General features: G+C 41.4%; 1 protein-coding gene across 1 annotated transcript; it reads left to right on the forward strand.

The window, feature by feature from the left end:
• Positions 1 to 5211: 5211 nt before the first annotated feature.
• On the forward strand, positions 5212 to 84986 carry PLCXD3 (phosphatidylinositol specific phospholipase C X domain containing 3). The gene is made up of 3 exons (XM_054652627.2): positions 5212 to 5415; positions 52162 to 52870; positions 77628 to 84986. Exons 1-3 carry the CDS (start codon positions 5313 to 5315, stop codon positions 77782 to 77784), a joined length of 969 nt encoding a protein of 322 aa, XP_054508602.1. The 5' UTR covers positions 5212 to 5312; the 3' UTR covers positions 77785 to 84986.
• The last annotated feature ends 23435 nt before the right edge of the window (positions 84987 to 108421 follow it).

Raw genomic sequence — 108421 nt, forward strand, 5'->3', positions numbered from 1 at the left:
TCCTAAATAGTTTACACATACAAGCAGATTGCATCTTCTGTTTCTGGTGGTCCACTGTAAAATCCTGCAAGCATTATCTACTTCTGACTATCACATCCATTTAATTCCTGCAATTTTCACTGATTTTTCTCTGTATGGACTTGTTTTTATTTACCACTATGTGATAACACAATATATAGTCCATGAAAATAAATTTTTTATTTCACTTGGTTTGGTCTTACATTTTTAACAGTCTTTACCCTGCCTTGAACATTTCTAATTTGCCTGTGTTGGTTACAATGCCAAAGCAGACATAACATCATCCAAACAATCTCCTGGAATGTTTTGTTTATTATAACCTTTTAGTGAAGATTTTAGTTAGACTGTTCAAAATTTTGTATTCCTGCAAAGGGCTGTGTTTTCTGACAAAACTAAGTAGAGTCACGGAGTATCTAACTGCCTCAAAAACTTCTCATTCTTTTTGACAGGGTTGGGAAACATAGCAGAGGGGAGGTTGTTTTGGGTCTTTCAAGCTTTTTTTTAAACTAAAGTTAGATATTTTCATGTTGATAAGGTCTTTTGTGACCATGCCAACACTGCATTTGGGAGGCCACAAGGATTATGATCAGCACTGATGCTTCCTTCTGCATTGCCTGTGGTAAGCCCACCACTAAACTATCTCATTTTGCTTTTGTTTTCAATAAAACAACAGTTTTCTACCTAGAGAATGAGCTCACATTCAAATTCTTGAATCAAGCTTTCTCTGCAAATTCCTAACCATGCCAAACATGGGGCCTTCAAATCTCAGAAACACTTATTCATGACAAAATGTTCATGAGCTTCTACAGAAGCTTTTAAACATGGTCAAGTTGGTCTAGAAATAAAAAGCAATCTCTATCTCACCCTTCCCTGCACCAAATTTGCATACTTTGCTGTGATCTGATACACTAGTTCTGAGAAAATAGGGTTTTTCATGTTCTGCCACTGCTGTTCTTGATAATGCCATTAGAGTCTTTTCAGTAATGCCAACAAAACCAAACCTCCTTGTGTTTAACCAGGTAAAAAAGTAGCCAGTGGTGTGCTTTGATGCTAGGTGAGACATAGCAGGATTCTGCTTGAAAAAGTTAAAAAAGACAAAACAAACCTTCTTCCAGAAACCTGATAAACACTATTCAGAAAGACGTATCTAAGGTGGAACTGATTTCCACCTGAGGATTGGATACAAAGACTCTAATTTGCCTTTTATCCTCTTTATTTCAAGCTTCCAGAATTTGGTTAACTATAACAAACTGTCTTGTTAGACACCTTATTTGATTTTCTGTATATTTTTTTAATGTCTTTGCTTTGGTTATAAAGTATGCAAGTAAAAACATGTGTTGTACATTTATATTAACCCACCATTGTCCCAGTCAGTGTAATTTACCACAAGAGAGTAGAGATAACATTAGCATCATCCTGACATTTGTCAGCTGCTTGGAACAAATATTGTTTCTTCTCAGATTCCTTACTGGCACAAGCAAGGATGCTTCAGTTTTCTCAGTAGAGAATAACGAATCAGAGTACAAAATAAACCACATTTTCTTCTGATTGAAAATCAGAAACAGATTTATTCTTTCAGATAAAATGAAAAAAATACTATTTTCCTGTTTCTACAAGGTTTCTGACTACTGAGGAATTTTGTAATCTGTTTTGACAGGACAAATACTGCTAAACAGAGATTGCATAATGAATGCAGGATGAGATTCTCAAAGTAGCCACACAAAGTAAAAAATGACCACAAAATGCCTGTAACAACTTCTATTCACCCATATGGCTATTGAATAAACTATCTCATTCAATCTATTTTGACTCTGAGATTTTAAGTACTTGTCCCACTTGTTATATCTGTTAGCCATGAGAAGTAGCAAAATTGAGAAAATCGTGGATCCACTGCCTTTCCAAGTAACAAAAATATAATTAGCAACTCAGCTGCAAACAACTGGAAAGGCTTTACTGCCCAAATGTTACTGATAGAGTCACTGAAAGCCATGAGAGATGCAAACATGGGATGGCAGCCAGGATTTGTTCTGAAAAACTTCTAATAATAGAAATGGGTAGTAAGAAGGAGGAAGAAACCAACCTCGGAAGCAGAATCCACTGAAAAAGTTCAACTATTTAAACAATACTAATTCTTCAGTTCCAAGACTCATTTTGAATTCATTAACAATATATTTAAAGTAAATAAATAATTTTTCTATATAATAAGATAGTCACAGAAATACAATGTCCCATTAAGTAATTTTTTCTTTTACCTTTCAGAGTGGAATGTACTTTATGTAACTTACAGAAAAAGATCCTGTTAGTCCTTTGTTATTCACATGATTAAAACAGACGCCAAGGACATATGAAAAAGCAAACTGTGTGATTGCTAAAATGAAAAAGTGTAACAGTGAATGTATACTGTTAAAATGCTATTTTTTTGGGAGAATAAAAACAACAGGAAGTCTTTTTAAATAGTGTAGTTAGTTTTGAATGCTGAAGCAACATTCCTATTGGCTAAATTACTCTATTTTGCCATTCCATGGAAGCAGAGGTGTCTCTATTCATACACACTGCAGACTGGAGAGAACACAGTACATGATGAACAGATAGCACAATTTCAATTTTCTGTCTCTTCATGGCATCTTCAGTGAGCTGAGCATAGCTGTGAATAAAAGAGCAAAGATGGTATTTTCTTGTTTCTTGCTTTTAATTTTCATTTTACCTGGTATTTTCAAGGTTTTAAATTATTTCATTCCTGGAATCTACTTTCTTTAACAGTTCAGACTTGCTATATGTAAGGATTTCAATAATATAGCCAAAAATGTGAATTTTTTTTTGTTTGTTTCTTACTGTTTTTAAATAGGAACAAAAGCTTGTATGGATGTTCTGCCTTTGATTTACAGGCTATCATTGTTTATAAATCAGTGAAAATGAGTCAAATGCTCTTTAATCAAGATAAATGGTTTGCCTTTTTTTAATTAAACACCTCCCAAGCAGATAAAAAAATGTTTTTCATACCACTGAAAAGCTAAAAAAAATACCTTTTTATTTGATGGCAAAGCTTCCAAGTCAGTGTTTCTTAGTTTGCTCTATAAATGTTTCTCACATTCTGTCCCATAAAAGTCTCCTTTCCTATCCCACCTCCCTTAAAATTCAGCCTGTGATTTAAGCCTGTGACTCCCAAGTCCATAGAGACTCAATGACAGATTTTAAGCCTGCTTTTGTAGCAGTTACATTGCACTAGAAACAGAGGCAGACCTCTTCAAGCATGATTTGTGTGAGACACGTTAGAGTGGGCCAGTTTTCATGAAGCAGAGTATCCATGGTTTTAAAATCCAGACTATGAAGAATAATACCTTGGGTGTTAAAAAAAAAAAGAAGATATAAAAGCCCAAATTAGTTGCAGAAGCAAATGCCAACAGGTTTCTAGTCAGTACAGAAAGGGATATTTACAGGTCTTCATTGGAGTAGAAAGCACTAGTGAAAGGTAGTTTTAGACATTATTCTACATATTAATACATTTTAAAGTGATGAGTTTGCTGGTATTTGTTTCATTTTGCTCTGAGCTATCCTCAAAGCTTCAGAGACCATAAGAGATTAACAACATGTTTAATCTTTCAAAAAGATGTATATTTCAGTTTTGTCTCAGAAAAGGTAGGCCACATAGTGAAATGGATGAAAGTTCATCAACAATTTTCCAGGTGACCAGTGCAATTCATAAACAATTTTGCCCCTTAAATAAAAAAATATTACTTGATTTAATCATGTTGTTAGAAACATTAATTGCCCCTTACTGGAATGCTCTTTAAAAATCTTGAAATTTTTACTAAAATTTCTTCCATTCTCTGAAGATGATGCAATGTAAAACCTTCCACCTTTATAAGTAATATCTTCCATGTTTTTAGTGAGGTTCATGTCTTCATATCCAGAATGTGGATCTGTCTTTTTTTTCACGCTTGCTAATACCAGTCATTTTGGAAGGGGCAGATTAGCAGCTTCATACACAGGAAGCAGGACTGCAAAAACTTGTCAGGCCTTGGTGGCTGTTTGCTTTCTCCTCTCCCTTTTTCATGTATTGTTCAAATCAGACTCAACATCTCCCCCAAGGTCAACCATATAATCACATTTCTCCAGTCAAATCCCTCCTCAAGAGCTATTTCTATTGCAAAAAGTGAGTCAGCAAAATTTCCTTTATTTAAATACCTCAGAAACAGTCACTCATTTTTCATGAAATTGTGGCCAAAGGATGAGTTTCTCATCATACTTGCTCTGGAAACTTTAGACAGAAAGTGAAAGGAGGGCTATTATTAGTTGTTCCCTGAAATTTTATTTTCAAACTCAGCTGTTATAGAAGGGTTTGAGTAAGAACACAAGCTACAGAACCAGAGCCGACCCTCGTAAGAATTCAAGGTGAACTGATAAAGTGAACCTGCCTCAGTCATGGCTCTCTCTAGGCACTGTTTTTGATAGTTCTACCATATGAACTTCTACACCTGTATAAACAACTTTCACAAAAATGGGTAACACCGAAGGTGAAAAGGCCACGTTGGTTATAACAGTTCAAAATGCCTCACAGAGCTTTATAAGGTTCATTCATTCATCCATCCTGAGGCAACCACGCAAATGCTTCCTTACTGCCAACGCTAAGATGTTTCTCCAAAGACAGGCTGGAGATGATAATAGAAGATACTACTTTGGATCATTAAAAAATTATTGCCAAAAAATTAGGTCTGCAGGGCATGTTCAACTAAGGTGCACCGATTTTTTTTCGTGTGAACAACCCATTGCAAAAAGAGACACTCGTATCAGGGGGAGATCAAACTGCCCGGGAGCCGCCTGCAAGCGCGGGGCATTCAGGCCAAGGTCAGGGAGGTTCTGCTGAGGCCCAGGGCCACCAGCCGCAAGCCGGGGCTCCGACCGCCATCCCAGGCACAGACTACGCTCCCGGGGCGGGCTCTGCTGCCGGCTCCCGGCCCGGGCCGAGGCGCTGGGGCCCGGGGCGGTGCGGACCCGCCACGACCGGGCCGTGACGCCGCTCGCTCCCCGGACTCCCGCGGTACTTGGGGCGGGATCGCCCACCGAGTGTCCGGGCCGAGCCCGGCGGTGCCGTCCGGTCGCGCCACGCTCGGTGCCGGCCCCGAGGGCTCTCACGCCGCGCCGCGGGGAGGTGGCGGGGGCTCGGCGGGGCGGGGGGAGGCGGTGCCAGGCGGGCGGGGCCCGGGCTCGGCGGGGCTGTTGGCAGTAGCGGTGGCCGTGGCCGGGACTGGGCGAGTTGGAGCCAGCAGCGGCGGCGGTACAGCTGCGGCGGCAGCATGGCTTCGTCGCTGGGGAAGAACGAGCTGCTCTTCGCCGACTGGATGGCAGCGCTGCCGGGCAGCCTCCACAGCACCCCGCTCACCAACCTGGCCATCCCCGGTGGGTGCTCCCGGCTGCCCGCCCCGCGGCTGCCCTGCGCCGGGAACGTGAAGCTCTCGGCGCGGTTCAGCGCTCCACGCTCTGGGGAGGCGGCGCGCCCCGGCCGTGCTGCCGCGGGGCTCCGCGGAGATCCCTTACCGCGCTGCCGCGGGGCTCCGTGCCCGTCCCTCGCCGCGCTGCCTTGCACTGCCTGTGGGAGTGGGTGGGAGCCAGCGGGGCAGGTGCGGGCAGAGGCGCCGGCGGGACGCGGCTCCGGCGGCCCCGCGCTGTGAGCGGCTGTGGGGCGGCGGGTGCGGAGTGCGCGGCTGTACCTGGTGTCGGGGAGGGAAGGGAGCCTGTTCCTGTACCGCCGGACTGGCGTAGCAGCCCAAGGACCTAAATGCCACATACTGCCCCTTTCCCTGTAAACTTGTGCGGCGAGGTCGGTCGGAGCGGGGACGGACGCAGGGCTGCGGCTGCGGGAGGGGAGGCAGGCTGCGGCACTGTGCGGCTTCGTGTCATGTCGCTGTCAGAAAACGCTCGATCTCAACACAATTCTAAATAAGATGAGGGATGGCAGGTGATGGTATTTAGACTACGAACTCTTTCCTGTCCTTCCTCAGTTTTGTGTTTTGTTTTTTTTTTTTTTTTGGTAAGATTTTAAGTATGGTTGTAGACTTAGGCAAAATACATATTAGAATGCAAACCAGTAATTGTTTCAGATGATCTCTGTTTGAAGGAGCACCTCAAGGTTTTGCAAGACCTCTTTACCAGCATCCTTCCTCTCTAAGGTGTCTAACCAGAATGAGGTTTCAGAGATGTTGAAGCTCTAATGTCTTTTAAGCTTCTTGTGAGAAATATTCACTTCTTGCAAGTTTCGTGTAGTAGGTGCTCGTGTTACACCAGTTGTTATAGTACTAAAGATACTTTAGTACAATGTAATAGGAGCTGATATTTGTGATGATGTGTTTTCTGTAGTGTCATTTAGACGCAGGTGTGCCCTTCTAGAATTAAATGTCTCTTAGTTTCTTATGGTTTACACAAGCTATATCTAGTATTTTACTTACTACACTGAGTGTTGCTGTTGGTTGAATATATCCTGTATAAAATTGTGTCCCTCCAAGGCATAGGAACCCAGCATCTGCAATTGTTCCACCAAATTCTGTTGGAGCTGTAAAAATCTTCCAGTGTAATAACTTTTCATTAACCCACAAACTGTGGAATGCTCTTATGGAATATTGGCATGATGAGAAATTATTCTCTTTGGGATGCATGGTGGTTTTTCCAGTTAGATGTATTGTTTTAGAGACTTTTTCCTGGTTTGAGGAGAAATTATGAAACTTAACTTGCTTCCAGATGCAAAAAATTGTCTTTGTTATGCATCACCATTAAGTGACTTCCTTTACCGAAGGAAGCATCATGAGGCTGTTACTGGTACATCTATCTCACCAACATCTCTCTGTTACTTTCTTACTGTCCACAATTTTTTGAAGTGGACGTTTCTCAGAGCTTTCTCAGTAATAATACAAGCTTTCACACCTTGTTTAAATTAAAAACAAACAAACCAACCAATTTACGGTGGGCTGTGCTGGTTAATCCCAATATAGCATTTAACAGTGAGCAAGTTCTGCAGGCTGTAAGTGCAGAGACCGAGCCCTTACATTGGCAGAACTATTTTGTTCATGCAACAGCAATGCACACAGACTTGCTTTTTGTGAAATTAGCAGAAAAACTTACATGATTTGAGTGGCGTAGCATTAAGACCTTTGAAATTTGTCCTTCTGTTAGTGTAAATTGACATAGACTTTTTATCTGCCTGTCTCACTTTTAAAATGCCAGGTTTGGCAAATAGAGTCTTATGCGGAGGGTAACAATATAGTTCATGTGAATTTGTCAACTAGGGCGTATGGCACGCAGACTATAGGTATCAGTGTAGTTTAAGCATTATCTTTTAACAGGAGATTTATTATTATATTCAACATACAGTGTGGACATGCACAATAGTGAGGAAAAGGGATAACACGGGATTGGTTTCATCCTTTAAGAAGAGATAACCTTTTGAACATTCTTAATATTTATATGAAAGTTTTCTCCCATATGTCTACAACTGAGCATTAATAACATGTGCATAGTAGCTGTTAGCATGTAACTAGTATTCAAGTAGTTAATGCAAGGAATGTGTGTAATCCAAAACTTCATGTGTCAAGGTAGCGTTAACTTGTGAATTTTTCACTGTTTTTGAAGTTAGTGTCGTATTCATAGCATTTTATTTACATTGTCTTTTTTTTCCCCATACCAAAAGAAGTTAACAGTACATTTTTTTTTCTGTTTTTTCCAGCAGGATTTAAACTTCCCTTGTGCAGTAGGAATACTGATTTTGACCTTATTTCAGCTGGATGAAATTCAGTTCTGGAGCCAGAGTCCAACAATGCTAATGTTGAAGAAAACAAACTATTAGCTTGAAAATGTTAGAATGAATTTTCCATTACAAAGGGTGTTCCTCTGTATTACGGGGGAAGTGTTGTTTTACAAATCATCAGTACATTTCTCATTGTCTAGAAGGAGTGCTTGGAACTGAGGTGATACACTCAGTTGTCTTTGCACAGACATGCTTGTATTATTTTAGCTGTTGCAAAGAGAAGCACAAGTCCCATGATACTCTGTCATGGTTGTATTTAAACTATATTGTTGAAGGAATTTTCTGTTCATAATATGTTTAAAAATTGTGCTCATACTCTTTTGTTGTTCAGTTCCTAAGCTTATGCAGGTACAAATTTATACTATTTACCACCCCTTATACATTTGTAAATAACAAATCTGTGCTGGATTTTTCTCATATTTCAGTAAGTTCTTCTACTCATTCCATTCTCCACAGTTCAAGCTGGGTCCTTTTGTTTTTCCAACTGCAGGAACCCTCTAGATGAGACAGAAATCTCTAATATAGCTTGTGCCAGCTTTGTCCATCAAAACCTTTTCTATTTTAATTTCTTCCACATATGAGGATGATGCATTTTCTATGAGGTTTTTGTCTTTGTTTGAGTTGACTATGTCTGTGTTCTCTTATGCTGCAAGTGGCAGATTTTCCTCAAGTGAAAATGGTAGCAAATAACAGTATACAATCTTTGGAAATAAAATGATCTGTTAGTTTCCAGAAAATGCCACACAAATTTAATCTTCTATTGCTATGACAATTAGAATAATGAAAGGATATATTCTTAGGACTTTGGGTCAAGGTGTACATCTTCTACTGCTTGCAGCCTGCCTCTTGTGTTAAAGGATCTGCCTGGCTGAACTCTCAACAGTTTGTCTAAGAAAAAGGTGGAGGACTGTGGATTCTGGTCTTTGGGGGAAGGGTGTCTTTCAGTAGCTGATAAAATGTGGTTTTGTCAGTGCCTGTTCTTCTTTGACCAGGATAAGAAATAGGTTTTTGGAGGCATTGCATGTTTATAGGACTGAAATCTTCATGCTCCCAAGGTGAGGCTGAAAAGTGAGGTATGGAGAGTCTGTGTATTCTGCTGTGTCAATGCACCTTCCTTAATCTGAGCTGATCATATCAGTTACATGCAGTGCAGTAAATAGACATCAGTAGGCAGCATTTCCTTATGAATTGTTCCACTTACTGATCAATAAACTTTCTCACTGACAGTCTTTAAATATGTGTCTAGTTTAATATCAGAGTCTTTGTATGAATAATTTGTGCAATCATTGTTGCGTTTTCCCCTGATGCTAATATTCCAAGACTCTGACAAGTCCACAACAATAATTTATGACTGAAAAGAGTATTTTCTTCCATAAGTAACTCATCCCTCCACCAAAACTTTTACTAACCCAAGATTCTGCCATATGAGCAGTCATGATGCATGCTAGGGCCATGTCTGTAAAGTGTAAAATCTTCTGAATGAATTTAAGACCCAGAATTTCCCTTGAGTGCATAACTTTTTGGAGTTGTGATTATTCATGCTTTTGTTTCTGATTTCCTTATGCAGATGAAACCTCTGACCTCAGCATATATTCTTGTTGCTCGAAAATGCAACGTGAACAATACAATTCTCGTGAAAAGTATTTTCCCAGGACCTCTTTGGCTTCTGTTGTTTTTCAGATGGGATTTTAAATTTTTTTTATTTTGACATATAACTTTCTTTGTCCATCAATTGGAAAGCAATCGCTAGACACAGCAGAGCTAGCTTGGCTCACCTCAAATAAGAAGCAAGTTGTCAGGTGGAATTTTTTAGTACTACCCATCTTTAGAAAAAGGCTCAGAGACTTGAAATTTCTATTTCCCACTATCATCATACTTTGTAAAAAAAGAGCAAGACCTCACAGGGAGTTATTTCACAAAGAAGAGGATGTGTGGTAGTGTCAAATGGCAAAGATGTATTAGGATATTGAAGATGGTTGGGGGAGACTTGGGAGAAGAAAGTGCAACTGGAATATTTTGGCCTTTTTTGTGAACAATAGCACTGCTGTGTTAACAGGTTCTGTTTCAAATATTTTAACTTCCATTGCAATAGCTTGTAAATGTTCAAGTGATATTTTGTTTCTTGGATAGACATTCCCCATTCTCATCCCCTTGGGGAAATTCTTTCACCTTAAAAAAGTCTAGAACTTCTTCCTTTTAGTTATGTAGACACGCAGCATTTTCACTGTTTAAATGTTATTAGGAAACTCTTTAATTGTGATCTTGAATAGCCAATGATTTGGATTTGACTTAAGAGTGAAGGGTGATTGTCTTTGACATGTGGGATCTGTTTCAGCCTTTTCTGTCTGCTCCCGGTCAGCAGAATACCTCTGCTTCACTTGCCTGGGTCCAATTCTTTACAAAATTAGCTTTGCCTAGAGCTCTAAACTGATGATGCAGGTCAACTTATAAATAAAACTATAATGCAAGTTGCCCATTAGCTTTTGACATGTATATGTACCTCGAAGATTTCTTTCTTTTCTGCTGTGCCTTGCAGTCAATTTTCAGTGATTTTCTAGCAGAAGTAAGTACCTTATGCTTTCTTTTTTTCTGATCAGAAAATGAGCAAATATCCCTACAACTATTCTTTAGGATAGCTCTTTTTTAATTTGTTGATGATCTTTTTAAATCAATCACTTTTATCCACAAAACAGTTTCTCACTGGCCTTGCACATGCTAATGTGTCATTTCCAATTGTTTCAGAAATATTTCTGTGTGATACAGTTTCCTGTGGCATTCGCCATTAATTTCTCCTGCTGTGACATGTTTCTAGCACACACAAAATAAAGCTGTTTGTTTACTCACACTGCCGTAAAAATCAAACAGTTCGAACCCTTCGGTTACTTGCCCATCTGCTACCAGAGGTAATTCGAAACTGCCTTTGCTTGGTTTCCCAACAGGGGCTGTTTATTAATCCAGCCATCTCTGTCCACCGTGTCTCCTGCAGCTCAGTTCCAGCAGAACTGCCTTCTCCAACCTGCCTTGCATCCTGCCTTCGTGGCAGGTGTGGCAGAGGGAACAGCTTTGTTGCCATCTGGAATTATTTCTGTCTTTCCAACTCAATGAACTGCTGGGGTTTTTAATCTCTTGTCTGAAAATTTCTTGACTGTTCTGTGTATCCAAACTGCCCTTACCTTCTGACAGTCTTTAACTTTGTGTTTGGTGTGTGTTTTATGTTTGGTAATTTCCTATGGTTCTTACTATACTGCAATTTGAACTCTTGTCTTTCATGCAAAATGGATTTTCCTTTGAAGATGCTCAACTGTGACACGTTCTCAACTGTGTAAGTATTTTAAAATGCAGATCCTAGGTAGACAGAGTTTTGCAGACTGTAACTTTAAACTCCCTAAGAGTGCTGTGCAATCTCTTCTACTGTTCTGTATAGAAATAATAATTAAAATGCACACTACTTTTTAGAAATTAATTGTATACAATTTATATAGCATTCAAATATAATTATATAATTTATTTATATAGCATTCAAATATAATGTATATAATTTAAATAGCATTCAGATTTAGTAGACAGATTTCTGTTTAACTGTTCTGCTCTTCAAAGAGCAGCCAGTTCCAGGGAGAATAACTTTCATTCCCATCTTATCCTTTCTTCAAAGTAGTTTGAAATTATAGGTGCTTAATTTGTGAACAGATCTCCTTGTGCAATCCCTACAGTATAGCCCTTGGGACACTGCAAAAAATATAATTGGGAAGAAATGTGGTTCAAAATCTGAAGGTTTGGATTTTAATCTAAATTTTTGCAGAGTTGAATGGTTTTTCATTTGACCTACTGTAGCAAACCTTGGTTTAATCTTTTCCATTACTTTGAACAGCTATATAGTGTCAGCTAATAATGATACATAAAGGCTGAAATATATAATTTCATTTTAGAAAGTCCAGGTTTCTATTTTTCTGTCTATTTTAACACCATCCTGGTTTTCACCATAATCTAATTTAAAACAAATTGCTAAAACAGTTTTCAGATGCTTTGCAATTTTTTGAAATGGTGTCTCAGTATTAAAAAAAGTTAGTCTTTGGCTCATCCAATCTCTTACCTGGTCAGCTCACATACCTATGCTTAAATATTTAGTGTTTCAACTATGAAAATAAAATGTAGAATACTTTTAAAAGATAGAGGATGTAAAGAAGAAACAGATTTCCTTTGTTTTGGTTCCAGGCTTTGCTCCCTTCTGTGTTTTTTCCTTAGGGTGTTTCAGATGATTGGAGATACATGGCATGTGCTGCTGCCATTAAGGCAAACACCTATCTATGAAGTCTACTGCATTATGAATTTTGCTTGTAATTTAAAAAAGCCAGGATAAAGGCCAGTGAACTAATCTAGTCTTTAATAAATAACCATTTTTTTAACAGAACAAACTCCAGTGAGATGAATAGTATACTTCATGCTTTACATTGTTGTCATGCTGTCGTCCATAGTAGTTTTGTGTTTGAATAGAATTTTTTTTTAAATCCGATTAAACACTTGGCTTTTCTTTATACATTGGCAGCTTGGTTTTATAATTATGAAAGGTTTCTAAACTCGGATTTAAGTGAGAGTAAGAAAAATGTAGAAAAGGTGAGTTACATGTAGTGCTGTGCAATCAAATTGATGCTTTAGAGCCTCAAAGGTTATTAGTTTCTTAGCTTTGCTAAATCCTGCTCTAATCTCAAGGATACTGACGCTGGCCTTGCTCTTAGGAGGAGAGCTGGGTTTGGAAGTCTGCTCAGTGGGTTATGGAAAATTTCACTGACCCCTAGGCTGCACTTTGGAAGTAAAGGTGTTTTGTTTTATACTGCAAAGCTCACAAAAGCTTTTGGTGGAGTGCTGCTTTCCATCCATTGTGCGTGCTACCCAAAAGTTGCTTTGTCAATGGGGAAGTTTGAGCAGGTGCTCATTCTAGGTGCTAGCGCAGGAATCCCAAGAGATTTGCTGTTTTAGGTTTAGTCTTCTTTCTTTCTGTTGAAACTCTCAGATTTTGCGAGACTGTTCTAATTGTGTAGATCGTGTTCACGAGTACTGTGTCAGGAGCCATGCAAGCTGGGGTAGTGGTGTCTTGTATTTCATGTGTGAGGATGATTTTCATGTAGTCCTATCATGTGATCAAAAAATGGGAGACACTTGGATGGGTTCCCTGAGACTTGAAGTGCCTGCATCTCCAAAGGGGCTCATCTGTGTGTGGTGGGCAGATCAGGAGATCACTTTGAAGCTGCTGCAGGAGGCAGTTGCCAGTTACTTTTTCCATTGCTGGAAAGCAGTGAAGATTGTGTTGGCACTCTGCATGGCACAACGGTAGGAGTAATTCATTCACTGGGGCAAACAGGCTGGATGAAGCTCGTTTTGGACAGAAATTCCCAGTTAACATAAGCCACGAAAAGGGAAGGATATTAATTGGAAGAGGTAAAGATCTAGCTTGGGCACTGAGTAGCAGATGCTGTCTTTGTCTGTATTCATCTGCATCCTCATTGCACAAAAAAAAAAATCACTTTTAAGGGGTTGCATCAGTATTTTTTTTTTTTTTTTCATATAGATTGATATATATCTGGTATATATTTTTGTATGTTTAAATTCAGGACACTTAGACCATGTGAATCCAAACCTGGAATTGTCTATTTTGGACCATGTATGTGTGTTAGTTTGTTTGGTTTGTTTTGTTTTTAATGCTTTAACTTTTCCTCTACCTTGTACAGTTATCTCACCATTTCCATGATTGAAGTGAATCTTTGCCAGTGGTATGGAAATACTCAGTTTTGATGAACTGTAATCTGCAAAGCGTTGCTCAGTTTGAGTTCTGCCTTCCTCTGCTTCTGGTGCAAAATTGGCAGCTGTTCTTCTTTCAAATAGGAGAGATCACCTCAAAACAGGTGCTGTCCATGACGGGAATGGGGAACACATGTCTAGACATGCTCAAGGCTTATCTAGGAGTGCAGGCTCTTGCTGTGAGCAGGAGCTGGACTCCTGCCGTTAGCCAAGTGTTATTTAGTGTGTGTGCCGAGTGAGTGTTTTGAGAAACACTTTATAAGTTGACAATACATAAGGAGAAAACAAGCCAGCTTCAGTAATTTTTGGATCTATAATAGGGGAAACAAGCCAAGGGACACTGTGAATGACATGAACTGCACATGAATGCTGTTGCTTCTGGTGTGCATGAGGCAGGATTTCCTTTAGAAATCACAGTGTGGAATATGGAGAAAACTGGGATTTCTAAGACGAATTTTAATGAACTGGCCAGCAATGCTTCAGACTCTCGTTGAAAACAGTGTACAAACCAATAAAACTAACACTGACTTCTTTGAGAGCTTAAGATGATGCTGTTTTTCTGGTGCCACAGAGAGATGGTTGGCTTTTGTGCCATTATGTATTTGGCCCTGTCACCTCATCCTGCTCTATGGGGGTCAGAACAAGCCACTGTAAGGCTGAGTGATCTGGTCCATGTTGGGATTTCAGTTCCTAGCTGCTTATTAATATTCTTTGTACACCACAGAATTCTTACTGTTTCCTTTGAGGCCACATCCTTCATGAAACCAAGAGTAATCTCTCCTATTGGAAAGTGACTTCAGTTTTGCAGGAGAGCCTTGTTTATATCTGGATTGAAAAAGTTAAAGTGGGTGAAGGTGGAGGTCTAGGACCAGGGAGAAGTGCTGTGTTGAAGGTAGATCAAAGGTGCAGTAAGTTCAGTGCTTTGGCTCTGGTATCATCTCTGATCTATATCACAGAAGAGACTCAAGGAACAGGTGAGAAAAAAGAGATATTCCCCTCTATACATATCCTTTTACTCTTCTGGCCTGTGTACTTTTCAGAACTGGATTTTACCTTTTTTCAGCATGGCTCTCCCATATATGCTAAGAGAGATAAGGTTTCTTAATCTTCAAGCCACCTATCTTAGGCTGTGAATTACCTTGAATTTTCCCATGGAGAAAGAAGCTGATGGTGTTTTGTTGTAATTTTTAGGGTTTATTAATTGGTTTTGTATTTCAAAAGGTATTCAGAAGTGCTGATAAATAAATTAAATTCCTTGAAAGCAGCTTCTCCAAGTCAAGTGAGAGATAATGCCTTTTCATTTTGGAATTGCTATTGTCTACAAGAGCATACTGTTCTTGCAGTGCAGAAGCCAAGAAGCAAAATGCAATTCCTTTTACATCTCACTTTCCATCAGGTGTTACTTCTGCTCTGTCTTAAGAGTGGGATGCAGGGCAGAAATACTTAGACAATATGTAAAACCAATAGAGATATGGAGAAGTATTCTAATTGGAAATGACACTTGAAAGGAAGTGAGGATAGGATAACATGCCTGTTTTTCTGCCTGCTAGATTAAAACAGTGCTTAAAAGACACTGTAAGACAAAAGAATGTGTTTTTAAAATTTGCACCAACTTACAGACAAACCAGGAAAGATCCAGGATAAAAGTGTGTTTAAAGTGAGCTTTTTTTTCATAAGTTTTACTCAGTTCATGGTTCAGGTGACTTTATTTCCTTTAGATTAATTTTCAGCAGTTTATTGGATAACAGGATTCACTCACAAGAGGAGAAATTTTAACATGAATCTAACTGAGTCTGGTTTTCCACTGCCTTATACCATGTGTAAATGCAGATCTGTATGAAATGTCACTAAATTAGAGCAGTAACTGCATTTTTACTTTGTGCACTATGTAGGGTGGAACTGGGTCTGCCTCAGTTAGCTCTTGATGAATAAATTGCTCTGAACAGCTGAAGAAAGCAATGCTGACTAGATGATGAACTTAAATATGGCCCTCTAAAATACCCACTGTAATGCATGTGTCAGAAAGAAAAGTACTAGCTTGTGTTGCTTATAGTCTTTAAGTGAACCATTATTAAATAGCTACATTAAAGAAAAAATAATCTATCTTCAGAGTGAAAAAATCACAAGATTTACAGTTCAGCTTTATCCAAAAATTCCATTGTCTTTGCTTATGACCTAAATATAAATCAGGGAACAAGAAGAGATAGGCAAGTTTGGGGATTTTACCTATCGCATGGCAAAATCAGCTGACACATACACTGTGATGACTAATGATGCTAGATCAAACCCTAATGTACAGAAAAGGAGGAAATAGCATATGGTCTAATTGATTATTTTGAAGCTGAAATACCACTAAGTAATATTTTGTGTTTTATCTGTATTGTAACGGTGTTTGAGTAGCAGGCCTTTCACAGACTTGCTCCTTTTTACTGTAGAAAATATGGTGTATTAGCATTTATTTGTAATGATATGCTTTAATATTTAGACCAAAGTATTTCAAAGACAAGCTAGCTTATTTTCAAAGTCTCAACATATCTTTTAAGATGCTGATGTAATTGAAGTCTGGAGAACTCTTGGAAGAAGAGTAAGTAAAGGTTGAAATGTCTGGGTTTTGTCTCCCAAAGATGTAGTGATTTTTTTTACTGGAATTACTATGGAATTGAGATAGGCATTGAAACAGAAAATACTCGTCAAGAAAGGGCTTTAAAATTTGGGTTATTTGAGGCTGCATATGGTTCTTTCATACCAGCAGTCTTGCTCTGTTTTCTGAAGCCCTGGAACACCAAGGCTATTCATACCTCTTTTGAACAGCTTCTTCCAAAAGACCAATCCTCTTCCTTTGGTCTCTGATCTAGGCTGGATTTTCATGTTGCATTGCCGTGTGATGGCTTGAAAATACATAGTTTAAATTATGGTAGGGAGAATAGAAGAGTAGCTGTCAAAAACACTACGTGGATTTCTGTATTGCATTGAAGGTAAGGATTTATGGAGTTTTTGATACCTGAACTGGGCACTGAGAAGAGTAGTAGAGCTGGAGATCCTTGAGACATCACAGTGCAAGTGATCAGACATGGTAACTTTGACATTAGTCATGCCAAGTAGATACAGCTCTATACCAGCATGTGAAAACACCGGTGACTGGTGGTGGGGCTGGTCTGGGACAGGGCTTCTGACTTCTGCCTTTTGCTGATGCTTGAGCCAAAGACATAGGCTTAAAGCTTGTCAGAAAAAAATGGTCAGAACATGGAAAGTATGTGCATGTTTTATCCATCTTCATAGCCTTCGTATTAAACACAAATTATAAAGGATTCATTTTCTCTATCATGACAGGATGTTTTCCATGTTTTGTTGACAGGAAAACTAAATTACTTGATTAAAATCAGGGATGCTGAGGCAGGAATAGAAAATGAACCTGTGTTTTATAGATCTTAATTTAGTGACTTGACCTTTAAGCCATGCATTTTCCCAAGCACAGAGGAGAAAAGCTTCTTTTGACAGCAGATGCATCAGGTTTTTTATGTTTTGTACCTGAGATTTCTGTGCTTTGCACTATGTCATACCAGCAAGGAAGGGAAGCAGCATGTGCATCAAGTCTGATGGCATGCAGAGCACTGCATTGCATCACCCACCTCTCAAGTGGTCTCTGAAAAGAAGGACCACTCAGAGGTGAAACCAGGCTGTAAGTGGTTTGGCAGATCTCCACAGATTGGAGAGTGAGCTGCAGGAGATAAGGTTTCTGGCCTCACCTGAGAATCAAATGAAGGGTTACAGCAGCTCCAGCTAAACTGGAGGTTTGCAAGCTCTGCAGAGCAAGGGAGGCCAGTTAGCAGCACATTCTGAGTTACATTAGAGGTTGCATGTGCTGTCTTGGAGTTATATGCAAGCACTGCCTCAGCCCTGCACTGGATGTTCCCTAGTGGCATCTGGCAGCACTTCTTCCCCTTTCAGTCTGGGAACCACAGACAGGTGGTTTTATCTGCATCATGTGGAATTGTTTCCTGATGTGAAGGTGGATAAGCAAGTTGCATATTGCTGTAATCTTTAGTGTATTCTAGTGGGGAGAGAGGCAAGGTGTGAGCACTTGGAAGACTCATAAGCATTGCCTGAAAGCATGAAGGCACCAGGATTTTCATCCATGCTCCAAAATGATGCAAGAGAGAGAATAAAGTGAAAAAAAAAGAAATAAATATTCTGAAGGCTGGAGGGATGTAGATGAGCCGTTTAGGTTACTACCCTAAATCTTTGCCTGGAGATTAGGGGGTGAGCACTGCCAGATTTAGCTCCATCTCTTTGCAAAGCATTGCTTCAGAAAGCATCTAGAGCATAGCCCAGTAGTCTTTTGTTGGTTGATTTTGCTTTGAAGACTTCAGCAAAAGTTAAGGAAAATGTGTGGTCAGAAAGAGGGACACAGGTACTGTTGGGGAACATAAGTGAAATTTACAATAACAAGGCCCACATTTTACTGCTAAATAACAGGATATACCCAGGCATTTCACCAGCTGCTAAGTTTTTTGTGGGCTCTGAAAAGACTCTTTTACTTCTGCTGTTCTTATGTGTGTTCCGAAAATACACATTGCTGCGATAGCCCTGTCTAATAAATTTTGTACTCAGGACCCCTGTTTGGAGAAAACCATCTATATACCATTGCAGCCCAGGCCTTACTTTAAAAAAATGTGAGTGTGAGAGAATTTGCTGTGAAGCTTGCGTAAAGTGAGTGATAAACCATGCAGGTAAATATTTCTGCAAGCTCACAGCAGAACGGGGCTGTGTTCTGATACTTTGGTGCAGCGATCAAGCAATGTTGCAGTATTGAAATACTTTATGAATGCCAAGCTTTGATGTTTAAAGTGAAAACTGTTGACAAATTCTTTTTATAGCTTTTAATTTTTTATAACTTTAATTTCAATCAGAATATCAAATTGCTGAAGCCCTAAAAGGATGTTTGCCAGTAGGCCTTTGCCTACTGTTAGATGCTTCCTGCTGCTCTTCTTGGCAATGAATTCATGATTTCAGAAAAATAAGCTTCAAGGAATTTCTTTGGGGATGAAGAGCGAGGCTGATTAATGACTTTGTCAAAGCAACAGGTTAAAATTTCTTTACAGTTGTCCTGTTGTGCATGATACTTCCTAAAATATCCAAAATAAATCTTCATAGCAGTGTTTGCAGTCAATCTGACTGGCTTGCTGGTGAAGGCAGCACTGAACTGCTAAAACTGAGTACTGAACATGGCACTTCTTCATTGCTGCAATGTTTGGGTCCTGTTTTAATTTAATTTTTTTTCACTAACAACCTAGCTGATAACAAGCTCATTATTGAAGCATACAAGGAATACCAATGTAAAGAAGCACATGAAAAAAGCCTGTATTGCATCACAGGGAAATGGACTTGAGTTGGATAAAAATAAACAGAAAGTCAGGGTTCCTTTTTTAAGGGAGATTTTAAACATGTTAAATTCAGGAAGAGACTTGGAGGGTGGCAGAAGCTGGTATTATGGCAGATGAGGCAGCTGGGAAGAAATCACCACTGCTGTTGTTATCCTCTGTTGGGGTTTGAAAAGACAGGTGTTTGCTAAGGAAGGCAGGAGCCTCTCTTGAAATGGAAAATGTAAACCCCCTCAATCTGAATTATTACAGTTTTGAAATGAAGGTGCTCTCAGGCAAAGATATGGGAGTAGGAATAACAGTTCTTTATTAGGAAAAATAAAAATGCAGTAATATGAAACAGCATTGACAGAGTCAGAATACAACCTGACACCCTGTGGTAGTAGCCCAATTAAATGGTGGCTGCAGCCCTTCTGCAGTGACAGGTGTGGTTCTGTTGAAGCAGTGATCCTGTAGAAGGGTGCAGTTTTCCTCTGAAGGTCCAGTGGTGGTGTAGATGGGCCTGGTCTTCCTCTGGGAATCCAGTGTGAAAAGGCTGCCTGTGGTGTTCCAAGGCTCAGATTATATCCAGGTGGGAATGCTTGGCTCCTCCCCTGGGTGGAGCATCTCCCAGTGGGATGATGTAATTTCATCAGTCATGCAGTGAGACTCAATGGCCCATGAACAGAAGATATCTCCTGGAGGGAGGATTGGTTGTGGAAGAGATAAAGAAAACTGCCCCACCTGGTTTTATCAGGTGGCCCAATTAACAGAAGATGACTGCCCCACCTCTAACAGATGGCAATAGAATGCACACCCCTAGGTATATCTTGCACTTGCAACCTAAGACAGCCACGTGCTCAGAACTGTGATGGTTAATGAAGAGGAGGTGGGTCTGGTGTGGCTGCAAATGAGACGCAGCATTCACAGAATAAGCTGAGTTGGGAGGGACTGCCAAGGCCCTGCACAGGACCATCCCTAAGAATCACAGGTTATGCTGCATGTGGATAATGTCAGATGGATCCCAGGAGTGCTGGCTGTTGTCTGTTGCAGCTGATGCACATGTCTGCTGCAGGTTGGCAGCCTGTTGGTGAAGTTTACTCATGAGGGAACTCTCCACAAAACACTTCCAGAAACTTTTTAAGAGATGAAAAATGGTCATCCATGCTTTGTTGATTTCTCTTGAATTGGGATTACTTTCTAGCAGAAAGCATTTAGAGGTAGTTTAGAGAGCAGCAATTAAGATACATTTATATTTCTTCATCAGGGATAAGTTTGGAAGTATATTATAAATTTAGAGACTTTGCTGCTAATCCAGACTATGGGTGACTTGCCACAACTGTTGCTGTATAAAACTTGATGCTGTGAATGCCTTGGTAAATGGTTTTCCCATACCATATGAGAAGTCTGGGCAGGCATTGGAAGACTGAATTTTTGTACATGACTTGATTTGTTCCCTGAGCTCTTCTTTGCAGGGGGCATCTTAAGCTCTGTCAAAATGCAGTACTCTTTTATAGTGAAGTTTTGTGATGAGTATCTCTGTCTGGTAAAGAGCCAGCATCTGTGACCTTGGAGCCTGTGTCTGGGTTGTTGTTGTGTGTGTGGCAGAATCTGAACCAATTGAATTACAGCCTGACGATTATGCAGAAGTCACTACTTAACAAGCAGCAAATTTTGGATTCTTTTTCTCTTACCAGTGAGGTGTCTTACATGAACCAGCCTCCTGATAGGACTGTTAATACTATAACTGGAGGATGACAACCTCCAGTTGGGCCTTAATTAGTCATTGCTGTAACTCAGTGAAAAGTAAATTTATATTTTAGTTATTTGCTGGAGTCAAAGCACATTCTATCCTAGAAGAAAATGTAAAGTAAGGAAGGTGCAAGAAAATATATTAACAATTAAAAGTAATGCTACTTTTCAATATGCAGATGTACTTTGAGGTTAGCTGTCCCTGACCCATGGGGCACACCTGACTACATACTGTATCAGGCAGTTCCCTAGCTATTGTCTGTAGCTCACTTCCCATCAGATCTCAGCTAGGCTGGCTCAACCATTATTTTTGGGTACTACCTACACTGTTGTTGTTCTCTGGCAGCATCCTTAACCCCTGCAAGATCCAGACAGAAAATTTGATCTCTCCATGAATTGTTCGGGAGTGCTAGTCATGTCTTGTGTTGTAGAAATACTTCCATAAGATGAAGATAAACAAAAGGTCTGGTGATGTGGAAAAAATGGCTAGTATCTCCATCTCTGAAGCTTTTCTTGTAATATGCACTGAAAAAGGAATTCCCTTTACTTTAAATTTGCACAGTTTCTGAATATGTGTGTTAAAATGCTGGGGTACATACTGGGGAGTCCACTTGATACCAAATTATCATCTTCTTTTTTAGGCAGTGATGCTGACTTTCTCAGCTGTCCCTGTATCTGCAAATGAAAGAAAGAACCAAGCCAAAACCCCACAATCACTGTAGTATTTGTTACTCTGTACATTCTGCCTGAACAGCCCTTTCACCTTCAATGCAATCCTCTTTTTACTCTCATAAAGGCATTATGGCTTTCAAAGTGTGTTTGAGGTCCAGGTATGTGACAGTGTAATTCTGTATAAATGTATGTTTTCTGCCTATGCTGTGCTCCCTAATCATAGTTCTCTGGTTGCCTGGAAAGAGGGTATTGCTGTTTAGTATGTCAAACCTGAATTTGAAAGCCTCAGGAAGAGCAAATGATGAGGAATTGCTTATCCCAGCTAAAGGGAAGAGGAGGAGGCTGGGGATACCAGGAGAAGATTTGAGATCTTTGCCCTGCCTGTGCATTTCAGTCTGTATCCTTGGGTGTCAGTTGAAGATGATGTCCCATAAGTTGTTCCATGAGCTGTCCTTTTAAAGCTTGTAATGACACATTTTATTCCGATACTAGAAATTATGAAATCCTGAAGAGACCATTTGCTACATCAAGACCATGAAGAAAGTTGCTGTTAGAGATCCTGTGAGAGTCATATTTTTGAAGGAGCTGTCTCTTCCTACAGGGTATGAAAATGTTTCTGAGTCTGATTAAAGAATATGAGCAATGATTTTTCAGAATGGCTTTCTGGTAGGATTATAACTATCACAGCATACTCTGGGGGTAGTCAAGAAGTGAAATATAAATGTCATTTTCCTCCATATATATTCAGCTTGAAATTAAACTGAATGTTTTTACCGATGAGACTGCTGGAACAACTGATAGATTGAGAAGAGAAATCTGTTAAAAGTGAGATCGGAGTTCTTTCCAGAAAAAGCACTCCATCTTAGTATGAGGTTTCAGAGTTGCTGTAGAGTCTATTGAGTTGAATTATTCCATGGCTTGAATTGATTTCTTCCATGCAAGGCAACAGTCCAGCATCAATAACCATTACCTATTGTGGCCTTAGAGGTAAGGCAACCTTGATCTGAAATGCCCTTACTGTTGTTGTCCATTTTCCAGTAAATGCTGTATGGTGAGGAAAAGAACTTAGAAAGTAACAAATGCGTTTCTTCATCCACAGTTGACGAAAAACTGCAAAAAAGGAATACTCCATTTGGGACAGATTGTAGGCGTCCTCTCATTCAAAAATGAAAAATTTCTTGTTGAAAGCTTCCCTTTCTGTGATGTCTGAAATACAGATTATTTTTTAAATTTTGTTTTTAACTGCTTATGTTTCATATTTCAGTTTTTTATTAGTATGGACTTAGATCAGAAACAGGAGTTGTGGGATGGAAATTCCTGGCAAAGAGCCAAGATGAGCTGGAAATACTCAATACTCAAGAATTAAAGTATATTTCAGCCTCCAGTGTTTTAAAGCTACTTCTCTTGTGGAGCTAGCTGTTGCAATCTATGTTTGTTGAACAGCCTATTCTAATATGATTTTGGTGTGAATCTATTGATTTTGTCTGTTATTCCCCTTGGGTTTTTCTGTTCTGTAAACCAACCATGTAAAATTACTTTCCTCTAAAATACTACCTTTCAGGCACTCTTGAACAATAGAATGTGTAAGTGTAGATTGATAGTTGAACACACCTAAAAAATTAATGTTACTTCTTAGTGACTTAAATAATACAGGAAATATTTTATGAAATGGACATGTCATGTTAATTTAGGTCTTACAAAAGTAACAAAAGTAAACCTTTTTCTGTTACCTACACATCCTGGAAAGTGTTGTAGTCTCACCACTTTGCAGAGATTTCTGTTGGAAACCAAACCATTATCACTACTTTTTATTAAATAAGTAAAATTTTTAAAAATTCTTCAAGAGACAGAGGCTACTTCTGGCAAGGTTATGAAACGATATTTCACTGCAATGCCAATTTTGCTGTCTGCTTCAGGAAGAGTATCACCTAGATGAGTAAATAATTGCTTCACCTGTACATGCCCTGAAGCATTGAATCATGTTTTGGCCTTTAGGAGCAGAAATTGGGATTTTAGGAGCCAGAAGCAGGCAGTGATACCTGAAAATATTCAATTAGACATTATATAGAGAGTATGTAGGCTGGGACAATATTGCTTTCCAGACTGAACAAGGAACAGAAGTTGTGGCACAGTTAATCAAGGACATTTAATCATGGCTTCAACAATTTCTTATAACTATTTTTTTTACTTTATTTCTTCCCTTCATAGTTATTAGACTTAGTTATTTGCTTTGCATAACAGATAGTGTAATCACATTGACTTGCAGAATTTTTGTTTTCTGTACTCTTGCTGTCTTTTCACCTTAGTTGTGATATTTTTTCCTCTTCAATATTTTAAAAATCAAGCTTTTATTTTTTATAGCATTGGAATGTGGTGCTTTATCTTCTAATCCTTTTTTGGAAGAAAAAACTAATGTTTGTTAAGGGTTTTTCTTTGGATTTTTACATTCCCTGCACCAGAGTAAGATGTCAAATATGGACTGTTTAGAATGAATTTGTAAACATAGACTGCAGTGGGGTAGATGGGGTTAGACAGAGCAAGGTATAGCAATAAGGAAACACATTGTTCTCAGCAATACTTTCTATTCAGTTTTTCTGTCTAAAGTATGATCCTTTCGTCATCAGAATTGCTTAGGTTGAGCTTTGTTCTCAAAATGTTTTATAGAAGCTTAATTCTAAGTGGTTACCCATGTGCTCAAAACAGGAAAAGTCAGAATGTGAATAGGGTGCAGTGTGACTGTGACCTTGGTTCAGTAGCTTACAAACATTTGGGAGGTACTAAATTAAAATTACAAAAAGGTCCTTCTTGAATGCACTGACCAAGTGAACTTCCCTGAGCCCTTGCCTAACATTTCTTACACAAAGCAATTGTGTGGGACAACAATTAATGCGAGTTTACTTACCACTGCTTATAGGAGAATAAATTGATGAATCTGACTGATTAATAGGCTGCAAAGTTCAGACAGTACTATTAGTCCCCAGCCAAATTCACTGTTTGAAAGCAAACTGTGGACTAAGATACATAATATGAATAGTGAATCCTATGCCTGGAGTGTGAACAGCTGAGCTTTAACATAATGAATAAAAACATACAAGCCATATAAAGACAGAGAACCTTTTAAGTAGGTGATCAGCAGAAGAGTAAAGTTAATGAAAACATTTTTAATTCCTTGTTTATGACTAGTACTGGCGTCAGAAGAAACAAATATCTCTAGGTATTTTCAGGCTTCCACGTGTTTTGTATCAAGTGAAGATTAACAAAATGCAAATATTTTTCTGTGATACTTGACGTATTTAACAAGTGCTCTTTGGGATTTCGGCTGACTTGCTCAGGTGACATGGATATCTGATTTCACTTTCATGGAACCGGTAAAAGTTCAAATTTGAATTTCTGAATGCATCTGGAATTCATGAAACCATGCTCTCAAGAAGTCAGTTAGGTCACTGCTGAGATCCATGTACATGTTGCCTGAAGCTGACCCACTTGAACCTTAAGCAAATACATGTGGGCTCCCCTGTGGACAGAATTTTTTATGTTTTCAAGACGTTTTAAAAGTGACCCCATTCTGTGACCATGTTCAGGGTGTTTCCCTCTTCCTAATGCAGGGTGAACTACAGGCTGTCTCAGTCTGTATGTCTTGCTACTTTCACCATGCATTTTCTAATTCCTGGAAAGGACAGTGAGTGGGATTAGGATGTAACAAATGATTGCAAGGATCCATCCCAGCCTTTTGAAGGTCTCTGTACATATTGCGTGCAGGTGTACTCTTTAGGCTCACATTCAAAGGAGTCTTGCAAACTTTTAAATTCATATATATATATATATATACACACACATATGTATGTAGGAAGAATTTTTTTAAAATGTGTGTATGTATGTATATATATATATATTTATGTGTGTATGTGTATATATCTATCTATATATATTTGTATGTAATTCATTCATTCATGGCTTTTTCCAGCAGCTGAGCTAGGCTTTCACCTATAGTGATCTGCACAATTAATTATCCTCTGCATATAGCTCTTTAGGGTACAGAGGTTAAAAGACAGTATGGCTTTTCTTCACAGAGTTAATCACTACTTAATTGATGCATTGGAGCTGGCAGTATTTGGTGTCTACACTTTTGTCAGGCACCAATCTGTGCCACTGATTTGAGAGGTGGTTATTAAAAGTACCTGAAAGATTAACCTCCTCTTCCTTAAGTATTGTAACCAGCTGTACAGAGGGCTTTGTAGCTAACTTATCTCCTTGAATCTGAGTGAAAGGACTAATATCAGTCAAGCCTGGGCTTCAAGACAACTCACTCACTTTTACTACAGAGGTGCTTCAGTCCCTGGGGTTTCTTTTTTTGATTATAGAAGTCAGCTCTTTAAAAGACATTGTTAAAAATGGACTCACAGGACCAACCTGCCCCTCTGCCCCCTGTGCAAACCTGGGTGTTCTCACTTGGGTGTTCTACTTGAGGGCTGGAAGATCAATGATCTGCACTGGACTTGGGCACAGGCCTTGTGTGCTGAAAGGAGCAGTTATGTGCTATTTTAAATCTTGTTGAATTTGTGCAGCTGCTTAGAATCGTAGAGTCACAGAATAGTTTCATGTGGAAGGGACCTTGGAAGTTGATCTCGTCCAAACCGCCTGCAATAAGCAGGGGCATCTTCATAAGCAAACACTTGCCAGAGATGAGCATGGTCTTACTTTGAGTCAGGTCCTCATTAAACCATCCTTCCGTGTAGGACAGCTGAGGAGGGTTCTTCTTCCTGTGTGGGATATAGGAGGCCAAGCCAACATTAACATGAACAGGGATTTGAAATTTCTCTTCATTTTGACTGCCACCAATAGTTTTCTTTCTCTTCCTCTGCACTTTTTTGTCTGTCCATTTCTTCTCCTTGTAGACTGTGAGATATCCAGAGCAGACACTGCATGTGGCTTAGCAAACTTAAGTTCTACACAAGGGTAATTTTAGTAAATTTTAAAATTATTTATAAAAACTCCTCTAAACAACAAAACAAATCAAAACCACGAAAACTTCACAACACAAACAAAGAAACAGAAAAACCCCACTCCAAAACCAAACAGGATAACAAGCCACACTTTGTGTTGGACTGGCTGCTGGGCTTTTTTGGATTGAGTGAGAGAGAGCAGAGATCTGAGGAACTGAAAAACTATTCCTGGGCCAAATCCTGGTTGTTTCAAAATCTGTGTTTTTGAAGACAAGAGAAAACTTTTCCTCCCCAAGAACGGAGATTTCCCCATCAACTTGTAAAGAGTACGGTTTCACATGATGTACAGTAGTCACTTGGTTAGTAGGTACAATAATTTGGGTGTGTTTTAATCATTGCATTGACTCCAATGTGTATGTGTGTATGGGTGTTTGCATATGTGCACATATATTTTTCTGTGTTTTTTTTCCTTCAGGTGACAACTCCCTGTTGAAAGTTTATAAGGGATGAAATTAAACTCTATTTTGCAAGCTGCACAAGAATATGGGACAAATCAAGTGATAGGTGAACAAGTTATAAAAGGAGGACCTGTTTAGAAAGTTTTATGTCTTTGTAGGAAACCCTGACAATCTCAACAGTCCTTTTCCAGAGTGAATATTGCCACTGTTTTCGCAGTTCTCTATTCCTCTGTTTTCTGTGTTTGTGGCAGTTGCACACGTGGGTGCCCTGCCCCAAGTGTAGTGCAGAAGCGGTTGAGCAGCAAGAACCCATGTAGAACCTCTCAGAGAACATGGATAAGTTGTGTCTGCTCAGGTACATTATAGTGATTCCTGTACTGTTTGCCAGAGAAAAACAGCATATTTGTTGAGGCAAATTATTTACTAGGTATTTAATATTTTGACCTCTTTACCACTTGTAAATGCCAGAGAAGTTAATTTAAATCACCAGATCACATAGTGTCTGGACAACTCTCATTTAAAAGATACATTATAGTTGTTTCCTTTCTCTCAACACCTGTACATGACCTGTCTGATTTGGCTGGAGAAATCTGATAGGAGGAAAAAAACTAGATATGGGAATTGTGTTTTGCTGTGGGTGAGCTTTAATTTCCCAGAAGTCCTTTGCGTGAGAGGTACAACCCACTTTTCTGCTGCAGGTGGGTACCAGGCACTTTCAGCATCCCCATACTTTGAATTTACATTTTTGAGAGATTGCATTCAGCTCAGTAACCCTGTCAGAGACATGTTCCCTGTGAGTGACTTGGAGTTGATGCTTTGTCTCTTGTGACAAAACTGTAGGATTTAGGGCCACAGATCAAATGCCATTTCTGTGCTTCCAAGCCTCCTTAGTAGCTAAAATGTCCCTGGGAAAGTACTGTCTCTGTGTGGTCTGCAGAGCAAGGTGAGCTCCTTCAGGACTTCTGACCAACATCAGAGGGAACCTTCTATGGAACACACAGATTTTATCTGCAGACTAACTTGTGTCATCTGAAGCCACGTAACTTTTAGCAATGAAATGGACCATAATTCTGTGCCCTAATTTCTTCAGTTAAATGCTTGTCATCCTCTCTAGCTTTGCTGTGATTGTTTTGTAAGGACATGTGCTAAGAACACTCACTACTGAATGGAACCTAATAGGGCATTGAAATATTGATGAGTAAAAGGTTAATTTTTAATTCCCCATCAGTCTGAACTGCTAGAAATTCAGTGTGCTTCTGTCCAAGAGACTTGCTGACATTATATGGTTTAATGCATCTGCAAGTTAAATGAGCATGGAGCTACAGGATTTTATTTTGCCAAAGACCAGGGTGCTTTGTGCAATAGAAGAAAATCATCAAATCATTTCAGTTGGAAAAGACCTCTATAATTGTCAACTATTAACTTAAAACTACCAGATTCACCACAAAGTCCCTTAATTCCACATCTGCCCATCTTTTAAATACCTCCAGTGATGGAGACTCTGCTGCTTCCCTGGGTAGCTGGTTCCAATGCTTGCAATCCTTTCAGTGAAGAAATTCTTCCCAGTACGCAATGTAAACCTTCCCTGGCACAATTTGAGGCCATTTCTCCTTTTCATTTAATTTTTTACTTGGAGGAAGAGGTGGACCCCCACCTGGCTACACCCTCCTTTCAGGGAGTAGTGCAATGAAGTCCCCCCTGAGCCTCCTCTTCTCCAAGATAAACCACTCCACTCCCTCAGCCACTTCTAACAAGACCTGTGTTCCACACCCTTCACTTTGTTGCCCCTCTCTGGACATGCTCCAGGCCATCAAACTCTTTCTTACCATATGCTACTATGCGTAGTTGTGCCCATGCCCCAAATTGTGCTCTTGCATACCCTTTGATGGTTGTCACGTAATGCTGCACTCATTGAGCTAAACCAGCCATAAGGTCTTCAAAAGCTCATGCCATATCATATATTAATACATTATTATTGAGCATATCTGAAGAATAATATAATGTAGGCACAGATGCAAAATGTACATAGTTGCACATTCCTTCTTTGTGCCGGATCAATGGCTTCCAGTCTTGAATACTTGCATTTCTGGTAGTGTCTTGGGAGACCTGAGCCAACTAGAGTGATAGTTGTCTCACTTCTGTCCTCATTTGTGTTTTGGTTGTTTGATGGTTTTACCTGATTAAAATGCATTAATTTTTATTATGTTTGTATTTTGAAGTATATGAAGATGGTCACAAATCCTGATTTTTATTTGTGAGATATAACTTAAGAAAATATGATGGAAAAAAAATGCTTCTACCTGCTTTTCATGGTCAAATGTTGTCTCATTGAAATACATGAAACACAGTTAACATATTGGAGCCTCTTCATGCTCCAAGATTAAGCAACAGTTCAAGAAAAAACGACAAAGAACTTCAGAAGGTAAGGAAATGTTTCCTACTGCCCCAGGAAAATATATTATTCAGAGACCTCCCCTGTGCCTGACTGAGCCAAAATCCATCAGAGTCAGTGCTCTGGTTGCATTTCTGTTTGAGAGAATTTCGATTGCATTTGCATGAATCATGGACTCTCAGTAGGTTTGGCCACAAGGAGAAGCTGCTAAGGGTAGGTCACCAAAATATCTGCTTCACTGATGGCTGTCCGGAAGATCGGCTCCATTTACCCATTTGCCATCAAAGCATTTATGTGAGGCCATCTCTGGCATTGTAAGCTTAGCTGATAAACCTTCACTGCCACAAGAGACAAACTTGGACTTTTTCGCTCTTGTCTCCTCAATGGTTTTTTTGTGGTTTTTTTTTTTCCCTGCAAAACTGGGGAGATGATTGCTGGTATATGCACAGTAATAAAGCTTGTCAGACACAGACAGTCAGAATTCTTCTGAATTCACATTTAATTTATTCACAGCACAGCACGCAGCAGAGCTGATGGCAAGTTAATGTGCTGCACTTTAATGAGATAACTGTTTCCCTCCCAGGTTTTGAGGTTTATGCGAGTTTTATTTGTCAACCTGGCTAAAGCCATATGGAATCACAGCTCTATACTAAAATATTTTATTTGCTTAGCTGATGCTTTTGCCAGAGGAGAAAATGGTGAAGTAACTAAATAGCACTGCTTTTATTTTAGAACATGAATGGGGGATCTTTTTGAGTTTACAATATGTCCTTGTCAGAATTCTGGCTCACAAATACTACCTAGATAAAAATATTCTATTAAAATTTTCCAGTTTTGGTGGAATTAAATTTCCATCTGTCTTTGAATTGATGCCCTCTTTTCCTTCAGAGGTATACATTTCTGGGGAGGAGGTGCAGGGTGGAAAGTGTATCTGTAGTATCAAATGCAAATGCAGAAACTTCAGTGTGACAGAGCTGCAAAGTCTTCCATTAAACAATAGATGATATGGCTCCACTCAGATTTTGAAATGTAGTTCATACCAATTGGGTTCTTGTGTTACAACTTAGTCTTTCAGCTATGGCAGATCCTTCTTGCTGACTAATTATTGCATCTGTAATGGAAAGAAGATAAACCTAGTCAGGAGAAATGAGGTTAGGATGTATCATTAATGAAACCATTTGTGGCACAGAGGGAACACGCAGGGGTTGGGAGGCCCCTGGGTGCATCCCTGCAGGTGCTGTGGGATGCAGGTCCCTTGCAGGGTGGGTGGAGGAGAGCACAGTGTGTGGCCACAGTGTCCTGCAGCAATCCCACAGTCTGAACTGCGTCTGTCAGTGTCGGTGTCCTCTGACAGGCTTGCCTTCATTTATCTAAAGCCACTTAAAATGGCATTGTGAGTCTTGCTTGTGCTTGTGCCTCTCTTTGATGGGCTTGGTGCCCAACAATGTATGTGGTTGGATTCGATGGTCTTCAAAGTATTTTCCAACACAAATGATTCTATTATTCTATATAGAAACGTTGTTTCTGTACACAAAAGAGTGCTTGGAAAAGGGGCTTTGAGACAGAGTTAGCATCTTCTGGGTGTATTAACCTTCAATGTCTAAAACCTGTCAAAGTGAAGGTCAGATTGACCTTTCAATTCACCATAGTACCTTTGCATTGTGTTTTCTGCAAAGCTACAGCCACCTTTTGCAGGAGGAATGCAGCCCGATTAAGAAACTGTATAGTTATCTGTCCATTTTGTGCACCCTTTGTGATATAAACCATTGTCTATTTGGATACAAATGCATAAATAAATAATTAATGGGAAATAACCAATAGATTTGTGGAAAAATGCTGTTACAGGCTTCACTTGAAATGAATCTGATGTTGGTTATAATTTCCTCTTGTTTCTTTGCTGGAAACAGAAGGTTGAGGGAATTGACAGGGATGGGGAGGGAGTGTATAGGAGTGGATATGCCACTGAGCATAATCAGTTTTGGGAAGAAGGAAAATCAAATTTTGTCCAGCCCTTTGCTGAGACTGTTCAGAAAAATACATGCAAGGTCTATATTTGGAAATACCAAACTGTTTGGCATTCAAGTCAGGTAATATAATCCATAGAAATCACAAGATCGAGCCGACCTTCTGTGTGTTTCTTCAAGCAAATTGAGAAAATGTTAATTTCCAGTGCTGTGCAGGTGGGAAGATGCACACAGACGAAATATCAGCACATTTGCCAATGTGTAATGCTTTTTATTTATAGATGTGTTTCTTTTCTGTTGGACCGTGAGCTGCCTGTTAGGCTGTGTCTCCCCTCAGATGTCAGTAACATATCAAAGCAAAAAGTCTGAATTGTTAGTAGGGAGGGCTGGTGGAGATGACTGGGGGAGAAGGGCTCTACCTCCCAAAAAGTGCAGCCTCTGTACCCTGACACTTCACACATCTTCTTTTATTTCTTTCTCATCTGAAAAATGGAGCCTTTGATACCAGATCAGTCTTAGTTCAGAGGTTATTTACTTGGCAGAGGGAAAATGTAAACTTCTAGCACTGACTGCTGGGTGTTGTTACCTGTATTGTTAAGATCTGGCAGTTGGGTTTATTGACCAGGCATTACAGGGATTAGTTTAATGAATAATTTAGAGTTAACAAAAAATATTAAAGGTTTAAGAGGTTTGGGGTTTTATTAGTCTCCTTCTATTGAAGAAATTTTTTAAGGACTTTAAGTTTGTGTCCAAGGGTGTTGATTATGACATTGTTGCTTCTTGATGCATTTGTAGGGCTTCCAGGTTAATTTGTTGCTGGCAGTGATGTGTTTTCCTCTTAATGAGATTTTTTTTCTCTGTTTTGTCTGTTACCAGATTATTTTGGCAGTGTAATAGGCTTTGCTGTGTAGTATTTAGTTTTGTTGCATGAATGTTTAAGTGTTTGGGAGCACTTTTCTTGTTTCTGTTATTTCCTGAGGAGTTGAGTTCACTGAGTGAAACAGATGATTTCACACTGTTTGAAGTTCTCTACTTGGTTGTATGTAGCAGTTAAAAATGAGTAATACTTAGAGGTTTAGGTATATAGGTCTTCTGGGCATGGTGTGCAAATTTGAGAATTAAGTGGTAATGTGACTTCATTTTTCTTCATTTTGGGCAATCTCCATTCAGACACCAAATTCAGTGTCTTCCCATATTGCAGTAGTTTCTTTATGATGGTGATGGTCCCAGGCACGTAGGAAAGGTAATAACTTTTGACGACCAGCAGCTATAATTGGAAAAAATTGGATAAACTTTTAGATATGGAAAGCTTTCTCAAGGCCTGAAATAGAGGCAGCAGCCTTCAAGCTATATACAAAAATACAACCTGACACTAATACTAGTGCTGTCTAAGAATATACGCAGTCTGAATAGCTCTGTCTCTGAAACCTGAAAGTGTTACTGTCTGGATATTGAGTGTATTCCAGCCTGGGTTGTGCTGACTGTGTTCCCAAAAATGCTTTCCCTCAGTACAGCAAGGACTGACCGTCTGGGCATTGTTCTTGTGTCATGTTGGGAGAAATACCAAATTTGCTTGTGTAATTTTAGTTTGTCAAACAGAAAGAGTTATGGTGTGCTCTTTCTCCCAGTAGGATTTCTGTCTCTCTTGTAGCTTACAGAGAACACTTGAGGGTTGTGGTGGATTTCTCTGGGCTGTGTGAAGCTGTGTACATTTGTCCCAACACCACTCATGTACAGCAAATATGCAGAAGGAGTGTGTGTTTCCCTACAGGTGTCTCTGCAGGACCTGTAGCAGCAACTCTGGTCTTGTAGGCTCTCCCTCCTTTTGTCCTTTGCACACCTTCCTGCCCACAACACCAAACACAGGGTGCTCACACCTGGTTTCAGAGCCCAGCTTGCCTCTGTCCATCTGGTGAGTCCAGGTAGCTGTGGAGAGTTGGTGCTTGCCTGCATCCCTTTAGTAATGGCCTCTGCTCTTGAACCTGAGTCAGCATTTCCCACAGAACATGGTCATCTTCTATCATTTATGCTTCTGTGTATTACTGTGGTGGAGAAACACTGTTTTGTACTGGAAGTCTTATTCCAGTCTGTCATGGTTTAACCCCAGGCAGCCACTAAGTATCACACAGCTGCTTGCTCATTGCCCCTCTAGCAGAATCAGGGAGAGAATTGGAAGACTAAAACTGGAAAACTCAGAGATAAAGACAGTTTGTCAGAGAAAGAAAAAACCCACATGTACAAACAAAGCAACACAAAGAACTCACCCACCGCTTCCCATGGACAGTCAGGTGGTCTGCCAACTCCAGGAAAGCAGGGCTCTATCACATGGAATCTTTACTTTGGAAGACAAATGCCATCACTCCAAATATCTCCCCCACTTTCTTCTTCTTTCCCCCTACCTTCTATCCTAAGCATGATGTCCTATGGTCTGGAATATCCCTTTGGTCAGCTGGGGTCATGTGTCCCGCCTGTGCCTCCCCCCCCAGCCTCCCATGCTGGGTCCTTGCTAGCATGGCGCTACGAAAAACAGGAAAGCAGAAAAGCCCTTGGCTCTGCATAAGCCCTGCCCAGCAATAACAAAAGCATCCCTGTGTTATGTCTCTGTGGAAGCTTCTCTAGCTCCTACCTACAGCAAAACAGACATGCTTCTTGTTGAACACTTCTTCAAGCTGCCCTACACAGGTAGGGCATATGCTATAATTAGACCTCAGTGAGACAAAAAAGAGGTAAGACTTTCTATTCATTACCTGCCACAGAGGGATTTTCAGGGTTGCACTTTTAGACTTTAAACTTCCACATTCCATGTAGATGGATTTTAAATTCTTTGAAAATACAAGTTAGAGCCTCTCAGGCCCTAATTTGCCCATTAGTAACAAAGGGATAATATTTCCCTCCCCTTGAAGACTCATTAATTAGTAGCAGAGATATATATGCTGGGATACATCTCACCTAATTTTAGCTGACTGAAGTGAGCTGTTTCCTCATTTGAAGAGGGAGAAAAAGAACCTTCACTAATGAAGTATCCTAACTTATATTAGTCACAGATATGTGAACAAGGTAAATAGACACCAGAGGTCTTTCTCTTTCACCTCAGAAGGAATTTAGATAGCCTGTATCAGTTTAGACAAGAGGCTTCATTTTTAAGTGTTTGCAACTTGATGAAATAGTTGATGTGATAAGCATGGGCCAGCTAAGTGAATGTGCTACTGTGTGATGAAATTAAATACCCAATAAATTGCTGCTTCTGCACACAGAACTTCAGCTGAGGGCAGTTTTAGTGCTATAATTTTGTAGTGATTTCTGAGTCTCTAATTCTTAATGGTGAGGATTCAAATCCATCCTAAAAGTCTCTAGGTCTAAATATCACTGTACAATTGCAGGGGCAAAGTCATAAAAGCATATCTTTCCTTTGGCTTAGTTTCAAACAGGGTGACATAGTTTTTATCAAACTGCCTCTATTAATGCTTTAATTCAGCAGAGATTGCTAAGTAAGGTTCCTTTTCTAGCCAAAATGTCAATCAGAACTGTATGCTCCACAGAGTACTGTACAAATTAACATTTAAACACTGCTAGTGTAGTAATTATTTTGAGCATCTTTTTTATGACACTCAGAAGAAAAGGGATGACTTTTTGGTGAGTTTCCAGACTCTAATTTTCTCCCTATATAAGTGTGCTCTGCTGACATGTCTTTCCCCTCTGGCTGTGCTGTATTTCTCTACTGCTGATACCCAGCTGGGAGCTCCCTGTCTTAGTTATTGAGCTGCCACAATAGAGGCAAGAAGGATCCAAACAGCCTTTGTGTATGTGGTTTGAATGTTCAGAGGATTTGATGAATAGACAAACATATGATCTGGATGCTAGGGAGATGATTTGATGGCAAACAAAAGGTCACATACCAGCAAAACTGTTAAATGGTGCCATGAGGGTGGGAACTGCTGTTCTGCTCACTGTTCCTTTTCCTCCTACACTGAGGACCAGATTCTGCTTCCATTGCAGCTGCTCTTGCTGCACAGGATGGGGGAGCCTTTTGGGTGATGTGCCTGTGTGCAGCCACTAAAAGGAGCATGCAGCAGGGGTGGATTTCAGCACAGATTGCCTCCTATCCCTCCTTATGGCTGTTGGTGTGTGGCATCATACACAAACCCATGTCTAGCATTTATATTCACACTTGGCTTGTCATCCTTGACTATGTCATTACCCATTACCTGTACAGAGCATAGTGCCCTTTTGTGCCTCTCTTCTTCTTGTCTGGTGAAAATCAGTCAGTGCCATGAAATCTGGCTCTTTGTATGCAAATAATTGAACTGTCTTGTTTCTGGAGTTCTTCAAAGGATGCTGACTTGTGAAAGGAAACAATTAGTTTAATGTAGATTTGTACCTTGTCAAAGATGGGTATGGAAGATGAAATAAGGCAAAAGGTGGAATGTATCTTCTGCTTTCCTGGGTAGCTAAGCTCATGGAGCAAGAAGTTCCTGTGCTTCAAGTGCACTTCAGCAAATATAGAAGGCATTGTATTGCCAGTCTCTTCTCAGACAATAGAGTTTGCAATCTGAAAGCCTTTCTTCTCAAGATTTTGTGCTGATTAATCCTTTAGCTTGCACTTACCTGCACCATGTTTGGTTTTTGTTATTAGTGCTTCAGGAAGATTACATTTCACCTAGCAGATCCAGCAAATGAATAAAATTCTGCACTTGAAAACTGAACTCAAATAAAACTGCCTGGAATAATGCTTGGAAATCAACTCTGAATGTTGAAGAACTGTATGAGACCTGAACTTCAGTAATACCAACAGCTATATCACTATTATAAAGGGTTGAAATCTTTAATTTCAATTTTAAAATTGTGTTTCCTCAATAGGAGTATTGCTGCATATTTAGTTATACACCAGCAGGCTTAAAACTGTCACATTTGGAAGAACCTAGATGTCATTGACTCACAACAATAGACAGAATTCCACAAGTCAGGGTCTCAAAGGTCCTTGGGAACAGAAAGAATGATACACCCAAGAGTTTTTTTGTAAAGAACTGATGATTAGTTTCTGTATCCTCCTGAAATGTATTTGAAAAAAGTACTAGTCCCTGTAGTAAAGGAGTGATTTTTTTTCCTTTTTGCTGATTGTTTCCAATGAACAAAGATTTTCATGCTTTTAGCTAGTAGTTCAGAAAACCAGAGTACTTAAGTAGAAGACAGGTATGTCATAATTCATGATGGGAAAAGAAACCTTTTTTTGCATTAGTGAATTCTGTAAGAATAAGGTGACTGCATGTTGATAAAGATGCAAAACTGCTTCATAAAAAATGTGTCACAGTTTTTCTAGACAGTGATTTAATTTGTGAATTAGAGCTAATTAAAGTATGGCAGTAACCTAATGTAAAAAATGGCTGGTTGCCAGTTGTAGGAAAGATTTTAGAGCTTCCCACAAATTTTGATTTTGATGAATATATTTAGATCTAAAAACATGCGCTCTGAGAAGAGGCATGTATTTTTTGTTTATATGTCAGTGATATTGTTAATAACAGAAAATTTACAGACTAGGTGCTTTTGTAGGTGATAAACAATTTGCCGTGCAATTATTTTTATATGTGCTTTGTAAAACATGAAACATTTTAACCATACACAAGGTTTACTGTCGTGAGCCCAGGACAAAACTGAACTTCAGCGAAAAGGCCTTCTCTGTTGTGTGTGGGATCTGTCTGATGGCTCGTGACACTTCCAGGGCAGGAGGGGTGGACAATGTCCTTGCAGCACCATCTGGAGCACCATATGCCTGCAAGGGCAGAGTACAGGCTCTGCAGCTGCCGTGGTGGCTGGTTTTGGCTGGATGAACTGGCAGCAGTGCTGAGGGCTCCTGGCTGCCTGTGGTGTGCAGGTTTGCAGGCTGAAGGGTGGCAGTGCAGCTGCACTCTTGTGGGCAACGCGGATGTTCTTGTGGTCCGTGATTGGCATCAGTGAGAGTGTTGTGAAGACATTGGCTGTCTGTCTGCACCAAACACTGCCCCAGCTGAAAATCCACCAATACCCCGTTCCTATGTGGCACTTGTTACTAGGACATTACTCTAATGGGGAAGAGTGTATTATTAGCTCAGTATTGCAGAAATTATTATTAAGCGATTAAGAGATTTCCACCAAAGCTATGTCCTGAGTTTGTCTTTCACACCTCCCTCTGGATCACAGCTGTGGGTTGGAGGAATGAAAGGTCCTGGGAACTTTGGTTTCACATGCCTAACAGCTTCAGTGATGTCCCAGCAGGAGGGCAGTTCTATATCCAAAAGAGGGGTTAAAGTTGTGGAAAAGCTTTTTACACAGTTACATGTAAGATCTGGGTCTCTTGCCAGTTGGTCTTCTTTAAGGTAACTGCAAGTTGCTTGCTGAATTATTTTTTTACCCAGTAGAGCTGATCCTAAAATAAGTAAACAGGACTTTATTTTTCAAAATATCTCAGTTACTTAAAATTTTTCAAATTTCTGAATTAATGTATATGTCTGGAGGAAAAATAGAGAGATATAACTGGAGAAAAGGTAGAGAGATTAAAAAAAAAGCCACTGATCGTGGTGGAACTTTGACAGTCTCCTTGAAAACCAGCAATTAGCAGCATTGTGAAACAGGTGCCATTGTGTTTGGCTATGAGGTACAACTGTTGAACAGAGATCTCTCTGCCAGTGTAATTTTATTGAAGAATTACTTAATGGTTTAAGGAAAAGGAAAGGGTCTCCTTCCATGCAGCCACTCACATTCTCATGCAACTGGGTCAGAAATTAGCAAGTCCTTGCAAGTACCTTGAAGATATTCAGGATGACATAGAGGTAAAAAGTGGAGAGAAAGAGGATGTTAAGGCAGTTTGATCATTGATATTCCTGACCAAGGAATAAAGGCAATCTCTATCCAGAAGAAAAGGATGACACATAGGTTGTTTGAGAATTTAAAGGAAGCATGGAAGAATATGTACTGGCATCATCACCACACTGTAAATGTCAGCTCTATTAATACCCTCAACTTTACCAGTATCACCAGCTGTGGAATTAATGCATTTAACAATATTTTGATTTCTAAGCTGTGTGTCACACTGAAGCCAAAACAATCTCAGTCTGGGTGGACTGTAGTCATTGCCATTAAGTTCAGAGAAGACATGGCTTCTTTTTGGACCATATGCAAGACTGAAAACATTCCATTTTCAGTCTTGAAGTGTCCTTACAATGTGTTTACTAATTTTAAATTTTATTGAATTAAAGTTAGCTTTTGAATCCTTGAAAACAGCTGAAATTAGTTAGAGGATGATAAAAGTATGCAATTACATGTTAGGAAAATACTATGAAATTATGGTATTTTACTTAGTGTTAGTATGAAACAGCTAACCTAATAATTGCTTTTGAAGACACAAGCATATCCAGTGTAAATTGTTGTATCCTGAGTCTGGAAAAAGGATAGATCATCTCTCTCTTTTTTCAGTTAATCAATAGTACCACCTGTCCTTTTTCATTGACTTCTTAATGCTAAAGTCTAACACTAACAGCCAGATCTGCAGCAGTCTAAATTGGCCTAATGGGTCATTAGAGCTATACTGATAAATGCCAACTGGGGATCTGGTGTTCACTGTAGGCTGGAAACTTAGGAAATGAAATAACATCAATACTGTTTTATAACTGGTTTCATTCATTTCTTGTAGCCCTCTGTGTTGTTTAGTGGCTTATTTGATTGCTGTGTTGAATCGAGCAGGGATAATGTTAGCAGCAAATAATGCAAGAAGAACTGATTGAAATTGGATTGCTAGGCGTTACAAGGTGTTTGACAGGAGTCTAGGTTCATTGATCATGCAGACCTTTAAATTGGCCCTTTAGTGATTTTAGAAGAGGTGTGTAGAAGACAGGTATTGACAGTTCAAGTTCTCTCTATTCTATGTGTCTTTACTTGCCTTCATTCTGTTTGCAAAATGAAATTAAAAGCATTTTTATGCTACTGAGCTGGCAAGGATATACACCAGGGATGAGACAGATACGTACATTTTGCAATCCTAGCTAAGACTCTTCCAAGAGTGGCACTTTTAATTCTTTAGTGTATCATAGTGTAGTGGTTTGTTTTGATTGCTTGTTTTTTATTTCATCTACAGGCTAATATAGCATGCAGGTGTGTCCCGTTTCCTGTCTGTTGATTGAGATTGATACCTCTGGTGTTTTCCTGTGTTTTCTGTTCTTTTTGATATATTTTCATGGCTAAAAAACAGCTCACCTTTGCTTATATTTCCATTTAGCAACAACCAAATAAATAGTTTTATTGAAAGGTGTTCTTGGGGTCCTTCTTTTCCAAATAGGTACATGTCTTTGCTGCTTCCCTTTATAAAGCCTCTTGGCTCATTGTCTTCCAGTTTTGGTGCCACCACACAGCAGGAGGCTGTTTTCTGGCATTGATCCTGTGTTTTACAGGTGTTGTAGTTGGTTTTCTTCATTCAGTGTGTAGCAAGTCACATTTTTATCTTCTGCATGTGCTCCTAGAAAGGATAGTCTACAGTGACTAAACATGACTGGAGAACTTCTGTGAGAATCTGAGCAGCAAAGCACGATGTGGGACGGGACTGAGAGGTGTCAGGGCAGCAGTGTGTGAGGAGGATGTGCTCTGACACCTGCCGTGGGCTCTGGGTGCCAGCAAGCTCAGAATGTGTCCCTGCCTGATGGCTCATGAAGCCTTGCAGCTGGCGAATTAGGAAAGCCATGACTTGAACGCTCACATACAAAAATTTTTGGATGAGACTGTTTTCCTTGTTATGCAGTTGGATGTAAAAGACAAATACTGATTATGTGGAGGAGACAGTGAGGCCTCCTAGAAAGGTTTTTTTCTCTGTAGTTACTTTCTGAGGCAGACAAGCAGTGGTGTATGTAACAAAGCAGAAGCTGTGCTGTTATTTGCAGACCTTTGGGCTTGAGAAGGCCGGTGACACCATGGTGTGGTGACTTGGCAGAGAGGTTCTATTTATGGCCAGCTGAAGGAGCCCATATGTGGTGATACTGTGGTGATACTTCCTTGTGGTGATACTGCTCCACTTGCCCATTCCTTTACCCAGTCTCTTGAATTACAGTTCCTGACTGCGTGGGGATCCCTGGGCTGGAGGGGTGCTCCATTTGAGCATGTGTAGCTGGTGAATTCCTAAAGTTCGGGCTTCAAGTGCTTAAGGATGTTTTCCTAGAGTTTGGCAGGAAAAAAATGTTTTGGCAGAAAGGACATAGTGTTTTCCATCTGTATCTCAGGGTCCTAGGGAAATTGCTTCAGTATTTTTCTCTAGGGTACATGAAGTTGAACAGTACAATGTCTTTGCTTATAGTTGAGGAGACCTTGGATGAGAGACTTCTTTTAGAGCACCTGGTCTCAGAGAACGAGTCTTGCATTCCACAGATTGGCTTAGGGAGTTACTTTGTTTATAGCTCTTCCTCAAATCTGCCAAGCAGTGCACAAAAGTAGAGCAGTGTCTAATGTGAACATTTGAGGCAACCAAATTATAAGGACGGGTGCGTAACAAGGGCAGTGGTCAAAATATAAAACACCTGACAAGCTTCCATCTTAACTCTTCTTACTTTGCAGTGTTTTACATCCTTTCGTTATCTCTCAGGCATGGTGTGGTCAGTCAGCTAAGTCTTTATGTACAGGTTTTTAAAATGATGCTTTAAGAGTGTTTCTTTGTGAAAGCCTTTGCAAACTGACTCAGAAAAGGGTATGATATTTCTCCTATCACAAGGTATAATATTTTGCAGCTTTTCTCCCTAAGCATCAGGTGAGCTGCTCAGATTTGCCTCAGTTTTTCAAACTCAGTGACTGAGAAAAAGCAAAGAAAGCTAGCCTGGATTTCTTGTGTGGTAAAAGAAAACTTTATCCCTATTGTTTTTAGGCTGTCCCGTTCTAGAGTTCTGGTAAACTGACTGCCAGTGCACTCATTACAGTGCAGGAAGAATCCTTTTTCTCTGCATTGCAGAGGTTCTTGCAGCACAGTTTGATATTTGTAAAATTGAAAAATCTTACCTTTTAAATTTCTTGTGGTGATCCATCTCAGATCACAGTGCTTGTCTTGTAGGGATCTTAAAATAAACAGGCAAGCTGATTGAAGTGATAATTTTTTCCACTGGCTTTGCAATGCGGTTTCATTTTGTCCAGACAGAGCTCTTGTCCTTTTCTTGGCTTAAAATTATGGGTAAAGATATGCAGAAACCATATATGCTGTGCAAGTAGTTTCTGTCACCTACAAGATCACTAGAACTGTTTAGAAGGGATGCTTAGATTGAGTAGAAAATGCTGCACCTTTTTAATTTTGTTGTGTTTTTAAAATTACTGTTACTGATTTTTAAATAGAAAGAAGAGATTAATGAAATAAGAACTATACTGAGGCTAGTTGATGTGTCACTGCAGTTGTGAGTTTGGAAAAGGCTGCACTGTGTATTTCAGAGACAAAAAAAATCAAAGAAGAGGGCATATGCAAGAGGTGAGGGAAAGGCAAAATCAAGTATCCAAAACCTTCTGTGTTGCCAAAAAGATACAATAGGTGGCAAGAGATATATCAGTGTAATCAGAGGCAATTATTTTAAGGGAAATTTCTCATGTTTCAAAGTACTAAAGAATGTTTTTCATGAAAGTAAATCAAATAAAAGCTCAAGAAGCCGAAGTTGTCTGATTTGATGCTATTTTAGAGTGTGAACATTGAATTACCTGTGCTCTTTGTGTGCATGAGAGGAAGAAATATGAGCACTCTCTCTTTTAGGAGCTTTCTCAGGTGCATGCTATCCTTCAAGCCTTTTCTGTCAATACATTTGGATCATGAACCAGAATTATGGTCAGAAGGTGCTCACTGTTGACAGATGCCATTTTGCAGGCTCAGCGAAGCTGCCTGGGATCATCACAGTCTCTCACTAGTCCCAAAGCTATTGGCTCACAATTCTAGTGCTTCTGATGGCCCCAGGAGGTATGACTAGGATGCTGATGACATACTCAGACAGACTGAGCTGGTGCTGGAACAAAATACGCCCCAAACTATTCCTGGCACATTAATTTTATGCTTAGAATCAGATATACCTCTTGCTATTTTTTCCTTCCTTTTTCTTTCCTTCCTTCACATTCTTGTCTGCTGGTCCCTAAATTAAGATGAAAAATAGCTATAATGGTACTTCTGAGACTAGTCTTTAACTAAAATGTGAGATCTGATAGAGATCTCTGATGCATCTGAACATGCAGCAGTGAGCTTGCAGAGTGAAAAGAAAAGGTGTAATACTAGATTTGTTTGTACAGTTCACAGAAAAGCAAAGACTTAAAAGAATTTTCATTTGTGGAGTTTGAGTAATAGATAGTAGCTACAGATGTGCCCCAATGAATTTTATTTCCCAGTGATTAGGTAGTTAATTTATCTTCAAATTATAGTTGGGCATAAAATACAAGGTTATATGTGATGCTAATTTATGTGATCTAGAATATTCTATACAATCTTCATGTATGCAAACACATAAATAAGAAGACCATGCCACTCTGCATACTACAGCACTTGACCTGCCCCATGCAAGCTGTGGTGATGTGTCTAGTCTGCTGCTGAAGTTATAAATTCTGATGATCTTAAACCATATGTTTTAGGTGCTTGGTCAATTCTAATGTAAAGATTATTTTTAAAAACTGTTATATTTTTTTTTTCACTCTTGCTCTGCCAAAAATGAGGACCTGATTTACTAATTTTTGTAAATTTGGGTTGAAGTTTTTCCACGAATTCTGCTGTGTTTTAGCCTGATAGGTGAAGGGAACCTTCTTCTATTACAGAATTTATGCTTTGTGTCTGCTCACAAAACACTGTGAAATCATGTTTACACTTTTGCTTGACTAAACAAACAAAAGTAACTTTTTTAGTGGCTTGTTGTGGGCAGGTTTTTAAAGTTTAAAGCCTTTTGCACCTTTTAAAATTTTCAGTGCAGTGCCCAAATGTTCAACAGGGTGTTTTTTTGAATGTGGTATATGCCACAAGTCTTCCTCCTTCACCTTTCCTTCTGTGTACAGATGAGAGGTTTAGACCACATTTGGAAAAAAACAGTGGAGAAGACACACCAGCTGAATCTCTCAGTCCTCAGCATGATCCTTTCCACTTTTACATCTATAATGCAAAAATGTTCCCCACACTTCTGTTTGCCTTTGAGTGCCTGCAGGAGTTCTGGTGGCCTGACTTGTTCTGGATGAGCAGTGGGGAGTGCTCTGAGCATGGAGAGCAGTGCTGCTGCCCTGAGCCTGCCCTGCTGCCCCACTCCTGTCCTGCTGCCCCACTCCTGTCCTGCTGCCCCATGCCTGCCCTGAGCCTGCCCTGCTGCCCCACTCCTGTCCTGCTGCCCCGAGCCTGTCCTGCTGCCCCACTCCTGTCCTGCTGCCCCGAGCCTGCCCTGCTTCCTCACTCCTGTCCTGCTGCCCCACTCCTGCCCTGCTGCCCCACTCCTGTCCTGCTGCCTCACTCCTGTCCTGCTGCCCCACTCCTGTCCTGCTGCCCCACTCCTGTCCTGCTGCCCCACTCCTGCCCTGCTGCCCCACTCCTGTCCTGCTGCCTCACTCCTGTCCTGCTGCCCCACTCCTGTCCTGCTGCCCCACTCCTGTCCTGCTGCCCCACTCCTGTCCTGCTGCCCCACTCCTGCTCTGCTGCTCCTGCAGCCCTGGGCAAGGGCTCTGCTGCGCTGGGCAAACAGGAGAAGGAGCCTTCTCCACCCTGTGCTGTGTCCTGGCCTCACTGCCCTTTTTCTGGTTCTCAGCTGTGTTAATCTTACATTTGCCTGTGTAATATCTGCCTTGTTTAGATCTGCATTTGATTAACTAGTTATTCAATTAAAGGTGAGCTTTTAGAATACATAATCTGGGACTCTTAGAAAGTCCCTGCTGTCCATGTGCTGCTACACCATGCTGCCTTCTGAGTGCTGGCTGCATGAAACCTCCAAGGAAATCTGTCCGGAGGTGGTTTGCCTAGGAAGAAGTGGGAGGCTATCTGCTCTTGGCAGTGTCCCAGAAAAAGTTACTTCATCTCATCCTACACAAACAATTACAGGACAGTAAAGGAGTTAGTAAGTAAGAGGGAAAACTCTCAGGAAGCCAGCATGTGCTAAACTTCTGCTAAAGAACAGTTTCTTTAGCAAAACTAAGCTTGTGGTGGCTGTTATTGTGAATGTGCTCACACAGTTTGGAGAGCTAGAAATATAATTACAGCTTGGGTTTTTTTTGTTTCTCTACTTTTCAACACAGTATTGAGAATTTGAAAAGTGGAATTGACTATCTGATACAATGTTCTAAAAGGAATGGGAGCTGGTCTTTGTGTTGGCAGGAGGGAAGTTTGAGAAATTGCATGTGGGTACTTTTCTATACACCAAACATATTAGTATGAATTGAATAATGAGTAATCTAATCAGATTTGTAGCCAAGCTTGTCTGTCGTACTGTGATAATTACTAGCTACCCAGGGCCTTAATACCAAGCAGATCCCTCCCCACCTCCCAACCTGTTTTATTTTTTAGAAGTGAGTTCTTTATAGGAAAGAAGCAGGGCTTAGGCAAGGCACTGATCTTGGCTCAGTCCAGTGACCAGTGCAGGCACTGCCATATTTCATAAGCTGTTTCTTAACAGCTTCAAATGGTAACAACCTTGGCCTGAGTGAGGATTAGTTCGTCATGGTCATGGAGTACTGGCAGTATCAACAGTAGTAGTCTCCCTGAGGAAGCAATTATAGCCAAAATTTGGTTTGTACTTTTGAACAAGAGTATTTCACAGGTGATAGGACATGTAAGAGGAACAAGAGCAAGTAATTGTTTAAAATCCTCTCTTGTTGCATGAAAATTTTCTTTTTTTATAAGGAGGACAAAACAAAGTCATTCCAGGTCTGAAAGTTGGTCATTAGATGTGGAATGACATTTCTTGAGTGATGGCCTACAAGTTCTGCTTTCTTGCTGGCTAAGGAGCTGCTTCGGCAAGGTGTTTTGGAGAAGTCTTCAATGATCTGTTGTCAAGTCCGCATATTTTTCTTTATTTCACTCAGGAGAAGGGAGGATTGGACCAGATGACCTCCAGAGTTATCTTCCAAACTGAGCTGTTCTGTGAATCCCTGAAAATAAATTCTCTGTTCTGTATTACACTGAACAAGAAGCAGATGCTTTGTGCTGGGTTTTGAATGTTTTGTACATGCAGTTCTAGGCTGTGTCCTTGATCGGTCCAGTAGCTGATGAGTCTGTTAAAGTTGTGCTTGGACATTTGATATGGACTGAGGGGCTCCAGCTGAGGTGCTTTAGCTGGGTAATGCTGAGCTCCACGCATGGCAGAAGTAGCATTAGAAACCCAGACAGAGGTTGCAAATACAATACAAAGTAGTTCAGCTCAGCCTTGCAAGCAAACCACGTTAAAATTTGCATGGTGGTGCCTGTGCTCCTGCCTGGTTTCTCAGATTGTCCCTTTTGTCTGCAGGACAGTCTCAATGAAGCAGCACAGTCCAGACTCCCAGGGATGTATTCCCATGCATAGGACCAGGGTCCAAGTTACCTTTATATGCAATTCCAGTGGCTAGTCCAGAACTCACCTGGTGGTGGAGAGAATATGCGGGGGGAGGCAGGGGCAGCTGTCACTTCTGGGAAGTTATGGAGCAAGAAGGAAGCAAACATTTCCTTTTCTCACTGTTTCACGAATTGTAACCAATGTTTTCAAGGCAGAATGAGATACAAGTACAAGAAGAGTGCAATTTCTTGGAGGACATGAGTATATGTATTTATATATGCTGTATACATATACATGTATGCCAGTTTTTAATGTCATGCAAGTATTCCTGTTCTCAGGACTCGTTCAGTATCTGGATTTTTGCTTTATCAGAGGTAATGTGTACCTTTTTTCCCATGCCTTTAGATTGTGGACTCCTGAGTGTGAATATGTGACTAAGGCTGTGACCTTCAATTGGGGTCAGGGACACAGCTGGTGATGAACACTGGAAGAACAACTGGAAAGTGAGGCAGTTACCTATGTGGACACTTGGACACTGGGCAATCTATAATGTCTCTGTTTCTCCCAGTTTTGGTTTTGTTTGCCTGTTTAGTGTTTTTATCAAACAAAGCTGATATTATCATCCAAGCAGTTTGCATGCTAAAGGGAGCTGGACTGCTCTTGGCAGCACCTTTTGACTTCCTGAGATGAGCTGTGGCTTTGATGAAGAGAACAGCACTCAGCCATCTCAAAAAGAAAGCAGAACAGTATTGAGGTGCATTAACTCTAGGGTTCATGACTAGGCTTTGCTGTTCCTTGAAGTGGCAGTGCAACTAGCTGACAATTCATAGGGCTTCTCCCTTGGCTGATTGATTTTTAAGGTCAAAAAAGACAGGGAGAACAGACCAAATGAGATTGCAAGAACATTTCGATGGAACTCCCGTGTACCAGAGGTCATGGGCTTTGTCCTAGCTATTCTCTACACCATCCAAGAAACATGTTACCTGCTGTCAGTCACTATAGAGCCTTCTTTGATGAAGATGTCTTTGAAGGAATTATGTGGCACTGCATGTGACATTTCAGCAGTAGTCACAAAGGGATGACGTCTCTTAAATACAGAAAGGTACAGCTTTTAATGACAGGTAGAGCTTTTAATGACACTCAAAGCACTAGTAAAAATCCCACTTCCAAAAGCTGTTGAATAACTCCTAGCATAGAGACTAGAGATCCATGGAAGAAGAGGAAGAGCAAAACATGCTAAAACCTGTGAACTGTTGCTTCTATTTGTTTGTGTTTTTTTTCTGGTATTTGTGGATCATCAGGGTGTGATAGCTGCTGTTGGAAGCATATTGGTCACTGCTGTTCAATTCTAGGTGCTGTTTACAAGGCTGTATTTGCCAAGGGATGGCCAGAGATGACAGGGAAGCAAGGAAAGGCATGGCAAAGTTCACATACCCTTGTTGGCTTTGTGAATGATATATTTAAGCTTAGCCACCAAAACCAGTGATTGTCCCTTTTGTCTGCGGGACATTTGCCATGCCTCTGTGTAAATCTCCAAGGGACTGAAGAAACAATTCTGAACTAAAATGTACTCTCCCTTAGGGACTTCTTTCAGCATGAAGCCCAATTACTTTTTAAATGAGGGGGTTAGCCCTCCAGGGAAACCATAAATATGTCCATAGTGAGTGGTAGTAGGTTAAATATTCCCAATTGCCCTATTACAGGAATCCAGGAAAGAAAACAGTAGACAGTTCTCCCTAGTAAAAATACTAGCAGGGAATTTCTAGCAATCTAAGTGATACTGCACAATTTATTCTTTAATATCCAGTTTATGAAAATTTAGTGTCTCAGTGGTTGAAACAGACCACTTCTGTTCTTTGAGTCATGGCTGGCATAGACACTTTAAGTGTCTCTTGATAATTTCTTATGGAATAATGGAATGGTTTGAGTTGGAAAGAATCTTAAAGATCATTTGTTCCAACCTCTTTGCTGAGGTCAGGTACATGTTTCACTAGACCAGATTACAAATGCTATCCAGCACTTGGCCTTGAACGCTTCCAGGGATGGGGTATCCACAACTTCCTTGGGCAACCTGATGCAGTGCCCCACTGCCCTCTGAGTAACACTGCTCTCTTCTTGACATCTAATCTAAATTTCTCCTCTTTAATTTAAAACTGTTCTTCCTAGTTCTATGGCTGTCCATTTGAAAACTTCCTCTCTTCTAAATAAGACCCCTTTAGGTACTGGAAAGCTGCTATTCAGCAGCTTCTTGTTTTCCAAGCTTAACAACCCCAGCTTTCTCAACCTGTCCTCAGAGGAGAAGCCCTTTCATCATCTTTATGATCAAAGGCGCTGCTCTGGACTCACTCCAGCAGGTCCCAGTCCCTCCTGTGCTGGGAGCCCAGGGCTGGATGCAGTGCTCCAGGTGGGTCTCAGCAGAGCAGAGCAGAGGGGCAGAATCCCCTCCCTGCCCTGCTGCCCACGGGGCTCTGGATGCAGCCCAGGACACGTTTGGCTCTCTGGGCTGTGAGTGCCATGGCTGGGCCATGTGCAGCCTCTCACCCACAGCACCCCCAAGCCCTTCTGGGCAGGGCTGCTCTGGGCTGTTCATGCCCAGCCTGTGCTGGTACCAGGGTTGTCCCAGCCCAGGTGCAGCACCAGCACTTGGCCTTGTTAAACCTCATTATATTCTCATGGGTTACTTCTCAAACTTGTCCAGGTCCCTCTGGATGGCATCCCATCCTTCAGGTCTCCTGCCCTGTTCTGTAGTGGACCAGTTTTCTCTGTGCGTTTTTTTGTTGTTGATAAATCAGCAGAAGCTGTCTGTTGCCTTTCCCATCCCTTGCAGGTTTCCCTTCCCAGCTGTGCTCTTCCTAACTCCCTCTGTGCCTTTGTCCTCTGTTCCTCCCTGGCAATCTGTCCTTGCTAAAACCTTCTGTAGTGGCTTCTTAAGTCTGATGCCACTCAGAAGTTACTCCTTCAGACAAACTTGCCTCCTGCCTTACCTCCTTGTTTCTTCACACTCTATTCATATGCTTTAGAGAAGTTGCTTTTCAAGTTCAGCCCTTTCTGCTGAGTCTCTTGGCATTTAAGATAATTGAGTTCTTCCAGGCTACCACTTACCAATTTCCTGAACAAGCCAAGACAGTTGTTCTGAAATCCAGGATCTTTACTCTGCTTTTTGCCTTCATTGCTTTCCTGAGTATTTCAAATTCTTATTTCTCCTCGTAGTCACTCAGTCTAAGGTTGTCATCAGCCTTTATGTCCCTATCAATTTCTTCCTTAATTCATACAACATCCAGCAGTGCAACTTCACTACTAAAAGGAGTATCTGCAGAAAAAATAAGTCTCTGATGCTCTCCGAATTTCCTTCACTCTGCTGTTCTGCTCTGCCAGCAAATGTCTCAAAATTCCTCCATGAAAACATGTAATTATGAAGTTTCTTCCAGTTGTTTAAAGGCTTCATCCACTTTCTTTTCTTGACTGGCCAGTCTATAGTATGTGCACACGTTAACCCCTCGTTTGCTGTCCCCATCATGCTGATCCATGAGCCTTCATCCTTGACTTCTTGGATATGTTGGGTTGTTGAAATAGTGGGAAAACAGTGTGCAATATTTTAAGAAAATTTTAGACACTAAGTAAACTGGTGAGAAAATATGTGTGCACACAAGAGGAAAATCATCTTTTGCTCCCTGAATAACTTGGGATGAGTAATTTGCCCTCTTTGCTTCTCCAGGTCTCAGACTGTGAAGTCTCTGTGGTACAGACCTGCCATAACAGAGATAGATGATGTGCAAGGTCTGCCACCTTCCAAAGATTGCAGGCATCATTGCATTTGTGTTCCTAAATGTAACTTGTGTCCTCTCTTCATGGAGGGTGAAGTTTGGTGATAGAGAGAACCTGCAAAAACACTTTCCAGTGAAAATGTAGGAGGGGAATGTCCCTGTGCACAAAAGAAAGAGTTGGAAGGAAACATGGTTGCCAAAAGCATGTTTTGACAGGATTCCCTCATTACCAGGAATATAATGATTTTGGGCATGACAGTGGAAAAGATCATACCCTAATTTGCTCTGCTAAGTGTAAGGATTTTGAATTTCTGTGAGTTTCACAAGTAAGCTATCTGAGACAACAAGGCATGATTAAGGCAAAAGGAAATGTAGATGAGTGCATGATGAAAATTAATATTTAATTGACCTGTTTCAAGTAGTTATACATATGGAAAGACAAAATATTTGTATTTTTTGTTCAGGAGGAATGTTTACATACTTTTGAACAGCTGACCTCTGCTTCATTTTGTGTCAACCAACTTAAGCCTTATTTCCTTTTTGTATTATGCTGTAGGGCTTCCTTGTTTGGGTTACAAAACGTGAAAATTCACCTAGCACTGTGCGGTTTTCTCATTACCATCCACATAGAAATATCTATTTTTAGGCTCAAATATGTGCACAAAGGCTTTAGCGAGGAAAAAATATTTTTCTGACTTGTCCTACTTGCAGTGTTCAGGTATCACACACACACACACACACACACACACACACACACTTCTCTGTGTTTTTCATCACCAGTACCTAAAAGATACCTGTAGACAGGTTGTTCACCTTAGTTTTCTCTGCTGTGAAAATTGTGCTGCCTTTCTTGACTAAAGTAGTTTTAAGAAGCATTTTAAACCAATATGTGCCTACTGGCAGTGCCGGGGTCAACTTTAGCTACTGCGTTTTCTGTAACTTCAGTTGCCCATGTCTGCAGATCAGAAGATAAAAGACAAATGGTTTAATTAGTCTTAATACCATTTTGAACCTACTGCTCTAAGCAGTTGATCAGGTTTACACAGGTACTTAATCTGGCATAAAACTCTACAAAAATAAAATGGGCTTCAATGGACAAAGGGGGGGTTTGCAAAATCCATCCCTTCCTAATATCAGTAGCTGTGCCTTGTTTTAAACAAGACTGGATTTACTTTGATTTCTAGATTATCGCAGGTTACACTGAGCAGAACATTTAATGCATCTCATTGATTTTTCCTGTAATACTGTTGGTACACAGGTCATTGCTCTAATAATTTGTTTTACCATTAGAATTCTGTATGCAGATCTAGTCCCCAAGGATATCAATGTGTAACCAGATACTGCGTGATCTAATCAGGTACTGCAAGAAATACATTATCACTTCAACACCTAGCAGTAGAAAGCTTCATCAAAATGGAAAAGTTATTTAATATTTAAAGCAAAATGCAGTTCAAAGAGACAACCAGGAGAAGCAGGTGTGTACAAAATTTAAAGACATTTCTCAGATTAAACAAAGCCAAATCCAAGCCAGAGTCTAGGATGATTTGTCATGACTCCATTTGTTGTTAAAGAAGATAATGTTATAGCTGCTGTTTTGGTTTATAGGGTTTATCCCAGTTCAGTTAAAGTAGCATCACTCTCAGAAATGACTGACTGGCAGAATTTCATTAATGTGATATTTACTTGCTACAGCATGCATGCTTTGGAAAGCAATTTTGAAAAGCACCTGCAAAAGCATTGGTGACAGACAAGACCAGTGCTATGAACTCATTTTGATGTAGGATTTGGATCTCTGAGCACCTAGTACCACAGTCCATTTCCAGAATACAAGTCCTGCTGACTTTGAAGGAGTTTTGCAAGCAGTGTGTCTCAGGCTGAGCAGCAGACCTGCTTGCTGCTGTGAGTCTGACCAGAATCTATGGCTGGAATGCCAGGAGTGTGGCTCTGCTCGCAGCTGGACAGTGTTTCTGTGTAAACTGCCAGGTGCAAACACCAGGTGTTCAGCAGGGTAATGGTTGACAAAGATGATAAGCATCTCCTAGGGTCAGCTTATAACTCCATATAACTGCTTTCATGTCGATGTCTGAATGCTGAGCATTGTTCATTTGGCTTTTGTCTGAGTTTCTGAATTTTATTAGTGGAATGCAATGCTATTCTTGGCTCTACGTCTTGTACTTATTTAGCAAAAGAAAGTAATGAATTTTAGAAGTAAATTTAAGAAGGAAAACCATTTAGTGACTTTGTGTATGACCAGATGAGACTTGATTTAAGATAGAACATAAAATATTTATGTTCCTTGACATTTTCCCCACTCCTATTTTATCTGGCTATAAAGGCATGTGTGGAAGGATATTGGTTTGTTTTGGTTTTTTCCTTTGGTTCTACAGACTAAACAGTGCACAATCCTTTGGTTCTACAGACTAAACAGTGCACAGTTCAGTGTGCAGGGCCAAACTCTCCTCCTTGGCTCAAGGGATTTGTTTTGCTTTGCTACCAGAATTGCTTTGAGATCTTCAGAGACCACTGGGCTCATTGAGCCTAAAGGCATGAGTAAGAGCTGGAAGAGAGTGACTGAGCATCCAGACAAGCAGTGAAACAGACTTTCTTTCAAGCTCCTACAAAGTGTTGTTGGGGCAAATGCTGCCAGACAAATGTACTGATGTTGAGGGAAAGGGTGTGGGGGTTAGTTGGTGCGTGTTGGTACAGGTCATAAAATTATTTTCATTGAGAAAAACCCACTAAAGGCTTTTAATATATTTTTTTATAATTTTTCTCTCTTGTATTTTAGGGTCTCATGACTCTTTTAGCTTCTACATTGATGAAGCCTCTCCAGTTGGGCCTGAACAGCCGGAGACAGTCCAGAATTTTGTGTCAGTTTTTGGGACTGTGGCTAAAAAGCTGATGAGGAAGTGGCTAGCTACACAGACCATGAACTTCACCAGCCAGCTGGGGGCAGGTATACGGTATTTTGATCTCAGAATTTCCACCAAGCCCAGAGACCCAGACAATGAACTCTACTTTGCCCATGGTTTATTCAGTGCCAAAGTCAAGGAAGGTCTGGAGGAGATCAACGCATTTCTCACTGAGCACCCAAAAGAAGTGGTCTTCTTGGACTTCAATCATTTCTACGGGATGCAGAAATGCCATCATGAAAAGCTTGTCCAGATGCTCAGGGACACATACGGAAACAAAATGTGTCCTGCTATATTTGCCCATGAAGTCAGCCTCCAGTACCTGTGGGAAAAGGAGCACCAAGTGCTAGTGTTCTACCACAGTCCAGTGGCTGTCGAAGTGGCCTTTCTGTGGCCAGGCCAGATGATGCCAGCTCCCTGGGCAAACACAACAGATACGGAAAAGTTGATTCAGTTCCTGCAGGCATCAATCACTGAAAGAAGAAAGAAAGGCTCCTTTTTCGTATCTCAAGTAGTGCTGACACCAAAGGCTAGTACGGTGGTGAAAGGGGTTGCAAGTGGTCTCAGAGAAACGATCACAGAAAGGTGAGTTTGTGGCTGGTAAGGTGTGCTGACTGTGCTGAATGTGTGTTGGTAGTGCTCTTCTTCCAATTCCTTTTAAAGGCACTCTAGCAGATGCATTTCTTCCATGCTACTGTGGGCTAGTCAGAACTTGGCATAATGCTAAAATATTTAAAGAGAAACATATTGAAGGACAAGTTTTTGCATCTTGAAAGAAAATCTGCCACTGAAGCATAATGAGATATTGGAGGATTGGCTTAACCATCTCTTTTTTCTGAATGCAGGTTTTGCTTATTTGCTTTGTTTTCCAAATGTGGTTTCTTACCATAAGCACTGAATATCATGTCTACTGGAAAATCTTATCTATATGATCTAGACAAATCTATCTGTATGATCTAGATAATTTTTTGTTTGTGCATCAGGCTTCAGATTTTGGATTAGAAAAAAATTTGTCCTGGCTCATCAGTAAAGCCTGATGCTGCAGGATTTGCCATTACACAAAGATGCACGGTTTCTCTGTCTCTGTACCATCACACATTGTATCAAAGACAGCAGGACACCATTAGAGAGAATTTGACTCCTTAAAGTCTTTCTTCATTTACCACAGAGGAAAGAGATGGCAGACCATCATATAGCTTCTGTATATGGAATAGTTTGTTGACAGGCCATTAGTTGTTATATAACAAAAAAAGCCACCTGTGCAAGACATGCATTATTTATACCATTCTGACTTTGATAAATCACAGCCAGTTTTGAGCTTAAAGGCATATATATGTGACTATGTTCTTGACAACTTGGTAGGAAAACTGAAATTTAATGCCAAGATGCAAGAGCTATTTTCTTTTTCTCCTTAAAAATAAAGAAGGGTTGCAGAGTGTAAAAAAAATTACAATGAGGGTCAGTGGCCTGCTAATGCTTTGCTCTCTTCAGGGATGTGCCTGTGACAGGAAGGTCTCTTGGGAGCTTATCCCCTTGTATGAAAAATGCAGTGTCTGCAAAGAAAACATGCCTCATATTTGGGAAAGGTTGAGCTGTTTTTACCGCAGCTTTCCAAAGCAGCTCTTGACTGGAAAAAATAGGTAAAAACCTCACCTGATGTGGTAAAACACTGACATGGAAGGTTTTACAGGCAGTGAAATGTGATTTAGAAGCACTTGTGTGACTGCAGTTGCAGCTGTTGGTATATCCTTCATCTGTGCTTTAGGGGCTCCATCAGGCTGGGGAGTCTCCTCTCTCCTGAGTCTGAAGAGCGGTTCTCTGTACTAAAACACTGCTTTGTTGATGGATTTTACTCATAACACCATGTTGTTAGGGAACTTTTTACTCTGGTAAACATCTTCCTGAGTGTTCTTTAGAACATGAAATAGGACAATCAGGAAGCTTGTTTATCAATAAAATAGCCATCAAACCTCATTTTCTTCATCTTTGGCTTATAATGTGCTTTTTAGAAGCTGTTTGTAAAGCAAAGACTTGAAATAGATGCTGAAAATGTTTCACGGAGTTTTGAATATCCAGAGCCATTGAACTCTTTGAGTGCCTTTCCCAACAGCAAATCTTGAAATTGTAACTACCTTCAAAAGCCAATAAGTAATTGGGCTGAAAAACCTGGAAGTGTTGTTTTGCCAGATTTTAACGGAGATTTTTCACATGATCCCCAAATGTGTAGTCACTTTTCTACATGAAAAGTTGTTTTCTTTTTTTGTATAATTCTTTTACTCCTTATGAGAGAAATAGACCTTCAAAATAATCTCCAAAGCCAATATTTAGTCGTCCAAGTATGGCATCTCATTTTAATGTTTATTTTAATACAAAAATAGACTGTAGGAAGAAACAGGTTTGAAATTTATGATAATGTTGATAGAAACTGAGCCTGTATTTTGAGTTAACTGCTCTAAAAGTAAACATCAAATATATTCAGAAGTGCTCCTCATTTTATGAAGATTCTGTTAAAAATAAATAGGCAAGCAATTAAAAGATGAAGTACAATTTACACAGTAGAATTTGCACAGTTGTCTTCAGTCTACCCTGCCTTAATGTTTCAGTAGCTTAAAAATATGTAATCCACACCAAAGGTAACAAGGCATACGTTCCAGCTGTGCAGTGTTTGTCACTGTGAACCATCACTCAGTAAAAATATTATTTTGTTCTTTTCAAAATAAATAGCCAGACCAAATCCCATCTTTGTGTCCAGGTAGATAACATATGTGCTTTTGTTGCCAGTTACTGCATAGGCTTATACATTATACTGTTTTCTCCTTTTTGAGAAATGCTGGTGAAGAGCCTTACATTAAGAATGTAGTTATCTTGCTTTTAGAAGCAGTTTTGTAACCATACTTGGATGGGGTTCTTCCCTCTCATTGAATTTTAAAAGTTCTGAATTCAAATGAATAAGGTTGAATTTTTCAAATAATTCTGGTGTGGGGTTTGTTGTCTGGTTTGGTTTGGGTTTTTTTCCTAAATTAAGTATTACATTTAAGAAATGTTCCTTTTGCATTTTGAATAAAACATATAGTAATTTGTTTTGTTTTGTTTCTCTACCTGCACAGTGGCCTTTTACATATTGACTTTCTTTTGAAAATAGGGCAAAGTGTAGATCGTCTCAGATGCAATGAAACATGCCAGGTTGTGATCTCTGAAGTTGTTTTTTAATAATGAAATTGTTTATGATTTGAAGAGCAGTGGCTGCCTTAGTGGGAGAGCATGGTTTCCCTCAGTCACAGCATCCATTGGATAGGGAATCTGTGAGCAGACTCCATACAGCAATCCCATCCGGACTCCATTCTGCTGTTTTGCAGCTTTCTTTGGGAAAGAACACAGTGAAATATTCTTCTTAGCCAAGATGGTTGGTTTAATGGCTTTTCATCATGATTGCCTGTGGTGGTGGAGGTCCATACTCACCCTGCAGTAGAGCAGCCTTCCAAGGCAATATATTTCAGGATGGGTAGAGATGTTATTCCTTAGCCTGTTCCCTACAGCTCAGGTATGCAAGCTATGAGGCCCAAAATAACCTCAATTAAAAAAAAAAAAAACCCAAAAACCAAAACATTTTCATGCTCCTAAGACTCAATTCAGTGAAGATATATCAGGAGTTTTCTACTGATAATGTTTGCTCACAGGGTTTGCTGTCATAACAGGTAGTATTCTGTGGTATGATAATTAGAAAGAAGGAGAAATTAAAAGTTTTGAAGCTTTCTGTCCTGCACAAGTATGTGAGAGCAAAGCTATTTCTTGTAAGATCTTCCTAGGGCCACAGTTCAGTGTAACAACACTTGGTAATACAGATTTCACCTTCACTACTTGAATGAGGAGAATTGCTTGCATGTGTGCACATTATGTTTCTTGGATTTGATTAAAAACTTTGAGGACTATCAATGTGTTTCCAGGCTTAACATTCTGTCACACACGCAGTTTAGATGCCAAGAAATGCTCTTTGATTAGCAAACAATATATGCCAAATGAATTACATTTGCTGTGCTCATTGAATTAACTTCACAGTGAGGCAGCTGCCTTCAGTATATCTGAAAGGTGGTTGTGAGACACCCTTTTGATTAGTGTAGAGCTGTTCCTAATAATCTAGTTTGCTTTCTGATTTGCAGTGAAATTGCTAATTTTATCTATGACACTTGAGACAAGTGTGATACTCTCTTTGTTGTCTCTGTCGTTTATTAATGTCGCAGAAGAATAGATCTCCTTCAGAGGATGCAGAAATCCTGTGGTTCTTGTAAAGCTTTCAAAAAATAGAAAGTAAACACATACCCTGCCAATTGTCACTTGATTTCCAAATTAATCTCTAAGGATAATGTTCCCTGTGGCTCACATATGACTAAATCCTTGCCTACCCTGCTAAAGCTTCCTCCTTAGCAACCAAACCAAATTAAAAAAAAAAAATGTCCTGCACATGAGAATAAAGCCTTTTGAAATGGAGGCAAAGCATCCAATTCACACTATTAACAGAAGGGGTGGTAAGTAGGCCACAGTAACTGTCAGGAGAAAATCCATCTCTGGGTACAGTCATGAACTAAGGAGAGTCAGATTTAGCTAGGGTATGGATATTAGATGATTAGGTGTATATTGTGTGGAAAATGATTCCTGAAGTTGCAAGAAGTAGGATTTTTTGAGTCAGTTACTGATGGTGCCACACCTCTGTCAGCTGAATTTTTGAGTTTCTGTGTGACAGGAAGAGTGGGAATTGATCATATTTTAATCTGCATTCCATATTGACTGATGTCATTCTTAAACTATTTTATATGAAAAAGAAAAACAACAGAAATGGCAACTATTTTTTCCTAATTTTCTGCGTCCTTCCTGATTGTAACCTTGATGTCTCTCTCTGTTATAGTTTTGCAGGAGAGCAGCAGGCTCCAGTGAGCTGGTTCCAGTTTTAGGACTTGAAGCTAATGTGTCAGCTCTTTAGCTGCTGAGAGGTGAGGGGAGCCTCAGTCCCTCACTAATGTGTGTGGTACAAGCATGCTTGACCACACAGGTTTGCCTTGGGATGCAGCTGTCTTTTCCTTTTTTTCTTTTTCTTTTTTTTTTTTTTTGTTATTATTTCCTGACCACAGAAGGCACACAATGGCATTCTGGTATATTAGCAAGCTATTCAAAAGAACCAGACAAATCCTTAGTATTCCTGTTCTTCCTCAAACTATGCTTAATTACTTTTCCAGTCTTTCTACACAACAGGCAGTCACTGTGTTTTGCACACAGAACAGCACAGGGAGATTTCTTTGGAAGAACCTATCCACCACGTCTACAGGCCTGCACAATGAAACCCCCAATGGGCTGTGTATGTATAGTGGCATTTCATCACGGACCATCTGTCTGCATGAGAATTTCAGTATAGCATTCCCACAGGAAGGGCTGTGCAGTTGTGTCTGATGGCTCTGGTCCTGAACTTGGAACAGTATTAAACTGTCACAAAATACAGGAGCACAGGTTTTTAATGGCTTTGCTAAAGTATTTGTCTACATACCCAGTAGCAGCCTGTGGGATTTGGTGGAGGAAGAAGATTGGCGTGGTGATCACCACAGTGACATCTGCAATCAGTGGCTTGGCTTCTGGGTGTGTGTTTGGGGTAGTTGTTCTGATGTTTTCTTGAGGCAGGTATCGGTGTCTCACAGTTTTTCTCTCTGCTTGGTGTGCTTGTGAATTTTATAATGTTGGGCATCAAAACACCTGCTTACAGTTACTGTGTGTGCTATGTGACTACTTGTAAATATACTTTATGTTTTCCTGTCATTGCACTCTGGGCACAGTGTGGCCCTGCACATACAGACAGCAGCAAGTACTTTTCATCACAAAAAAGGGAATGTTAATTCTCTCAGCTCTACTGCTGTAAGCTGTCTCTAACATCTACTTGTCTCAAAGATTTCACACTTCACTCTTTATGGCTGCTGTAGTGAAATTGCAAATGTCTCATTAAGTCGCTTGGGTTTTCTTTGATCTTTCTGCATTACTCAGATCACTAAGGAAACTCAAAAGCTAATAGATGCTAACAAGTGCTGACCCCAGGGAAAATGCATTTGCTAATGTTGGGCCTGGGTCTGTGTAGCTGCGTCTTCCTCATTGTGAAGGAAATGGTTCCTTGATGGGTTGATCCTTCTGCTCTTCATTTATAAGGGACAAAATGAGCACAGAGGTTTACACAAACAACCTTTTCCAGATATATTCAGAAGCTGGTGTTCAAGTTGGTAATCATTTTGTGTAAAGCAAAGATGTTTCACACAAACACAAGCAAAAACAAACTCAGTAGATATGGCAATGTCCATGTCTCTGTGTTGTGTTAGCTCTTGCATGCTGCAAACCACTGCTGCAAACCATGCTAGTCTACTTATAGGGCTTTATAAGTAGATCTAAATGCACATCCTTGTCACAGTTTAAGCAGAGAACTGGACAGTTCTGCACGAACTAACATGCTCATTGTATGTTTGTATCAAACTTCCAAAAAAAACCTTTCCATTTTTAACCTTTTGTTGCTGCTCCACGGTCCTAGAGGGGTCGGATGTGAATAGAAATGTCAAAACAAAATCCTGTCAGCTTGTAAAACCATGTTGAACACACTGTATCATTTTTTGATTGGTTTGAGCAATTCTCAACAGCCTCTAAAACCTTAGAGGGCTTTCAAATGCAATCTGGAGAGAATGCATCCACACTGTCCCTGGAGAAGTCACCTGCATATGCCCAGCTTCTGCAGCGGGTATCCCCACTTGGCTGGTAGGAAAGATTTAAGACAGAAAGGGGTGTTAAAGGAACCTTAGAGGCAGAAACCCCCTAAATCCATTTTCAGGAGATACACCAAGCCTGCAATTAATTTAGTTACACGTTTCCCTGTGCTTACAAACAGCCTTTGTGGGCTGAGTGAGCAGTTGGCCATGCAGGCTACAGCCAGAGATGTGTTGGATAAAGCCTGCAGAGGAAGCAGTAGGGATTCTGGCACACTGCTGCCACAACTGTACAAAGAGATCACTGCAACAGGGGGGCTGGAAATAGTGAAAGCAGGCAGGCCAAATGTCTTGTTGATGTACCACCTTCTGTATAATGCAGAATTTGCATAAGCTGTGAAAATGCCCATGCTTTTCTTCTGTTAAAGCAGAGATGATACTGTCTTTTCCCTAGGAATTTGGTAATGTCTGTGGATTGCAATGCAATTTTTTCTTAAGGAGCCACTGTCACTGTGAAAGATGCTGGTTTCATGAATACAAATCCTTCAAATATCCAGCCTTCTTTTATTGATCTTTCTTTACCACTTTACTTTTAGGCAAATTTTTAGTAATAATATTTTTCTCCAGGAATGATTTTTTTTTTTTTGGAGGGGAGGGGTGAGCTAGGTCTAATACACAAACTTGATGTAGTCAAAGTTTATAAAGTTTATAATAAGAATTTAACTGTAATTGTAATGATATAATTGCATGTATTGTCCTGGGTTGTACAGTTGCCCTAGAGAGCACAGCCTGTTATATTAAAATGTCTTCCAGTATTTATTTCAGACACTAAGAAAAATAATAAAAGACATATCTATAAGATGCTGAATGATCATACAGTGAGATTTGACCTTTGGCAATATTTTAATACTGTAGCTGTTGATCTGAGGGTTTTTGTAGCTAAGCAACTGTCATCCAGAATGTATTATATCATAAAAGAGTATTAAGATATGAAGGAGACTAAGTAGTTAGAGTGAAATAGGAGCCATGGTGAGATGCAGGCACCTTCCTATTGAACATTCTTGTTTCCAGAGGTACAGCACAAAGGATGAACCTTACCATGATTTGTTCCATGGTGGGGTATTAAAACCTGCACCCTGCACTCTCAGTTCTGTGAGCAGATGCTGACGTGTAGTAAATCAAGTATGAAATGTGATCTTGAGTAATGGACACATTAATTTTGCTGCTGAACAGCAAAGAGGGACTGCCATGGATCTTTATTCTCTTCTTACTTGGATTTAGAATCAAAGACTCAAAAAGCTTGGAAGAGATCTCAAACATCGAGTCCAGCCTTTGACCGAATACCATTGTGCCAAGTAAACTGTACCATAAAGTGCCATGTCCAGTAGTTTCCTGGACACTTCCAGGGATGGTGATTCCAGCACCCCTTTTGGGCAGCCAGTTCCAATCCCTAAGCACCCTATCAGTGAAGATGTTCTTCCTGAACCTCCTGATGTCCAACCCAAACCGCCTCTGGTGCACCTTGGGGCCATTTCCTCATGTCCTGTCACTGGTTGCCTGGTAGAGCAGGTCAACTCCACCATGTTGCAACCTGTACAGCTTTGTAGAGAGCAAAAAGTTGCCTGCTGAGCCTCTTTTTCTGCAGGCAAAACAACCCCACTCACTCAGCCACTCCTCACTTGACTTAGTCTCTAGACCCTTTCTCAGCTCTGACTCAGTCCAGCATCTCCATGTCTTTTTTCGAGTGAGGGGCCCAAAGCTAGGCACAGGATTTGAGATGCAGCCTCAGCAGTGCCCAGCACAGGGGGACAATCCCTGCCCTGGCCCTGCTGGCCACAGCATTGCTGATCCAGGCCAGGATGCCATTGGCCTTCTTGGCCACCTGGGCACAGCCTGGCTCATGTTCAGCTGCTCTCACCAGCACCCCCAGGTCCTTCCCAGCCACTCTGCCCCAGCCTGTGGCACTGCCTGGGGCTGTTGTGACCCAAGGGCAGCACTCAGGACCCAGCACTGGGCCTTGTTGAACCTCACTCCATTGGCCTCAGCCATGATCCAGCCTGTCCAGATCCCTCTGCAGGGACTTCCTGCCCTCCAGCAGATCAACACTCCAACCCAACTTATTTACACACTCTGATATCTGAAACTGACTTTGCTTTTCCAGTGAGACCTGTTCAAATTACAGCTCTGAGGCAAGGCTGTAATCCCAAATGATTCCTGCAGTTGTGGTAGTGCTTAAATAATGGGAAAGTGGTCATTTTGTCCAGATGTCCATTTTGCTTTTTCTCAGGGTTTGAGTGGATATTGAAAAGAAACTTGCCTCCTTACGAGCAGGTTTTTTTCTCAGAGCTAAGGTCATTATGATTTGTCTTGGATTTGCATGTCTTACCAGAGAAAACCAACTACAGGACCATTTCTCTGTTCCCTGCTTTTGGCTGGGGAAAATGCTGAAACAGTGAGGACTTGGCTCTTGACTTTCCATACTCTCTCAGCTGACCTCCAGCTGTGTGGGTCTTGTGCCAACCACCCCATGTCAGGAGGAGGCTCTGCCTCTGCTAAAGGAGCACTGTTGTCACATCCTTTCCTTAGCCCCTTTCTTCACCTCTCTCCTGCTCTTTTTAATTAGATTTGCTTTTTTCCTCTAAACTATTGCAAGCAGTCACCCCAGCAAGCTTAATTTCTACTTCAGCCACATGTGAGATGCTGGTTAGGGTTTGGGTAATTAGGGTGAAAATATAAGCCTGAAGCCAGAATGTTGCCAGCTTTTAAAGATGGTAAAGATTTAGGAAAGGATGTTTCATACCCAGAGATGCTGTTTCAGACTGTTGTCAGGTGCCAGGCAGGTGGTCCTGAATCTCATTGCTGGAATGTCATCAAGGTGCTTGTGTGTTGTGCAAGACTGGTGCTGTTTCCATGAATAGTAAGAGCACATGGCACGGGGAGTGTCTGTGCCCAGTTTGTTAAGTGTCCTTCTGCTAGAGGTAAAGGATAGGACTCAGCTGAGAGATGTCAGCAAGGTCCCTGCAGTGGCACTGCAAACAAGAGCAGTGCCTTGCCTCTTGCCCTGTTTTCACACCAGCCACAACGAGTTCTTCTGAGCCTGTTGCTAATTACAGCTCAGAACATTTGGCTGATAATGATCTTTCTTGCCTAGTGGCATTTGCTGCTGGCTTCCTCTCTCCATCAGACGGCGTTTCACTGCTGTTAGTGTCTGGCTGTGCTGGAACAGGAGAGACGTAAATCCAGATGAATGGTTTTCTCTTGGTGGAAAGCACCCTCATTTAAGCTCAGCAGTCTGAGGAACATTTGTGGAAGTATTAATCCATATGATGAACACCTGGTTTTGTTTTTTTGTTTTGTTTTTTTCTTCTAAGCTATTTCTCATAAGAAATACTAGTGGACTGTTTTGAAAAATACTTTTCAGTTCTGGAAGGACATTGTTTTTCCTTCAGTAACTGCAAGTATAAGTATCCAAAAGAGAGCTACAAAGGTGCTGAAGAGTCCAGAGGAGATACTGTATGAAGAGAGGCTGAGTTCACTTGGCTTGTTCAGCCTGAAGGAGTCTCAGAAGAGACCTCATAGCATACTGGAGCTTCGTCACAAGCGGAAATGGAGATGCAGGCATCAGTCTCTTCTCTCTGTTCACCAGTGACAGGACCATGGGAATGGCATGAGGCTGTGTCAGGGAAGGTTTAGGTTAGACATCAGGACAAGGTTTTTTAACCTGGAGGGTGGTCAGGCACTGGAACAGCTCCTTAGGGCATTGGTCACAGCACCAAATGTGACAGAGTCCAGGAAAAGTTTGGGCAATGCTCTCAGGCACATGGTGTGACTCTTGGGGTTGTCTTGTGCAGGCCAGTTGGACTTTGATGATTCTTGTGGGCTCCTTCCAAGTCAAGATATTCTATGATTCTATGAAATAATGCATTGGATGGACTGACATCCAGGGTCAGTTACTGTAATTTCTTCTCAGTAACTTTCTGTATTCCTCTGCTGCTGACAGCCAGCACTGACTGTACTTGATGCCCAGCTCCTCTGAGAAGAAAGGGTGTATCTCTGGAGATACATTCACATCTGCTTGTTGAAGTGGTGTGTGTTTTTCTCCAGACCATGCTTTGTGAACTCGTGTTGTCTCATAAGTAATGTCTCTGTTGACACATGTTACATCAGTGCACTGGGTGACAGTGACAGAGGTTGTGCAGATCTACCCCACTCTGTGCTGAGGCAGAGCTGTGCAAGGTCTGTCTGCTGGTCTTTGATGCAAGGCAATTGCTTAGGCAAGACTGACCACTGTTAGCCTCTGGTGTGAGAGATTTACTGGAGGAAGAGGAGTGCAGCATCTCTGTGATGAATGTGCAGCCTGGTCTGCATTCCATGAGACGAGCATGAGCTGCTGCAGGACTCTCAGGCACCATGTATGGCTGAGGTGGCAGGTCTGCTTTTCCTAGTGCTGATGAAGCATCATGGCTCAATGCTATGATAATGGAGAAGGGAATGACTTCTCTTGGCAGCCTTTCTTCCCAGATATCTCGAGTGAATTGGCATTAAAGCAGGGAGAAAAACCACTATAAGAGGGAGATAGATCTGTGTTCTTTTCAGTCCTGAGGGAGTTGGCTGTTGGAGCTGCCAAGCTGCTGTCCATGGTGTTTGAAAATTCATGGCTGTCAGGGGAAGTCCCAAGTAATTGGAAAAAGGAAAATGTTGTGCCCATTTTTAAGAAGGGTAGAAGGGAGAACCCTGGGAACTCTGACCTGTCAGCCTCCTGTCTGTGCCAGGGAATATGATGAAAGAGTTCCTCATGGAAATTACAGTAAGTCACTGGGAGGACAGGGAGGTGATTCAAGACAGCTATCACAGCTTCACTGAGGGCAAGTATTGCCTGGCCAGCCTGCTAGGCTTCTATGATGGAATGACCAAAACAGTGGGCAGGGGATGTCATCTGTGTGGGCTTGTGTAAAACCTTTGACATGGTTCCCCACAACATCTTTCTCTCTAAATCAGAGATGGATTTGATGAGTAGACTTTGGTGAATGAGGAATGGCTTGGATAGATATCCAGAGTATAGTTGTTAACAGCTCAGTGTCCTCCTGATGGACATCAGTGGCAAGCTGTGTCCCTCAGATGACTTTTAAGCATCCATTTTAACCCAAACAGTTCAGTTATTCCATGACCTCTTTGCTGAAGTGTTTCTCAACCAAGTACCTCTCTTTTCTTTTCTCCATGGGGATTTTACTTTATTGCTGATGCATCCTCTGTAGTCCCTTGGTAAATTTTTACAAGATACATAATGTATTTTTAAGTCTACCTTTCCCTGTGGTTGGCAACCATGGTTCATTGCTGTGGAGTTCTCGTTAAATAAAATATGAGATCAATTCAAAAGTTATCAGTATTACTGGAAACATGAGACTTCTCACAATGTCTGCCTATTTTTAGTGCTGATCAGAACCAGTAAGACTGCTCCAAGTCAACAAATAATTTTTGTTTTTAAAGCTAATTTGAGATCGCATCAGTGGTATATTGTTTAATATTTCATTTCCTTTGTTAAGAGTTTGGTCTACAGTTGTTAGTTTTTTAGATGTGACATCAAGTGCATGTTTCTGTGACTTTTTTCAACCCAAAGATTACAAAGCCATTTTTTCTTTTTCCCATCTATGCCACTTTTTATTGACAACTACTGATATTTTAAAGTCTACTCTTTTTTCTTTTTTTTCCCCCAAGAATGTTCCTTTCAGTGTTTTTCCCCAGGGAAAAGCCTATTTTAGAAAAATACGTCAAAATATTTCGATTTTCACTCCTATTAGTTCTTTCTTGTATTTAGATTTATGTTACACTCTTAATTGAAATATTTAATGCTGTTTCTATGTTTACAGCTTTTCATTTTTTTATTCAGAAATAGGTCTTGGACGTTATTTTGTAGAAAGGCCAAAATTTTTGTTTTGCTTTCTAATATGAAACAAAATCACATTTTGAAATGCTGGAGTTTCACGGAACAGCAGTTCTTGGTTTCAGAATATTGGTTTCACATCTCTTTAGTACCACAGTGGATGTCTAGCCCTAAAGCATCCAGCCTTTGCCTGCCCCTTGGTATCACAGTTGATCAAGTGACAGTCTTTATGTCCCATTCTCCTCCATATCCATTTTAATTTTGCTCATGACTATTAGAACTTACAGTTTTATCTGCTGTCTAGAAGGTGAATAACACCAGCCCGGCAAAGCAGCAGTACTATTCACAATATTAATTAACATGGTGTGCACAATCATAAACAGTGTAGAAGGATGTAATTCTTCAGGGAGACTCTATTGTTTAAGTAATACTGTGGCACAGTACAGGATGCTTTACTGTTTTGCGGGAGAAATAAATCAGAATCTGTCCTTAATTTTTCTCTGAGAAAGTTCAACTGCTTTATTTTGGATGGAAGTTAAATTATCCAACTGCTTTATTTTGGATAGACGTTAAATGACCCAACTGCCTTCTCTAAAATCTAAGATTATTTGAACTCAAGGCAGACAGCATATTGGCAGATGTAGTCTAGAGGTAGTGATTCAGGACTATGCAATGTGGAAGAGTCTGACTTAGCTTTTTGACTGACTGCAGTCTGTCATGTTATGATGCCATTGATGGTAACATCTCGACTTTTCAAGACTGGTTGCTATAAGTTTGAGTTAAAAAAAAGATGAATATTATTGTTTGATTACAAAATATGCCAGTAATGAATGTTAGAAAGGGTTGCTCAGAGGTCAGCAGAACTATCTAAGAGAAAGAAAGAAGCAGATATTATTTCCTCCAGTGCCTCCCCAAAGCCTTCTCTTCTCTAGGCAGAATAGCCCCACCTCTCTCATACTGATCATACTAATCATCTTTGTGGCCTCCTCTGGATCCACTCCAACAGGTACATGTCTTTCCTGTGCTGAGGACCTGAGAGCTGGACACAGTGCTCCAGGTGAGGTCTTATGGGGGCAGAGGGCCATAATTACCTCCCTTGACCTGTTTGTCACCCCTGGGATGGCCTGGTGCAGCTGGAAAATAATACATAATGCAGCTGGTAAAGTGTAAACTAGTGTATTGTCAACTGAAATGGAGTTTGGAAATCAGAAATTAAGTTGGACTTGTTAGAAGTACCACACTGTAGAAATGGTAGCTTTCCTCAAAGACCCTGGTTGTCTTTAATTTTGCCAGTAAGGACCTTGAATTCTGCAGTAAATAAGGGAGTTTGCTGCTAACACAAAGCAAGAGTCTGTCATTGTAACTGAGGAAAGCTGAGGGGTAACATATAGCAAGACCTGGATGCCTGCAGGAGAAGTGAGATGAAATTCAGTGGTATAAAATGTAATGTCATGATGATGGGAGCATGCTCTGTTAAAGCAGGATCTCATCAGCTGGGATTGCCAGGCAAGGTAGCTGCTGTAGTGTCACCCGTGGTTGGCTAAATCTTAGCCCTTGATGGAAACTGTGTAGAAGAAAGGGTGGTACCCTCATGTTATGCACCTAGACATTTACAGCATGCACAGAAAGATGCTGACACTACCATCTGAGGTATGATGGGATATCTTTTTGGATGTTCAATGCAATTTTGGTCATCCTTGTTCTGAGTAGATAGTACTGGCGCAGCTGCAGAGAGGGACTACCAACTAGGATGAACAGGGAGTGAATTGCTGAAGACATCAAGAAAGCTTGTCTTGTTTATCCTGTCACAGTGAATCCTGAGAGATTCTGTGATTACCTACTCGCTGTAAATATCACAGGAATAAATACCAGTGAGGGAAAACAGTTTAGGCTAAGGGCCAGCATTCTTAGAAGAGCAACACTGACTAAATAAATTTAAGCTGGAAGTGAGAGAAGGGCTCCCTACAGTGAAGTTTTCCAGCTGGAAAAGTGGGAGTGAGAAAACTGACTGCTTTTAAGATGAGCTTCATCAACTTTTGAAAAAGGAACAGAAATCACTAGTTAGCAAGTTCCTCCCAGACATCATTCTACAAGAGAATGTTGTGGCTGCTAACCTGCCTTACCATGGTACTTACTGGAGATGGGAGAACATCACTCACTGTGCTCTGCTCCCCACTGGCCTGCTTGTGGGAGCCCTGGGGGAACGCTGGTCTTGAGACATGGGATGGGGACTCCCATGTGGGGGTGGGGGTTGCAGTATTCATTCATGACCCCACTGATTATTGAGAAGTCAGGGAAGTGTGTGTTAGGGGCACAGTTCCCACCTCAGCAGAAAGATAACCTGGTGAGCCTGTCTCCACCAGCTGTATCCAGGACAAACATTTCTCACTGTAAAAGAGAAGTGACTATTTTGTAATATCTCCTGGGTACTATATTTTAGATAATTATAATTGGCATAGTAAAGGGTTTATGATATGAATGCTTTGGGCTTGTTAATTCTAGGTTGTGAAGAAAGTTAAGTAGAAAGAATGAGGAATAGCTCTGGGAAGGCTGCTCCTGGTAAATGATTCACAGCAATGCCCAGGATGCTGTTTAGGAGGATAGTGCCTCTGGGATCCAGCTGATTAACAAAGATGGTTTAGCTGTGGGAGTCCAGAGCTAGAAGCCAGAAGATGTGTAAATTATAATAAGCAGCTTGATCCTTTCTGTGGTGAGGTGAAGCAGGTTTTGTGGAGGAGTTAATAGGTGTGTGCCTGTGGTCCAGGCACCAGGCTGGCAGAAGAAGTGATGCCTCAGGTGTAGAGAAGTACAGCAGAGAGGAGTTTGTGGGCTAAATTAAATGTACTGGGAAAAAAGAATTGTGAATGTTGTTAATTCTATTTGTGAAATGGGAACAAACTTGAAGACTAGTTGTATATGAGAAAAATATGTAAGAAAACATTTACATGTGATGTTTTCAACCCTAGTGTTTTAGAAATATTGAAATGTTTTGACAATTTTAAGAGACCAAAGAGTGAGAAAAGAATGTTTAATTGGCTGTGCTGAACATGAGCTACACATTTAATATATTTTTAATTAACTGAAAAACTGTGTGTTCCTATGTCATTTTGTTTCCACCATCTAATTTTCCGACTTGTTTTAATCACAACATCATTCAAATCAGAGCTGTAATTATGCCCAATTTCCGTTACTTGGATGTGCTGCCTGAAACCCTTACTATATTCTTTGCTTCTTGCTGTCCAAATAGCACTAGGGATGAAAAACTACTATTTCCCTTCTTTGGAGGCAATTCTTTCTCTTATAATTTGCCCTTTCAACTTTATTAGGTGTATTGCTTCATCATAATCTGTTTACTGAATGTTTCATGAACAAAGCACATTTTCACCTTTATTCTAAACAGTAAGAAAGTATTAAACTCCTGGGAACCATAAGATGCATCTCTTTACTGTAACTTTCTCTTATTTGAATATAGTTATTTCCCTTGCATTTTTCAACTTTGCCTTCCAAATGAATTATTCTCCATATGTCTTTCTGAATAACATATTGTGGAATATACTGAATAAGATACTATGGCAAACAGTCAGCTGCAGATTTTTCATTTTTGGTTGTCTCTGTATTCAATAGCAAAGAATTAAAATATTGGTGAGATTCACTTTCATTTAAGGTATCTGCAGGAAGAAACAGTTTTTCAGGCTACACCATTAGTCTGAAAAAAGCGCATGTTTTATCTATTTACTTAAGTAATTTAGATTTGTTGTAGCAACAATGTCAGTGGAAACTGAAATGATGTGTGAAATTCTGTTACAAGTCGTACAGCAGAGAAATAGTGCTGGCAGCCAGTTTCTTACTAAACCTTGCCCTCCACCTAACTGCTCTGCTTTCTCTGCTAATGCTACATACCTTTTTACTAACTTTTCCTGTTACTCAAAAGGGTGGGATTTTCATAATCACTCTGCTAATTCATCTGTGTTTCAAGGTTCCGGGCAGGGCTAAATGCTTGTAAAAATCACTTCTTCTACATTGATGTGGTAGATTTTCTTTCATTGTTCTCCACATTAAATTTCAAAGTATTTCCTCCATGCACTACCTTCTACTTTTTTTTTCATCTCTAAATCTCTGTCTTCTTTCTTGATCATTCAAATTTTACATTTTCAAGAATGTGAGTTTTGTAAAAAGGAGATGAGCCAGCAGTAGCAAGTGAAACTCCAGAATGGGGGGTAGCTGAACAGTTCTATGCCTCGAGTACCCAAATAAGTTACTCAGCAGGACAGCTCATTGAGAGATCCCAGATAACACACAGTGGCAGCTCCTGGAGAAAACAAAACCCTTGGCAGAGTCTGGTGGAGGAAACTTTGGCTGTGAATGGTCTGGTACTGGCTACAACACACATCTGTTGTCAAAGGAGTTCCAGCTCTGCTGTCAGATTCTAACACCTGACTTGGATGCTTTAATGCAGTGATTCAAGTGTAATAGGTGTATGAATAAATCATATCTCTTTTTTTAAAGAACTAAAAGATGGGGGAGGAAAAAAGCCCCAAACCTGTAGCTGCTCTTTTGATTGGTGACAGATATTTTCTTCTGTAAAGCAGAGATTTTCTGTTTCACAGAGAGTGGAATAAGTTCCAGTTCCAGTTTCCATATTCCAGGCATATTGTAATTTATGTGAATTTTTTAATGTTTCTTGAACACTCAGATTTCTATGTGGAACTGGGAGCAAGACCAGCTGTCTCACACAGATAAAATATGCCTCATCCAGGCACCTGTGGTAATGAGTGTTCAAGCTTTGTGTTTGGGCTACAAGAGGTTAAAAGGGCTAATGACTGAACACTGCTCTGACCTCCCTGATCACCGCTCTGTGATCTCCAAGAGATAACTGATTAACATAGAATCACATAATGGTTGTATTGTAAGAAACCTTTTAAAGGTCATCCTATGCCAGCCCCTTCCATGTGCAGGGACTTTAAGCTTCATGAGGTTTGCACAGACCTGCCTCTCAAGCCTGCCAAGGTCCCCCTGGATGCCATCCCTTCCCTCCCGTGTGTTGATTGCTGTTGATTGCCCCACACAGCTCAGTTTCATCAGCAAACTTGCTGAGGGAATCCTCAATCCCACTGTCCATGTAACCAGCAAAGATGTTAAACAGCACCAGTCCCAATACCACCCCTTGGGGAGCACCACTTGACACAGCTTTCCACCTGGACATTAAGCCACTAACTACAGCTCTTTAAGTGTGACTGTCCAGCCAATTCCTTGTCCACCAAGTGATCCATGACCAAATCTATGTCTCTTCAATTTAGACGCAAGGATATCATGACCATGTCAAATGCTTTGCACAGCTCCAGGTTAGAGAAGCAGTTGATGAGATTTTCTAATTTGATCTGCTGAATCACTGAGAAAAACCAGCCTTTGAACAGAGACATCCTCATAGCAAGTAGTGCTTTTCCTTTAAAACCTTTGGCTATTGTGTATTTTCCATTCAAGGGTAACTACAGGTTTTACAAGCCTTTTTCAGTCATAACATAAAAGTTAAACACCATGGTTTGTATGGCAGCAGCTCAAACTTTTAGCTCTGTCTTTGCCACTTCAGTTCCCTACTGCATTAACCAAGAGAGTAGCCAAAATACTAGAGTTTTCTCCTTAAAGACAGCTCTTATATTACAGTGTCCAATGAGTCTTTTTCCTCCTGCCTGTATTCCTAATGCTATTAGTTAGTGCTCCAGATGCAATGGGTAAAAACAGGGAAAAAGGGAAAAATGGGATGTTGAACATTAATTATCTCCAGATATTATCTCCAACCACCATTTGCTGCTATTAAATATCCCATTACATTTTTGTACAAGATGTAGGTTTAACAAATTCATTTTATAAATGAAACCCAGAAAGCCAACACCAGTTCAATCTGAGAAGGAAGACATCTGGCCCTTGGCAACTCTAAGGAGTATGCTGCTAAAATAATTACGTTAAAAGATGCATGTGACTCCAGCATGCTTGTCTGTGTCATTTGAATGGATGCATTTCCAAATTGTATAAAGCAATTGAGGATGACTAAATTAAGACAAGTTTTTCAGAAGAATAAATTCAAGGTTGTTAGATATTAATGTAGGTTGTTCTTGCAACATGGCAGCTCATGTTGCAAGAACAACCTACATTATGTAATGACCACTCAAGGTCCAGGGAAAGCAATTCCCACTCAATGTTGCCCAAATTTTCTGGTTTGAGTCAATCTGACCTTGGTGGTGCCAATTTTATGGCAATGCGACTGCTGCCTAAAGAGGATCCAAGAGTTGTGGAAGTGCATCTGAGGAGTTCCTTTCCAGCCTTTTTGTACTGAGCTCGTGTAAATCTCTGTGCTTCAGTTCATTTGCTCCTTGTTTGTCACATTTCAACAATTAGTGAGGACATGTTACAAACCAAAACTTGTCAATGATCAGGAACAGAGGGAGAGCAAAACCACTTGTTCTGTTTCTGTTAATTCAGACTATTTCTATGTGCTGTGTTAATTTTGTCTCTACAGGTCTATTAGCACAACTGAGAGAATTGTAAATTTTGATCAGAGAGTGGAAACAAACAGCTAGCATATAAAAGAGGATAACCTTTTAAAGTAGTTTTGCCACAGAGAAAATTATGGTAGAATGGTGTACTGTGGAATGGTACCTCAGGCTCATCCTTTGCAGGGAAACTTATTTACAGATGCTGAGTAAAACTCAGCAGGAGCAGAATGAGGGCATGGTGAACACTCTTGAGCAGCGTGCCACAATGCCATTATTTCTGGGTGCCCCAGGTGAAACAAATGAGAGTGTATAAGGATTTCTGTATGGGGGTGCTCTGAATACACAGAAAGGTATTCTCCCTCACTGGGGGCTTTTAAATAGATTAAACTGAACGAGAAGTGGTTTGTATCACTGATCTTAGTGCAGCTGATCCTGTTCAAGGTGGGCTGGATGAACTTGGATGACTTTTGAAAGTTCTTTCCAGTCATGATTTCATGCTTCAGTGACACACAGGAAATCCACTGCTCCCACTGGAGCAATGAATTCTCAGTATCCTTGAAAAGCCAAGGTGAGCATATGCTGAATTATGGCTCTAGAATTCAGTGTTGTTGCAGACAGTGGTAAAGTTGAATGGAGAGCAGGGAAATTAAGGAATATAGGAACTCTCAGTCAGGCTTGTGTAAGAACAGCCTCCTGCAAAGGGGTGCTGGTTTTGTTCAGCCATAACACCTATCTGCAAAAGGCTGCAGGGAGCAGGGTGTGTGCTCCACTGGAGAGGGAAGAAATGCCACATGTCACTTTGCCCTGGGCATGGAGACCTGCTGCAGTTCTCACTGGTGTTACTGGGAATGGGCACTTAATGCTCGGCAGCATCACACCCTGTGAATGGGACCAATTTCTCACTGTGGATTAGGTTGCACTGACTCCCTGCACTCCAGAAGAAAACGTGTTCTCTGCCTTTAGTGATCAAACTCTCATTAAATAGTGAATAGCCATTCTGTTTTGTGTTTGTGAAGTTGCTTATCCTTCTCCTCTCCCGTGAAAGCTCTGCAGAGAGGAGCGGCTGTTCTGCCACGGGAGGTCCTTTCTTACAGCACTGCTGACATTAGTCTTCTGTCACACTGTCGGGTTTTCATGACTCAGGCATTAAAAATACCAAATAACCAACCCTCTTTCTGAACTAAAATAGCCTAAGAACAGTTTTTTAAAAGCAAATCTTAATACAAATAATTAGGTCATATTTTCTTTCTGAAAGCTTTTAATGGGAGTCATGATTTTACTGCTTGGACTGAAGCAACTTGAATGCTTAATTATTATTTTTGACAAAATTCAATGCCATTGAAGTCACTTGAGAGCTTTGATAGATTAAAAAAAAGAAAAAAGAAGTCTTGAATATTCAGTAATGTTTAAAAGGACTATGCCTGTTTTGTAGTTGAGGTCAGTATTTCTCAGCAGATCTCTAATGCATCAGAAAATGGTTCCTGAAAGAGGAGAAAAACTTAAATATGTGCACATTTGTGTTTATATAAGCAAGCAAGCAGAACAGGGAAAATAGAGGTAATAAAATAAGTGTCAAAGCTGAGCCTAGATTTTACTGGGTTGTAAGTGAAAATTGCTGTAGCAATGCTGTATGAGAAAGTATATGGCCCCTCAAAAATAACAAAACAGCTGAGAGTGGTGAAATAAGGCATGCTTGCAGTCATGGTGTAAACCATCTTGATACCCAGGTCATGCCCAATTTATGAGTACCTCTGACTAACCTAGTGAGGTGCCACCTGAGATATAAACTTAGATCTCAGAAGAAATGCAGCCACATCAAGCACCTCTGTGTGACTTTGCATTGTCCAGCATAGGAAGGTCCCTACCACCCAGATCTCCTCTACTCCTCCCCTTCTCATGCAGACTTTGGCAGGTGGAAATGCTGCTCCAGAAGGCTGCTGGGCATCACGGGTGGTGGATCTGTCTGCTTCTGTGGAGGTGCAGTGGTGGTGGCTGGGGCTGGCCCACAGCCCTTCCCATGAGGTCCTTCCACATCGGTCAGTCACATGGCTTCACACCCACCATCCTGGCAGTGAGGGGCAGCTGTCTGGCACCTCCTCATTTCCAGTTTGTGAAAGGAAATGAGATACTCTACACATTCCTTCAGGCCAGAAAATTTATCACGAGGATTCCTGATCTCAATCTATAGTCAAATTGAGGTAACATGCCATTCACCTTCTTCCCTGCCAGTACTCAAGCCCCCCAGCCTTGTGTCTTTGCCCTCCCTGGACTACTGTTTCCATTAACCCCTCTTCTTCCACCAGGGATGTGGAAAAAGTAATTGACTTCAAATGCTGGTTTGTGGGGCAGTGCTGCACTGGCTTGGCAGGATCAGATCTGGCCAACTCCAGCCCAGGTCAGAGGAACTGCAGCAGAATGAAAACAGGAAGAGAGGTAAGAGGAGAGGACTCCTCTCTTTCTCCTGGCACAGCTCTTGTGGAGGAGCCTGCTCTCCTCCCTGGCTCTGTGCAAAGACAAGCAGCACCTTCTGTGCATGTGGCTCTGGGTGACACGGTGGCTTTGGAACCCAGAGGGGTTAGAAATGATTCCTTGTGAGAACTGGGAATGGCCATAAGGGCTGGACTGTACCAGCTGTGGGAGGCACCCTAAAGAAATCCTCCACAGGAGAGCCAGGACCTGCCTAACACAGAGGCAGTGATGCTCCTAGGGTTTGCAGGCTGAGAGGCTTCTGCCTATATGCTCATGCATAAAATAATTTCTTACCTTCCCAGCAAGATGGGTTGAGTTTGAGTAGCATGGTTTTGGTAGAGGGGGATGCTACAGGGATGGCTTCTGTGAGAAGCTTCTAGAAGCTTCCCTCATGTCTGACAGAGAACCACATAAGAATATTTATGAGGACTATGGTAGGTACTGGTCTTTTGTGAGCTCAGTCATATAGGTGGTTTGTTCACCTGAGTAAAACCCTTGGTGAGAACAATCACTAGTTTGAGGCACAATTTTGAAATTACAAGGCAGGGTGAGCAAGGTTTGTACTGCTACCACAAAGGCACCCCAAGGAATATTAAAGCAGGCTTATTCTAATAATTATTGTGAGCATTTCAGATAAACACTGAAACTGAGCAACATGAGGTTTTTAGAGTCATTGGTGTAATCCACTCTCAGGATGGCACATGGGGAAGAGATCATCTGTGTGGTTTTTGCATTAACTTTTGTCATAAAGAGAGCTATAGACCTGACATCAAATCTTTAAGGTCAGTGGAATGTTTTCTTCAGCTATCTTTTTTTTTAATAGGATTGTGTTATTTGGCATTGCTATGCAAATAAGCTTTTTGTTTGATAATGTGATTCATTTCTGACTTATCTTTAAATGCTTTCTAGTCTCATGAACAAAAGATTTCCGTGACTTTATCTAGCAATTTACATATGAGCAGAGGGTCATGCAACTGTGTCCTGTATGAAATATCAGTAAAACAAAAATAACCCATTCAACTAACAAAGCCAGCTGTGGATGAAATGGCAAGGCAGGCTGACTGTAGGATAAAGCACTGATCAAAAGGAGGCACGACTTTTTGGCAGGGTCTGACTTACTAAGAACACATCAGGAAAAGGAAAACAGTACTTTGGTCCATATGGGTAAGTGTATGGACAGCAAACTGTAAGGTGTGAAGAAACATCACAACCAGTTTCAGAACAAGTAAAAGACACCAAAAGGAGTTAATTATTCCTCAATGGGGAGTAAAATACCGAGGTTATAAGGAAGGGAGGATGGGGAGTAAAATACCAAGGTTACAAGGAAGGAAAGGAGGGAGGGAGGGAGGGAGGGAGGAAGGGAGGGAGGAAGGAAGGAAGGAAGGAAGGAAGGGAGGGAGGGAGGAAGGAAGGAAGGGAGGGAGGGAGGGAGGGAGGGAGGGAGGGAGGGAGGGAGGGAGGAAGGAAGGAAGGAAGGAAGGAAGGAAGGAAGGAAGGAAGGAAGGAAGGAAGGAAGGAAGGAAGGAAGGAAGGAAGGAAGGAAGGAAGGAAGGAAGGAAGGAAGGAAGGAAGGAAGGAAGGAAGGAAGGAAGGAAGGAAGGAAGGAAGGAAGGAAGGAAGGAAGGAAGGAAGGAAGGAAGGAAGGAAGGAAGGAAGGAAGGAAGGAAGGAAGGAAGGAAGGAAGGAAGGAAGGAAGGAAGGAAGGAAGGAAGGAAGGAAGGAAGGAAGGAAGGAAGGAAGGAAGGAAGGAAGGAAGGAAGGAAGGAAGGAAGGAAGGAAGGAAGGAAGGAAGGAAGGAAGGAAGGAAGGAAGGAAGGAAGGAAGGAAGGAAGGAAGGAAGGAAGGAAGGAAGGAAGGAAGGAAGGAAGGAAGGATTTGTGCCTGCCTACAATGAATCAGTTGACCTTTAAACCTCTAACTCTTTGGGCTTAAATAGGCAGGTATTAAATACAAAAGAACATACTGCCATCTCGTAGGTTTGACTTTGTATCTTTGAGCAGAGTTCAGCAGTACCTTTCACATATGAAGATGCAGTGGAGTTTACAGCTGCTGTGAGCTGCCTTTTGTCACCTTGGTGGTCTGTGCTGTTCTGCTGAGATCTGTCCTGGTTCTGGTTGATTGCAGATCTTTTCAAGCAGTACAGGCATTGCCAGGTATTTAATGCCTGACCTGTGTCCCATTACAGTTGTACAGAGTGCAGCTTTTCAGCATTACATAAACTTATATCTGAAGGGCTGGCTGGGTTCATAAACAGCAGAATGCCTGAGTCTGGTTTTATGAGCTGTGTGCATACATACAAGTGCTTCAGTCATACTGAATCAATGACTGAAATAAAATGTATTGCTGATATGTGGATCTTACAGTAGATTCAAGTACATTTTGGTGAAATAAAACCTTGGTATTCTTCTGTGAAATCACATAGAGGAATAATTTTAGCTGCTTGGGTTTTATTCCGGATTAAATTATTTTTAAAACTGACTGATTCTAGTAGCCACTGACAAGTACAATCTCTTTCTGCAAATAGTTCTCTTTTCTTTAGACCAGTTTTCCTAACGCTTGTGAGAAAAGATGTAGGTTCAACATGTTCACCTTCATTTAAATTACTCTCAGACCAAAATTTTCCATGTACCTTGTGTCTGTGAAAAAGGCTGCACAACATGCTGGTTTAGGGGAAACCAAAGATTTATAGATCTTAAGGCAAAGGGAGAACAAAATGTTCATCTAAACTGACTGCAGTCCTGCCCAGACTTTAGGTTCTTTTATTTAACTCAGCAGCTTGAGGTTGACCAAAAGTATAATTTTGGAACGATATCCAGGCTTGATTTAAAGACTGCTGCAGAGTTTGTCACAGTCATTGGGATTTTGTACCAATGGTCAATTACCCTTTCTCTGAAAAATGCCCTTTCTCTGAAAAATACACTTTCTCTGAAAAATGTGTACCTTATTTTTTTGGAACTCTGTTAACTTCTTTCTCCTAAATCCTGGATTTTGCTGCTTGACAGCCTCAGCAGGACTAAGGAGCCTTTTATTTTTCTCACAGATGTTTTTTGTGATTGTTAGTTTGTATTCGCACAGAAAAATGTCAGAAAAATTTCTTTATATTCAGAAGCACAGTTAGGCAGATATCCTTTAGACCCCGGTATTCCTGTGCTAAGGATCTGACATAATTAAAATCTGCCATCTTAGGAAAGAGTTGATATGACTGTGGTGCTTTCTGTTTCAGTTACCAACCACTGGTTTATGATTAAGTCTAATTAATTCATGGCTTGGGTATCAGCACTGGTGAAGAAAGGATTTTTGGTATATGCTGTACTTATACTGTAGGAATCATGGTTGTTTCTGTGTTCCTCAAAATACTATTTTCAGCATTTCCTTGTGTGTGTCAAGCATGCTTTGCAGATGGCTTGAGTTCTCTGTTACTGTTTTTTCCATAAGCAAATCCCTTGGAGTCATATTTTGATGATATCAAAAAGTATCTGGTCCATGGTCCAATTTTGCCTTGTGCCTAGGCAAAATCAATAATTACTCTAAGCCTGCATTATCTTCCTTCCATTCTTTTCCACTGAGAAGTTGAAGTGCAGTCAACATACTATTTCCCCAGAGAATGAAGATTAAAAAGAATTTTTAAAAAGCTTGAGCAGTCACCTGTGTCCTGTCTCACTTGGTTTCTTTCCCTTAGGAACCAAGTAAGATTGATGGGAGACACTGTCAGTAGATCCTGCCTTGATGCATTTGTCTCACTGATTTATGAGTAATTATTGTTCCTCTTTTCTCCTCAGGGCTCTTCCTGCAATGATGGAGTGGGTCCGAAGTCAGAAGGCAGGAGAGAGTGGTGTGAATATTATCACTGCAGATTTTGTAGAACTTGGTGACTTTATCAGCACAGTCATAAAGCTCAACTATTCTCTGGATGAAGGTGAAGATGACACTACTTGATAGTACTGTGATATGTGTGTTGTTGCGTTATTCAGAATTTGAAAAAAAAAGAAAGATTGTATTCTAGAAGGATTCTATTGTAAAACACTCATCTTCTTGTAACACACTGAGATGTTTAGGGCTTTAGTGGGTGGGCATAAGGGAAATGTTTTCATCATTTAGGATCATTTTTCATATTTGTGTTTAGTGTGAAGAGCAAAACTAAACATGTTTACAGTGTTTGATAAAAGAAGGCCATTTACAGGTTCTCCATGAGGTACCAAATGTGATTCATGTGTCTTCTGTGGTTATGAACAGTGCCAAGAAATTTGTTGTTTTCAGAGCAAGGGGATGTATATATTGTCCTCTTCCTGCTTGCAGCAGGATTCCCAATGGTGTGAGCATTGCACCAGCAGACTGAGGACAGTATATCTGGTACAAAAATTTTAAGCTGCTACATTTCGTCTGTTAGGTGGTTTAACTGATCATATTTATCAATGAGCTGCAGGTTTAGATGCCTTTGTAATGTAAATCCAAAGTCATGCTTCTAACACATGCATAATCAGTGGAGAGTAAATGTGACGTGCTATGTACCATAATCAGTGGACAGTAAACATCATGTACTGTGTAGCTTGCACAAAGCACAGATGGAATCCTGCTTGCTTTTCATTCTCAAAATGGGATTTTCCAATGTCTCTGCCTCAGGTCAAGCCAGCAAGTATGTGATACTGGCCTAACTCTGTAATCACAGAAAGGCCTGGGTTGGAACCTTAAAGATAATTTTGTTCTGACACTCTGGCCATTGGCAGGACACTTTTCACTAGACCAGGTTGCTCCGCGCTCCATCCAAAGCCTTGCTTTACGTATTTTCAGGCATGGGGCATCCACAGCTTCTCTTGGCTACATGTTCTAGTGCCTCATCACCCTCACAGCAAAGAATTTTTCCTAATATCTAATCTAAACCCACTCTCAGTAGCCGCTCCCCCTTGTCTGTCACTACATGCTCTTGTAAAAAGTCTCTCTCCACCTTTCTTGTAGACTCCCATCAGGTACTGGATGGCCAAAATTAGGTCACTCCAAAGCCTTCTCTTCTCCAGATGGAACAATCCCAATTCTCTCAGCCTTTCCTCATAGGAGAGTTGTTCCATCCCTCTAATCAACTTCATGGCCTCCTCTGGGCTGGCTCCAGCAGGTCCCTGTCCCTCCTGTGCTGGGAGCCCAGGGCTGGATGCAGTGCTCCAGGTGGGTCTCAGCAGAGCAGAGCAGAGGGGCAGAATCCCCTCCCTGCCCTGCTGCCCACGGGGCTCTGGATGCAGCCCAGGACACGTTTGGCTCTCTGGGCTGTGAGTGCCATGGCTGGGCCATGTGCAGCCTCTCACCCACAGCACCCCCAAGCCCTTCTGGGCAGGGCTGCTCTGGGCTGTTCATGCCCAGCCTGTGCTGGCACCAGGGGCTGCCCATGCACTCAGTTTTGTTAAACCATGTGAAATTCCCATGGACACACTTCTTGAGCTTGCCCACATTCATCTGGATGGTATCCCATCCTGAAGGTGTGTCAACAGCACCACTCAGCTTGGTGTTACCTGTAAATATGCTGAGGGTGCACTTGATTCCTCATCTACATCATTAATGAAGATATTAAATAACACTGGTCACAATATGAGCCTCTAAGGGACAGCTGCTTGTCCATATTTTCCCTGGTTCCATCAGGAACACAGGCCAGCTTTGAGTGCCACTTTTTCCCAGGATTAATCTTATGTAAGAGCCTGATCCAGTGCCCTGAATATGGAAATGACTTTGTTTAGCATGGATTGAGCATAAGGTGAGTTGTGCATACTCCTAACATGTACAGTATTTTGTCCCGTGGTGGAAACCTGATTTCTGCAAGACTGAAACTGCACTTAAAAATAGATGCGGTCTAAGCTTCTCTTTAAGGCAGCTATGAGCAGAACACTTTTCCACTGATTACAAAAAATCAGTGCCAGTTTCATCAGTGAAAAGTTCCTGTACTAAAGAATTCAGTAGTTCAATTTTAGCTAATAGCAGTACTCTATAATCCTTAAATTGTTTGTGGGATACAATACTGCATAACACAAGATTGAAAATCTACTGAATGGCACTGTTCCAGAAACTAAATTACTGATCATTCTAGCTTTAAAAAAACATATATAACAGGTAAATGGAAAATTTAGTAATTTATAAAATGAGAGCATTGCAACTGTATGACACCTAACTGGATAAACTACAGGTAGTCTCATCTCCTGGACACATCAATAGACACGTACACAACTTTGGAAAATAAAACATCTCATCTGTACGAAACAATAGATGCTATAACATCTCACAAGGAAATGTTTGAAATATTGCAAGGATTTATGGGATAGAATTAAGGTCACATTTCACTTTATATTACTAGAACTTTTGGTTGAGTGAGAAGAGAGAATTGCATCATACAGTCCATTGCTCTTTTCTGTCAGATGATGATGACTACTGTCTCCCATCAGAGTTTAGAAATTCAGAAATGGCCATATTGAACAGATAGGTAACAAGCATTATAGGGGGTTTCTTGGCTTTAGTTTAGGGAGTGAAATAAAAAGAACACTTCCTGCTGTTTTGTACTTGGAAAAAGTGTATGCACATGTGAGTGTAGAATAAAGAATAATTTCTTTATGTATGTGTAGTATAATGACACATTTAAATGTGTGTGTATAACACATGCATCCTTGTACACTTGCATAATGTCTTTGGGGTTATGGACAGGACTACTTTGTTTGAAAAAAACGCATGCAGCTGTTGTGAAGTCATGATGCCTCTTTCGGTAGCTTACTCTTCTGTATAGGTTAGGGCTGTACAAGTCATCCCAAATGAAATCTGTGATCTAAGCTAGTTAGGCTTTTTATGGAATTTAAACTTCATCCAGACCATGTCAAAAATTTCCCTAGAGTCATAAGTCATGGTTTTGTTGAACAAGGGGTATGACTTTAATGCTTTCACCCACAACTAAGCAAGTTGTTGAGTGGCTTGATGGTCTTTGTTTCTGATTTCCACAGGCTCTCCCAGTAAAATTTATGTAACAGATATACAAAATAAAACATGAAAATAAATTTTGAACCCAGTCCTATGTGGATGTCCTACATAAAAATATGAAAATGTTTGCTTATTTACTGGCAGTATAGTGTAAAATGCTCTATTTTCCATTTGGCTGGAGTTGGTTGTTTCCAGATTCCTCCTGTGACTCTTCAGCTGCTCAAATATAGCCAAAAGAGTTGATCTATAATTTTAATACAGTAAAGTGGTCCAAATCATTGGGTGGTGTGAAAATTAGATTCCTTTTTTTTTTCTTCTTTTTTTTTTCTTTTCTTTTCTTTTTTTTTTTTTTGATTCTGGCTGAAAACCTGTTGCACCTGAGAGCATCAGCACCAGGTTTCTGCTGGTACCCCTGCTCAAACACACACCAGACACACCAGGCTTTTCGCTTGCTCAGAGATGTACTCAAGGCAAATGCTTTGCTGTATTTTAAAAAGTGTGTGTGTGTGTGCCTGTATATATGAATAAGTATAGAGCTATCTAGAGTTTGTTAGTATTGTTATGAAATGTTCGCTTAGTGTCAATTTTATTCTAATTCTCATTTGGAAATAAATAAAAAGTAAAAGCAAAGCAAAAAAGAATCCTCTGACAAGAAACAATAATAGACAAATTCTATCATTTGTCCATTAATGGGGAAGAATGCTAGCAAAATCTTAAATTCTGGTCAGAAAAAATATATTTTCATTTAGCTGTCGATCTTTCTATTGGAGAAGCACAGCACTTTATGGTAGGAACAGGTAAACAAACTTGCCTTAATCACTAAAAGAAAAAAGTGCATGTGGGGATATACTATCCATGCTCTTCTGAAGATTTCATCTGAGAGGGCCTAAAACTGTAAGTCCTGATAGACTCCCTGTTGATGTTGTTTGGGGATCTTGCCAAAAAAGAACAAGCCAGAAAGTACTATGCAGCACAACTGGACCATTCAAGAGCCCAGTTTTGCCACCCATATGCAGCTAAAATTGTCTTTGATTTCAACCAGAAATGTGCTTGCAGGGTTGGGTCAGATGTGTTTTTCTGATCCCATGAACTTGGAAGGTTTCTTCACATGTATTATGAGGAATCTTGCATGGGAAATTAGTTGACTGTAATCAGCCCATCAAGGAAAAATACCTGTCTACATTATTCTGTATAAGCATCTACTCACTCAAACTGTCATGTCATTCACTGCCAAAACATTTTTTCCTTCTTCTGCTTATCTTCCCCCTCCCTATGTTCATCACGTATACATCAAGTGCTGTTGTTTTCTGGCAGTTTCATGTGATTACTTAATCCTTTCTTTTTACCCATACTTGGAAAATGGCAACTGTGCTGCACAAATGGAATGTCTCAGCTGTGTAAACCCACCTGGCTCCATTTTTCAGTTTACACATGCTGAGACATCTTTGTTCCATACTGATCTAACCTGCAGAAATCCAGTCCAAACAGGAGGTGGTTCCTGGAGAGTGTTTCCTGCCTTGTGTGGTGAGGGGTGAATCGGAATCAGACCACAGGAGCGTAGTTTTAGAATTAATGGGTTATTTGAATTCTTTTGCTGTTGAATACATTACTGGTTTTGTAGGTCCTGCTATTTCAAAACATGATTTTAAATGTAAGCATGTATATATATATAAAAATATATATGCATGCATGGCTGAGAGGGAATGTATGATCCTGTATGCTGGGCTCAATCTTTCTGTCATACTGATACAAATCTAGACAGTTTCTACTAACTTCAAAGTAGTTACTAAGCCTTTACCCTGAGATGAGAGTGAGCAGAGAGTCACTGTGTAGTAATTATAGGCTGTGTTGCAAATCAAATTTAAAATTGTGGAGCTTAATTCCACAAAATAAAAAAAGAAAGCAGAGTGCCCTGAAAACACAGTTCCAGTGCTGTTTATCTTCAATTTAGTATATGAAGCACTAGTTATTAGCAACTGATTAGGCCATTTGGTGATTTCAAGAGTTCAGGTAACACCATTTCAAAGTTCTAAATTCCTTTCCAGTGAAGTAAAAGCTAATAGTGTATGATGTATTTGCCATATCTCAGTGGTAGCTTCTGTGTTACATACAGTCAATGTTGTTCTGAATTGTATATGTTTACCCAATGATGAGGTTAAAATATGCTGTATAGTATGTGTAATGTATTGATTACAAGTATTTGGAGTTCAGTGGTCTATTTAGTTTTTACTGTGCTGCTGTTTCGTAGATATGTGTGTAAATGGGATTATGGATTGTCTACAGTGTACAAGGAAATAATAATTAATCCTAAAGGAAAAGGGCAGTTATGTGACCTGCCTTAATGCATTAGGATAATATTGTTAAATCTCATAATTATCGGTTCTGTTTCAGATGTTACCAAGGGTTGTCCATAGAGCTGACTCCCTCACTTTCTGGCATGAAAGAGTTAAAGTTGAAGTTACTTGGAGCTCACTTACAGATTTGTAAATACAGAATAGGGTGTTTGCCTGATCAACTGCCGTGACTGTATAAGGTGGCAAAGACATGGTTTCCAGTGTGTTACAGATCAAATCACTTCTGCGCACACACAGCCCCTGCTGATGCCAGCAGGAATTGTGATCATGTAATTGAGTGGCCTCAAATTCATCTTCTGGAACATAGTCATGATAGGAGGATGGGGATATCCTGGCTTTAAGGAAGTGCCTGGATGCTATGCAATATTGCTCATGTCCTGTGTTGGAACATAGCTTTAAATTTGCAGGAAGAGCTTTGAACTTTGCTCCAGTGTAGGGGACCTATCAAAACAAAAAAAAAAATCCTTATGTAAAAATTGTGAATGCCATAGGCTGATCAGCATGGCCTGGCCTGCCCATGTACAGCATTCTGCTTTCAGGAATTGTGGCAGCTTTAAATTAAAAACCTCTAATAAGTCTCTGTCCCTGCAGGACCTACTTAGGAATTTCTACATTGCCTACAGCTATGACTCCTATACTATTCCCACAGCTAGACCTGGCTTTTTCCCTTCATGGTTTATATTTAAGATGCCTGATTCCAAGAGTAATTAGAATAGAGGTACTAACTAAGCACTGGGAGCGCCCACCTTGTGCCTGGCTGGTTGGAGTAGGGTGCCTGCCCTCCAGCAGCACGTTTGGTATGAGGTCAGCTTCAGTCAGATCCACCTGAACAGTGACTGAGGGAAGGCACAAGTCTGATTTCAGAGCCTCTTCAGTTGTCCAGTTAAAATGCAGCATCTTCCCACTCCTCTCCTTTGCCTCTGCTCAGTGCTGCTTATCTGGACTTGTGCATAACATCCCTTTACCTGCCAGCTGTGAATATTAGATATTTGTCAGCCTCAGTGCATCATAGCAGTCCACATGGTTGTAAAAGGTGTTAAGTATGTGGGGCTAAAAGCTGGAAGTGGGCCTCATCTGATGTCCCAGGATGGTTTATCTCCACACTCCAAGTTATGCGCACACATCCTCTTGAAGAGGCATCACCTTTGCCAATGAGTATCTCCTCAGAGGGACGTGCACTTAGGGGTTTCTGCAGCAAGATTGCATGTAATAATCTCTCCTTCGGCCTTTGGTCCTACAGAGGTCAGTTTGATTGGAAGAAATTCCTCAAGTAGCTGCAATTAGTTTTGCTGTGAAGCGGGGATCCTTAAAGCAGAATCCTGGAGTTATTTGTAATTACTATTACTGAAAATAAAAATATGTGGTTGAAAACACAATTTTAAAAAGAAAAAGAAAAATTATATGGGCTTGCCAGGACAGTTAAGTTTTTGACTGCCTCAGTCATCAGTAGTTTAGTATCATCTAGGTGATGATTTTTAGCATGTTATTGCCACACTGCCTCCTGACACTGTTCAGGGTCTCTGTACAGAAGCCTTATTATTCCCAGTGAGCGTTAATGCATTTGAATGACTTGTCTCTGTTTTGGTGGGAAGGATGATTGTGTAACACTGAGAACATGGAGCTCCCTGTGTGTTGTGCCCACAAAGGTTCACAGAGCTGCACCTTCTCGTTTTAGGATCTGTTTATTGGTACTTTAATAAATGTTGTGTTAAAAATGCCTACAGTTCTGTATAGCAAATGTGAATTTTTATGACAAGAATGTGTATTTAGAGTAAAAAAAGTAATATAAAATTCAGTTTCTTTGTATCCAGTGAAACATCTAATAAAGCTCTGGTACCTGTATTCTTGTTTTATGGCTTCATTTCTTCATTTAAGGCTTTTCATGTGGGAGGCTTTTTAAGCACAGTTTGGGGTTCTGGGGTGGAGCTATATATTAGACACAGGCTGTGCTGTTATGTTAGGGGTGTACATGGACTGTCCCGTGGGGGCATTGCACTGGGAGTGTTCTTTTGACTTGGTTATTGTAGGGACCCTGCAATACCACAGGATGGTATGAGTGTCCATGCTGTGTCCATGCTGTGAGTGTCCATGGTGTATCCATGGTGTGTCCATGCTGTGAGTGTCCGTGCTGTCCATGTGTGTCCATGCTGTCCATGCTGTGTCCATGGTGTGTCCATGCTGTGAGTGTCCATGCTGTCCATGGTGTGTCCATGCTGTGAGTGTCCATGCTGTCCATGGTGGGTCCATGCTGTCCATGCTGTGTCCACGGTGTGTCCATGCTGTGAGTGTCCATGCTGTCCATGCTGTGTCCATGCTGTGTCCATGCTGTAAGTGTCCATGCTGTGAGTGTCCATGCTGTAAGTGTCCATGCTGTGAGTGTCCATGCTGTGAGTGTCCATGCTGTGAGTGTCCATGCTGTCCATGCTGTGTTCATGCTGTGAGTGTCCATGCTGTAAGTGTCCATGCTGTGAGTGTCCATGCTGTGAGTGTCCATGCTGTCCATGCTGTCCATGCTGTGTCCATGCTGTGTCCATGCTGTGTCCATGCTGTGTCCATGCTGTGAGTGTCCATGCTGTCCATGCTGTCCATGCTGTGTCCATGCTGTGAGTGTCCATGCTGTCCATGCTGTGTCCATGCTGTGTCCATGCTGTGAGTGTCCATGCTGTCCATGCTGTCCATGCTGTGTCCATGCTGTAAGTGTCCATGCTGTGAGTGTCCATGCTGTCCATGCTGTCCATGCTGTGAGTGTCCATACTGTCCATGCTGTGTCCATGCTGTGTCCATGCTGTGTCCATGCTGTAAGTGTCCATGCTGTGAGTGTCCATGCTGTCCATGCTGTGTCCATGCTGTGAGTGTCCATGCTGTGTCCATGCTGTGAGTGTCCATGCTGTCCATGCTGTGTCCATGCTGTGAGTGTCCATGCTGTGAGTGTCCATGCTGTCCATGCTGTGTCCATGCTGTGAGTGTCCATGCTGTCCATGCTGTGTCCATGCTGTGTCCATGCTGTGAGTGTCCATGCTGTCCATGCTGTCCATGCTGTGTCCATGCTGTAAGTGTCCATGCTGTGAGTGTCCATGCTGTCCATGCTGTCCATGCTGTGAGTGTCCATACTGTCCATGCTGTGTCCATGCTGTGTCCATGCTGTGTCCATGCTGTAAGTGTCCATGCTGTGAGTGTCCATGCTGTCCATGCTGTGTCCATGCTGTGAGTGTCCATGCTGTGTCCATGCTGTGAGTGTCCATGCTGTCCATGCTGTGTCCATGCTGTGAGTGTCCATGCTGTGAGTGTCCATGCTGTCCATGCTGTGTCCATGCTGTGAGTGTCCATGCTGTGAGTGTCCATGCTGTCCATGCTGTGTCCATGCTGTGTCCATGCTGTGAGTGTCCATGCTGTGAGTGTCCATGCTGTCCATGCTGTGTCCATGCTGTGAGTGTCCATGCTGTGTCCATGCTGTGTCCATGCTGTAAGTGTCCATGCTGTCCATGCTGTGTCCATGCTGTGAGTGTCCATGCTGTAAGTGTCCATGCTGTCCATGCTGTGTCCATGCTGTGTCCATGCTGTGAGTGTCCATGCTGTCCATGCTGTGTCCATGCTGTGAGTGTCCATGCTGTGTCCATGCTGTGAGTGTCCATGCTGTGTCCATGCTGTGTCCATGCTGTAAGTGTCCATGCTGTCCATGCTGTCCATGCTGTGAGTGTCCATACTGTCCATGCTGTGTCCATGCTGTGTCCATGCTGTGTCCATGCTGTAAGTGTCCATGCTGTGAGTGTCCATACTGTCCATGCTGTGTCCATGCTGTGTCCATGCTGTGAGTGTCCATGCTGTGTCCATGCTGTGTCCATGCTGTGTCCATGCTGTAAGTGTCCATGCTGTGAGTGTCCATGCTGTCCATGCTGTGTCCATGCTGTGAGTGTCCATGCTGTGTCCATGCTGTGAGTGTCCATGCTGTAAGTGTCCATGCTGTGTCCATGCTGTGAGTGTCCATGCTGTCCATGCTGTGTCCATGCTGTGAGTGTCCATGCTGTGAGTGTCCATGCTGTCCATGCTGTGTCCATGCTGTGAGTGTCCATGCTGTGTCCATGCTGTGAGTGTCCATGCTGTGTCCATGCTGTGTCCATGCTGTGAGTGTCCATGCTGTCCATGCTGTGTCCATGCTGTGAGTGTCCATGCTGTGAGTGTCCATGCTGTCCATGCTGTGTCCATGCTGTGTCCATGCTGTGAGTGTCCATGCTGTGAGTGTCCATGCTGTCCATGCTGTGTCCATGCTGTGAGTGTCCATGCTGTGTCCATGCTGTGTCCATGCTGTGAGTGTCCATGCTGTGAGTGTCCATGCTGTGTCCATGCTGTGTCCATGCTGTGTCCATGCTGTAAGTGTCCATGCTGTGACTGTCCATGCTGTCCATGCTGTGTCCATGCTGTGTCCATGCTGTGAGTGTCCATGCTGTCCATGCTGTCCATGCTGTGAGTGTCCATGCTGTGTCCATGCTGTGAGTGTCCATGCTGTCCATGGTGTGTCCATGCTGCCAGGGTCACAGCAGGCTCTTGGCTACTCTTTTCCCCAGTGGGGCTCTCCAGCCCCAGTGTGCCCAGGCAGCAAAGCACAAGAGCTGGCAGTGCAGCCTGCAGGCTCATGCCCCTAGGGGCGCCTGGAACATGGGAACTGCCCTTGTGGAGTGCCAGCCTGTCTCGCTGTCCCCTGGGCCATCCCACATCGCTGCCCCCGCCCAGCACAGCCCACCATCGAGCAAGCCAAAGCTTGCCTGCAGGAGCAGTGGAGCAGACTGACTGCTGTCCCAAGTCTGGCTCCAGGACACAGCAGTGAGGAGGGGAGTCCCTCCAACTTCTCCCTGGTGTCTCCTGTGGGGTGCAGGGACTCCCCTCAGAGCTGGGCACAGAAAACTTCCCAGCAAGAGTGCTCTGTACACAGGAGCAGCAAGCAGCTCAGCTTCCAGCCAAGCCTGGGTGTGGCATGTTAAAGCTTAAAGCCTTTCTGCATGGCACAAGCTTGAAATTTAAGGTTTGGGTTACTTTTTCTTCCTAACAAGGCCAGAAATTTTGTTTATCAGGATAGACTTCTATTGCTCAGTTCTCCTACCATGTCGCAGGCAAACCCAGCCCCAGTACAGTGCCCTCCTATTCTTTGGGATCTCTCACTTGGCCCAGGTGAAGGCTGCAGGGTTGCAGTAGAAGAGGCCATGAAAGATGAGCAAGTCTCTCAGTGTCTCCCTGCAGAAACCCAGGAATTAAATTTGCCTGCTGCTTAAAATGTCTCCCTACTTCTTTCTACCCCACAGGTACTGTCTTACCAACAGGTGCATGTTAATTGGTCAGTACACAGACTAAATTTTCACCATTGCTAAAGTGGTCACTAAACAGTAAATGTAGCCTTTACTTTGGATCAGTATCAATCAACAAAACTTCTATCTTTTCTTTAAAATGTTGGAAGTGACACCAAATTTTCATATGGTTTTTAAAAGTAGCCAAAGTGCACACAGAGGGATAAAAATCTGCAGCTCTTGACAGTGTAGTGCTACTGGACTAGAGCATGTGTGAGATGGCACACATTGCAGCAGGAGCTGGTCACCTGGAAGGGGAATCAAGCATGGGGTTGATTTTAGCATGATGGCTCTTAGTGCTTTTCCTCACACATCCAATGGCAAGCATTCAGTCTGGATCAACTCTACAGACATCCCTGCTGGAAAGGGACAGGGAGATGTGGGGGTGGGGTTGGCAGAGGAATATGCCCACAGAAGCTGCCTGCAATCTTGGAAGACCCAGTTGTTCCAGTCTCCAGCATCATTTCATACACTTGATGCCCAAGAGGCTAGAAATAAATCCTCACAGACCGATGTCTACAGAGCAGGTATTCATTTATTGCAGCCCTGGTGGTGAGGGTGATTTCTCCTCCTAACTCACCACCTTTGTCTAGTGCTGTGGTTTGTTTATACAGTAAGTGTTGCTCAGTGTCACTATGTCACTACAACATCATCACATACGTGCCAGAACTAATTTACATAGTATGATCTCATGGTTATAAATGGTTCTTTTGCTCTGCACTTGTGCTTCCCCACTTAGGGGGTTGTTGGGGGGTCTTTGATGAAGGCTTCCAAGGTCATCTTCACATCTGAATTTTTCAACTTTGTCTTCAGAGCATGTGCAGTTACATTGTTCCTTGGTCTGTTTGGTCCTAACCAAATTCTTTGTTTTGTGGCTAATTGGCTTTGCACTTGCCAATTTCTCATTAGTACCACACTTTTCTATCTCTAAAGCTACCCATCTGGTGAGTTTTTTCTTTTTTTTTTTGTCTATTCAGCATTAAGCAACTAGTTAACATTATACTAGCCATTACATTGTGTAAAAAGTTATTTATATCAGGTTAGGTAGGTATAAAAGTTATGATTCAGTTTATATAGGTATAAAAAGTTATGATTCAGGTTATATAAGTATCAGGTTATATACATATATAAAAAGTCATTATTTAGGTTGTACTGATATCAGTTTATATAGGTATATCAGGTTATATTGATATCTTATAACTCAAGCTATATAAGCACCTTGTAAATTTGATCTAAGTTACATAGGCATCGCCCTTCAGCAGGCCAATGTGCACCGAAGGCAATGCAAGCATCTCAGCTCCCCCATCTCTGGAATATATTGCTTGTGCAGTCACAGACAATTCCTCCTGCAATACCCACCCTGGTGTTCCCACCTTAGACAAACTACACTGAACATCAGAGGCCTTGGAAAGGGAGAGGGGGTTAATTGGAGAGGGGGAGGATGCACTTGAAGACCCAATCCTCTTTTGTCTCTATCACAATCACACAGATTCATCCCAACCTGAAAGTATGGCCTGAAAGACCTACCTGAGCACCTTCATCTTCAAACAAAAATATTTGAGCCAGATGAAGCCAAGAATATAAACTTAAAGACTGAACAGTAATGTGCAGGCAGGTGGGAGTTTGCAGTGCTTCTTGCTAGCCATTGCTCCCTCACAGCAATGAGGTATTAATTCTGATTAAAAGGAAGCGAGTTTTAAAAATCTCCTGCTTGATTTACAGGATACACATGCTCCTTTCTCATTAATGTCATGACATCTATGCAGATACATTTTGTTTTCTTGTTCCTGTATGGTTTCCAGGGTTGCAAACACCACCCTCATTAGCAAAACTATTGTCTGAACAAGCCACTTCTGTTCCCTGAGTGGCCATCACATTTCTGAAGCTCGTAAAGTTTTCAAGGAAGAATTTGAGGGCGTGAGCTGTGGTGTGTTTTGGATATGTCAGGTGCCACACTGGTGAAACAGCCGGGATAGATCCTACCTAGGAATACCAAAAAAAAAAAAAAGCCTGCAGTCTAAGTCCTCTGGCTTTGCTTTTCTAGAAACTCAGAAATGTGGAACCTGTCTCTCAGTTGGCATTCAAATCCAGGAGGAGGGAGAGTCATGTTACTGCCTGATACCTGAATGGATTCCTTGTTCCCAAATTTCCAAGCCCTGCCTGCCCCAGTGAAGATGTGACCTGCTGTGGCCAAGCAGTCAGGGTTTGCCATTTTCACCTTTCTCTGGTGCTCTGTCTTTAACCTGGCAGTCATCTGACACAAGTCATCAGAGGTCTTGTAAAAGGTTTTAGAGGATTGGTTTCTTAAAAAATCACCACATTATTTTCCTGCAGTAATGGGAAGATTTGCCCATGTTCATTAAACACTTGACCCAAAAATCTGAACAAACTTCTTTTCCATTGTGTCGTGCATCTACAACCCTATAAAATATATCTCTGCTTTTCCTCCAATTAAAGCACTGAGAAATAGAAAGAGTGAAAGCTGTTGGAAAAAAAACATTCTGAGTGTACTTTTACCTTCTTTAGACCTTGTTGGTCATACAGAGTCACTGCATGCTCCCATAGTGGCCAATACATTTTAATAATCCCATTGGGATTGCTTCAAGAGTAAGTCTCTGGCTTCATATTTTAACTGAAATGAAATATGCAATTAACAGTGAATACAAACAGTAAATATCTGCAGTCTATATTCCAGGCTATTGAAAAATGTGGAATTGTCATCCCTCTGTCTACCTTTCAATCCTCTATTGACTATTACCATCAGCACTGAAACAAAATTTAAATAATGAAGCAATAAAATTCATTTGTTTTGGCAGTCAAAAAAGCAAATCACAATAGGGATCATGGGGAAAGAGATAGGAACAAAGTAGAGCACATCATTATGTGTTCATCCAGGCACCAGCAATACCAGTGCAGTTTGGTTAGCCAGTATTAAGGAGCATGTGGCAGCCTAAAAAGATTCAGTCACGGCAACAGGGATGAGCAAAGTTACAGCAAAGTTCCAGCTCAGGAAAGATGAAGTCAGGACTCTTTGGACTGCAGATGAGGCTGGCAGGGGGAGGAATCATAGCTGGCTATCAAACCATGAGTGGCACAGTCCCATAAGCAATAGGGTGAGACATTGCCTGAATCTTTCCAGAGGCACGTCCAGAATGACATAAGGAGAAGATTTCACCCACTGGGTAGTTACACCACAACACTTCTTACCATGGGATGCTGGGATGGGTGTTGAATGTTTTCATCAGCCCAAAGAAAGATTAGGCAGATTCATGAACAATAAATTTGTTGAAGGTTGCTAATACAGAGAGTGGATTAATCTCACAAAATTCCTATGCTGTGAATAGTTTGGTGCTGGGGGGGTGCTTAGAAGCAGTTTTTTCCTAACAGAAAGAAACAAATACTACTTTTGATACTAAATGAGGTAATCTTTCACACAAATCAAAATCTGATAGCACTTGTTTAGTGATGAATAGAAAAAAAGTTAATTCATATTATTTGCATATGAAGATAAGCTCTGCTTGGATAGTGCCCCCTTGAGCACCCTTCTGATTTGTTATCATAGGGTCACAGAATACTTCAGCTTCACTTATTTCCATATTTAATCCTTCCTAATACCCTTGGCTAGATGGAATTATCAGGTGCTGAAAAGACTTCCTGGGAGGAAAAAATTTTGTTGTGTCTTCATTCATCTATTTGATGTGCTGATTTTCATAAGACTGCCTGGATATTTCCCCAGTCCACATTTGAGTGACAATAGTTTTGTGGGATAAACATTTTGTGCATATGATGTAGAGCAGAGTGGAGAGCCAGGAGCACTTCAGTAGCTGGAGTTACAGCTTGTCACAGGGCCTGGTATCAAACCCATCCCCATGCCTTGTCCCACAGTCCAATCTAACAAGCTATTGTGTCTTCCTGCTCCATGTTCAAGGAAACAAGGACTATGAAAGCCTCTTCCAGATCAAAAGCAAGGTTCCGCATGGAATGCTTTGGGGTGATTAACTATGTAGTTATGCAAACAGGTAATTATATCCACAATTCATGGACTTGCACAAAATAGCACTGCTGCAATTAATCAAACATTTTGGAGATGAGTTTTATCGCCTGCATCACTAAAGCTCTAATATGGTCAGATCAGGTGCTTTTTTGGTAATATGAGGATTATTACTCTGTACATCTGTTTGTGCAGACAACATAGCCTGCAAGAAAATCACATAATCTATATTCTCCTTACTACAACAGTTAAATGAGCAAGCTGAACCTGGCTGGAACTCTTTGTACATCTGCATAATTGGTCTGTGTGTAGTGGGGAAGGCAGGAGGAAGCTTTTTCAAAAATCTTCTTGCAAAATCTGACAGTACCACCGTAAGAACTGACCACGTAGTCTGAACATCGTGATTTTGAACATTATAATTTTGAACATTGTGATTTTGAGCCTGCAAGCTCAAAGCTGAGTGGGAGGTACAGGGTAGGGCCATTAACTGCCCCTCTTTGGCAGGCAGCAAGGCCAAGCTTGTGGATGTCAGGGCTGCTGAAAGCTAATGGGGGCTGTTATACCACATGTTGCTAGCAAGTGCTGAAGTACACTTGATGTTTCAGCAAGGACTAAAGCTAGTTACATTCACTGCAGAAGAGGAGCATGAAAATGCCAGCCAGCCATTACAGAGTACTTAAGATACAAGAATTTTGGCTTTTGGCTTTTATTTGCAATAATTTACTAAGAGCTGGTGCCCTGGGCTACCCATCCACTCTGTCCAGTGGAACAAACACACAGCAGGTAGGACCTCAAGTTTCTAAGAGTACAGCTAAATGGTTCTGACTTCATAAAATTTGGCTGCAGTTTAGCCTGATTAGGAGGAATTGGTGATTTTAAACCAGAAATAGAAGCAGATAAAGCAGATGCAAATGCATTTGCATTTCTGGGCTGTTTGCTTGTGAGGAGGGAAACATGGCTGCTGCTGCTGCTGCTCTCAAATGCCTGTCATTTTCTGTCTGCTTTAGTTTTAATTAAACCTTGAGTCCTCAATTAGGGCTAAAAGGACGTGACAAAGAGAAATGTAAATCAACAATTTGTGATGCTTTTCAGCTTTCAGGGCTGTTCTTTCTGTACGTTTAAAACATCAGTTGTGCAAAGGCTGCAGTTAGCAAATATGTATGTGTAAAGTACTTTAATTTGCCTGTAATCATAATGTTTATCAAAGGAGAGCTCTGAGGAGCTTTTCCTCTGATGTTCTCTTTGTGCAATGAAGATAAGATTTTGGATTAAATAAATACAACTCTTAGAGTAAAAAAAGAAGCTTAATTTGAAAAACCAAGTTATTGATATTGAGAACTTGCATACACTTTACTAAATTATTCAGTGCTACTTTTTTTTTAATTGGTCCTTTTTACAGATGTTCAGAAGAAATCTCTTGACCTTCAAGAAAAATAAAATAAATACCTTGGAGAATTATGCTCACAATTTTTGTAATAACTCTTAGTTCCATAGCTCTGAGTAGAATAATAGAGAATTGGATTGGAATGTCTCACTTTTCATATCAAACAAAATGCATGGACCTGCTACTGCTGCAAGGCACTCTTTTCTTTTCTTTCTTGGGCCTGATGGACAAAACCAGGACAAAAACAGGACAAAAACCTTATGCTGTTAACCAGTGGTGTGTCATGGCAATGTGTGGCAGCTCCTATTATGGCATTTTAGCATTGCTTAGATCAGATGAGTGGAAGAAAGTGTTTCAGTGGAATTCCATGGGGGCAAAATATCAGCATTAACTTTCACTCTGTTTTATCTGGTGGGACCCAGTGCATGTCCAGAAATTGTTTATTAATAAATATAAATGGCATTTGTTCACAGGTTTGTAGAAGTTCTCTCTCACCTAAAGGGAAGTCATAAATACTGTATCATTAATGATCTGAATGCCATTTTGGTGCATTTGGAATTTATCCTACTGAGTTGCAAGAACTTGGTTCATTTTTTTTTTGAAAAGCTATGTTAAGGAGCTGAACCAAATTATATTTACAAAGATTTTTCAGCAAGTCTATGTATTTTTTTAATGCATTTTATTGTCTCAGAAAATAAGAAACAATGATTGTGCCCCATTAAGTATCATGCATCCATAAGTGTGAACACTTAAAGGATAGAGAAGACCTAATTCAAAGAGGAATTGTCCTGTGTTTTTATAATTTACAAGATTATGTATTAATTTGGGGTTGGTTTGGGTTTTTTTTTCTGTTTTGAAGTTTGTTTCCAGAAGCACACGCTATTTCAACACAAAGTTGCTAACATGTCTCACGTTAGAGAAATATTTTTGTGATGCAAGATCACTGGGCTTTAGCCCCAGGCAACTCCCCATGAGCAGATCTGTGTGCCAGCTGGTCTGAAGCTCTTCCATTCTCTCCTCCTGGGGCTCTTTTATGTTGTGTGGAACACTTAAATACTGATAGATGTGGAAAATAGAATATCTTGATTCTAGTCCATACTCTCCTAAAAATTGGACAAGTTGCAATGGCACAAAATGGTTTGGGGACTTTCATGTTGTTATTTTGTGATTACAAAGGGGATGGGTAGCTTCAGATGAGTAAAGGGTTAGAGAGGACAAAACATGTTGGTCTACTGTTTTTTTCTCATACATCTCTCCTTGAATTGCTGTAAAAAACCTCTGGGGCAGATGGTTCAGAGCACACTGACCTTCCAAACAGCATCTGCAAGCAGATGCTGATTCTGATATGTATTTGCATACCCTGTCTGGGGTCATGTGCAGTTTTTTAGTGGGTAGTTGTCTTGTGCTTGCCTCTTACAGCATTTCTGGTGTAGGGTTGTGCCCTGGCTATCCCCTTTTGTCTTGGAGCTTGCCTCATAGGCATTTATACCTCTGCAAAGTGCATAGATAATAATGGGTGTTTTAATTTGCAAACACTTTGTATTCACTTGGAAAAAGCATAAAGCCTGGGGGTGGGAGCTTCTCTGTGGATTTTCAAACAGCTGGGGACAGCAGTGGTGGAGGCTTGTGGTCCCTCACATGCCCAGCTGCCCAAGAGTGAAAAGAAGAAGCCTCCCCATCTGCTGGGAGAGGCTTTGCATCATTTTGCAAAGGATACTACGTACATTTTAAAGTACAAAATGACTGTCAGTTTCTATGCCTTTGAGCTGTTTTCAAAAGCAGCATTTTCCTTGATTCACTGTTGTCTCTAAGCTGTGTTATTTGAGATCCTGTTAATTGCTTATATTTGATAGAGATGGCTCTTGCATTTTTTCACTGTACCTCAAAGTTTGTCTTCAAAGGAGCAGCTGGCTCTCCTGTCTGGGTAACACCTTCCTGATAGCTCCCAGTCATGTCAGGATATCAGTGTGGCTCCACAGCACATCCAGGTGCCCCTGTGCTGCTGCTGCTGTGTGTTCAGATGGCAGAAAGAATACTTCCTTTGAAACACTGTCTCCATGCTACACTGATCCTGTTGCTTTGAAGGTGATGAAGTGTGCAGCTCTGGGCATATTTGTGTGTCGCTGAAAGAATTTTCAGGAAATTCGGGAGAGATGTCTGACTCTGTAATGAGCTCATTCTTCCGACTAAGCTGGGGCTTGTGCAAATCTCATCCTTTAAGGACCCACTTCATAGTAATTATAAAATCCATGAGGTCCTGCTGCTGTTACTGAAGCAGCACATGTATTAGCTTATTGTCTGGGTCTCATCTGTGTTTATGTCTCACTTATGTTTAATCAAACTGAATCCATCCCCTTTGGAATCATCAGTTGTTCAAAATACTTCATGTCAGACTGACCTGCATTTCCCATGAAAAGATTGTTTCACTGGTATTGATAGTTTTACAGGAATTTTGCAGTGACTAATTGTCAACTGAGCCATCCTCAGACATCTCTACTGGTCCTTCTATTTTCTATTTTCTCCTATTTTGCTAAAGACTAGCATGGACTTTTTTCTTCATAGGAAGGGACAAGAAAACATCTACTTTCAGGACAGTGTCTCCTCCTTCTCTGTCCTGTCCCTACCCAAAACTGTGCTTGTGAAACCAAAATACACTCAATTCTGATAGCATTTAGAGGATCTTGGTTGCATCAGTCTGTGATAATTCCTTTCACAGGGTTGCTCAAGGATCAAATCAGGTGAAAAGGGGCTTTTGACAAACAAAGAATGTGTGATGTGAGCAGCTGTGAGGCTGTGGGCACAATTTACCTTAGTGCCACCAGCCAGACATTGAAACCTGTTTGTGTGGTACTTTGAACAAATCAAGACTTAAATCAAGATGAGTTTCTGCTTTACAGCAGTCAGCAATGCTCAAAATCCTACATTAAGGACCCAAACACAAGACAGGCTTGTCTTGTCTGTAGTCCATAATTTGCTCTACAAGTTCTCACTGCATTATTTCCAGTGCCACCCACCATTAAGGGTGGCATGAGTTATTTTGTTAGCTGCAGCTTGATTCAGCAGTGTTGTGACCTAAAAGTGATATTGCCATGTCCTACAAAACATAAGAATGCTTACACTGATCCATACAGTCTGACCATATGTTAGCCCTGGACTTAGCACTGAGCACTAAGGCACTAAATAGCATTGTTTGCTTCCCCTTAGGGAATCAGGGAGTGGTGGTGGGTCTGCAAATCACACTCCTGAGTGCAGATAACAAGGTTCTGCTGTGACTTCTTACAGACCTGTCTTTCGTGGCTATCCCGGACAACTTGAAGAAGATTGGTTATTGCTCATATTTATAAATTCTTAAGTGAATAGTGCAGTGAGACTTCAAGTGACATTTAAGAAATTAAATCAATATTGTAGTAGCACGTGTTCAGCATTCTTGTCTTGTGTTAAGCAGAAAACAGTGAACCTGGCTATAATAAACATGCACGCATGCTCAAGGGTATATTTGTATCAAGTAAGTTGTGATTCCTCTTGGGAGGATATCCAGCACAAGACCCCTCTTGTACAGCACTGTGCTGAATGTGTCTTACAAATGCAACATATACAGTTTTGGTGATATCTTGCTTTATTTAATCTAGTAGTCCTAAAACTCCTTCTGTATTACATCATCTTTCATTTTAGTCAGACTGTGAGGGTTCTAGAAAGGGCAGTCTATATGCACAGCTACTATGAGACATCAACTGGTTCTTGTTTAAATAGATAGCTTGTATTTTGGGTAATTTTTTTTTGTAGGCCATAACTCCTTCCTTTCCTCAACTGTTCTAATTCTCCCACCAGTCGTCAGAACAGGAAAACCAAATTCCTTTCAGGAAAGCTGAATGTCAGCCAGTTCATTCACAAGGAAAAATGAAGCTGAATTAATGTGGTGATACAAAACCTTTTTATTTATGTATCTTGTTCAAAAATAAATAAACTTCCTTCATGAGCTTGGTCACACAGAATGTGGTCCTCTTTGCTGTCATAAGCTTCTCCAAACTTCCAGTTCCTACTTGCTCTTACTAATCTTTCCTCTTCATAGTTGTGTTTTGTTACACGCATTGAGTCTGTCTGACAGAAACAGAGAATCTTCTCATTTGATTTGCTCTTATTTTCTTAATAATAATAAAAAAAATCCAGCCAGCACTCTCACAAAATTCCAAAATAATTTTAAAATGGAAAGTCCTTTACTGTTCTTCCCAATGTCATTTTATGACCTTTCTTGTAAGCCTGTGCAGCGGGTTGACCCTGGCTGGGTGCCAGGTGCCCACTCAGTTGCTCTGTCTCTCCCTTTCTCACTGGGACAGGGGAGAGAGTAAGATGGAGCACAACCAGCAGGGTGAGGTAAGGCATTTTTATTACAGCAAAAAGAAAGAAACAAGCGGAGATGATGCGCATGTGCAGGAGCTAAAGAGGAAGAAGATCAGTCTCTACTTCCCATCAGCAGCAATGTTTGGACACTTCCCGTTGATCAGGGCTTCAGCACGTGTAACAGTTCCTCCAGAAGGCAAACACTGGAAACTCACTAATGCCCCCTGTCCTCCTCTGTCCCTTAGCTTAAACATCTGAGCTGATGTCATATGGTAAGGACTATCCTTTTGGCTAGTTTGGATCAGCTGGCCTGGTTGTGTCCTCTCCCAGGACCTTGCCCACTCCCATCCCCTCTGGTGGGGAAAGGGATGTCAGAGGGACAGCTCTGCTCAGCAGTACCCAAAACCCTGATCTCTTGTCAACACCCACCCAGCTACCAATACAAAGCACAGCACTGTAAGGGCTGTGAACTTTACTTCAGTCAGACCCAATACAGCATGACCTTTCTAATCCTTGTCGGAAAGAACAGCCTGTTTATACCCAGAGATGGAACTGACCTTGACTGCAGCCTTGCAATTTCACTGTGTTTATGCAAAATTCAGGTCACTGGCCATTTTCTTACCTCCGCAGAACAGAATTAACACTACAGTGTCAGCTTGATGTTAATGACTCAAATTGCCTGTAATGAAATGAAAGATATTTTGCATGACCTTGTTGGCCAGGGTGAATAGCAGAAAAAAGAAGCAAATCTGTGATTTGTGTTGCCTCATTTGTTTCTACAGGTTCCCTTGGGCTAAATTACTGCAGTGATGCAGTCAGCTTTCTTCACCATCATTAGCAGTGCTGAGAACCCTCTCATTATGACTATCTTTAAGGGGCAAAGGTGGTGCTGAGCAAGTGTTCATGTAATGTTCTGTGTGGCTGGCAATTGCAATATGCTGATGCTGCATTAAGTGTTCAGCTTTTTCCAGGTTTTTCACCAAGACTGACTTCAAATGTTGAAATGGAAACCTGTATAGCCAAACCCACCATCTTGGAATACCCTCTCATAGGCACCATTGATGCCTTAAGTTTTGGCTTTTATATTTTTCAGATCCTATAATGCATTAGTGTATAACTCTGAACTTCATATACAGTGTTAGTAAGTTCTCTTCACAGTTTGATCAGACAAAACAATCCTCTCTCAGATGGGAATCAAGGTCATCATCTCAGCCTCAGGCCCAAAAAGTACAAACAAAAGTGAATTGTGGGGAGCAAACTGGGGAAATATGACCTAATTACCTGAAGCTGTAATTGGACAATTGACCCCCAATATGCAAGAAGACCAAACTTTTATCTGTCTGAGAAAACTGATGACTGTTGTCCTTGTAGCCTCTACGAGGCTCCTTCACTGCCCAAGGTGTATCCTTTGAAGGCCTTTCAAGAAGTACCTACTTTATTTTGCAACTCTGCCTAGCCTCTGTTCTAGGTAGCCTCTCCAGGCATCCCCACGAGGCCCACGTGCAGTTGTGGTGCCACGATGGCAGTGTGGAGCAGCCTGTGAAGGAGAACCCATGGCCAGGGCAGCCCAGAGTGGTGCCAAGGCTCTGTGCAGAGAGGATTGAGTGCCTGCATGGAGGGCTGGGGAGAAAGGGACCCATGGAGGACAGTGGCAGCAGCCATTGCTGCGTTACCCTCTGGGCAAGGAAAGATGAGTGCTGCAGCTGTGCTGTTATGCACTGTGAATGTATAAAGGATCTGGGAGCAGGGCTGTCCATGCCCAAACACTGGGAATAGGTGGATTTAGTGGAGGAGGTGTGGGTGGGAAAGCAAGCCTCAAAATGCCTGCAGTTAGCAATGATGGTGCACCAGGGGCCTGAGTGTGCCGTGTTAGTCATGAGACCTCCTTCCTGTGGGGTTAAATCCCCGAGGGCACGGTGGGCTTGAATCTTCACCAGCTACCTCCATCTGCAGATTTCTCGCACCCTGTGTCCCTGAGGTTTAAAAGCACAGAACAAAAGCCTTCATGGTATACTCCCCTTTCCTGCACAGCACTGTCTTCTCTTGTCTCTTGTGTGAGTTCATGCAGGTGCAGGCAGTGAAAAGGGAAGTCAAGGCTGTTCCAAAATGCGTGATGAGAGGCAGACCCGGCTGTCAGTGATGTCTTTATCCAAGAAAATTAATAACTTGAAGATCATGTAGGGGACACAGAGATGAACAGATCTTTTTTAAAGTAGGTGAATAAACCCCCAAGTCTAAAAATAGATGAAGAAAAGGGCAAGAAAAGTGAGTGACTTGGCATAATACATAGAGAAGGAGGTATGGGACTGGGTGTTGTAATTTCTAGTTCCTAACCCAGTGTTTGGTTGTTGGACTACACTTCCCTCTGCTGCCCTATCTTGAATTTCATTAATTTAATTACTTCAATGACAATAGGAGTAAGGCCTTAGATTAGGGTTTTCAGGGACAGTTGAGGGAGTCAGAGACTTGCTGCTGGTTTCTGGAATGATTTTTTTGGTTTTGAAACCAGTTAGAAAGGTCAAGATTTCAGTTACTTGTAAATGATGGTTTTGGGTATTTGAAGTTCCTTTATTTACCTCCTGCTTCCAAAGTAGGAGTTAAGAAGGATTATGTGGACCTTGGTCAAGCTGTCAGTTGATTGTTGTGTTTGTTAGCACTTGCATATATCCACCAAGTTCCTTTATAAATATATACATATGCCACCTGCAGTACATTTTTAAGACAACTAAAAATAAATGTAAAACTATGAATCATGTGATGGGTAGACTTAAACAAAATCACAGTGTGTCCTACTGGATCCATGTCTTGAATACCTCAAAATGTACACCTCAAAACAAAATGTGCACCTCAAAATGAACACCTCAAAATACAGGTAAGGCTGAATATCAGAAACTCAGAAAGGACTCACCAAGGATCTACTGACACCTTGGGCAGGGGAAAGGACAGCCTGTGACTGCAGGAATACTCACAGTGAGGGGCAAGGCAGAAGCTGGTTTTCTCTCTTCATCATTATAACTGTATGGGTTTCCACCTATGCCTGCTGCAGAGGAAAAAGCAGCATGAGCAGGCATAATTTAGATCCTCCTTTATTTTCCTGGGTATGGAAGGCTGTACAGCACAGCTCAGAAGGGAGCCAAGCTGGGGCTCAGCCTGGGGGTCCCACCACTCTGAAGGAGCTTGATGGGAAGAGTGGGAAAGTGACTGCCTGAACCATAAGACACAGTGAATAATATTTTCCTCCATCTTCATACATGTGTTCAAGCAGTCATGCATGCAGTTATCCTTGCACACTGAGGCATGCACACCAAATTCACACTGCCAGCTGCATTCTGCATGCAGGTCATGAGCAGATAAATGCACATGCAGAAGGTTCAGAAAGCAACTCTCCTTCAAACATGCAATGTCAGTGTAAGGCATGAGAATTAGGGACTCACAGCTGAAACCCTTGCCATTAGCATGCAAAGGAGTTCCAGTATCATCAGAGTTCCCTGTGCTTTGTCTTACCATAAATGGATCATGAATAAAACATTCTGAGTCATGGAGAAGAGTGCAGCTCCCATAATTGCAGGTGAGTGATATAAAGGTGGCATGGCAACATCAGCGCCTTCATCCTGCTGTAGAACACGAGAGTGACAGAGAAACAGTGATGCTGTCTCCACCAGCAGACACCTCGACAGCCTGCTGAGGCACATGTGTGCACCTGCAAACATCCCAGCTCTGCTGGGGTGTCAGACTGGCAGTTTAGGGCCATCCCAAGACTTGGCTGGAGAGCTTAGAGAATGCCTTTCTAATGCAATTCCTCCACTGACATTTGTCTTTCATCAGGAAGTTTTGTTCAGCATTGAACAGATTTGCCTCAATGCCAAAATTCATACGTGTAAACATTTATTCATCTTTTGCAAAACTGCAATTGAAAAGGGGACACAGCTGAGAAAAAGAATCCTTTGAGGAAAAAAAGAATCCTTGAAGAAGAAGAATCCTTTATTTGAGAAAAAGAATCCTTTCAGGATTTGTGGAAAGCTGTGGTCATTTGCCACTTGTATTGTGCCCATGGCAAAGATGTTACTATCCAGCAGGAACTGCAGAAAACCCATCACCTCTAAAGATTTTCCATAGGGGTAGGGACACTAATGGCAGAAGAAAGAGGTCACATTTAAGAAAAGGAAAGCAAAGTATCATTTCCAGATTTGCCCTTTGTATAGGTTTCACTTTATGGAGAAAAATCTTCTGCTTCATCCTCTACTTCTGTCATGGTGACCTGTAGAACAGGCACACAAGTACAGCATGCAGATGCCTGTCGCTCCAGCTGCAGTTTCCATTACAAAGATCTAACCACATCCTTATTCAAGTTACTTTCTAAACCCATCGTGTGTCATGTTTCTTGGAAGCAGCCTGCTTCAGGTCACAGAGTGTAATTAAAGGCAATTAATGCAATTACTCACAACTGTGCTACTGATAATGCTCCAGATGCCATTACAGCACTGTGCCTCCTGCTACTGGTCCTCACAGCCTGTGCCTTTATGCTCTCCTAGTGTTGTCATTGTGGTTAAACCAGGGGGCTGAAAATGGGAGTACAATTTATTGCTCCTAACTCCCTTCTCTCTGAAAATTTCAACTGTGCCAGGCAGAGCCTGAACTCATTTGTTTATTCACTGACTGATGAAGAGTGAGAAAGAGAGAAGAGTTAAGATTGCCATGGAAAATGATCACAGTTGAAAGGTTATAAAGAAAATATATGCAAAAGTGTGTTTTACAGTAGTCTGTTCTACAACAAAACATATACTAAATGTGCTGATTTCTTCTAATGAGCTTTGTAATTATGGAGTAAATTTTCAAAGGAACTATAACTTTAGGCAGTAAAATATGAAAGACTTTAATTAGCTCCGAACTTCAGACTTTTCCTTTGCAATCCAGTCCTGCCTTTCCCTTTTGTCTCAGCCACTGCCAAGTAATTTACAGTTCAAGAAAGGCTAATGGAGCTATAAACACAGCACAGATGCCTCTCACATTTCCTTTATTGGGCTGAGGTATGAAAATAGCCACAGCTTCCAGAGAAGGGCACACATGTAATTATAGAATTATCTCAAGTCATCTGCTTATCTGCAGAACAGGTACACCATAAACCATCTTTCATCTTCAGTGGGGCTTGCTTAGGGGGCTGAAACCTACCTGAATTCACTCCCTGCCCTCTGGGTTTATTTTTGTAAAGTGAGTGTTGGTTTATTGGGATGATTGTTAAACTCATTAAGTCTCTAAAGAGGGATTGACTACTGTAAGCTTGATTTTAAAAGCTGTCTCAGACAGATAGTGAGATATCTTTGGATCCCCTTGTGAGCCTGTCAATCACTGCAGGCACATTAGAGTTCAACATTTCCCACTTGCACCAGCATGAAATGAAAATATCTCATCTGAGCTGAATGGTGTTGAAACAGTTTTATAGCGAAGCAGTTGTGACTGGGTTCATTAGCACCAGGTCAGGGCTGCCTCCTGTTCAGCTGGGCCTTTCTCAAAATGCAGGTTCAGCAGGGCTGGAGCTTGGGCAAACAGCATTGTCCTGCAGCAGCTGATGTCTGGAAACACAGCCTGTCTCCAGGACCAGATCCTGCTGCTGGGATGGGGGCTTGGAGCTGTCCAGGAGAACTGAAAGCTTTGGCAGAGAGTTTAGTCCATTTCCTTTCTTCCCCTCGGGGTGGTTGCAGTAAAGGGGAGTCCATGTCCTTGGAAAAATGCAGTAGGATCTGTACAATGCTTTGTTTGAAGAAGGCTAACTGTGAGCAGATGCTGTAGCTGATGGTCAGCAGCCCTGCACACAGGGTGTGTTGGTGCATGCAGGGCTATTTCAGCACATGAGTGCAAATGAGCAGAGGTCAGCAGCCTGCATGTGCACCTGGCAGTTCACCCCCTGTTTGTTTGCTGGCTCTGGGACCTTGCAGGACAGGCAGTCCTGTCAGACACAGGCTCTGTGCAAAGCTGAGGCTGATCTTCAGCTCTCTAGCAGTTGGCAGTGCCCTGCAATCTATAGACTGGGTCATATATGTACCAGCCAGAGGAGCATCTTCCCAGAAGAGTGTTCATGAGGCCTGATAAGCATTTGCACCTCAGCTGACAAGAGCCATGGTTTGATTTTTAGGTCTGCTCAGACATACCACTGGTCAAATCACAGCAGAGTTGCAACAGAGACCTTGGGACCCCTCACAGCTCAGGGCTCCTTTCATGCACTCTTGCCTGATGCCAGATTTTGTCTGTTTGTTCCACTGAGAGTGTGGCTCACAAGAGCTTTGGGGAGCTTACATGGGTGCTATGGCTATAAAGGTAGGTGAGAAATCAGGATCCTAAAACAGGAATTAGTAGTTCTTGCATTAAAAGGGAAGCATCATCTACCAACATAGGGCATTGTTTAATTTCTGCTTTCTGTAGTCCATACAATGCCCAGAAACCCTCAAGACTTTCACCCTCTGTATGGTTTCTCCTATCCAGCTTTGGAGAGTGTATCAAGCATAATTCAGGTATGCAACTACTGTTCTCAGTTTAATTTCCCCTCAGCTGCCCCACTTCTTCCAGTCCCATTTGCCTCAAACCCACAGTGCTCGGGTGGACTAAGGGACCCTCAGCTGGGGTAGGCACCCCTGGCCAGCCCAGCAGCACCACAGCACAGAAGCTGTCCCTCTATACGTGATCATGAATGTCACCTTAAGGGTCATTGCAATATACAAGTGAGCAGGAGCTTTTCTACTGAATTCAATTACGCCTTCTTGTGATATTTAGAGCACATTTACTACAGTGATGTGACTGTTGGGAAGGACAAGGTAAGAAATAACATGCCACTGATGAAGGTGAGAGCCTTAATCCAACTGAAGATGGGCTATCCTGGCAGGCTTGATGAATGCAGGCTAGTTTCCATGAAATAACCACTACAGCTTACACAAGAGTGCTCAGAGTGCCATCATCCACTGCATCAGGCCTGTAGAGCTTTGCATCACCCATCTTTTGACAGCTATGGCACAAGCATGTTTCTTTGGAGGATGTCCTTGCAGCCGTGCCTTCAAACACAGAGGAGTTCCCCTTTGAGCAGTGGCCATAGAATAGCCTCCATTTGAACCTCCTCTGTTTTGTGGGAATTGGTCTGAGGTATGCCAAGGCTGTGTCTCAAATGGCGCATGTCCTGGTTGTTGGGAGAATGAAGACTAGGAAGACTGGCAACTTGAGTGGTTCCTGAATCCCTGAATGATCAAGCCTAATCCCATCTTCTAGTGTCAGAAACAGAAGATTTGAAATATTACCTTAATGATTGATTTATTTTATGCTTTGATCTCTATCCACAAAGCCATTTAGTAGAAAAAGTTCTGTTGACTTGAGCCCTTGCCTTCATTTCACTGTCATGAGGCCCCTGAACACCCTGGTGCCACCTGGCTGATGGAGCATACAGATAAAGGCAGAGCAGCCAGAGCACAGTCTGACACATCCTTAATGCCTCCCCACTCTGCACAGGTGCTTACAGCAACGCTGATGTTTTGTGTCCAACTCAGAGAGACGGAGAGGATAAGGAGGGCTTGTGGTGCCAGGAAGAGGAAGAGGAACTGAAGGTGTACAGGGTGAGCTGTTAGCAAATATCTCTGGTCAAGCAGTTCTGCTGTGTGAACTGGGATTTGAGCTACAGCTCTGAATTTTCTTTATCCGTCTCTGAGTCACTGCCAAACACTGACAGGCACCTCTGATCTTGATTTGCCACAGAAAAAAACAAGCTGTTTGTTCTCTTGGCTCTGTAATGTACTTTGGATTTGACCTAGAAAGTTCATCTCTGGTAGAGAAAGATTCTTTCATTGCCTGGTATTTGTGGGGTTTTTATGATGATAAAGTTACCAATCATACTGAAACTTCAAAAAAATTATCCATGAATTGCAGAAATGAATCAGCAGAGCTCTTAGTAGGTGTCCATTTACAGGACTTGCCTAGTGATCAAATAAACTAAAATCTCTTGCCCCATTAATTCTGATTCATCTAGTTTCTCAGTGGGTAGTTATAAAAAATTGCAATTTAAAATATTTATTGTAACGTTGTTAAATGCATTTTGTAGTTTATAGTCATGGTTTGATTTCAACACAGAAAAGCTCTAAAAACCTTTGTCTATTGGTGCTCCCTAGCGGCGAAGTTTGCCTTCAGTAGAGCTGGAGGAATTTCACTAGTTATTGTGCAATTCCATATCTTAATTGATTCAAGTCACCTAAAAAGCCTCTTTGGAGATGTAAGGTCATTCACACATTACAGATGTGCAGGGTTGAGCTTTCATGTGGCACAGGGCCTCTATGATGTGAGAAATGTACATTGCAGCAAAGAAAATCCTTTTTCCCTCCCAGGCTTTGTTCATTCCTGTCCTTAGTGATAATGTGCTACTGTTCTAAATAAGATGAGATACAATTCTTATTCTTTTTCTCACTCTGTGTCTGAAAGAAATCCAGGCACCAATGCAGTGTGCCTGGCTGCCTTCCTGCAAGTCTGCCAGGCTGAGGACAAAGCACTTGTGGAAAGGACTTTGATGAATGCCAAACTGGCCCCACTTTTGGGCTGAACTTCATGAATTTGAGAAATATCTAAGAGAAGAGGGAACCCCACAGCACATGTCAGCTGTTTCCTGTGAAACAACTGTACAGAGCCACAAAGCACAGCTCTGTGCCTCATGGAAACTGCTGGTAATCCTGGGCAAGGCTGACTGGCTCAGATTCTGCAGAGATTGGAAGTTTGTCCCAGGATAGGCCCTGGAGAAAGCAGCAGAGCCAGAGAATCCCAACTTTCTGCACACAGTCTGAGCTAGGAATGGGTGCACTGGGAAGGAACCCAGGTTAGGGGTGCACCCAGTTCCCTCCACCTTTTCCCAATGAGGCAGCTTTCAGATGCTGTTTTAATCAAACAACGTGACTTACTTTGATTGATAATTATCAGACTTGTTTGATGCTAGTTATCACTGTTTATCAAGGATCTTTATTGCTTTGCTTTGTTCTTTTTGAAGTTTTTCTGTCCCTTTGTTTTTCTGTGAGGCAGGATGTTATCTTCCAATCTTCTGTGTTTTCAGCAACATTACCTCTTTCAGGAAGCTGAGCTCTACCAGCAAGCTGTCTGGAAGTAAATTGAAATAAGTCTGTGGAACCTGTAAAGGAAAATTTCAGTTTCTAGCAGTTGCCTCATATAGACACATTATTAGACCTTCTGTCCCCATGCAAGAAAGGCCAGCACAGCAGATGGGCCCTGCAAAGTGTATTTCCAGAGGCCTGTAACAGAGCCTGTCCCAGCTTCTGAGAGATGGTTCCCAGGGAGCACCCAAAGCCTGCAGGCAGGCAGTATGAGCTTCCTTGCTGCTGACAGATGTTGCAGCTGGGGAATCAGCTGTGGCACAGCCTGCTGCCTCCTGCACTCTAGGTATGCTTACAGGTACTCAGGATCCCACATCTGAGTCCAGCTGAGTTAGTTGTGTGGAATGACAGGTATTTTATCCTGTGTTTTATCTAGAATATCTGTTAAGCTATGGGGTACAAGTGCCTCACAGGAGGCACTTGTTGTGAGCACTCCAGAAGTGCCCGTTTCTCACAGAAGAGCTAAGCACAGATGCAGCATCCAGCATGTCTTGCTGGGTGATGTTTTGGGGAATCCAAATCTGGTCTTGTTCCCTGTCTCAGACCTCAGCATCCCTCTCTCACTCGTGCTCCGGTGCCTATGGGTACCAAGAGAGAGTTAATTTGCTGGATAACTTCAACAGTGATGGAAGTAATTTAGGCAGCAACTGCAAATGAGAGACTGTGGTCTCACACTGCCATGTGACAGACATTTTAGTATAAAGTGGCGGTGGCAGCTCATGTGCAGTGATGCTCATGGTCCAGCGATGAACTGTGGGCCAGGCTGATGAAGCAGAACAAGAACACGTGGCCAAAATGCTGCCATCCCTCCCCTGCATTCATCCCCCTGTGGCCTCACAGTGGTGGCTGCTGCAGGCTCTGTGCTTTGGTGCAGGAGGTGCTCTCCATTACAGGCAGTATTACAGAGGATGAGTGACTCTCTCCTGGCACAGACCAGCTCAGACTCTTATTCAGCTGGTACTTCCTTCCCTCTCCCTTGGAGGCTGGTTTGGAAAGCAGGCTACTGTGCAAAGGGTGGCTGCCTTTCCACCCACCTTTCGTGATCAGGTGAGGGGGCTGAGTACTGAGTGATGGATGCCTGTCTGCAGCATTTCTGGTTGGTT

This window comes from Agelaius phoeniceus, chromosome Z (genome assembly GCF_051311805.1).
Source record: "Agelaius phoeniceus isolate bAgePho1 chromosome Z, bAgePho1.hap1, whole genome shotgun sequence".
NCBI classification, from domain to species: Eukaryota; Metazoa; Chordata; class Aves; order Passeriformes; family Icteridae; genus Agelaius; species Agelaius phoeniceus.

Coding starts and splice junctions, on each gene's coding strand:
- PLCXD3 (XM_054652627.2), top strand. CDS start 5,313: ATGGCTTCGTCGCTGGGGAAGAACGAGCTGCTCTTCGCCGACTGGATG. Junction 5,416..52,161: donor CACCAACCTGGCCATCCCCG/GTGGGTGCTCCC, acceptor CTTGTATTTTAG/GGTCTCATGACTCTTTTAGC. Junction 52,871..77,627: donor AGAGAAACGATCACAGAAAG/GTGAGTTTGTGG, acceptor TTTTCTCCTCAG/GGCTCTTCCTGCAATGATGG.